Source organism: Osmerus eperlanus, chromosome 8, assembly GCF_963692335.1.
Source record: "Osmerus eperlanus chromosome 8, fOsmEpe2.1, whole genome shotgun sequence".
Taxonomy (NCBI): domain Eukaryota; kingdom Metazoa; phylum Chordata; class Actinopteri; order Osmeriformes; family Osmeridae; genus Osmerus; species Osmerus eperlanus.
Window position 1 is genome coordinate 8,332,973 of NC_085025.1, and position 143,338 is coordinate 8,476,310.

The window sequence follows — 143,338 nt, forward strand, 5'->3', positions numbered from 1 at the left end:
CATAATCAGGCCAGCATGGGTCAGGAGATCCTGGTCCGGTCCTGGTCCTGGTCTCTGACATTTCTCAACAGCAGGCCATCCTTAACAGTGACGAGCAAAGACATGACAGCCAGGGGCCAAAAGGGATCCATCCATCCACTTTTTGGTTTGTTTACCTGCAGCCTGGCCTAATTGTAATTAGAACAAGAGTCGGTGTCTGGATGACAGGAGTGCTTTGGGAGGTTGCCTGGTCTACAGTAAAACATCTATACTGTATAGTACATATTTGTTATATCTGGGATATTGGCTGCCAGAAAACACAGACGTTGTTGTTTGTTTGTTAAGCTAAGTTCTATATTCAGCATTACGAAGTGAATCCATGTTTATGGTGCTTTACTTTGTGTGCCCTCATAATCTTGCTGTATCTTAGTTTGAGCTTAATGGTGTTATCCATGTATAATGATATTAAGGCCACAAAATGCTTTAAAGTGGGCAACACTAAGTCAAGGAGTTGCCACTCTGACCATAAAAAGATTAAGACACTGTAGGTTTGCTGAATTTCTTTCGACTTGGTCCAATTCCCAATGGCATCCATTATTATGTATCAAAACAGAGCACAGTCTATTCACATGGGCTCACAAAGATCACACAGGTTGGCACGACAATACATTTTCACAAGCCAATTACAGCAGAGTATTACCTGGAGGCACAGGAGCACACAAGTATCAAAGTCAAGCGGAGTCTCGGGCAGGTTACACTCAGCAAATTTACTGAAGTTGTCCTGGAAAGCTTTCAATTTGTTAAGTGTCTTTGTAGATGCATGTGTGTCTGCCTTAGCTTTACAGGGACGTTGTTTCCCAGGTTGGTTGAAGTGGTGACTAAGCAAAATGGAAACAAATGAATGTTTTCTTTTGATTTTACAGGGGTTGAATCAGAGGCCACATGCTACTAAGAAAAGTCAACGCACATCTTCATCCCCACTGTCCTTCTAATGTGGTCTCAAGACGCCCCTCTACAAGCAATATTTTTTACTTGGCCTAAGGCGTATGGGCACTGAAATATTACAGGTACTTTAGTTCTTTCAACACCTGCAAATCAAGACAATCAAGACAAAAAACTAACAGACTACACTACTATTTGAACAAATGTATTTATTTTTCAAACAGCATTATGTTTATCGAACCAAAACTGTTTTCAAAGTATGCACAAATGGAGCTATACCATGGATTAGACAGGACAATTGCACAAAGTAGCCTACACTCACAAGTAAAACTGAACGTGGAAAAATCCTACAATTGCATAGATCTCAGAAAATGAGCACCTTCTTTACAAAATAGACTGATCAAGTAAACACCACTTCATACTAGTCACAAACATATTATAGACAAGGACTCTAATTAAATATATTTGAATACATAATGAACCATTACATTGATGTCGGAAATTATTCAAATGTCTTGTTTCTGTTGAAAAATGTTCCAAATATGGATCTGTATGTATCACAATCATTCAAAAACCATGCAACTGAGTTCAATAATTCATTTGAAATGATAAGATGCAGTTCAACTATAAATGGTCTGGCTTACAATGCAAAAAGCAATACATGTTCTTAAGTCAACTTTTGGTACTCTATAGAGGTTATGTTAATTTCCCTTGTGTTTACACATTTTAAAATCCAATTTCCGAGTCCTCCAAGAGACATTGAAAACAGCCAATCTTAAAATCTGCAGCAATAAGAGGAAGTCACACTCCACACACACAAACACCAGGTGTTGGACTGGATTCAGGAGAAAAAGTTAATATGGCAAAGAAAAAACATTTCCTCCACAGGAGAAGGAAAGGCAATGCCTAGGTAGCAGGGGTCAGGAGAATGCCATAGTTTGAACTCAACATGGCACATTAGACTTAGTTTACCTTTGACTGAAACTGGAACATTTCCCCCCTTTCCCATCAAGTGAGTGTCTCATACAAAATGCTACAGTAGTAGAAAAGCACTGCAATACCTTATGAGATACAATGTGCTTATATCTATAGAGCTTCTGCTGTTATCTTCTGCTGTCGCTCTGGATAAAAGCGTCTGCTAAATGACTAAATGTAAATCTAATGTTCACACTCCTCACATACCCTGACATATGGGAGCCAGGTGGTATTTGAGACAGTCTAGGCAAAACAATGCAATTAAGCCATGGTCTAACCTGATAAGCCTTGCAAATATTCTGCAGTCATGACAACAACTCCCAGAATCCCCCTCCTTCCCTCCTTCTTGCTTCACACCAATACTTCTATCAATATGGGTCCAAATCTAAATATTTTGTATCTTAAGTGTAAAGGTAATTGTGTCTTTCTGTTTGTGTCTAAATTACTTCTAAAATAAAGCAATGTCTGCAGTAGGAAACTTGACCAGTTATACAAAATGCTCTACCTACAGTATCAATGCAAAATTCAAGGCATTCACAAATTCACATTAACACATTGTAATTCAACAAGACTTGAACACATGATCTGACAATAAATCCTGATTCTACCATTTAAAATATCCTAATATACATAAGATAATTACACAATTTTTAACATTGAAAAAATACAGAATTAGGATATAAAGTTGTCCTTCCTTGTATACACTTTACATTGATACCTTCAATAGTTCAAATCAGTACTGTACAAGGAAAACATGAACCTGTATGACCTGTTAGTAGCTGAATTCAGAAAAGAAAAACATTAAGCATTGGACATTAAACATTGGAATTAAGATTGCAACCTTGTTTTGACTTGGATAGTCCTCTGACAGATATGTGTTAAAACACATTAAGGGCTCTTAATGCTAAAAGCCATTTGCTCGTGCCATTTTTCAAGAATTGACTACAACGTGATGAGAATATTTCTATCATTTTTTAGAAATTTTAAGCATTTTCTGTCACTGAAGTAAAGTGAAAGGGGATAGGAGGGATAGGAAATGACACATTTACTGAGTCAGGGCTTAGGTCCCCAATGACATGAGAAGCACAGAAAACATTTCATACAGCACAGAATATTTTCGATCACAATCTAAAAATGCAGGACCTCTAGGTTAGCTTCTCAACTGTTACACATTTTAATTGTAAATATGACATTCTCATAAGTAGATAGAGGGGGAAATATATGGCTAAAATTAAGTGTGTCACTGTCAATTGATGATAAATCTAATGACAAGATATAGGTTACTGGCATATTATTAGATGTTGTGTGCAAAAATGTAATGATAGAACAGTTACTGTTAAATAAACATTAAAAGGTTCATAAGTGAATAATGTAAAAACCTTTATGCTGAGATCAAAGGGTCCTGTTTTTATTCAGTGATCAATGCATGCTATTCATATCATAGCACAGAAACACCAGAGTGTTGTACAGTACAGCATGTCACTGGATGAAAGAAACCTGGTCTAACAATTGATTGATTATATGTCAAGTTCCCTTTTGTTCTTCACAAAAACCAAGGCATCAACATGCTAGATCAAAGGAATCTATAATTCATAATGAAATAAATAAAAACCACTGAGCATTCGTACCAGCTTATGTTTCCTAACTGGACCACTGGAGAGAACTATTCAGACTTCAGAAGCTAATATTCCACTGAGCAGATATAAAATATCTAATAATTGCTGTTGAGAAATGTGAGCTTGATGTCCATCTGTAAATGTGTTCTAAAGAAACATTGAAAGTTGGTAGGACTTAGTTCTTGTTGATCCTTAAAGGTTCTGTATCCTTAAAAGGTACTGTAAGAAAAATAGATTTATTCATTGACTGCCTAAGATACAAAAGTTTGATTCCATCTCCTCTAAATAAATAAACTGAAAAAACTTTAAGTGACTGACAGTTGTAACTGACAGTAGAAATTCAAATAAAGTACAATCTTATATTAGTGGAATTTAAAAAGGCTTGTTACAATGTTTGGCAGTAGAAATCCTAAAATATGTAAGTACAATTATATCCTTGGGAAGATTAATGTTGTGATGCCTTACACGTGTTGGAATTGTAGAAGGTTTTAGGCAAGTCAGTCTTCAGGTTGATTATGAGAACCATTATATGACGGGCAATTTCATTTGTAAAGAGGGCATAAAAGTGTGTTTTGGCAGTCAGGTATTCATGGTTTGTGGGGACAACTTGTTAAGCAGTCGATGTTGTGAGCGTAAGTCTGAGTCATCACTGCTCAGAGACATGAGGTCATCGAGCCGGGCCTCCAGGGGACTTAGAGGTGCGTCCTCAGAGAAGGGTCCGGAGCGGGACTCTGCCAGTCTGGAAGACAGAGAGGTGGAGAGAGGAGGCAGAGATGGGGGCAGGTAGAAAGTGAGAGACTGATAAGATGTAAATTCTGGAGAAGGCAGGCCGGAAGGAGTCACGACAAAGGAGAGGAGTTGACTTTGGTTTATTAGTCGAGCAGCCCGGATCAAACAATCAGTTCAAGACAAGCTGATGGCATGAGTGGAGACTCTCTCTTACAAGAGTGCTTAAATACATGAGTTGGACAGTACAGATATAGAATGCACAGAATTGCTTCCTTAACGGGTCTTCAGTGGTCAGTGTATTGACACACTAGAACGTTCAACAGGTTCAAGTGGTCGTTAATCACATAAGCCTTATTTGTACATGATTTTCCTTACTGTCTCCCCACTGTCTGGACTGCATGCTATATTCTGCTCAGAGGGGGCCTCGCTGCATGACCTCTGGACCTTACAGAGACTCAAGCTGTACATGTACCCAGAAACTCTGCCTTACAGAGACGGAGAGATAAAAAGAAGCAGAGAGAGAAGCCAATTGACAGAGGTCAGAAAGAGAAGGTCAAAGAGAGAAAGAGTGTACCCAAGGAGCCAAATGAGAGAGAAAAGAAAGTGAGAGGAACAGTGAAAAATGTATTTGAGTGATGGAATGATAATGAGGATGGAGTGAGACAAAGGTCCAGAGTGCTATCTGGAGAGGTGCCAAACTGACAGTCAGTATGAGAAAGGAATCACAATACCTGTTGGCCACACACACACACACACACACACACACGGGCTATCAAACTGTAATACATGGACAGAGTCAGAATCAGACACACTCACAAAAATGAATTACAGACCAACAAGAATTTTTGGGGATAAGAGTGCATGGAAAAAACACAAGCTAATGTGTGTTTGACATGTGCAGCACACTATAACAGCACACTAAAACAGCACACTAAAACAGCACACTATAACAGCACACTTTACCAGCACACTTTAAACATGCAGTAAATGGAAGACCACAGTTAATGCTCCACCAAGGCCCCCTCTACTATTGGTAATTCCAAAAAATATCCCTTTACAATGCAACGCTGCAATGAGTGTATCGAAAGTCTAGTTTTTACCACCGCAAAGGAAATCAACCTGCTTGGACTTGCATGATCATTTCGGTCTGATGATTATATAATAACAGTGAAGGATAGTGTATGGTGGGTGAGTGATGAATTTACGTTAACCGCCATACGGTATGATGCCAAACACGCATCAGACATGCAATGATCATCTCACCTCACTTACCCATGTCCATCTCCTCTACATCCATATTGCTGCATGGCAGGTTGGAAACAGAGTACACGTTTAAGGGCCACTCCACTCAATATATACAGTTTTTTTTCTTCTTGAATATGCTTGATTAGCATTTCACCGTGCATTTCATATCGTAAATCAAATTCCTATGCACAAAATAAGGCTTTTCATCATATACATGGTGAATTATTATAATATTACAAATTGTTTTGTTGTAAAGCGCTCCTTCAACTATTCTACAAAGTGACAACTATTATGCCACAGTACAGCTGGAGAGCTTGGATTTCATCAACTTCCTCATGAGAGTTCAGAGTGAGTTTTAGGCTAGATGGACCAGCTGTGGTGGCACTAACCAGTGACTGTGGACATCTTTATTTTAGATCTCAATACATTATCTACAATGTCTGAGTGTGACCCCACTCTGGCTAAATGGGGATTCTTTTTATGTGAGCGAGCAAGCTAAATTAAAGCAACGAGAACATCACATTTTATACAAGGTTGAATTATTCAGGCTTCGTAATGTGCCAGGCAAGGAGTTTAAACTTTGTAACTTCTGCTTTAGAGGTATATCTACATCAATTATTCAATTTACTTCAATTAACATGTCAGAGCATTGACATTGTGTTGATATTGAAGCATTTTGATGCATCTTAAAATCTACTTTTATATAGCTCTACAGCCAAAACCGTGTCAGGGTACAGTGGGTATGATTCAATGTGAGCACCAGTCTTTGCAAGAGTGTGAAAGACCAAACACCAATATGTATTGATATTCTCAAAGTCATTTGGAAAACACTGAAAAAGTGAAGTGGTCAGATCAATCTGGTCTGTAAATCTAAGAACACAAACAGTGAGCAAACATAGTCACCCCATGTGGACTAGTGATTGATCTTGATGAACACCAAATGCATATGTTCATTTGTAGGGAAAAAAACATGGACGATAATAAAGAGTGTGGGGCTTTTAGATGAACACATCCAGATGTGTGGTTGTGGGTGTGTGTGTGTGTGCATAGGTAAGAAAATCAGTAAGAGGGAAAAAATGGACTTGTAGATCGAGCAACAGTAGGGAGTCAGGTGGCTGAGTGCTTAGGGAATATGGCAAGTAATCAGAAAGTTGCCGGTTCGATTCCTGGCCGTGCAAAATGACGTTGTGTCCTTGGGCAAGGCACTTCACCCTACTTGCCTCGGGGGGAATGTCCCTGTACTTACTGTAAGTCGCTCTGGATAAGATCGTCTGCTAAATGACTAAATGTAACAGTAACTGTGACACATGCAGTGCTCCGTCGTCCTATAGCACCTGACATGCAGACGACTCACTCCACCCACTGTAGCACACATACCATAGCACTGTTACAATCCACAGACGACTGGATTGCAATTAAAGGACTGTCATCACACGATCAATAAATAATAAATCACATTCACACCCTTCCATCGACTACAAAGCCATTCCGCCCAGACCATCAGCTTTAACGACTACCCAGTGCTGCTAGACATGAACAGTGTATCCAGAACCCTCCTGTCTTTTCATGTGCTAAACTACTCTCTTAGTTCTACCTTCCTTCCCTGTGGTTCTTCTCTATAACCGAATCAGCGGGTCCTAAGCGTCTAGGAGCTGTGCTAGCGGGAGGCTTTGCGCTTAATGAGCTGTCTTCTGGCTAAAGTGAAGAGGATCCATTCCTGTCCTGTGTTTATGGAGAAATAATGTTCCACTCTGGGACACAGGCTCACAGCTGATTATATAATGACAACACATGCACAGACACTCAAATAAGAGAAACAGCGCCCCCAATTCTTGTCTGAACGTACGCACCCGCCAAGAAGGAAGGCCTGCCTCGCTGAATGAAATTGGCTGTAACAGGATTGCGCAAACTTAATTGACTAGACAGCAGCACTCATTAGCTTACACAACATGCTAAAAGGGGACAACACATTTTGTTACTTAAAATATCTTACCTATTGTACCTTTAACCACAGTTTGGAAATTGCTCTGATTGTTTAAATATAGTCGACTAGGCTTCGGTTTACACTGGTTAGCATGACTATAGATTCAATAAACAATATTTTTGACCCTGAGTAATTAATATGGAGTTGCTAAATATCCATATCATGAAGTGTACTATGTAACCAATACAGTCTCCTGAAACATTGACTGTCCAGGAGTCTAATGTTTAAGACTTTAACATTGAACTTAACCCCGGAATCTTATTATAAGAAAATACTGCAGCACTGGGCCAAGAACCTATCTGAGTTAACATTTAGCACCTTAACCCTCCTCCTTTTCCAGAAAGCTTTAGAAAGCTACTCAATTAGCTTTGCCTGAATTTCTGCCAATATGCTTGAGTGAGCTCCATGAAAGACTAGGCAGCCTCTCATTGATATTTGTGTCACAAATGCTACACATGCTGAATGAACAAGCAGTATGTCATATTCTTAGCAGTGAAGGGAAAATGATATTTGTTCGTTCAGCCTCCTGAATGCACTTTCTTTGGGAAGTGTGTGTGTGTGTGTTTGTTTGTGTGTGCGTGTGTGAGAGACTGTTAGTGTCAGCGAATTGAGCTTGAATCATTTATGAGGGGTTGGAAGGTGAATTTCTTGACCCTTTCTGCCTCATTCAAAATGCTTCATCTACACATGAATGGATATCACTGTACTACATAACAGTGTACCGGTATATACTTTATGTCTTCATGTTTATTGAATACACCATGTACATATCTCTTCATTATCTTCATGTATGTTTTAAATTGACTATTTAGCATCACGTTTGTTCTATCTTTTAGCGATAGAAACAAAATACGAAATAAGAAGCTACTCAACACTGAAACAATAAACTAGAGTAACATTATTAAAAGAGCCATGATGACTAAGATTGTGCGCATACACGCACACATACCACAAGTATTGATGTCTACAGTACCTTGAGAATGCATCATCAAGGCCATCTTCCACATCCTGTGGATGGATACACAACACGATTAGAAACTATTTTCATCACCAACACACGTTTCAGTGCAGCACGGTGTGCGTCTGCTGTGGTACAGCATTATCAGTCGTCATGACAGCTCTCTGTATGACATGTCTGGTTTCACACTAGTTAATCAATGTGCAAAATCAAATTATTTGCAAATCCTTTCTGGCCTACAGAGCAAAAATGAGGTAGTAGTTTTGATGAAGACAAGTATATCTATAGCCTGCTGTAACGAGACTGATATTTCTAGATCAATATTCTATACAAAAATGGTCTATCACAGTGAAATTGCACACTCCATTTGTGAGTTCAATACATCCTATTGGACCACATAAAATGTCCTTATATTCTCTAGTCAGCAGAGGAAGCAGAAGCCACATAAAAAAGGACAAGGATACGTGTAGGGACTTCAAATGGCAAAATACTATTAAATTCAATCAATAGAAAGAGAGACTTTATAATCATGTTGAGATGGACTGGCTGATGATATTAGGCTTAATCATCAGCCAGGGAGTGGGAGGGAGGGAGGGAGGGAGTCAGGTGGCTCAATCTCCCTCGCTCTTGCTCAGCTGATGGGCTTCTCCACTTTGTATGCTTTGATGACATTTACATTTAGTCATTTAGCACTGAGCGGTGAGGGAGTCGGACTAGTAATCCGAAGGTTGCCAGTTCGATTCCCGGTCATGCCAACTGACGTTGTGTCCTTGGGCAATGCACTTCACCCTACTTGCCTCGGGGGAATGTCCCTGTACTTACTGTAAGTCGCTCTGGATAAGAGCGTCTGCTAAATGACTAAATGTAAATGTCATCAAAGCATACAAAGTGGAGAAGCCCATCAGCTGAGCAAGAGCGAGGGAGATTGATTTTGTATCCCAGGGCAGCCCCATTGCAAGTAGACTGTTCCATTATTAGACCAACTGTACGGTTAAAAGGAGGAAAAAAGTCCACCCATTCAGGCTACACCCTACATGTACAACTCAGGAGAGCTGAATGAAAACATTCTGAAGAGAAGGTCGCCATCCAGTGTTCACAGTTTGGTAAGGCACAACATCAAATTGTAAAACATATTTATGTACAATTATGCCACAAGCATTTCATACACATTTATTTTAAATCCTGCCATTTTTAACACATGAATAAAAGGCTTGACTTTCACTTATTGCTTATCATAAATAATATCGTAGAACTATTTCAATTCAACCATGGACAAAGATACACGGGATTTATCCATATTCGGTCTGGTTATCATGTTTAAACAGCAGTCAGCAGACCAAGGTCACAACCTACCCAGGAGTCGTGTTTGATTGGTCGTCTCCGGGCGGGATTGTTGCGTGGGGAGGGCGAGCTGAGGGATGTGGAGAGATATGGCCGCCTGAGTTTCTCCTCCACCCCCTGTGGCTTGTGTTTCTCTGGGTCTGAAAGAAGAGAGGATAGAATCAGAGGGTCATTATTTTTATTTCTGTTGTAAAAGACACTAAGTAAAGTCCATGGCCACCTTCAATGTGCTCCAGTCTGCAGGTCCACAAAGGCAGAATGTAAAACTGCAGAAAGTTTAACTTCCTGTTCAACTTGGAGCGCTTCAGGCCAACATAAGAATTTGTCAGAGTGAAGCCACCATTGGGAAATGGAAAGGGAGCAGAAAATAGCTCAGTCTTGACTAAGATGACTTGCGGATTGTCAGAGTGTGGTTGATGAACAGGGAATTCACAGCCCTTCTGACCCCCTCCAGGGCTGGAGCGGAACAGTGAAGTTTTAGACCAATCCATATAAAGGTCATTGCAACTGCTGGGCTGTATGCTACTGCTGAACAAATTGGTTATAATTACTAAAAGTTCTGGGCTGAGACGGTGGATTGTCTCTTTTTACAGCAGGATTCTTATTAGAGGGAGCATTTTCAGCATTCATAGAAAAGGCCACCTCGGCACAGTCTCCCAGACATGGATTTAGACTAGTCTTAGACTAAAATACTTTTTTATTGAGATGTTCACTGGATTTTTCTCTTACTTAATCCATGTCTGGGAAACTGGGCCATAGTGTTTATTGTATATCTAAAAGTTAATATAAATGTATTCTGTAAATTATATTATTGTTGCTTGCTTTCCTACAGGTACACTCTTGCACTTTTGAGGTTCATATTGTTTAATTTGTAACTTGTTTAACTACTTGCTCTTATGTTTCTTCCCATTGGCACTTGATTGCTTATCACAATGTATGATCATGTTTTGGCTTCCCGCAATGTTTTTTGTGGCTATCTCGTTGTTTATGATCATTCACCTATGCACTTTTTGTAAAGCTCGATCTTGGAAGTCGCTTTGGATACAAGCGTCTGCTAAATGAATAAATGTAAATGTATTCATGGAACAAGTTGCTAATTTGCATGCATTGAAGAAAGTGAACTAGTGTAACATAAGCATATTAAGATGACATTAAGAGGATCATCTACCTTTAAATAATTCAGTCAGTAACTGAATCAATTGTTAGTTGAGTTACCTGAGACACAGTGTGTGCTTGTCTCGGTCTGGCCTTCCCCGACAGAGCAGGTGCAGCAGCTCCTCGCCTTCTTGCTTTTATCTGAGGCCAGAGAGAATGAATCCTCAACTCAGACACCCAGTTCTTGGAGGTATTCATAAATGCAAAGATCTTATAAATAACAAGATACTTTCCTGAAAGGAGAGCTAAAAATAACCAGGACAAACAAGGTATACTTAAATATTCAAAGATTTTATAAATCACCAAAGTAACCTACCCTCCTGAGCGACTTCCCACAGGTCCAGGGCTACTTTGAAGGCCTGAGCCACCGTGAGTGTCACAGCCTGGGCCTGGGAAACCACAGAAGGAAAAGGAGCCTCAGGGAACAGTGAAGTACTTTATAACAACCACCAGATGGAGACACACACCCAACGTTGAGTAGGTGTCCTGAGGAACAAACAAATGAGTGGGACTTTGCCCTGTGAATGCATACATTCAACAGCATAACTATAAGAATGAGTTTACTTTTCATGGGAAAATGTGTTCAACAACTACCCTTTTGGGAAATTTGATTAACTAATAAAAAAAAGTTCTGATTTCTCATTCCAACTGTTAAAGATCTGACTTAATTGTATTGTAATACGTGTATTATATTATCAAACACAAGGGACGAAGTTTGGAAGAGGAAACATCGTAGATTGAGATGGTGGAAGGAGACTTACAATTTTCTTCTTCTGGCACAGGAAAGCGTGGCATTCCAGGGTTTCATTAAACTGACTCTGGGAAACGTAGGCAAAGACCTTATCCTGAGTTTTATCAGCTGTGCAGTAAGAGATTCTGCAAAAGAAACGTGACAAAATAATTCAACATGAGGCCATAACATTGCAATTTACGTTATAATGCAATCATTGCATCAGGTTATTCTGAGGGTTCTGAGCTTTTGAATACCCTGGTTCTGCTGTTCCATACTTGTTGCATATGCATTTAAAGACCAATCACAGCTTGAGCTGAGGGAAGGTCATGAATAATATGCAGATGATATATCACAGATGGGTTTCACAGAACAAGACTGAAAAGAGAATTACCATGAAAATTGGCCAATGAGCATCATACATGAGAACTGCCCAACATCACCATCACAGCTTCATGTCTTATAATGAAAATCATACAACCTTCTGAGCTGTAGCGACACTTCAAGTGATCAAGACATGCTATTCCAATCGTTTCACCTTTATCTTACTAGTTTTACAGACTTTATGATCGCAGCATCAAGACATTTTTTTGTTTTACTGTCATCTAAAAGCCATTTGGTACAACCTAACCACCGGATCATCCTCCTGACAGTACATGACAGGGCTGAGGAGTGTGGTATTAATTCAGGCTTTTCTAGAATCAAGAGGTTGATGTTATAATCTTGAATACCCTGTATGTCCCCAACCAAAGTCTCTGTATATCCCTGTGTCCCTAAACAATGTCCCTGTATGTTCCTTACCAAGGTCTCTGTATGTTCCTAATGAGGAACTGTGTGCGTGTGTCAATTAGGTGAGGAGTAGAAATAGAGAATAGAGAAGCAGAGGAATATCTCATCCTCGGTGGCTCTGTGTTTGATATAAACCCTTGATTAAAGCGGTGTCCATATCAGCCGACTCACAGGGAGTGGTTGTGCTGATGATACTCCAACAGGCCCGGTTTATTAAAGGGCAGACAGGAGGTTGAAGGGTAAACCAAGGATGCTTCAGTGACTGTTCAGGTTCAGTTCCTTTTCTTCAGAGGATGTTCCGCCAATCACTTGTCTGCTCAGAGTACCAATTAGGTTCAGCTGCAGAGCACTCTGATCTCTACTGTACAACGCTCTCTCACGCACATGCAACACGAATGTTTGACATGGGTTGCCCTGTGTGTTTTGTGCAAGTCTGTCTTGCAAACACACAAGTCCAGTTCCGCACAAAATAACCTACACGTTCACACATACTTTACACACACACACAAAGAAATACGCCTGCACACAACATTACAAAAAGGGTGGGTAAGGAATTGAGGTAGAGTATCCATGCACATAAATCGTAAGCAAAGATGCTATTAAACGCCAAAAATTTAACAATTGTGTTTTGTAGGGGGTTTATTTCTTGGCAAATCTCAGTCTCTGATTTAGCTCAATTTACATCTGAAGGTCGATTCTTCACTTTCAACATTCTAGATCAAAGAGCTCTTTCAATTCACAGGTGTTTGGGGCTTTCATTGAACATCATGAAAGAGAGAGAAAAAGAGAAAGAGAGAGAGAGATAGTAGAGGATTAATAAATTATCCCTCCACCCTATGGGGGACTGTGGAGTATAGATCTGTGTATGCCCATGCTAACTCACATACCTGTGGGAACCAACAAGGAGTGGCCACTTACTGCTCCACTTCAAACGAGTCCTTCTAACGAAGTCATTAACTCCTCTATCAAACAACAAGCTAGAAATAAGCAGCACTGAAACCCCACCAGGATTGCTAACTGTTGCTGTTTGCGTCGCTGAGGGCTGACCCAAATAGGAACGCCCAAGATACGCTCTTCATTCACGAATCCCTCTTTGCTTGCAGTGTAGCATAAGTTATTGTTTATATTTGGGGCTTAATTGAGGGAGAGCAGAAAGGAGGAGGGTGGAGGGGTGTCCTATATATGGTGATGTGTGTTTAGCCTTCACTTCGCATCTGGCTGAACAACGTCTCTTAGCTCCATCCATTTCGATCCATTTCTTTTTAGCAGATCTTATGAGTTTTAATTGTCTAATTGTATTTTATATTGATGTTTTACCTTGTTTTATAACTCTTAACTGTAGCACCTTGAGATCTGTTTTCAGATGAAAGGTGCGTTAGAAATAAAATGTATTATTATTATTATTATTATTAGCTGTGATATAATCATAAACCTTCGAGAGTTATTGCTTAAACATAGTTTGGCGGACTATACTGTAGTTCAATTCCAGCAAGTCAATAACTTCATTAAAATAACAAATATAACTTACTACAATGGTAGGGTTTCATATTCAATTTCTCTTTTCAGTAGAAGCACAGAAATCCTGTATTTCACAAAAACATCTGTCATCTTGATACAATGACATCAATATTCACACACACCCCTCGGTGACATATGAACATGAAGTATAATGCAATTCAGTCCAGGTCATTGAAAAAATGATTATTATAATGTGGCAGCCATGTGAATAAAAAGAAAAAAACCAAATCTGTGTACTCTTCTGTCAGTAGGGCAGCAGTGGAAGGAGAGCACATCTGAGCAGTGACCTGCTTGGTCAGGATGCTCTCCTACTGAAGTCTGCATATATCACATCCTAGGGTGCGTCAAAAATAGCTGTGCTCTGTCTATCATGTCAGGATGTGTTTGCTGATGTGTGTGTGTGTGTGTGTGTGTGTACGCGTGTGTGATTGGGAGAATAATTTTCCAAAGTATGCTAAATGTATATATTTTTTATTTCCCCACACAGTCTTCAGAATGTACCAGTCATTTAAATGTATTACATACCTAGGTGACGTGTAACATCCCTTGACTAAATGTTACCTGACAATCTGTCCAAAACACTGAAGCTTGGCTCAGCTTCCTCACACTCCTGTTTATGCATAAGGCAAGGTTCTTTTAGCCTCCAACTTGAGATACACCAAATGACTCACATCAAAACAAACTCACACTAAAAAGAACTGACAAAATTCCACAGCTGTAGACAAGCTGGCGTATTGTATCAGCTCCTTAACGAGCGGAGGGAGGAATGTGGCTTTGATATGCCTTCTCCAAGAGCTGAGATGAAGAGGACTGAGGAAGCTGTTCTCTCTACACACACACACAACAACTGTCTGCTTGCTTTCTTCTCCAGACAATGACAGCTCATTTCTATCCTAGCTAAAACCTATAGCCTGAGGTTATCAGATGAAGCCTCAGCTGCCTTGAACACACACACACACACACACACACACACACACACAACCAATGACAAGGAATACTCTACCAACACCCTCAACCTAACCTAACAAAGGGATTCCAAGCAACACTTTAATTCACACACACACAAACAAAAATGCAAGCATAGGGGGGATAGTTCAGTTGGATGATTAATCGATCCATCATCAAAATGTGTCCTCTATTGACCTCACTGTTAGCCCAGCATGGTATAAAACACTGGCCCTATCAGCTTTAAAGTGGGCACAAGAGATGAGTAATTAGCAATGGACATTTGTGTGTGATCAAAGCTCAGTCTGGTCATGATACGGAGAGAGAGATTTCTTCTTGGACAGAGCAGGAGGGGGAGGAGGGGAGGATGAAAGGGAAGATGCTTCCCCTGGCCCATGGTCTGTTTTAGCTGATAAGGTGGATCAGTGGGGTGTGTAGTCTCACACGTGCAAACACACACACACACACACACACAAAGTCTCATGGATCAGAAAAAACATGCTTCAATGCCTCCTGAGTCTAGATGCATTCAACCCCTCCCCCTCCACAACCCACTCCCCCCCCCCCCCCACCAACTCACAGGATGCACACAGGATCACACATCGATACACACACAAACACAGACACGCACACACCATACAGACAAACACACGTAAACAACCTATCCCGCTCTGAACACTGCCATAATCACAGTCCAGCCATATGATGTTTCGTATTGTAATCCTGAAGGACACGAGGACCGGCCTATATTACAGTGCCCGAGGCCTGCTAAACATCACAATACACACACTCATCCTCTTAATTGCATGGCAGAAGGGGGGGGGTGGAGTCCCAGTGCAACTTCTAGAAAGTTCCTCCATATCAGAGTTACAGGAAGAGCAACCAAACTGAGAATTTATCAGAGAGGCTGCAGGCTCTCAAACACCTTTTTTTTATACAGACGGGAAATCCCAGCTAGCTTCGTGCTTCTCAGAGAGACCTTGGTCTGAGTCCTCTGATGATCTCGTCGGGATATGATGCTATAAACGAGCTATGCTGTCCTTAGTCATTGGAAAAAACAATCATAAAAGCAGGAAAGAAGCCATGGAATCGTCTGCTCGTCTCTGGAGTCGTTTCCTGATTGCTTTCCCAGGCGAGGGGATCGAATGTGAGACCCACTTTGACTGAGGAGCAGAGAGCTGTATGGTTTAATCACGCAGAGAAGGGGGAGCCACGACACAGCGCAAAGTGACCTAGATAAGGAAGAGGATACTGTGGCATTATAATAGAAGTTTATTTGAAGTATATGTTCCATCTATGGAGACCTTCTCTATGAGGTCATACTTGCCTGTTTACATAGACATTCTCTTTGAGGTCATAATTATTATAGGGAGATATTCTCTATTAATGTCATAATGTCCTTTATATGGAGATGTTATTTATGATCACGTGTATATGAAGACATCCTCTCCGACATCATAATGGGAGTCAGGTGGCTGAGCGGTGAGGGAATCGGGCTAGTAATCTGAAGGTTGCCAGTTCGATTCCCGGTCATGCCAACTGACGTTGTGTCCTTGGGCAAGGCACTTCACCCTACTTGCCTCGGGGGAATGTCCCTGTACTTACTGTAAGTCGCTCTGGATAAGAGCGTCTGCTAAATGACTAAAAATGTAAAAAATGTAAATAATGATGATTATGGAGACATCATTTACGATGTCACAATTACCTGTATATGGAGACGTTCTCTATGAGGTCTGAGGTCTCTGTATCTGTGATGATGATTCCTTTCGGGGAGACAGTCAGCGTAACCTTACGGAACTTCTTGGTACTGGCTCGGGCCTGCTGATTGTACACACACACACACACACACCGTAAAAGACCTACTATAGCTCGGAAGCTATAGACAGAACAAACAGAGCTAGCCAACAGTACTTGAGATATCTGAAAGGAGGTCAGACTGTCAGGAAACACACCCCCCTGTCCTTATATAAAACACCCTGACTTGCTGGAGAGCTGAGCTGAGTGCCTACTGGCATCGCCACTGGCACCATGTGTGCTGTAAAGTTATTCCACAGGACCACACTGCCAGAATGAGAACACATGAGAGCTTTACGTCTAGACCCTACTGGCTTGATGGGTCTTTTTGAGTGTGAGAACAAGTTGTAGATAATGTGTGTGTGTGTGTTTAAAACTACATTTCTAGGTCTTTACATGAATCAACACTTCTGCTCTCCTCTAGAAAGAACAGAGAGGAGAGAACAGGAGGCGTCATTGTTAAAAAGAAAGAGGATATCTTAAGGACGATGGGACAGGTGTCTTCCTTCCTGTTGAGGCTTCCATGCCCTGCAGACCACTGTCCCTCTGCAATAGCCCGTGCATCAAACACAAGAGACAAAGGGACTATGATGAGGAGAGAGAGCAGAGTTCCTGAAGGTTTCTCTGGGGATGGCTTTCTTACAGGGTAGTGCAGCAGAGTCATACTGTCATGCTAATAGCCAACTGTTGCCAAGAGGCAAAAAGCAATCTGTCGTTTGTTTCTGTCACGCCAAGTTCAGGTTTTCAACTCTTTTTGCACCCTCAAGGCTAGGGGGAAAATGCAGCCCAATGAAAACAAACAAACAAGTTCCCATAATCCTATTCAAGGTGCTTGGTTTCCAAGGGAACGCAGCAGACAATTGACTTGTGTTTTCCCCCACTCTCCTACAGTAAATCAATTGAATCTTAATCGCCCTCGCAGGTTTGCTATGGTCTCTAATTGAGAAGTGGGGGTTTTACTATTAGATGCTGGGCCTATTCTTTGCTGAGATGGGATTCAAACAGATTATGTGGAATCCCATCGCCGGTGGTGTGGAATGAATGGAGTGGTGTGTATGTGTGTGACTGCGATGGAGAAAGGGAGTAAGCATAAAAGAGAGAGTTTTGAGCGAGATACAGAATAAAATGTGTGTGCGTCTATGTACATGTGACAGAAGTTCAATTTCGTTTTTTTGACTCTGATGGAAAGGAAGGCAAAAAGAGAAAGTGTGTCGCTTGTTTTCATACCAGTGGGTGGTCATCGACAGAACAGTTTGATTGCAGCTTTAGCTACCAGCCTTGTGAAAAAATGATGGGATTCTGAATGTGCAAACAAGGCATGACCGCATTGAAGGTTAACGTGGACTTTTATAGGGTTAGGGTTCCACAACAAAATTGTTAAGGTAACTTGTTGATGTATAGTACCTGTCTGTAGGTCTATGTACATCTAATTGTCTAAATAAAATCACAGGGCAATCACTGTATTAACAGCTAGCTTAGGTAAAGATTAAACTTCAACCCATGCTCATAACAAGGCCGTGGTTGCCTAGCTTCTTGTTGGCATGGTAACCGGATGCTCACCGTGCTCACAATCCTGCGGATGGCGGCGGTGGCCATGTCCTCTCCTTTGGGCTGGCCCACCAGTGTCATGCCCAGGTACTTCACGTTAAACACCATTCCCTCCAGTAACGTCTCCTTGGTGTCCGTCCAGTTCTCTGGCAGCTCTGATTGGAAGAAAAGGTCAAAAAGTCTGTTGGATTTTATGCATAAATAACTGTACTGATTATCTGAATAGGGAATAATCAAACTATCTATTTTTTTTACAGGGCACATGCACATTAATGAGAAAAACAAGATGGCAGAAATGTTACAATCATCATCCACACTTGTACAGGTATAGATCCTAGTGTAAAAAGCATGATCAGGACACTGTGTTTCCCTGGTTAAAGCTTTCATGTGGAGCCCAGTTCTGTCCCCTGCCTGGTTACTGTAGGCAGAGGGAACCTGTGAGTAAACTGTGTCATGCTGAGAGCCTGAAATATCCCTGAGAATCACCTGGACACAACACAGAAGCCCACAGAGAGAACAGCTACAGCACAGAGTCAAGCAGATAACTGGCAGGGTTTTGTCCGATTTGTTCTTGTTTGTTACGACTATTATAGGTTATTGGTCGAGAGAGAGAGAGAGAGAGAGAGAGAGAGAGAGAGAGAGAGAGAGAGAGAGAGAGAGAGAGAGAGAGAGAGAGAGAGAGAGAGAGAGAGAGAATTGGAGGGAGCGTGGGAGAAAGAGAGAGTGAAAGAAAAGAGAGGAGTGAAGGCGTCCGAACATTCTGCCAGTTCCTCACGCCGGCCGAGCGCTCCACACGGGCCGAGCCATCTGTCGGCGTGGGGACCCGACCAGCTGTTTGGGCGTAGAACAGAGAACGCCTCTCCCTCTCGCCTCATCTACACCTCTAAATTATTCACCCCATCCCATCTTCCCGACAAAATGGCTCAAATGAAAGATTAAAGTTTGTGATTTTGGTGTGTTCTTTTTTGTATAACCTGGCAATGTCTCATCATTGTGGAGACGTTTGTTCCATATCCACAACCTATTATAGTACAGAAGTTTCAGAAGGATGGTTGACAACCCGGATGTGGCTGGGATGAGAAACAGCAAGGATCCACATATTAAGTAGTAGAGAAGGAATGCCCCTGAGGTACTCAAGTTAAGGTCACACAACCAGGAACTTGGATGATGAGAGTACTGTATACTTTTTTGTATTCAGGCACTGTTAACTCAGCCACAGAGGTCCCTTAGAGGTCCTGATGGAGTGGAATTGTGCTGTTCTCAAGGCTACAGTGATGAATGAATCAGACCAGGTAAGCTCAAACCCAGTTTGAGATCACCAGTCTACATTTTCTACTTTATAACAATAACAGTGTTCAATGTTCAAGGTCCAATTATTTTGAATAACTTCAAGAGTATGAAGTGTATTATTGTTCCAATGATGTGGGGATAGCTTGCTTCAAAGTGACTTTAAGAATCAGAATCAGAATGGGATTTATTCGCCATGAAAGTTTGCACAGACAAGGAATTTGCTTTGGCAGGAAGGTGCATACAATAAACATATACCTAAAATTTAAATATGTGGACTATCTATACTAAGGGTACATAAACTAGCAGTACTAAGTGGATAGTGCCCAGGAAGCGGAAGGACTCCACAGTGTTGACTGGGGAGTCACACAGGGTGATGGGGTGAGTGGGGCTGTGTTCCTCCTGAAGTCCACAACCATCTCCACTGTCTTAAGAGCATTGAGTTGTTCTGGCTACACCAGGTCACCAGGTTGGCCGCTTCCCACCTACAATCAGACTCGTCTCCACCAGAGATGAGCCCAATAAGGGTGGTGTCGTCCGCAAACTTCAGGAGTTTGACGGACGGATGACTGGAGGTGCAACTGTTGGTGTACAGGGAGAAGAGCAGAGGAGAAAGGACGCAGCCCTGAGGTGATCCGGTGCTGATGGACCGGGAGTCAGAGACTTGTGTTCCCAGCTTAACGCACTGCTTCCTGTCAGACAGGAAGTCTGTGATCCACCTGCAGGTGGAATCAGGCACGTTCAGCTGGGAGAGCTTGTCCTGAAGCAGGGCGGGGATGATGGTATTGAAGGAAGAGCTGAAGTCCACAAACAGGATCCTGGCATAGGATGCTGGGGAGTCCAGGTGCTGTAGGGTGAAGTGGAGGGCCATGTTAACTGCATCGTCCACAGACCTGTTAGCTCTGTAGGCAAACTGCAGGGGGTCCAGTAGAGGGTCAGTGATGGATTTAAGGTGTGCCAGCACCAGGCGCTCGAAAGACTTCATTACCAGAGGTCAGGGCGACGGGTCTGTAGTCATTATGTCCTGTTGGCCTTGGCTTTTTGGGCACAGGGATGATGGTGGAGGACTTGAGACAGGCTTGAAAGACTTGGCTTCAAAAGAAACGTAAATGTTCCAAAGATAAACTGACCTCAGTGCATCCGTCTATCCTGTGGCTCGGAGCCAAATCCACCTTCACACACCTGGAATCCTGCCGTGGAGGGGCAGCCTCATCCAACCAGTCAAAAGTGTGACTGTGCCCAACTGCAGGACACAGAGTCCCCTCAATGTCTCTCCACGCTTCTTCAACATGCTGCAACGATACGCCGCTAAACTACCAGGGACCATATCATATCCTCGCCAGACTACACGCATGAATTATTAAACAGCTTTGTGTTGATGCTTCAGGCCTTCAAATACAGCCCCCCCCACTCCCCAAACCCCCCCCCCCTCCACACACACACACAGCCCCTCACCCCCAAAAGGGGGGACGCTTAAATTTTTCATAAGTCTTCTTCCACATGCAGGCATACAGTACAGAGGGACGGGGCCAATGAGACTGACAGGAGCAAGCAAAGTGAAACTAATTGGATTTGAACATGTTTAACCAAACAGCGGGACGACACATGAAAAAGGCAGAGTTGTTTGGGGGGGGGGGGGGGGGGGCATTCAAAAACTGCTGTGTGGCAGGTTGATGTAATTTGAAAGAACCTGAAATAAGATTAGCCGAGGAGCAAGAGGATGTTTGCATTTTTATCTAATAAATGCCAGGCCACACATTTGTTTTGCAGCAGCATTTGGAGAGCGCACGTCAATGCTTTTATGCTCACTTGACAGGTCTATAGTGAGAACACAGGTTAAACTCAATACGTATTAGGCAATGAAAACAGAGGCATGGATGACATTTAAGTGTTCTACCACTTTGAGCTCCGTTCTTAAAATACAACAAAAGAAAAACCTACCAGAAAAGGAACAATACATGTTTTAGAACTACTGTCGAGATGATTTCTCTTAAAAGTTAGAACCACTTGACACTCGACTGAGTTTATAATCGACGAGAGCAAAGGAACATGTCTCAGTGGTGGAGGAAGCCCTCGCCAAGTGTTGCTCTAGTGTATTGGGGAACTAGGACTACATGTGCCTGCAGCTACACAACATGGATGGGTCACCAGCTGGCTTTTCATGCTCCATGCTTAATGATTTAAATGTACATGGAAAAGTCTAAATGATCCCCTAGTGGATTCAACCACTGCTATAAATGAGCCTACCACATTGAGGTATAATTACCAACACAAACACTTTCTCTCTCATACACACACTCGTACACTAGTATATTACCACACACTTGCTGCATTTACATACCCACAAGGCTCACACAGATGAGTGCCAACACACACACACACACAGTTGGTGCTTTTAACCGCTAGGTTCATTTCCATAATGTTAATTGCCCATACCGCTCAGGTACCAGTTTGTCTCCTAGAGCAGATAGCAGTAGCATTTCCTGCTAGTCTCTTCTAATGTCTCCTTTTAAGCATACTACTGCAAACAGGACCTATTTCTTCAAGTCGTTTTGACGTGTTGCCAGCTGTTGCTAAACAACTGTCCATTTGTATGAGGGTAAAGTGAAGACTAAGCAGAATCTTCCATCTGCTTTTTCAACCCAATACATTTCCTTTCCTCTTCCTATCCCCGTTTTACTTTTCTGATGAGAATGTAGGACACCACCTTGACAGAAAATAGGGCATGTGGGGAAGATGGTGGTGGTGGGTTGTATGGAAGTGGGAGGGGGGGAGAGGACTGGTTTTCTGAGTCTGCCTGGAGGGGATACCGTAGTCCCAGTCCTCTCTCCTCCAGAACCTACTCTCACTCCAATCCTTTTTCTACCACTCTACCTTCCTTCTCTACCTCTTCCAATCTCTCAACTTACTCCCTAGCTCTCTTCATTTCCAGCTCTCTTTCTTCTGCTATTCTTCTGTTTGCCAGCCATTCTTCTGTTCAACCTGGCAGTCCTCTGAATATGTCCTCAGTCAGTCTTCTCTCTCTTTTCTCATCCCTGGCCCTCCCCAACCACTGAAAGACTACAGCTCATTCAAAATTCTGCAGCTAGATTATTAACCAAAACTAAAAGGAGAGAACACATTAGTCCTGTCCTAGCTACTTTACACTGGCTCCCTGTTACCTTCAGAATTGACTTTAAGGTCCTTTTCCTCACATACAAAGCTCTACACGGACAAGGACCTAGCTACATTGCTAACTCCTTTATAAACTACACACCAGCTAGAACACTGCGATCATCAAATGCAGGCCTATTAGAGGTCACCAGAAGCAGTCATAAGAAGATTGGTGATTCGGCCTTTGTCAATTACGCCCCAAAACTATGGAACAAATTACCCATAAATATTAGGGAAGCTAACACTCTAGACATTTTTAAAAGACAGCTTAAAACCTACCTTTTTACCGAAGCATTTAAGTAATTTTATCTCAAAAGGGTTTTCCTACTTTTTAAAGTTGTTTTCTCTCTTGAACAGAGATCTTATTGGGATTTTTATTTTTGTTTGACTTGTTTATCACTTGTATTATTGTTTTTATTGATTTTATGTAAAGCACCTTGAGCTACAATTCTTGTATGAAATGTGCTATATAAATAAAGTCTTACTTACTTACTTACTTCTGCTTGGCTCTGGTCATGTTGACACTTAGAAGGGAAACGTATGTGCTCTCTCTCTCTGCCTTTCCCCTCTCCATCAATTTGTATGCCCTCCTCGCTCTCTCTGTATCTATGCGTGACTCCTACAACACTCTTTACCAATACAGCTGAGAGCCACTCACGTACTGTTACCACCACCGACCCGACAACAAAAACCTAAAAACAATGGCAGAATGGAGACACGGTATCAGGGAACCAACAGCGGTTGCCAGGCATCCGCAGCCATTATCATTGGCCGTCTGACAACAAGGCGAGGTGCACCACAATTAAATTACAAAACACCTTGGCTAGGCATCAGACACACAGACAAACCGAACCTGCAGTGGGGGGCTAGTACAATACCCTTCAGCTGAATAATCTTAGGCTTTGATTCACTGACGAGCCATGACAAGCTAAACCAACAAAATGGATGCCTCAATCCCTAAAAAGTACGACATGGAATCTAAAATTCCTTGTTGGAAAAACATATTTGATATTCAAATCTAATTTAAACAAAATGGAATCCCTTTTTTCTATATTGATCAATAGGGTAGGATCAGACAATGAAACTATAGCTTCTACAGCAGTCCCTCAGTAAGCTCCTATCAGGAGTCCTGTCAGGGCAACATCTTCTCAAGCGCTAAACTTATTCAGTTGCATGAATCGAGTCATTGCCCTCCAGGGTCTTAGGTTGATTCAGAGAGGGTGAGGAAGAGGGGCTTCACTTCAAAATACCCCCCCCCCCTCTATTCACCAAGAATCTTCATTAATTGCTTTCACTTCAAAAGCCCTATCTGCTGTTGATCCTAATTATGACTCGATTTATCCGGCATGTGCATGATTGAGCAAATAAAAGTTACTGCAAAGTGAAATGAGCTTTTCACGCTTTGGTCTGGGATGTGAAAAGGAGGGAAATGTTGAGTGCCCCCTGAGTTAATTGAGTGTTTTCTTTAGAATTTGTAAGAAGAGAATATCGTCTCTGGTTTTGTCCTGTCCTTCAGGGGATCATGACAGGTGCTTGGCTGAAACGATACCAAGGAGTTTCAGGGAGACATTCGTAAGGAGTTGAAATCTCAGATCTGCCCGCAAATACTCCAAACCATCCAGAAACATATGTCCAACACTCCTCAGAACAATCCCATGCCTTCAGGATTCATGACGCCTCTAATCACAACATTCACCGTTTCTGGTTAATGGCCAATTGGGATTTAGTTAAGACAAGAATGTTCCTAGTGGACTTACCCAGAAAACAAAATGTTAAATACTTAACACAAACTAAACAAAAAATAAAAACTCCCGATGCAGAACTGCATATGAATATGTAAACAATACCAATCCTCAGAACTATGTCCTCATTATGAAAAGAGAGATCAAAGGCAGGTCCTGTATGTGATGACTGCTAATTGGCTTTTGGATGCATTCCTTATGCAAATAAAGGCCTTGACCCCTCCCACTCTGAGACACCCGCTTGGGATCAGCGAATCACTAATTAGAAGAGTTCAGACCGAGGCCTCTACATTTAAATGGTACAGTCGCCCTTACTGAACTTAACAGTAACATGGCAGAAGTTGGTTCATGCAGTAGACTTGAGAAACTCTCAGGATAGAATAGCTATTTGAACTACATCCAACCAGTCAATCTGCCTAAGCTGTTATCCAACCCAAATAATGGTTTGTGTGAAAATATGAGAACTGGCTGCTCTATAATCACTTTCCCTTTCCCATCGCAGGTAGTTCTGCCTTGTCTTTAAAAATGTCTTCGTTTTTGGTAGTTGGAATCTGGTAGTTGGAATCTAAATGCACCTGTAAAGCGTTGTGTGATGAGGCCTGTAAAAAAGGGAAAAACTTTTTTTTACATGATTTAATTGGATTAAAAATGGATCTAATCAGGTATCCTGACTTCAAGTGTATTCAACATTTTTAACAAGTGCGCGACCAGGAACTTTGAATATCTTTAGTCCTATACACACACACACACTTCCTAAGTCTATGTGAACAAAACATGACTGCATTGTATAATAAGATGAGTTGTTTTAGCCACACAACCAAATCAACTAAAACATTCCACTCTGAAGTGAACTCAGTGCTGAATGTGCTGTACTGTTTAAGGTATGTCCTCCAGTGAGTGTGCACTCACGCACAAGGGAACTTTGTACCTGCTCCAGAACCCTCATTCTATTTATGGGCCTATTCCTGCTGTAAAGTGCTAATGTTTACAGTGTGGGTTGTTTGAATGTCTCTCTATAACATCTGCAAAACCTGTGTAGTGTGTAGCATAGTGTAGGTTACACACACACACACTGTGGGTTGTTAGAGTGTACATATAGAAGAAAGACACCCATTGTGGTCATATATTACGCTATACGAGAGATACGATGTGAGATCGGTGTGTGGGTATAGTAATATTACAGTACATGCTGTAGACACAAAAGACCCAGACGCAACCAAAACAGCAATCAATAAACAGTACCTAGTTCAGGACTGCACACGGTCAATTCAGAATAGAACAACAATCATACAAAAACGCATAAAGAATTCGGCACAGAAAAAAAACTGTCAGGACCCGCACGTCAACAACTGTTCAAACAGCACGCGTGTCCTCTCTGAATAGGGGGATAGAGGTTGAACGTGACCGCCAAAGGTCACGGTTGGAACCATTTATCACTTCCTGTCATGGTTGCATTCCCACTGAAGGTGTCAGAGCTGATAAGGTGAGGCCATATGGAGACAATGGTCTGAGTCCCTCTCACTTCACAATGAAAACAACTGGTCAGTGTTTAAGGGGGGCAAATCTGCACACTGACCCACTAAAGAGATACTGTGTGGATTCACCTACAGTGTGCTTCAACTTACAGTATAGCATGGCAATGCCTCACCTTGGGTAGCTCCTTGGAATCATAAAGGGCCATTACATTAAGTCTGTGTGCGTAGGTTTATATTGTGTGTACGTGTGTGTGTGTTGTTTGTGTGCATGTGTGTGTGCGTCAAATTCAAGTACCAGAAGAACCTTTAAATCAGCGCCTTTGTTCATTCAAGGTCTGTGCTGAATAAGGACGTTAGCTGTGTCAGCTTGTCCTTTCAAAATTCTCTCTATTTGGGCTGTGAGACTGAGATAAAGGAATCAAGATGAAATTGAGCAAAGTCCTGTCTATGCTATTAAGCAAAAGAACAATAATGAAGCCCCAATTAACAATACAAACTGTAGAAAAACATATACAATTTACAAAGACAGCTATTCACATCTAGTACACAGGCCAAGCACAAACTGCTTCAATATCTTTCTACAGTGATCGCTTGCAGCTCGCTAATAAAATGTATATTTAACATGGAGATTTCTTGAGAAACAAATGTCCTATGATAGTGCATACCATGAATAATAAAATAATTCAGCATGCACCATGTGTCCATTCACTGTTCATTTAACTGGTATTAAATCTCCATTGCATGAGCTGATGGCTAACACAGGTTTAGTGAACCAGAGTCTATACATCTTTGTACTGGATATTCATGCACTCCATTCATCTGCATGGATTGTAACCATTTCTCCTTGAATACCGTGTGTCATTTCTCCTTTGCCTCAGTTTATTTAATGAGTGCAACCCCCAGGTCTTCTGACAAATGCATGTTTATTTAATTTTTGCATCTAACATGCTCTGTGGGGGCCCAGTCCCCCTGGATATAAAAGGCAAAAAGTACTGCAGACAATGCAGTAGATACTGAGAGATATGCTATACCAACAGAGCACAATGCTGGCAAGTCTCGCTTAGACAATATTTTTAGCTAAACTATTCAGAGCCGGGCATGCTGGGGAAGCTACCCTGGAGGTGATCATACAGAAGGCTAATCTTTCTGGCATTAGAACACTGTTTACTGCAGCAAATCTAACCAAGGCCCATTTTTTCTATATTTATTTCCGCTGATATGGATCTTCCCCCCAGAATTTTATGTCACTTTCATCTCAATACTTGCATATAAATGGAGCTTTGATCGTCTATTAATCTATTCACGTCATTGGAAACTAAAGATTGAATGGCTCAATAAAGAAAACTTTTAAAATCCAGTCAATAACTAAATAAATCAAAGGATGTGATATTCAAAGATCCAAGAAAAAAAGCTACAGAAACATGTGCTTAGAACAAAATGGCCATCCCAGAGTAGCGACGATAAAGAAATAAAAACACCTCTCAGACAGGCATTGAAGAGGCAAGCCTCCCTCCAAGTACTGCTGCCAATCTTGTTCAAAAAAAGAGCTCCTCTGCTCCCCATTAATAGGTGGAGACTTAGGGGGAGGGCTTCCCAAGGGGAATCCCTGTTAATGGTATGTGGTTCTGCAGAGCTCTCCATCAGACTGATGGATGCCAGTCTGACACAGCTGTATGCCTCGCCTTGAAACACTCAGGTTTCAAGAGCTTTTATGGAAATGAAGGGGTTACTGCTGAGTGTATGGGAGCAGCTACTGTGTTTAGGAAGTTTGGTAAGGTTAAAGGCTCATAAAGGGGAGTATAGATGGGCTGAAGGCCAAAATGTACAGGATCTCAAAACGTTTTGGGTGAACTAGCCCTTAAAGGTGCATTTTTAACCCTTGTGTTATCTTCGGGTCATTCTGACCCATCAGTCATTGTGACCCACCGTCGTATTGCGAGAACTTTACCGCATACAAAACAAAGTGAAGCATTTTCTTTTAAGCGTCGGGCTGTCTCAGACCCCCCACATTGCGAAGGTTAAAAGAATTTTTTTTTTATTTGTTTTTGTATTGGGTAAAAACAACGATGGTTCGTTACGAACCTTTGGGTCATGTGACCCGAAGGCAGCACACGGGTTAAATGGGTGAGGTGAGGCGTTGTTTTCCTTGCAAAATATGCATTTCGATTTATGTTCCTATTGTATTGCATTTTTATTGAAAAGTATGTCTAAGTACAGAAGATTTTCTTTCAAAACAAGGGTGAAACCGAAGATGCACACATCCAACATCAAATGTATAGTCTGTCAGAGTTTAGGAGGGCTATGATTAACTGAGATGCAATAAGACATTCTTGTTATGTTCTTCAGTCTAGGTCCTTCCTAGCCTTCCACTCATCCATACATGCAGCTGGTACTGCTAGTATGGTGCAGTTTTGTCTGTACCCGGTCATATTTCACATGGTGGTGTTCTGTGGGCGAGGTGTTCTCGTCGTTCGGCTCAGAAGGGGACATGACGTATCAGGATCTCAGGTGATCTGTCATGGGGAAGGAACAGAACGCTGCTCCCATTTGCGGACTCCTGGTGGATGAGAATGGAAGACTAACACATGCACACATCCACAATGCACACCGACCAACACACATGCTGTCCAAACTGACACAAACACACATGCTGTCCAAACTGACACAAACCCCCCCCCCCACACACACACACACACACACACACACACACACACAAACACGCACAGCACACACAAACCAAAACACTCCAAAAGACTGTGTACACATACAGAATAACAATGGGAACATCTTCAAAGCGTGTTGCACTAAAGTGACAGCATATCACATTTCACAGACAGCTGCCAAGGATATCAAAAAGAGAGGGCTATGATGTCAGCACATCAACTCTCCCCCAAGGACGCAGGAGTGTGTGTGTGCATGTGTGAGTGTGGGTGAAGGGCATGAACACATTTAAAAAGAGAGAAAACGAGAGAGAGGCCCTCTTGTGTAAGTGTTTCTCAGTTTCCTCCTGTTGCATAATTCACTTCACCTCAAGCCAGGGAACCCATTTGTTTCATGTAGAGGTGCACTTTACAGGCAGATTTCAACAGTCAGACTGAGTGTACATGAGACCAGGATAGATAGAGAATCATAGAGACACACAAAAAAGAGTGGTTCGGGAAGAGGGAACAGATCTTGAGAGGTAAGAGTGAGAGAGCGATGGAAGTAGGAAGTGAAAGACGGAAAATAGAATTGGAAGAGCAAAGACAGATGACAGAGAAGAGGGTGAGAAGAAGAAAAGAGCGTGAGGAGAGTGAGACAATAGTTTGTACTGGTGGTGTGGGAACAAGCAGGATTCATGTCACAACAGGGAGTAACATTATTTATGACACCCATCTACTGTAAGCACAAAGATCCCAAATCATCTTTATACAGTTTGTTGCAATGATCAAAGATCAATTATGTGTAAATTGATTTGGGTAAATGTACTCAAGGAATGTACTCCCATAATGTTTAAAGGCAAGCGCTGCTGTATTGGTTAACATATAAAGGTCGGTCTGAAATTGCACTCATCTCTTTTTCTCTCCTCCTAGACAACACTATGCATTGCCTTTACAAATCTGTCAAGGGCTTCGAAACTAAAATCAATAGTCTGTAAAAATCTGTATAGAGCTGTTGCAAAGAATAGAATATGATGTGCTGCAGTTTTAATAAATGTACAGTTGGGCTTGAAAATCAATATTTGTGAAGCGCAACCAAGCAGAAAACTAATTTACCACAAAAAAAAAAGCAGGCAAGTGCCCTTATGAGAAAAAAAATATATATATATATAAATCCATATAACAGCAAAGAATTCTTGTTAATTACAAAGCTGAGAGGTTTCCATCAACAATACTGGCACAGATAAAGGTCTGGGACGCCCTGTTAGATCACCAGGTAGACTGCGTTCCAAACAGGCTAAGACCTTACTGCAGGGGCCCGGATTCCAGTCTGGGCCTTTCCTGCATGTAATCCCTCCTCTCTCTCCCTGTTTTCTCGTCTTTCTCTGACTGTCACTCTCAAAAAAAAGAAAGCTGAAAATGGCCAAACAATATCTTAAAAAAGGGGGCTGAAAGGTTCTACAATGTGAGTTCCATAGCTAACATTCCACGGGCAGGAAGGACAACACACACCAATCTCTTCTACAGTGACATCGTCATCATAGTCATCTTGTTCCAGACACTACCATGGCCCCATGTGATACAGTCATGCACATCTGACACCTCCTTTATCACACTCTCTCCATCATCATCACACTACATTGTTCTTCCTTTCACCCCAACTACGTCTCTGGTCTCGGCTCCTCGCTGCCATTTCCCTGACTCATGACTTCCTGTGTCTTAATGAGACTCGGGGAGAGATAATTGCCCCTTGAGGGGCGGAGCATGCAGTTCCGTTTGCTTCACTCAGTCAAGTTAGTGTCGAGTTTCATAAGACCGCTGGCGTGTCACTCACCCAGGTTTCTCTTCTTCCTGATCTAGCGATTGCTGAATTGGACTATTATAGATCACTCTTCTGTACAGATTTGCTGCATCTTGACATTACAGGGAGCGAAATAGGTTCAGTGAAGCTCTGCTTAAGGGGATGATGTACAGAATGAGTCACAACTGAAAATTCAATGTTGTTTTACTGTATGATTCAGCTGTGGTACAGTGGATTATTTTTTACAACAACAACACAATAATAAATGTGACCACAGGGACTAAAAAGCTGTTCTGCTGCCCAGCAGCCATATACTGTACAGCACACTGACATGCATTGCCTCCCTCCCACCCCCCCAGAGATATGCTGGGGACCAAAGCTCAAGCATGTAGCAAGCAGTCCTGTACCCAGCAGCAGTCAGGTTTGACCTTTTGGGACATCTAAAGGTCGCCACTGTTTCCTATGACAGGATCCAAGAGGACAACTAGCAGAGCACTCCAGGCACGTGCTGTGTCCTCCTCAGCGCTGCCAGAGACTGTGACCTCGACGGATGATGGCCAACAGGAAGCGCCAAAGAAATGCTGCGCTTGTAGTTTTGGTTTTGGACGAAAAAGGGTTGGACAAGAGGAACTGGGGTTTTTTCTGTCAGTTAAGCTGGTTTGGCTAGGGCAACCTCCAATCACCCACCATGGGAGCACTGTGCTAAAGTCCAACTACAAAATAACAACCTTTGTTTAGTTTTGTGATTGACACATTTGGTTCAATAGCACTTTCCTCTGATAGTAGGCTACCCTGTCGGGTTTGAAAGAGCATTGTTGGCAATAATGTCAAATAAATTAAGATCCATCAGAGGATTGAGGAAAAAACATTAAATGACTAAGACTGTGTTTTGACTTGATATTTGTCTTGTATGACACAGCGACCAGACAGCAGAGTATAATTAAGAGGTTACCGGGCCAATGGCCAAGCACGTTTTGAATTATTCAACAATGCACTTAGCCTAAAATCTGCAGTCATTACTGCGGTTGAATGAGGTGATCAGTCACTTGTTTTATAGTCGCCTGATGTTTTGCTAGAGATCAGCTGGAGACTGGCCACATTTCTTCTCACAGTCAAAACATCCTCAATAGCCTTGTAAATATTTCAAATTATGGACATAAGATGTAGACATAAAAGTTGTCCAATTTCTACATCAACGATAATATTTGTGAGGGTTAAGCGAATCATTCTACATCGAATAACACATCGATTATTAATATTTGGCACAGGGTGCTAAACTCAGTTTGCTTCCCAGCTGCCAGGGTTGACACATTGCCACCACGCTTGGCAAAGAAAGGTCATCCTTTATCCAGATTGACAGCTAAGTAGCTTCTGGACACGAGCTGTCACTCTCACTGCTACTGCTGTGGTCACATTTCTTCTTGCAGCCCGATTCCTGTGGTGACGTTTCATTTCAACAGCTAGCCACTGCTTCTCTCTTCTGGAAGTTGCACATGACTGGGAAATAATTGTCATTGTGTCTTTTAATCTGATTCTTATTCTGATAACAGAAGCTCACACTAACGTCAAACTGACTCATGCGTCAGGATGTTTTTTTTGGTGATAGGATGACGACATCATCTGTTAGAAGGCATGATAATGAGACAAGCTGCTGCCACGAGAACCTTCGTTGATATTGTTCATTGGAAAACATTTTCATTGATAATGACATGGAGGATAAAATGTATGATTACGATGATAAAGATAGAAGTTGATTTTTGATTATGACAATGAAGACTGTCATTGTCAGGCCATTTTGTTGTTCTTAATCCAGACTCATTCCTCCCCCTTTCATCTGTAAAGCAATACATCTGCACCCCTGAAATCACAGGCCCACATTGTTCCTCAGTAAAGTTTGGCAATCCGTGTGTACATGTCTGGACACTGGACCTAGGATCCTCTTTCCTCAAAGCCAATACAAGTTAACAACTTGTATGTTAAAAATGAGAGTTTGACTTGTTACGTGTTGGGGGGTCCTCAAAGTGGACAGGGATGAAAACAAATATTTTACCAACCACCAAGCAACCCATCCCCCTCCAAATTCAAATGACTTTCTCTCGTGCTCCCCCTCTTCATCATATCTGAACCAGCACACAACTATATCAGCCAATGTCTTCTGTCATCAAAATAAAACCCAACTTCCTCCTTGGCAGAAGCTTGTTTGACAGCCTGTGTTCAAATTCATGAGAGTCCTTGATGAGATGACACCCGGACAACTGGGGAGTTGCTGCAATAATAATAATCCACTGAGACCATATCTAAATCCCTCAGGCTCGCACTTGAGTTTAATAATTAATTTACCTCATTTTGGAGAATGACTCAAGCTGCTGCGCACATCTGAATGGCGGCTGTTAAATGAGTCAGTCTGTAACATCTACTGAGATGCTGTGTGTGCTGTCTGCAGGCAGTATTCAGAAATACTGAGTGACGATGTAGGAAATGTAGCTTTTACATTTACATTTAGTCATTTAGCAGACGCTCTTATCCAGAGCGACTTACAGTAAGTACAGGGACATTCCCCCGAGGCAAGTAGGGTGAAGTGCCTTGCCCAAGGACACAACGTAATTTTGCATGGCCGGGAATCGAACTGGCAACCTTCAGATCACTAGCCCGATTCCCTAACCGCTCAGCCACCTGACTCCCTTTTATCTTGTTTCTATACTGTACGTATACTTATGCTCTAATTGCAGGTGGCCTCCCATGCCTCAACTCTAGAAAGTATCTTCATAAAAACTGTGTTTAAAGGGAAACTGAACATAACAAAAACGTCCTCCGTGGGTCTTTTCACCCTGTGTTAGTCTGTGTGGATTTCAAGAGCTCTTAAAAAGTGTGAAGGTTGTCACACAGAAGTATGAGGTTAAAGTGTTGTTGCCTGGAGACTAAGTCGTCAACCAAACACTCCACACATCAGAGTGACAGCCAGAGCTGCCTATGAGCTCAAGCACAGTCGCAACTTAGTACTTAGTACTGCTAGTTTATGTACCCTTATTATAGATAGTCCACATATTTAAATTTTAGGTCCCTATATGTTTATTGTATGCACCTTCCTGCCAAAGCAAATTCCTTGTCTGTGCAAACTTTCATGGCGAATAAATCCCATTCTGATTCTGATTCTGAACTCGCTCTTCTCCTGTCTGTTGTAATGTGACACAGGGCTGTTTCTCTGACCTCTATAGTAAACCAGCAAACTGGAATAAACTGTCCAGTAGCAGCAAAGTTGACATACAAAGGACCAATAGGGAATGGCGAGAGAAAGGAGGACAAGTGTTCTGTATTTGGTTGTGATTGTGGAGGATGGGCATTATTCTTTTATCTTTCTTGCTGCATTAATGCACATGGTAGGTATGTTCTAAAATAGAAACATGTAAGGAATACAGCATGGTCATCATCACTATGCTATTCTACTCCTTGGCACTATACGTTTATGAAACCTGATTCAACTTCACATATTTCACTTTAGCACTGCAGAAACAGCAAACTTCTCTCAATTTTGTGCAAGTCCAGGTATTGCTTCCTAATGGAAGCTAAAGTACCGAGCGTGAGGTAGAGTAATAACAGGATTGGCGTTAGGACCCAGGAAATGTGTCATATTGCCGTTTATGAGCGGAAATAAAAGACATTGAAATAGAAGAATTTGCAAGATTTCGTCTATGAGGATTGATGATTAAAAAATATATTCTAATTAAGTGTAGTCAATTTATCTTCAATATAGCCTGTAAGGTGCATGATGCCTATTGTCATGCTCTTATGTGACAGGTTTTCATGTTTCTTCTACATTGTTGTGTCTTTAAAACAGTGAGTGTAATATAAACAATTACCAACAGAATAATAAAGAAAACACTTACTTTCGTGCTTTGAAGTTCCCCATGTGTGCCGCGGAACTCCGGGACTCTTGATAATTGCTCTCCCTGCAGATTTCAAAGCATCCATGCTACGGTGTAGCTTCCGTCCAGTACCGTTGGCAAGCAGGTGAAAACGGTACCTCCGGTTTGCTCCGTTGGCTACGCTCAAGGAGTGATGTGCGGAAGGAGTTCGTTGTCCGTATCCCTCCCTTCTTTAATGATCGTAGCGCAGTCCCTTTAGCCCATCCCGTTGCGAAACTGATAACCGGGAAGTGTTTTTTTGAAGTGAAAGGTGTGTTCCGCTCCCTGCAGCCACGCCCATGGTCTTCAGTGTTCTTTGTTGTATTTTACTAAGAAATAGCTCATTACAGAACCGTTAAAACTGATTGTCTACTGGCTTTTGTTTTTAACATGTTCAATTTTCAAAGCATACGCACCATATGAATACAAAAAAAAGTGTCAATGCATTGTGCGTCCAGTCACCTTTAAGAAAATAGTTGTGGTCCAATCAAGAACTTCAAGTGCAGGCTAATAATATTAGATTTTCAATAATCTGAACATATTGAGCTTCCATGAGCTCCAAATAATTCATCTAACTTCTAATTCATACTTCAAGAAGTTTTTTATAATATACTTTATATAATATCATATTGTTGGAATTCAAATTAAAATGTTGAATGTTTATGTCTGTGTAAATACAGCAAATTTTTGTTATGTGATTATGTTCTGAGGGCTGTGTAAGTTACAGGGCAATTGAAGTGATCAATTAGTTGTGTTGTGGTGCCCTCTATAGGTTTATGCTGGGAATTACATTATGTCTCAACATCTAAAAGTACTTAATTTCCACCTAAATAAAAGCGTATAAGACAAATAAAATTAGTCATAATATCATTCATACTGTAAAATTCAATTTTATTAATAATGCCATCAAGGCATGTTTGTCATGTCTGATAGAACAGGTGAAAATCCAGATGGACCTTGTAGGAGGAAAGTGTCATCACTGCTGAAGAAACAAAAACAAGTACACAAACACAAGGTCATGTTTCGTCCTTCATGGTGAAACCTTTATTCATTCAGTCTTTGTTTCCTTCCCACGGTCTATGTAAAGACCCATTGTTACCCACAGGTTCATCTCTCCAAGGTAATTCACACTCAGGAACCTAACAGTACATTTTTGTCATATTCATCTAGAAGGGTTACTATAGCCTGAGTTGGCATGCTGTTCGATGGAACTTTGGTGATCCGTGGTTGATTGAGAGGGCCTTCCTCCTGTGTTTTTCTGCTGGTTTCAACACATAGGCAAGGCTGCTGTCAGCAGCAGTACGGAGCGGTCGAGGCTGGTGTCTCTGCGATGTGTTGTGGTGGGAATCCCAGATTCACAGCGAGGAGCGGAGGCATGCAGCAGCTCATTTTTCGAGATGTTCGGAGCCCTAAATTGAAAATCGCTGTGCTACTAATGCTTGTCAGTGATATGCTACATTTATGCAAATCTGAGAGAGAAAGAGAGAGAGTGCCACCCCACCATAATAGTTGGCCTCTGTAAAACGACCACGAATCACTGAGAGACCGCCTTATTCCTGCCAGTGGAAGACATAGGATCTCAAACCAGGAGATATTGTCATCTGAGGGTCATCTCACAATATGCTCACTGTATCATTTTATGGTCCTTCTGTGGTCTATAGTGTGTGGTCACTGTCATATAGTGACACTTATCATATGCTGACACCATCACCAGATAGCAGTTCCTCGAATGTCATTGACCAAATATACTCAAACAAGCATTTGGATCAAGGGCCCACTCCCAGCGGTCCAACTCCCAGACGCTTACTTCTGACAAACAATACATTCTTCAGCAAATTCCACCTTGTCCACAATTCTTCCCTTTCAAAAAAGGCTGGACAGCTAAGCATGCATTTTTTCATGTGAGACTTGCATAATCAGACCCACACTCCTGAGAACACCAGAGCCAACATCAAGAGGAAGATGTGTGTGGCATACGCTCGCCTCGCACTGGCTCACAGCATCTCCTTAGCTTGGGGAAGCGCCTGATAATCTCACAGGCAGCGGTAGGTAGCGCTGCATGTCATGTCTTTTGGCTACCCCTACAAAACAAATCATGCTTTTGAGTCTCTTTTAACTGTTTTAGTTTGCTTTGACAAGCGGGTTAATTAGTACAAATCACTAGAAGTACAACGGTTCACCCAGAGGACAGGCTTGATAATTAAATAGAGTAGTGTTAGGAAGGGACACACCAGGGCAGATGTAAAACTATGCTAACACCCACCACATTGGTCAGCTAGCATGCTATTAGTCATTTCGGTTTGTTATTCATGACTATCTTGTGGATTGTTGGTGAGATCTCATGTATCACTCTTTGCCCACCATTCATGTTTTACTCCCCTTCAGTCTTTACACTCCCCCTTACACACACACACACATGCACGAAAATGTGTCTTTTCACGCAGTCACTCAGCCACACTATTTCTATCACCATCCATCCCTCTCTCTCCCTCTCTCTTTCTCTCCATCCCAAGTGCCTTTCCATTAGAGGGCATGGCTGAAAGGCAGCTGGTGGGCGGAGCCTTTAGTGGAAGCAGGGCATGGCCTAATGTAGGCAGGACTTCAGACCCTGTCCATCTCAAAGACTGGCATGCTGTCTCTGTCTCCTTCCTCTCTCCCCTCCTCTTTTCCTTCCTCTCTCCCCTCTCCTCCGTCTCCTCCTCCTTCCTCTCTCCCCTCTCTACCTCCTCCCCGCTCCGGTTCTGAGGCACATAGGTAGTCCTGGGACTGATACTGGGACGGGGAGTGAGCCAGCGACTCCACCGACAGGCTGCGGCTGGACAAGACACTACTCAGGCTAGGCTGGCGGGCTCCACGGGGATGGGCCTCGATCTCCACACGCACCTCGATGTTGGCGCCCTCCCTGTGCATATGAAGTAGACATGACACCAATATAGTGTATACTGAAATGTTTCAATCAAGGTATTGTTGAGTTGGTAGAGAGCTCTTTGAAATAAGCCCAAACCAGGCCTGCTTCTCTCTGGTATATAACGCGCAAGACTGAGCAACAGTTTGACTTGTGTAGGCACTGTATTTTTTTAATGGGCACCCAAGGTTGTTCATTCCTGTGAGCTTTTTAAAGAATAATTACAGTGAGCTTTAGACTGACTACTATAGAGGGAAACTACCATAAAAACAATTTTAGCCATAAGTACTACATTCAGACTTATAGTATGTTTTACTTAACACAAAAAATGGAAAAGGAAATGTCCTCAAAACAAGAAAGCAGAGGAGAGACACTTACCGCAAGGCAAAAGTCTGTGTGTCATTGGGCGAGCCGTCAGTCACCATCACCTCACAGTCTGAATGGCTGTCCTGGTGGGTGTATCCATGGCGTTTCACCTCGTCCAATCCCACACTGTTGTCTTGCTCTGGAGAGGTGGAGCTAGTACTAGGTAGCATGCCTACTTCCTGTACACTGACTCTGACTTCCTGTACGCTGGTGTCACTGAGCGCAGGGTTGGTCTGACCCGTCCAGTGGTCACTGACTACGTGAGAAAATAGAAGATCTTCAAAAGAAGTTGGAACTTCATCAGAACAGGCCATACTGGAAACATCATCACAACTGTCTTGATTTCAATCTCAAGCATTTATACTGTACAGCGTTTTTATTTTCTCCTTATAAAACCTACATGACAGTTAAAGAGCAATGGAGATGTTTGTACCCAGATGCTCATTAATTCATAAATTTCACTATTGCCAACTGGCCATTAGGAGACAATTAGCAAAGCTAGACTGTAGCACTGTCACATGGTCAAGCCTCCAATGTCAGAACCTCTAATTGGGAAAGCGAAGGCTACTCACAGCTGGCAAAGTCCTCCAGCTGTATCTTGTGAGAGTCAGGGGGCTCGGTCTGAGGCCGGCACCAGCCGTTCCTACAGAGCGACATGGGGACCACGCCGTAGACATACGTCAGCATGAGAGGCACCCCCACACCTGAAACACAAGCAGAAGAGAAACAGGTGATCACCACCAACTCAGCGCACACAACTGTAACTCTATTCATTCATGAGAAATGTTAGGTCTTCCCTCAATCATCCTCCAGCTCAATCACGCCCTCTACCTGCAGTTCCTTTTCAAACACACACACAACCCGCCTGTCGTGAACACAACTCTACTCTTAGATCACAGTCACCTGAGTACTGAGTCACCTATTTGCACCCTCTATTTAGTACTCCCATTTGCCCTTGGTGCTTTGTGAGGTATTGTTTTTTGTAGAATTCATTACCAAGCCATTTATATTTCCTCCCTTGTTCTGTCTTTAGATTTCCATGTATGACCCCTGGACCGGTTTTTCTGCCTACTGTTTGAGCCTCATCCTTTTCTGCTCTTTGTATTTGACCAGCCCTTTTGACCTGCCCAGGACAGTTTTTGCCCTGGATTCATCTACTTCAGTCGTCTGGTACCTTTGCCCTGCCATCCTGCCTCACCGTGTACCGAACTCTGCATAGCATTGTTTTTGCCTTCTGCCTGCTCTGCATGTGCCTATAATAAAAGTGTGCTCTGCGCTTGTATCATCTACCCCGCTTCTTCTCCGCTGAGTATTCGTTACAAGAAAGAAGAAGCTTGTGATATGAAGGCAGCGCAGATCACTGCTGTCCACCAGAAGAGGAGTGGCATGTTCCTCGTAGACAACCATAAAGTTCACGTGCTAACAACACTAGTTTGACACAGCTAACATTATTGTTAAAACCCAATTCACATAAAATGTATGATCTTTCATGATAAAAGAGAAGCTAACGACATAAATCTATTGCAAATCAACTCAGTTCAAAATCTCCAGGATCAGAGTTTATCAAACACTTAAACAACTACTGAACCCAGATATTATTACTGCAAACGAGTCCCTATCAACCATGATTATGCTTTGCTGAATGAGTCAGGAATTTGGGAGAGACGGTGTGGACAGGATCAGAGACAAAGGGCCAGCAATAACGCATTAGCACTGGAGCTGGGAAACTCTGACACCACTGACCGGCTGCAGAGAATGAGAGAGAGAGAGAGAGAGAGAGAGAGAGAGAGAGAGAGAGAGAGAGAGAGAGAGAGAGAGAGAGAGAGAGAGAGAGAGAGAGAGAGAGAGCAAGAAAGATGAAGGGAGAAAGAGATAGAGAGAGAAATGTGATGGAGGATTGTGAGAGAGGGATGGAGATGCAGAGAGAGAGAGAAGAGGAATGATGGCTCAGACTCAGAATGCAAAAAGACACACGGGAGCTGGAGAGAGGGCCAAGTGAGAAATTGAGAGAGGGATGTAGGAGGAGATGGAAAAAGGGAGGCAGGACAGGACAGTGCCGCCACTGTGCCTAGCGTGGGCCCATCAGTGCATGGCGTGGAGATGGTGGTGACAGTGCCGGGGTGGCTGGAGGCCAGGATATTTCCTCCTGGGTAGAGGGGCCTTCTGATGGAGACCGACATGTCTGAGGATAGGTGACACATCATGAATCTGTGTGCATAGGGCTATTGCCGTCTGTGAGGACAAAAGGAAGTGTGTGTGTGTGCATTTGGGGGGAGTGTTGTGTATGTGAGAAATGGATATGTATACAGTAGTGTAATAAATGGACCATCTGTGGATGTGAGTGTGTGTGTGTGTGTGTGTGTGTGTGTGTGTGTGAGAGAGAGAGAGAGAGAAACAGAGAGAGAGAGAGAGAGAGAGAGAGAGAGAGAGAGAGAGAGAGAGAGAGAGAGAGAAAGAGAGAGAGAGAGAGAGAGAGAGAAAGAGAGAGATAGAAAGAGAGAGAAAGAAAGAGAGATATGTGTATAGTAAATGACTGTAATAAATGGAGCATGTGTGTGTACACAATGTGTTTGTATGTCTGTGAACACACTTTGTGTGTGTGTGTTTTTGCATGCGTGTGTTTGTGTGTGTCAGCTCCCAGATGGAGAGCCCTGAGCGCCAGCGGGGGCTTGGTTGAGAGAGAACACTGAGATCCTGGGGCCTCTCTCTGGACAGGAGACAAGCTCTGACTCAGCACTCTGGCCGGGGCTCCCTCACCTCACTGAGATCTGCTCAACGTTTAGCATGTCTTGAGGCCAATGTTGTGTTGTTTTTGTCTAAAATGTTTAGCCCTTTTGCTGTCCAACACGTCTCTGAGGACGTGTGGCATGTGACATGGTCAGATGGCCAACACTGATGAACTCGTAACAAATTGAGACTTTCACAACATTTGGCGTGACAAAATTATTGTCATATTAGTAGTCTTAAGAATCTGTTATTTCAGTACTTGGTCATTGTACGACTCATATGACAAGAATAATGAGACAAGAATAATAAAATGTGGCGTAAAATGCTAATTGCATCGCTTTAGCTTTTACTCTTTTTTTTCTTCCTTACCCACAGTGACAGCTGCAATGACAGGTGACACGAACACCGACATCATCACCCCACTCGCCACTGTCAAGTAGTGCTTGCTTCCTGAGATGCTGTTTTTCTTACAGCGGCCGTGGACCTGAAAGGAGAGACAAGATGGAATAGATCCCTCTTCCATTTCATGGGAATGCTGTAACTAGCATATGGAGGACAAAGTCATATTTTCAAAAAAATGCCTTTCCCTTTGTAAACAGGATGATAAGGGTTTCTTGCTACATATCAAACTATAATCTGGCATTGTAGCTAATGTTATTGTTTGAACCAAAAAAAAACATTTTAACAAGGGGGAAAGGGTTTAGGCAACTAGCAGATTTGAGGCCCTTCTTTCTGTCATTAATATTGTCATTGTGAAAATGAAAGAAATGTACCTTACGACCCATGTAGATGGGAATGCCCACGATGATGACGGGTATGGCGATGCCAGCAATGAGGGAGATGATGACTGGCGCCCCCAGCAACATTCCCACTTGCCACAGAACCTTCCGTGTCTGAGACCAGGGCTTCTTCCCCCAGAAGGTACAGCCCGAGGGACTGGCAGAGAGCACAAGGGGGGAAGTCTTTAGAAAACACATCTTCATAAGTGCTTTATATGATGCAGAGAAAAACACTCACAAAAGGAACACAGACAGAAATACAAGGGGAAAACTTTAGAGGACAGATTAATGCATTTATGTTGAATCAAATGAAAAGGTAAACACACAAGATAGAAATAGTACGTGGTTTGAAAAACGCAGAAATTCATGTCAGGCCTAAGTGTCCTGCAAAAAAATAACTAAAAAAAGAACTATGGTATTTTATATATAGTCATAAAAATGTCCACTAAATGACAGCAGCACATACACACACACACACACACACACACACATGTACACACCCCTGGATTGTCTGTGATGGCGTTAGCTGGAGGACAGTGGGGCTGTGACCTGCCTATGTAACAGAGGATTGACAACCCCACCCAGTCCAAATGGCAGCCTGACCACTGGCAGGCTGGCAATAATGCTCTACTCCATTATTGTACAGACAGATGAATAAAAAAGAGTAGACGAGTAAGGAAAAAGGACAAAACATGTAGGGAAAGATATTGGTTCCTGTCCAACTTGCCACATCACATCTAACCATCTCTGCATGATATCATACATACTTTTCATCTCTTTTTCTTTGCACTGTTCGACCTGATTGAATTATGTCCTCTGTAGGCACTGTACTTTCAATTTGGCAGGTGGACATTGCTTTGGATCAATGATCCAGGATCAGATTAAGGGCTCAATATGACAACCCCAGCTGTTATAAAAACGATATTCATCTAACAAAGGATATCAAATAACAATATTATACTATAATATCATAAAATATATTTTACAATATTATGATTTTGTTATGTCGATCTAAATCCAAAAAAACACTGCAACATGAACAGTGTGTTTGTTTTCATGCAAATGTTCTACATACACAGTATTACTTTGAATTGCCATAGCAAATGTCACATTCTGCTGGGGGATGCGTTAGACAGGAGAGTGATAGGGGCACATAACACGGTTCTAGACTGTTGGAGCAACAGAACCTGACTGATGGGTTTTGCTGTGAAATGCTAAAAGTTTGTCCTTCATTCCTAGAGAGAAGCTGTCTGTAGGACAGACAAGGGTACAACCTGCATGGAGAAGAGGGTGGGGAGGAGAGGAGAGAAGGAGAGAAGGAGAGAGGAGAGGAGAGGGGAGGAGAGGAGAGAGGGGAGGACAGGGTAGAAAAGGGTGGGGAGGAGAGGAGAGAGGAAAGCAAAGAGTACAAATAGAGAGAGGAGAGCAGAGGCGTGTACGACATCTACACTTGTAAGTCACATGCATGTGTAAACCTAAACAAATCACACACACAGCCAGTGTGTTCGATTTGTGCACTACCCCCCCACACACATCACTCATACACAAACACTTTCCACATGGCACTGAGCCAGCACAACACGGCTCTCCTGTATATCGAGCTAATCCAGTCCTAGCCAATCTCCTACACTTGGGTAGCACAGCACCCTGGAACATGGATGTAGATAGAGCTGATTAATTGATGAAAAGTCAGCACTGGCTCCCGTCCAAGAATGGAAAAATCTATGTCGCCCCAAACTCAACATGCAGTAAAAGTAGTGCAGAAAAAACATACACGCACAGACATCCACGGCTGACTACCTCTTCTGTCGTATTTCTACAAGACCAGCAGTCTTGCAAAGCCAAACAAGCCCCCGTGTTCGATGCCAAGTTAGTTCAGAGCCTGAAACATGTGCCAGTCCATGTGGCATGAGAGTGCTACAGTTGCGCAACTCCAGAGGACAGATTGTCTGGACACTGCAGTGAAACTGGCAGGACAGGGCCTGGTCTGAGGCAGTTTTGTTTTTGTGTCCAAAGCACACAAAGTATACTCCCTGGGAAAGTGATAACCTAGGGCTTACAGATGATAATTACCATGTGGGCTATAAGAGTGTGTTTTCTGAGGTGACTTAGATATTAGTCTAAATGCCCATGTACTGCTCTGTTTTTAAGCATATAATACAAAATGCTGTGTGTGTGATTGTGTGATTGTGTGATTGTGTGTTTGTGTGCATGGTTGCTGTTTATCTACCTGAGGTAGTGCACGTCGGTGATCTCCTGCATACAGAGCCAGCAGAACTGACAGGCACACACGGTGCAGTTCATGCGGTTGCAGCTGCCGTCATTGGTCTTCATGATGTAGGCGTTGCAGCGAGGGCACGCCTTAATCTCCTCCCCATCTGCAGCAAGAAACACAGAATCAGGAAAGCACCAATCAAATCCACCAAATCATATTCACAGCAGGATATCACCAATCAAATCCACCTATCTAATCCACCAATCAGATTCACAGCAGGACATCACCAATCAAATCCAACCAAATTGTATTTTTCAGCTATATATCAGCATGCTGCACATGAGCCCCATGCAGACGAAGGAGTCGTAGAACACATATCACATTCATGTTCATCAAGGACAACCAATGTTGAGATGTTGTGTGCCTTTCTGAAAGGCAATGACACAAAGGTCTTCATAGATTCCCGGCTACCAACCTGGATTGCAACCTTAACCCTGAGAAAAGGACAGCTCTCTGAGAGACAATCCCAGGAGGGTGAGGAAAGCAGCTGGAATCCCACAGTACGTCCTTACGGCTCATTACCAAAGAGGCACTGGAAGCATCATTCCAACCTCTAGTGTCATATCTCGTCATCTCTGTTCATGTCTGTCTGCTTTATGTCAGGTATCCCTGTATTACCCCTGTATTACCCCTGTATTGGGGAGTCTGTTGGCTGAGCGGTGAGGGAATCGGGCTAGTAATCCGAAGGTTGCCAGTTCGATTCCCGGTCATGCCAACTGACGTTGTGTCCTTGGGCAAGGCACTTCACCCTACTTGCCTCGGGGGAATGTCCCTGTACTTACTGTAAGTCGCTCTGGATAAGAGCGTCTGCTAAATGACTAAATGTAAATGTATTACCCCTGTATTACCCCTGTATTACAGTATATACAGAAACTATAGTATACTATGTCGATCTGCATTATATGAAGTATCTGTGAATTATAATATATAAATGCCAAGTATTATTTTTGCTGGTACCTGCCCCTGGCTCCTCGTTGAACACGTAGAGCGTGGAGCCATCGTGGCCACCGGAGGTGTGGCGGGAACGTTGGCGTCGGGCCTGGTCACAGGTCTGGTCGGGGTGCCACAGCTGCCGGCAGTGGTAGCAGAACTCCGTGTCGCAGCCCTCGCGGCCGCAGCTCAGCTTGGGGCACTCGGCACAGCCGTAGGCTATCACTGCATAGCTGTGGAGAGAAGGTACCATACATGACAACCAGCACCAAGTCACATCAGAGGTGCGAAAGCATCAAAACGTCCCTGTGGCAAAAATGCGGTGATATCTTTATCGTCTGGGGAGAGGGGTGGGGGGCGGGGGGGTGGTCGAAATCTTGATGTGTTCATCTTTGACGTGCATTTGATTTTCCTCACAGTTGGCTGACAAGGGACGGCTCAATTGGGTTCCCTGACAATCAAATGCAATCAAGTATTGTTTTTAGCAGTACATGACACTGGTCTGCTACATATACAGATCACCATGTGATATGGTGTCACTCCACATCGCACATCATTCCACAAAAAAAAGAGCTTCACACATATTATCAAACGGAAATAGATTGACACACGTATTGCCATTAAAAATGCAGTTTTGATTCTCACAATCTGTAACGGTTCACAAAATCACGAACATAGAAGTGCATGTAAGCAATTAATACAGTATTTTCTCTTTTTTCTTTAGTGTTGTCTGCCTCAACACAGTTGTTTCTTTGCCAATTCAAAATATTGTAATTGCCAAGGATAACCTGTGTTGCACTGTTCACATGATAAATACAAAACTTTGCCCTGACACACACACCCACCATTAGTTGACATATGGTAATCTCTTGCTAAGCTCATGCCACTAAGAACTTCTGGAATGTGTGTGTCGTCATGGAACACGACACATCTAACAGGCTCACAGCAGCACACTGCCAGGATTTACACCTAACATCCTACTCTCATACATCATACCTCCTGTGTCACTGAGGGGGGGGGGGGGGGGGCTGAGAGAGAAACCAGCCTTTTCAGCCACAAGGGATGAAAACTAGACTTCGTGCAACCATCTACAGCACAGACAGGAGGCCTATTGTCTGTAATTCAAGTTGTAAATTTGCCGCAATGCCAGATGAATTGGAGTATTGATCTAAGCCCCAGCCCTACAGCCTATTCAGAATGTAGCAGACCAGACATTGAGAACTGGGACAGACAGGCCAGATAGAGATGGCTGACAAAGACAGTCAACCACCCCACTACAGCACACACATAAACACACACACACAAACACGCTCTCTCCATCGTGACTTCCCATCAGCGGCCCTATCCTGTTTCCCTCCCTTGGACACCCAACGCTGGGCGCCATGGCGATGCATGGCTAATATGTGCTCCATCATGCTAGTGTGTCTCCAGCAACAACAAAACAGCGGAATGAGGGTTCTTTTCCTCAGTGTCGCTTGAGAACAAAGAGATGCTGCACTGTCACAAGACAATGGGCTTTAATGTTTCAATTTTTTTGTTCTGTCTCCCTTGGGACCCCTTAACCCATGAATAGGATAAGGGGTACATGAGTTGTCATTGTCAGCGGATATTTTGATATATCTGACAGATGACAGCAAAATGACTTGCTGTAATTGGCTTAATTCATAGACTGACTCAGTATGTAATTGGGGTGAATCAATTAATACTCTGTTAGAACTAAGGAAGATTAGTGTTGTGGTGGCCTGGATGCAGGGGCCTTGTGGGGGCCATCATGGACAAAGGTAAGTAGACCATTTTTGTGAAATAATAATGAAATATGAATTGGCCTCCATGACTTGTAAACCAATTATCAGACAGGATGATTGATGCTACAGACATCAGTATGTAGATAAGATACACAACAGTCAGGAAACAAGTTAGAAAAGGTGAAACCTCACCTGCAGTCTGGTGCCGGGCACCAGCGCGTGTCGGGGTCCCCCGCCAGAAAGCGTCTCAGCTGATACTCCTCGAAGCGCTCCAGCAGTGCTCCATCGTCCAGGATGGCGCGAACATCCAGTGGTGCCATGGCCTCGGGGCACTGTGGGCATGCTATGCCAACCCGGCTCTCTGAGATCTCGATTCGAAGGTACTGGCGCAGGCAGTCTGAGCATGCCCGGTGCGGACAGGAAGTGAGACGTGGGAAACGGCAGCGCGGTTGGCTGAGCAGGCACAGAGGACACTCCTCTAGGTGTTCGTCCAATAGCTGGTCCTGGCTGGAAGAGGAGAGGGACAGGACACCAGTGGAATCACTGCTGACTCCGCCCCCAGATTCCGCGGTGGCTCCGCCTTCACCTCTTGTCATCGCCCATCCCTCTCCTCCCCCTCCTCCAGCTCTTTCTGTTCCAGAAACTCCAATGTCTCCGCTCTCTTCTGTTGTGATGTTCTGGTCCTGTCAATGAGACATAGTATAGCAGTATTGTCATCTGCAATCAGAAAACTAAATCTAAACATGTAAAAACGACCATATCTGAAAACTTCACCCACTAATTTCAGAGCTGTATGTTTACCTCCCACTGTTTCTGAGTCGCTCAAACAATGCGAGATTCGTGGGTAAAGTCAGCAACTCATATCAGTTATAATTAAAATAGTTATTATTATTTGTGTGTGAGTGTGCATGCGTGAGTGTGTGTGCGGGCATGCAGACGTGTGTGTGCGTTTGCACACGCATGTCTGAGTTTGTTCATACTGATGTCGTTTATACTTCTCTGTTTCTGGGCAACAGAATAAGCAATAATTGCTAATTAAACAGAAACACTAATGGATGAAAGCTGGGTGGGAGGGGGGAAGGGGGGATACGCTTCCATATATAAGTGGACCAAGATCAACAGTTACTCCACCAAAAGAAATCTATTTGTTAAAATCTACTGCAGCAGAAAAACTATGATAACTACACAGACAAACACTCCTACTGTTGCCTAGGTTTAAGATAGATCAAACAAGACATACATCATTTTACAGAAAGACTGTGCTAACTTCATGACCATCAACATCATCTTGTGGTTCAAATCTGTCAACTGACTGATAGCCCTACACTCATGCACATGGTACATACTACACATTATACACCTTTATTCTTGCATACACTCAAAAAATCACACAGCATGTTGGGTAAAGTGTTCACCTGTCCTGCATGCTCGCTCGGGGTCAGGGTAATGGCCACCTCATCCTTGGTCTGGGCACCAGTATGCCGATCGAGCCTGGGGTCAGATTTGGGCTTGCGGCTGAAGAAGCTTAGAAAGCTCAGGGCCTGAGTCTGCTGCTTGGGCCTCTTCATGTTCTGGATCTAGAGCTGAAGATGGAGCTGCAGTGCACTGGCCAACCAGCATGAGCAGGACCCAAAGTGACTGGTGTACCTGTAGTGTGTATAATAGGCGTGTGTGAGTGTGTGTGTGTGTATGTGGTGGGTGGGTGGGGGGTATGTGTGTTGCAGAGCCCTCTCACGGCTCCGATTCTGGGAGCATGGGAGCTGCTATGGTGAAGGACAGAGGGACAAGGAGAGAGAAAGACAGAGAGAGAGGGAAATGTCCAGGGATGAGGTCATCTCTGACGGAGGAGCACATCGCTAATCTGGATCCCGTATGAAGACCTCAGGAAGCTTCTCTTCTTCCTCTCCTTTCTTCTTCTTCTTCCTCCTTCTTCTCCCCCACCACCCGATATTCCTCCTTTCCCTCGTGTTTCAGTTATCCCCAGACAGAGAGAACAGCCTTCATCTCCTCTGGCCTCCTCTCATTGATGCTGACTATGCTTTCCACACCCTGGGAAAAGGAGATTTGAAAATTACAAACCCACAAGAGGGATGAGTGCAAGGCCGGGACCATGTCTGAACAGGTAGACTGAGTATGGGCTGCTCTGAAAGGGGAAGCAGAATCAAGTTTGAATATTTCTTAAATACAGAACTGTATGTTACAAGCTGTCCCGGAGATGTCTTTATTATGGGATGGCCCAGTAGGTTCCGACCACAACTATTGACAAGGACGTCCCCTGTAGGTCACCTGACACCAGATTATTTTATGGAACCACTATTTAAATCAAGTCAAATGAATTATTTTTAAACTGAGCCAGAGCAGAGGAAGAGGTTAAGCACGCCACGGTCACATCGCTGTGCATCCCCCTACCCCAGACATGAGAGAACAAGGTCAGAGGACAGAGTGAGTGATCATGGAGTAAACAGTTGCTTATTTGCTTACTTCCATCCAACACTTTTGACTAATTCCAACTCAAACATGTCAACTTCATGTGTTTCCTTAGGTAATTACGCCTCAAAGCACGCTGACATTTTGCAGCTGTGGATACCCATTCATATTAAAGGTTTTAGTTGTTGGAGACTCATAATGAGACTGTGCTGGCACCATGCCAAACTCATTTAACACACTCCCTTTAGATAAACCAGTCACTGGCAGATAAAGTCCAACATTATACTGTATTGTATATACATAACATACTACTGCATAACTTGTATGAAATGTTTCATTTCAGCACACCTTAAAGTACTTAGTAGTAGACCTTGTGGGCTGACATGGCAGTGAGCTTTGATAAACAAAACAAAATTGTAATAAAAAACATTGAAATAATAGAGGAATGTGACTGATCCCTGTCCCTTATGACTGATTCCGATCACCCTAACCTGTTTCTCCACACATATCTTTATTGTCATGACACAATCTGTTTCGAAACAACTGTAATGGTAAAGCACCTCTGTATCCTGTTCCAGAATTCCACAGAGGAACTTATATCATTAGCAGGAAGCTTAGGAAATACTCTGGTGGATTGGTTATTTATAAAGAATCTCTCACATAGCAAGATCAAACACACACACACAGAAACACACAGCCATGCAAGAAGGGACTAGCATGTACCATACACACCTACACACCAACGCACACACTGCACACTTTGCAGATAGTCTTCTTAATTATAGGGCTGTTCTCGAGTGAGGACCAATTGCCGCACACCAAAGCACAGATAGCTGACTAAGGAGACAATTGGCTGCTTAATGATTCAGCTAACTTGGGAGCCTCAAAGAAGCACATGTCCCTCATGACATGTTAACATTTCAAATGATCTTTTCACCCCATTTGACATTTTGGTTGACTGGAGAAACCACTCAACACATTACATCACACTTAGAAACCCTGTTATACATGTTCTACATTAATTACAGCAGATACAGTTATCACATGCATGAACACGTAACGCTAGTATAAAAGGCTCAATACTAACACAGTTTGATTTGAAGCATCTTGGTAGACAAAAGTATTATGCGTGTCAAAAGTGTGCCTGCAGATTTAGACTACAATTTGTAGGCTTTCTTATGGGATGCCATTTCCTAAGGACCAATCCATATTCTGACTGTACGCATGCTTGATTTCAACATCCTAACAACAGTTTTTTTTTGCCCACAGATCTGTTGCTGTTGACCCTGTTCTTGTGGCCATGTGGTTACCCTGTTAGCATGCTATCTCTGTCCAGCATCCACAAACCCTCAGTGCATTGTTAGGAAGCTGTTATCTCAGATCAGATCATCCAGCCATCACTGCAGCAAACACACACACACACACACACACACACACACAGACACACACAGACACACACTCACTAACATACACAGACTCACTCTCATACAGACACACACACACTTACACACACTCCATTCATCTGGAACGATTTCAATACTTGAGTTCACTGTTAATCTCTGAGTTTGAATTTGTGTGAACAGGAATTGTGAAAATGGGAAGCAGGATGAAAAATAGGAGGAGAGGAGGAAGAGAAGGGGCAGAGGGGAGGATGAGGAGGAGTAGAGGAAGAGGATGAAAAGAGGGGAGAAAGAGGGGGTGGAAAAGGAGGAGGTGGAGGAGGGGAGATCCTGTTATTCTTGGGTTAATGTCCTCTTCCTCAAAGAGCTCCAGGGAAAAAACAGAAGTGAAACATGAACACAGATTCCGAGGGGGAGAGCACTTCTTCCGTTTACCGCCTAATGGTCTTCTGTTCTTTGTGTGTGTGTGTGTGTGTGTGTGTGTGTGTGTGTGTGTGTGTGTGTGTGTGTGTGTGTGTGTGTGTGTGTGTGTGTGTGTCTGTCTGTCTGTGTGTGCAAGAATCCTTACTTAAACATTTGACCTCCTGACATATTTTTTCCTTTGGAAAAATGTCTAATTAAAATAAACAATTGCACAAGTAGACCTGAGAAGAGATTATCAACTGTACATTTCTCAAGATGCCTCTTTCTCAAGGGATTACAGAGTGTTAAATTGCAGCATGTAACTTTCATTCTTTAGTCAGAAGTTTTTTGTATTTTATTTTACAGTCTGACTTAATGTGGACATACTGACCCAAATAGTTTGTTGATTTCCTAAGATCAGTCTCTGATCCATGTACTATTCATTGAAAGCAAGAGAGTATCTGGGCTTTATGAAAGTAACTAGGAAAACGGCACCATTGCTTTGCATAAGGAAGATATAATGAACACCCTCCAACCTACTGCCCGTTTCTATAATAAACATGACAAATAAATTATATTAATTCAGTTTTACACTTAAAGCCTAATGCATGTATTTAATATTAGCACTGTTTCTGCTTAAAATGTAAAACATCCAGATTTTACAGAGCTTAGCTGTTGGTGAACACAAGCTTGCTTTGTCCCACAATAACAGCCATTGTTGGGCAGGTATTCTGCTTCCCAGGTTCAGCCAAAGGGGAAGCTCCCAGACTGGGGGCAGCAATTAGGCAACCATACAGAGTACGGGAAAAATCTATGTAGACCTGTGTCCTGTGGGACTTCTGCTGAGAGGAAGCCTCTTCAATAAAGGCCAAAGATCAAACAAGTACATCTTAATGAGTTTGGAGATAAATGTTAAATCAATACTCATCTGTTAATTCAAGGAAATTATAAACAAATCCACCCTTCTTTTTCCCACAGTAAAAAGTACTTTGCTTTATCTGACTCACATTACTGCTATACAGAATATACTGATTTGCCATGGATCGGGTAGACTGAGCCTTTGCTCAGATGTGTCAAGATTTCTCCAATAGAGAGATATACAACCTTTGTCTTGGTACCAATATTGGTGGGTCAGCAATAGCCACAAGCATTACGTAATCTGATTTTGGCCACTGTCCTGTTTTCAGTTACCTTGACTTGCACCTGTAGTAACTCATACTGTCACTCTCTTCAATCCCTGCTGTAATACCCATCACTAATGCTACAATGCTACTTCACATTGTGCTATGTGAGTGAGTGAGTGAGTGAGTGAGTGAGTGAGTGAGTGAGTGAGTGAGGGTGTGTGTGTTTGTGTGTGTGTAGGGAGGTGCCGTTTGTGAACGGAAGCCAGCATCAACCCGCCCTAATTGCAGGGGCTCATTGTAGGACTCATTAAACCTTCTTGGATTACACACCCATCCACGTAATGTACACACTTACCCCCCCCCCCCCCCACACACACACAAATACAGTCATACTTATCTCAATGTATTAGCTAATGACAATTAGTTCCTTAAAAACCATACTGTTGCAGGGAATGCAGGGAATAGCACAGAAAGACCTAAACAGCAGTGAAAAGAAATTTAATTGATTAGATGTCACGCCCACACAACGAACACATCACGTCTCTAATGTGTATAGATATACAGTAGAATGGTTGAAAATACACTGACCATACGATCCCGTGAAATCCAAATGACAGATGGTGCTATTACACAAGCGCAACTGCCGAAAAGCTTTTCTTCCTTTTTTGAAATGTCACGACAAAGCATTAGATACGGTCATGACAGTTACAAACATGTTTGGCTTTTTTCCGCATTAACGTTGACATCATGCAGAGTAAACAAGGGTGCAATATGGCAAGGACATTCTACAGACGTGAAGCGGAAGGAAGCTTGAGGAAAAAGTAGGCAAAGAGAGATGAGACACTTGTTGTTGCTGTAAAGCTGTTGCTATGCAATCTGCGGACAGAAGGTCCGTTTTCAACAGCCCATAACATCGGAACCGGCCTGGAAGAGCGGGTCAGGATGATGAGTCTGTACTTTATTAAACAGCTCTTCACTGGACAATATTTCAGCAATGCGGGTTTTGGAGGCATGTATGAGTGGACCTAAAGCTCGCGACCCACACACCTCCTGCCCCCGCCGCGGCATCCTTGACCACCAAGCACGAGCTTTACAAATGCCCATTCGAAATGTAGCTATCTTGACCAATTGCGAAGACAGACAGACCTAATCTAGCCTGTGTCCAATCATCATCTAACACGGTTTGTGAAGAAAAAAAATACATTTAAGAGAGGGGTGAAAACTTACTGTGACAACCTCTGAAGCTCGGCGAAAGCGAAGCGGTGGGCTATATTGCACCATTTACTCGTATATTAAAAATAAAACACCTTCAGGCTATTACACAGTCTTCACGTCTATTACAAGGTATTTTCAATTATTTATAAGAGGGTCGGACCAGGACATGAGCCTTACAGGGAGTGGCAAGGTTATTCGAGCCCATCTATGTTTAAAACACTTAATTCTAATATTTGCCAAAGTGCACGGGGTTTTCTGTTTGCGCTATGAGAATGAATGACATAAACATCATATTATTCACATTACGTAAACGGCATTGCCTACCTTGCCTCTGTTATGTGCGTTTGTGGCTTTGCAGTCCAGTCGACTGACTCCTCCCCTTTGGAACCAACACAATCAAAAATCCTTCCACTGTTAAAACATGTCTGGCCATCTATGCTATAGCTAGCATTAATTTTGCAAGATCTCACTGTCCGAGAAACGAGGCGCATGACGCTGACGAGGAGATCCCCACTGAAGAGCGTCAACGCTGCTGTGATGGAGAGTGGGCTGAAACGGCCTGCGGGAGGAACGCTGCAGTGAGAGGAGCCAATAGGATGACGCAGAAATAAAAGGATCTCCTATTCATGAAATATCCAACCTCTAAATTTGGTTGAGTCAGGTTCATTCGTATGGCTGGGAGGAAGGGATCTTCCCCTGAACCATTTAATTTCATAAATAATACATTATAAACACGAGTGTGTATAATAAACAGACAATTAAAGCCCATGACCTGTTCAGAATGTTTTATTCACAAGTTGCCTGGTACCTTGGAAATAATAGAGCATCTAATAATGGAATATAGGCTAGTTTACGCACAGTTTATGAACAGTTTTTGCGAAATCGTCAAGGTCGAATATATTATGGTAGGTTAAGTTTTATTAGTGTAAATAAAAAGCAGTACTTTATTCTTATTAACGTTTTTTGTAAATAAACTTTACACGAAACTGAGCTTTATGATTGATCTTTATAAGGACTACAAGTACCATCATATAGTTGACCGGAAATGGATTTAGGAAACGGAAATACGTGTAACAGCGGAAGAGAAGTGTATACAATGGAAATCTTAAAATCAATTAAGTTATGAAAAACACCATTAATTGCCTTTCTTTGCCACCGCTGCTCATAAAGAAATGGCGGATATCAAGACACGGTATCGTTGATCCAGTTAATCTTCCCTCAAATGGAACGTTAACAGATGAAAAGAACCACAATCGAGAGTTTTGTCACCGATATTTTGGTACGTTAGCTGAAAAGCTAGCTAGCTAGTTAGCTTCTCTTGATATTTGGCTAGCTTTAGCTAGCACCATTGGTGGTTACTTACTAATTGGCTAGCTAGCGAGTCACAGGATAGGGTTTATTTGACGGCTTGAAAGCCAAACTAGCTACTCACTCCGTATAACGTAGTGTAGGCTACACAAATCGCACGTATCAGAAATTGTTCTTGCTGGAAGTCTACATGTTGCAGTGCAGGTTAGACAAGATAACGTTATGCTATAACTTATTGTTGATAAAAGGATTTGCTTAGCGTTATATCATGATTATTGCCACTCTGTGTGTACGCGGCTGCTAGCTAGCTAACAACTGTGCTAGGCTAAGAAAGGTGAGTTGGCTAGCCAATTTACAACGTTAGCCTGTTTATGCTGCTCAGATATAGCTGGTTTTGGTGTGCGAGAGAACTCACACCTGCCTCCCCTGATGGGTCATGGTGCCACTGCACATTTCCGTTAGCATGTGAACTAGGAAGTACCGGAGCCGGCAGAGTGAGCTTGTCAGCTTGATTAGTTAAACTGTGCCTGAAACCTGTACACAAAATCACACTAAAACGTGTTTCCCCTCTTGCTTGGTCGGAATACTATTGACATTAGAAGACACAGAACTGGCTAGACTAGTAATTGGCCCGGAGGAACATATTATTTTTCACTGGAAAGTCTGGCTGCATTTCCAGTATGTCATAAGGTGTGTTTATGAATAAGTTAACGTTGAGTACATTTTGTTCTGTTTCCTAGGAATACTGGAGGAAAGACTCCCAAGATAACAACAATGAGCTGATCGTGTGCAGAGTCTTCCAGAAGAGGTTGCAAAAGAGAGAGAGGCTGACTGGAAGATGCCCAGAAGAAAACAACAGAATCCACAACCTGTCAAGTGTAAGTTCTTACTATACAGAGCACTGGAATTGAACTTACATATGTCATTATCTTTATTTCCTCACCAAGTCAGTCCTCAAACATATTACATGATCACTGAATACTTAGATTGTAGACCCTATATGTAGGCTTGGTTGTTATCTTTGACAAAATATATCAGGGAGTCATAGGACATTGCTCAAATGCATCTCAGCAACCGTTTAAGTGAATGAGTTGGTCTGCCCTACTCCATAGCAACCAAGAATCTTGGAGATAAAGAATCTATTGGTTGTTACTCCTCATTTGGGGAGTCCCCCCCCCCCCACACACACTCCCCTCCCCCTCCACACACTCATGCACACACTACAATAATAGTATAATGTAATTGCAAAACAACCACTGGAGTGCAGTAGACTGATGGGGAGAGATGAGGCTCGCTGAACAAGCTCTGCTCTCTCCTGGCTTTGTCCTTGAAAGTGAGCGGTTTCCTTGGGAGATGGCAGCTGTGCATCAGGGGTGTTGGTTCCATTACGCCTGAGGTATTTCAGATGTTATTGGCAGAAGTTGCCGTTGAACAGAAGTTGCCAACAAGAAAGTACTGCGTCCAACAGAAAGAGCATCCATCTGTGAATTCATCGGAGACTGTCTTGATTTATGTATTTGTTTGTTTATTTCATGGTTGGGAATTGCAGCATCTAATTTCACTTGATAGAGCTTATTGCAATAAGGATAAGTATATAAAGTAATATTGGAAATGTAAACATATAACTAAACTTGTCACCAACACATTTCACATAATTAAGCATCAGAATCAGAATTTGGTTTATCCTGGTGCAACAATATTTTTGTGTTATGTATGGTTAGATAATTTATATAATATTTTAATGATCTGAACCTATTGCATTGGTGCCAATAGTGCTATTGCAAAGTACTTTTGTGTAAATAAAGGTGAAAAGATCACTACATAAAGTTGTCTGTGGTGTCATTCACATCACAAATACCTTATTTCATGTTTTTTGGTCGTCTTTTCCCAACTGCAGTGGATTCTGAAGATGGTGTACCCATAGAAACTCCAGGGAGCATCAACTTGGAGACAGACTTCCTTCTGGGAAATGACCTTGAGTTTGGTGATCCTGACGATGAAAACAAGATCCCAGACTTAGACAAGTACTCAGGTGGGTAGTAGTAGTTCCACTTCCTTAGCTTTCGAGCTGATTCTGAAATAGCTTTGAGAGATTCGGAGCACTATTTCTATTATTGAGAAAGCTTTGCAGCCTTTTCCCATTAGATTAAACATTTATAATTGGTGACTATTAGTGAGTAATTGTTACCTTGTATGACTTATTTGTAGATAAGTTGAATGTTGGTCATGGTTACTAGTGTGCAACAGCACAAGACTTTCTTCTTCAGATAAAAAAAAAAGGTTCAGCTACCCTTGCCAACATTGCTATGCAGTTCTGTGTAAATGTTCCCTTTTTTGATGGCAAGAACAATGACTCCAGTGTGTTCCAACTCTGTTCAAAGTCAGATGAAAAACGCCAGGGGCTTCAGATTCCAACCACGGTCAAAAATACAGTTCTGTCTGACAACTGTCCTTTGTATGAAGCCTGCTTTCTTACCCTACAAATGTTTTCATGAGCAAAGCAGCTTCCCAAAAGAGTTTTGATTGGTTTAGTGTGAAAGGAAGTAGTTTGGAAGTACAGACTCATAGAAGGTCCTGAAAGGACACATTAGCTCTGGCTCTCTCAATCAATGTACCAGGGCTTTCTTTCCTACTGTGACAGTCAGAGGAACAGATCCACTGTAGAAATCCTTCTTTCTGCTGTGGCTCTCTGTCAGAAAGAGCAATCATAAAACAGCAAAGCAAAGAAAAAATAGCTCTGTCACCACCATTATACAGGGGTCGTAAAAAGGGAGCCATTATCATCAAGGACACCATTGCAGGAAAGCATTTATTTATCATCATCATCATCATCATCATCATCTGCTGTCTCGGCTCCCGCTCCCCCGGTGTCATCATCATCATCATCATCTCCATCTCCCCCTCATCATCATTATCATCATCATCATCATCATCAGGCTTGCCATTATAGTCATCATCATTATCATTAGGCCCAGTAATCATTCACTAGGGGGTTCAGAAGGGCTCAATATAAGGCCGGGCCAGACTCCTGCTCCCCACACAGTCTGGCTCTGCCTTCCAGAGAAGAAGGTAGTTCTGCTTCAGTCTGCCTCCTTTCTCTACCAATACAGAGAGAAAGAGAGAGAGGGGGGGGGGGTAGAAACAGAGAGGAAGTGTGTGAAGAAGAGGATTGACGGATTGCGAGAGAGGCGCATGGAGGCCTGGCAAGCTCGGCTGTTTTCTTTAGTTCTTTCAACTAGCCCACAGCGAAGAGATCTGGTATTTTTTCATCCCTCTTTTCTGATACAACAAACAGCGTACCGGCAGCATATTAGAAACACAGCTCCCTGCCAGCAGTGTAAGTATGAACACGGATGTTCTTGGAGAATATTGTCTTTGTGTCTTTTCTGGGTAAGGGATTGTATTTTTCTTTGTATCTGTATTTTTTCATCTGAATGTAAGAGTTGTTGAGGTAAAGCCAAGTACTTAAATCTTACGAAAGCAAGTCCAAATGTTCTCATGTCAGAAGCGAGAGGCTGTTTTAAAACCAGTTCTTGGATGTGGAAATCTGCATTTTTCTGTGGCCCAGTTGTGACAAAAAAATTTTTGGGGAGGGTTTGTTGTTTGATTCAGCAGAACAGAGGACAGTACTACAAATTATTGGAAAATGTATTATGAGATTTTCATCAACATTTGAGTTTTGTCTGAAAAATGATTAACTTTGAAATATAAACTATAAAGTCAACAAACATAAGACCTCCATCCATAAAGACACACACATTATATATATATATATATATGTATATATGGGCGTGTAATTAATGTTTATGGATGCTATTTCTTTTCCAAGGGGCACTTATATATAAGTGCCCCTTATATATAAGGGGCCCAATCACAATATCCAGTGATACTAACGACACCCTAATGTTCAAGATGTGTCATGACTGTGGCAATTTGTGTGCTCATAGTTTTCATTTTGTTTTACCAACCACCCTCTCCCTCACACACACACGCCCCTCCCTGCAGACGCAGAAGCAGCCGATATTGGGTTCTCCGTCTTCCCCTTGGGTGATGAGGAGAGTCCTGCCTACAGCCAACTCAGCATGGAGAGCGACACCGACGACCCCCACGCTGCCACCGACCACCAGCGGGACGAGGAGGCGGCGGGCGCAGCCTTCCCCCCGTACCTGTCCTGCCGGGGCTGCGGCCAGCTGCGGGACGAGCCCCTCGGTCCGGGCATAGACCTGGTAGGCCCTTACTGTCTGCGCTGCTGCAAGGCCGGCAGGGAGGCTAAAGGTGGCGGGGACTATAGCACGCCGCCGTTTGGCATAGCCAGTGGGATGAGCACCGGGGGGGAATCCCAAGAGGGGGACAGTGACGGAGGAGGGGGCGGGACGGCCAACGCGAGCCTGGCGAGTGAAGATGGCCAGTCCAAGCTGAGCTCGTGCCACCTGTGCGGTTTCTCGTCGCGCTACGCCAACCATGTGAAGCGTCACATGAAGACTCACAACGGGGAGAAGCCGTACAACTGCCCCCTCTGTACGTACGCCTCCGCCCAGTTGGTCAACCTGCAGAGACACCTGCGGATCCACACTGGGGAGAAGCCCTACAAGTGTGACAGCTGCACCTTTGCTTGTAGTTCCCTGGGCAACCTGAAGAGGCACCAGCGCATGCACACGCCCACTGCCACTGGCGCAGTACAGGAAGTACCCCGGCCAATCAGCCGTCACAACAGCCTCAAAAGGCCTTGGATTGGTCAAAGAGCCAAGGAGGAGGAGCCCAGTGTGTCAGTCGATGGTATAAAAGCAATATCATCTCTATCTAATTGTTTAAAGGAAAAAGACTCATATCTAGTGACATTTTCAGTTTAAAGTAGGGTAAATGAAATAAGTTTCAAAAGAGTTCACCCGGTGAATGTGTCCTTTCAGCTAACCTTTGTGGACCTCTCTTCCTGTCTGTAGAACACGTGAGGCCTGATCTACATCTTCATGGTGGCGTGCAGAATCACACCTACCTATCAGCCTTCGACAGCCCCAGGGGGCCTCCTCCTCCTGAGCGCCCCCAGACCTCTCTCTTTGACGTCACTGGCAATGGGAGTGGCCACAACAGCATTAAGAGGTCCAGGATGGGTCAAAGAGCCAGGGGGGAGGGGCATGGTGCTTCATCTGAAGGTATTGTAGGTTTTTAAGCGTCACATTTCAACTTTCAGGGGTTGGTTTTCAGGTTGTTGCCTCATGAGCTCCCTTCCCTGTTGACCTCTTTGCAGAAGCTGTAAGACCAGATCTGAACACGCACGGGACCGACCACAAAGATGGCTACCTTGTGGCTTTCGACGGTGGCCTGAGGGGGGGTCCCCCCCCACTTCTGCAGCGGCCACCACCACCCCCCCTCCTGGAGACTGGCAGTGGAGGTGGGGACGGCAGGGGCGGGGCGGGGGCAGGGGCCGGACGTGACACGCTCCCCCCGCTGCTCTTCCCCTACACCTGCCGACTGTGCGGCGTGGTCCTGGAGGACGAGGACGGCTCGTCGGCCCAGATCTGTGCCAAGTGCACCCTGGAGATGCTGACCAAAGACTCGTCCTCCCCCAGCAGCCCCGGCGAGCGCAGTGACAAGGTGTACACCTGCCCCGTCTGCCCCTTCCTCACCCACTACCCCAACCACCTGGCCCGCCACATGAAGACGCACAGTGGCGAGAAGCCCTACAAGTGCCCGCAGTGCGACTATGCCTCGGCGCACTTTGACAACCTGAAACGCCACCACCGCGTGCACACGGGCGAGAAGCCCTACAAGTGCCACCTGTGTGACTATGCCTGCGGCAACCTGGCCAACCTGAAACGCCACCAGCGCGTCCACTCGGGCGTCAAGCCCTTCCAGTGCCCCCTCTGCAGCTACAGCTGCAACCAGAGCATGAACCTCAAGCGCCACATGCTGCGCCACACGGGGGAGAAGCCCTACAAGTGCCAGGACTGTGGCTACACCACGGGCCACTGGGACAACTACAAGAGACACCAGAAGAAGCACGGCCTGGCCACTGAGGGCTGGGTCAAGGTTCAAGCGCCCGGCCATGAGGAAGATGAGGAGGAGGACGAAGATGAGGGGATGGGGGTTGGGGTTCCATCCGAGAGGAAAGATGGAGGGGTGAATATGCAGTACGTGCTCGGCCGAGGGGGCGGAGTCCTGCCACACACATGAGATTGTAGAAGAAGAGAGACTTGGCAAACAACAGCTACCAGCAACTACTAGTTTTTTTGTGTCCTCTCACAAAGTCCTTATATATTGTTTTGTATTGTTGTTTTATTGTTCTGTGTTTTGTCAAATATCTTCAGTGGCTGCTACTGTATCTAGAATCATGCACAAATTATTATAAAAAGACAAGGACCGGATTGTTTTGATGCTGTTGGACAGAGTAGGGAAGGAGATGCTCTTCATATCTTGTTTTTGATTCTGTTGCTGTATCATGCCAGACTAATGGATGTGTTGCTGCCCCTTAACCTGATTTGTACTAGACATGTGCTAGTCAACACACACCCCTCACCAAACACTGGGTTTACTCATCTCACATTATGCCTTAGTCACTTTTAATCTTCCATTATTGCACGCCACTCTAGTCTTCATGACTTACTGCCTGGAATCTGCTGTCAGAGGGATTAACGCCTACAGTGGGCTGTGTCTGATCATCCAATATGAGAAATCCAGCTTCTGATTCTGCATATATTACCCTGTAGCCTACTGCCCTGCTTCACACGGAGCTGGAGACAAACTCAAACCCACAAATGTAAGATGATCGTCTCCACCTGTGCACATTTCACTTCCACAGAAAACAATTATACATCACAGAATTGAGTCATTTGTACGCTCATTATTCAACATAATCAAGTTTTCCTCCCCTGCTGTGCCCTGATCCTTCACTCTGGCTCTCCTGTGTGATCGTATGAGACATCCTTTGAGGGAGAGAATGACTAGCGTTGCTTTGGTGTGTTGTGTCTTTATCAACTGTGAAACTAGCCCATTGTCTTTTTGTTTTTTACTTGAAGCAAGACACGTAATAGTAAGCATGAGAGTGTCAAAACTGAATATATAACGTTTATTTTTTTAACGTGATTGTATTTTCCCATTAGAAATGCATATTCCTAGATTTGGTTTTCTTCCACTTTTAAAGAATGTGTGATGTGTCAGTGGCATTAATTTTACACTAAAGAAAATATAAGGGACCACATTTTCATATTTCACAAACAATGTGAATTGCTACAAGTATGCAGTGATATATTTTCAGGTTGCAAAAGCTCTACAGGGCATTGAAACAGTTGATTTATCCCCCTGGTCCCTTGCTGTTTTCTTGTTCTTATGCAGTGGTTTCATAATTGCCTTAATTAAGTATTTTGAAATAAACACAAACTCTGTGTCCACTTTGTAGTAGATCGTATTTGGAGATTTAGACTTCTTTTAAATTCTTTTAAAGATTTTTATTTTTTACAAATGGCATACAATTCCACATCTCTGCCACCGGAGGGCGCCCATGGCCTAGCTAGTTTGAGGGAAAATTCTAACATATCCCCAGATCTGTTCTGTTTGTGTAATAATCACTTTTTTCCCAAGAAAAGTCCTATCGCCTAGAATGCAAATATACTTTTCTTGTTGAAAACACACTGATCTGACAGTAAAACTGGGATCACTCTGTATATATCTGTATACATATCAAATGTACACCTCAATATTCACATTTGATCAGATATCAATTTTAAGGGGGGACATTTCTATTCAGTAAGTGAAAACAATGGCAGTGTCATGGGGTATTTAAGAAAACTTGCACTACAAAGAATGCAGATTGCTAGTAGTAATGCAGACAGGTACTCAAGAGTTGCTCTGAAAACAACTCACTCATCCATGATATTTCATACATGATTGGGTTAAATTATTTGAAGATAGGTGTAACATCTCAAATAACTACTGTAAAATATATTTTAATAATATAGGTATAAAATATTTCTTGTTATAGTATGAATATACTTTCTATGCTGTGTAAGATTGACTGCAGTTGTTAAAACTGAACTATTGTTAGGTCTAGTTATTACTAAAACAATTTAAGCTAGAATAATGGTACATGGAAGTCATAATGTAGAGAAAGTAATGTATGAATAGAGGCAGGTGATCTTATCAATGTCATTAAAACACATGGCAACAGTACTTCACATGGATAACAATGGTTGCCTGATGACCAAAGAAACAACACAAGTTTAGGCTCATGGATTTTATTTGGCACCTACACATGTATTGAAATCCAAGACTTTGAAGCTCCCATTTATTTGTTCTGTAAAATACAGCAATGAAAAATAATCATCTGGATGGACCCCATGTTGATACTCTCCAATTAAGAGAATGATTTCATCCACACGTGTTTTCATCCACACATGACTGAAAACACAGTATGAGCAAGAGAAACAGCTGACAGATAAACGATAGGTTTTCATTCATTTACAGGATACGGAAAAAACATGTTTGTGATACAGCTGGATTCCACCACTAGAGCTAATGAGAAGGAATGAGTTGCAGTTGGAAGTTAGAATTACATCTGTCGCAAACTAGCCGTAATTACCATTTTAAATCTAGCCGGTGTGCTGGAAAACATCTCTGTTTCGGTTATCAACTGAAAACTCAATCTTCTCTGGTACAAGGACCAAACGAGATCCTTTTAATATAAGATTTAAAAAAGGAAATATGTGGGCTTCTCAATTTGAATGAAAATACTCCGAAATATTTTTCCAATTAACTCAAGACATAAGGATATTCCAGGACACTAATGTCTTACTTTTATCCCCTGCTTCTGTAGTAAAGCTGAAGTCCAAGGTCTAGTCATCCTCTGAGATGACAAAATACAAAATAAAATCACAAAATGAACCCAAAAAGAAATGTTCCACACAAACCGTTTGCTCTCCAAAATCAGATAATCAACTCAAATCAGATGTGGAAAGATGTAAACACTTATCATTCCAACTAGTCTAGCTATAGTTACCTAAAACATTCTGTAAACAATGATAAATGTTAGTTTTTCTATTCCTTTATACAGCCTAGATTGAATTTGATCTATTTGATTACAATAAACTATTGATAATACAGATATTAGTAAATGTTTAGAATACTTTTTCTTAATTGCATGTACATATATAAAAGTTTCATTACCATGATTTTTTAAATGTCTCTTGTGCAAAATGCTTTAGTAAACTATAATTTTGGCATTTATGAGAAACCTTAAAAAATTGGTTGGAATACACAAAGAAATCAAAAGATGGATTTTTCTAGAATGTTCCTTGTTCATCATGCTCTATTTGTCCACTTAATAAATATCCATCTCCATCTGTATGACTGTGCAAAATGATCAGCTTCAGCAAGTGCAAGCAGGTTGGCCAAACCAGCCAATCAAACTCTTTCACGTTCTGCAAGATTATAGCTAGCACGCTGCCATTGGCTAAGGTTGATCATACATTTGAGTTTTCAACCAATAGCAAACCCAAGCTGGATTAGTAGAGTTTTGACAAGTTGAAAGGAGAAGCAACCAGTACAGTTAAGGCGCAGAAAAACGTTGAGAACATTGAGAATCAAGTCAAACCCCACATTGGTATGCAAAGTACTGTACTACACTACTTCTGCCAGCATTCCATCTTCAATAACAAATAGATTAGTTCAAAACCAACATATTATAAAAACTCAGTAAATGAAAATAAACTATTTGGCACGTTGGATTAAGAATGAACTTTCCCATAACATTTAAACTCACTAAATAATAGAAGAATTACAAGGAATCCTTTGTTTGGCTGTTCTACAGAATAGTCTTTGTCACTAGTGTTAAGCCTTTTTTACTATCTGGTCTCCTTGTCAGAAACAACAGTGAAGAAAAATAAAGAATTACAGATCTGACACTGTCTCTCATGGTTGATTAGATATTCTTTTGCACTAACCTGATTCAGAGTAGCATATAAAGGGAATGGTTTGACAAAGTTATTTTGTATTTTGTACAATAAACCAATCAAAGGGATTCTCTGTGACACAGTGATAAGAACATGATGTGCAAACAATAGAATTGGCAAGAATGTGGTCGTTCTCACAAAAAAAGAAACTGACAAAACCTGCTACAAACAATGCTTTAAACTGAGTGACTTGTCTTGATTGAAACCATTTTGAATAGCTATTTTCTGAATTACATCAGATATTCTTGACAATAATATAATATGACAAAGTCGTGAGTAGGAATGGATGAAGTGACAAATACAACAGAAGTTGGTCAGTCATAGAAAGGTCAATGAGTATCGGACATGACAACAGAGTTTAAGGCAGTGAATACCCCCAGAGGAGGCTACAGTCTTGCAGAATGGGAGGCCTTGGCTTTGCTCGGCTCAGCTTGGCTTGGAATCTTTGAGGCCGCGTTCGATGTGGGCGGGTGGGAGGGGCCAAGAGATTACAGGTCATCGTCTCCGATGCCCTCGAATGCATAATTGCCGTGGAAATCGGTGCCGCTGATGTCATTGGCAGAGTTGGAGGCGCTGATCCCTCTGAGAGAGACAGAGTTCAGCTTGGTCTGACGGAGGAGAGGAGAAGAGAGAGGAGAGGAAGAGGAGAGGGTGGAGAGAGGAGAGAATATATGGATTAGGAAAGGATGGAGAGAGCAGAGAAGATAGGATGGATGGAGGATGAAAGAGGGGTGGATGGAGGGAGAACTTTAATAAAGGACACTGTCTGTTGGAGGTAGACTTTCTATTAAATAGTTTAGAGATACACTATACACACTGTGAAATCTAAACATCACGTCTACACTCACTGAGAGTTTGACAATCTGTTCACGATTTGGGTCTGGGGAGTCCTGCAGCACAGAGAGAAACAAAACCAAGGTCAAATCTCTCAAACTACCACATACTGATAGAAAAGACATTGTAAAAACACAAGTACATGCAGTTCCTATACTCACCAGTAGAGGGGGGGATTTCACAGCTTGCTGACTGTCAGACCGGTGGATGGAGCCATTGTGACGTTTTCTCAGCATCTGAAGGTCACAAAAACACATTAGTCACACAGCAGTTCTTGTTTTTTCCCCTCCATATTCATATATTTGTCAGCAGTTGTTTAAAGAGAAGCTTCCTGTACTGTGTTGCTTATTAGATTATCTGAGAGTTAAAAGATCTGAGGTGTGTTTTATGATTGATTTCAGAAAATGTCATGGTTTCGTCCAATCATGTTAGTATTACAAAGTGGTTTAGTCAAAATCGAAGGAAATGCAATTTACAGAGTATGTGAAATGTGCGTTAGGGGTAAACTGAATGATCTGAGTTATGTCAGGACATGAGCCTTTTCACACATGTACACACACACACCTTCTTGACGCTCCCACCGGACTTCTTCACCATAAGTTCGTCCACCATAGACTGGAGACAGATACTCATCATGATGGCCTGGAGGGACATGTAACATGGGGTTGGAGTTATAATACAGGACTTATTCACAACATGCTGCTATACCATGACACCACCAGTATCACTTACTTTATTAGCTGGTAAATTGACCCATCATAATAGTGTTCACATCTTATAGCAAATATGTTGCTATTACTTACTATACAATAATACAAGAGTAGTGTCATCCTAGTTTTGTTTAGAAGATCACTGAAAGGTTAAGAAAGGCACTACTCCACAAGAGGCCCTGGAAACACTCGACTCCTACGCGACTGGTACCTGTCTACTGGTATATGTACTCATGCCCCCGGTCCCCGACCTCTGACCTGTGGACTGGTGACGGTGACCCACTGCAGGCGGTCCTTGCTCATCAGGTACTCGAAGGCCAGCTCCAGCTTCACCTCACACTTGGCTGAGCTGCAGGGGGTGGCTGTGCCGTTGGCTACCGGGACCTGCTGTTGGGGGGAGGGGAGGGACGTCAATGAGGCTGTGTGGGAGGGGTCATGGTGGTCATCATCATCGTGTACTCAGGCATCCATCTTCATCATCATCGTTCATCTAAATCAAGACTATACCCTGGCCTTGACTTTGTTAGGGTAAAGTTCCTGTCTGATTAGAAGACAAACCACTCTGACCAGACCAATAATAGAAGCACTCTCCTTCTCCTCCAATCCCTTAAAACATCCTTGATTGTTGGGCACTGCAAGCACACACAAACACAACAACTAAACACAGGCCCACACTCCCTGTGATCTCTCTAAGGATCAGATCTGCAGTCAGGACCACTTCCTGACTTACTGAGCCTGGACAACCCACACACACACTATTACCCCCCCCACAAACATTCATATATACACACACACACACACACACCACACGCACACAAACAATTACCTCCATTCTAAACAATTTGGAACAGGCTTTTATTTATTCCTCCTCCACAAACTTTAAAGTACCCCAGGGTTATGAGATGCAGCACGGTGCCAGTGAAGATGTGACTGTCCTCAGTCTGAATAACACAACATATGTTTGTTGAGACAGAAGCGGATCTGGACTTAATGGCCGTGACTTAGTAGAGGTATTAGCTTGTGGAGTACCTACTAGGTTCATTGTCTAGGACCAGAGGTTGAACTGACGACTCACATTTGAACTTGATCTTCTAATCTACTGCTATGCCTCGAAATATGTAGCAATGCCTGGGTCACAGAAGTCATAATAGCTTTCACTTTCACTTTTCACTTTTACTGTCACTCCAATTTTTTTTCTTTTCATTTTGAAATGGTAAGAAGAATAGCAGTTATTCACCAACATGGTCGAGAGAACTTCAAACTATCAAATACAAAACCTTTTCATGCTTGTCAGAGCATGGGCATTATTTAAAACTCTCACTATAAAAGAATTGACATCATCTAGATGGGTATAGCTTAGTTGTAGAGCATTTGACTGCAGATTTAGCTTCAAATCCCCCGCTAGACATCTCAAAAGCGCCTGCTAAATGAATTCATTATTATTACATTCTCTCAACCTAGAGGGCACAACACCAAAGAGAGGAGGGATGCCTGATAGACTTTAACATCTGACTTTCAAAATGTCCTGAAGCATGACTGGAGCATCAATAAGGCATCTTCACTGGGGCGTGATTACGTGCTTCTCAGGCACCATTCTCTTTTGGTTTCACACCTGAGAGAAGACAGAGACTGTGGGAGGAGGTGGATCGATACAGAGTGGAACCACAGAGGGTTGTGTGTGGTGAGAGAGAGAGAGAGAGAGAGAGAGAGAGAGAGAGAGAGAGAGAGAGAGAGAGAGAGAGAGAGAGAGAGAGAGAGAGAGAGAGAGAGAGAGAGAGAGAGAGAGAGAGAGAGAGAATAGCAAGAGACGGAGAGACATAAGAGTTGGAGGGAGGGAGGGAGGGAGAGACAGTGAGATAATGACAGAGAGTGGGGAGAGATGAAAGACGGGAGAGGGGGAAAGCAAACTAAACAAAATGAGTCAGCATAAACAGCAGGAGAAACCCAGTCGAGCCAACCCACATGGCCAAGTCCACTTACTGAGGAGGTGACCCTCCAGCACCTCATCCGTGTGACCTTGAAACTGCCTTCCTTCATCTGCTCGTTGGGCAGCTTGACGTGGAAGTTGAGCTCATTGTTGCCCGCGCTCACAATCACATGGCAGCCCTTTTCAGGGAAGTCTGTGATGCACGGGTCGAACTTGATGTAGCCAAAGTACTTGAGCGTCTGACCTAGCCGGATAAACTGGGAGGAGAATACAGGGGGAAATGTGCAACTGGGTTATATATGCTGTATAATCATGCCTGCATCAACCTTGTGTAAAGAATACAAACACACATACCATATAAGCTTTGAAGTTGTTTTAGGCTGAGTGAACATTTAAAAAAAGAGGTTATAATGCCTGCAAAGGAGCTAAAGTCATCCAGAGTAAATGTGCTTGTGTAAAATGTTTTGTAATCTGCAGTTTTATATGCCCTCAGTTACTTCAAGCTTTGTTTGAGTAGAAGAATGTTCTGGTTCAGCACCAGAATAGTTAAGAAGGCTCAGTATCAGAATATTCTGGAAGGACCAGTAAAAGAATGTTCTAGAAGGCCCAGCAGCAGAATGATATAGAATTTACCTCCTTCTTTGAGCCTTTCTCTTGCAGTGATTTGAGCTGCCTGTGCTGGTCTTTGTTGACTAGTATCCAGCCTCGCTCAATGTCAGACACCGTCTGCAGAGAGAGTGACAAACAGATAGTGTGAGAGAAGAGATAAAAGAATGGGAACCATTTTTGATATTCTGATCCAACTATGCCTTGAGATGCTTGAAGCTTTGAAATCCAACTTTCACTTTTATTCAAAGTTTGAAGGCCATGTTGAATGTAACTAACTTATAGCGTTATTCATGCAGATACACATTCAGATGAATATTGCTTGTATTATGAGAGATCCCTAACCCTAACACACCAAGTACAAACTCACACAACCTTCTACAAACAAATACATTCTCTTGTTCCAAGATTCTCTAGCCTAAAACTTCCTCCATGCTCTATGCTCTATGCATGCACACACACCCACACCCACACCCACACCCACACCCACACCCACACCCACACCCACACCCACACCCACACCCACACCCACACACACACACACACACACACCCCCACACACACACACCCCCACACACACACACACACACACACACACACACACACACACACACACACACACACACACACACACACACACACACACACACACACACACACACACACACACACACACACACACACACACACACACACACACACACACACACACACACACACACACACACACACACACACACACACACACAGGCTGCCAGCAGGACAGGTTTTAATCACATCAGCCTTCTCTAAAATGCTTAAGAAAACATAATGGGGCTGACGAGGTGAAGGCTACTAAAGGGGCAGCGCTATAAAAAGAATTACACACACAGGAACTGGCCTGAGTCCTGCCAAACACCTCACACAAAGTCACACACATCTGCTTTAGGGATACACTACCACCAGGACATCTTAAATAGATTAAGGCTTCTACTCATTAGATGGCTAGATAAATTAAACTCAATTTATTTTGGTCTACAGTACAACAAAAGCCCGTCTGTAGGTCTACTTAAGAGAATTATATCCAAGTGTACACCAATCGAACCAAATTTACAGTAAGTTCAACACATAACAAATGGCCTGGTCTGACTGGTGTCAGTCGGTATATCCACATGCTGTTAAATTAGACTGGTATAAGGAGGCAACAGCCCATGTAAATGTCTTGAGTCTGAGTCTTGACCCCAGATTGACCTCTCACCTGGGCATATAGCAGGTTCAAGCCTACTCTGTTGTCCATGACATCACTGTCGTATGCTGTGTCCCAGTAGCTGAAACAACAAGAGCAATCACTTGTTAGCAATGTGTTAGCGAGTGTTCACCCTCTGGTAAAAAACAACACAAAAAAAAACAATAGACAATCCTTCCAGTTTTACACAACTAATAGTACAGTAAACCTAGAACCCTATATATATATATATATATATAAATAATAGTGAACATTTTTAACTCAAGTTGACTATCAACACTCGATAAGACGGATAAATACAGTAAATGATGGATAATAGTGAGAGTTTTACATACCCGTAAGCCAATTTAAAGTGCCTTGTCCCTAGTTCATTGTCCTTGTCCCTACCTCCTTATCCCTTGTTTCCCCAAAGGATTCCCAGTGTTATTATAAGAAGCTACTTGTGGCGGTAATGTGACATTACCCCTGTCCTCAGTTCCCTGTGGTCTAGCTTGTCTCATTCTGCTCCCTAGGCCTCGGGCCTTAACCCTTGTGTTATCTTCGGGTCATTCTGACCCATCAGTCATTGTGACCCACAGTCGTATTGCGACAGATTTACCGCATACAAAGACAAAGTGAAGCATTTTCTTTTAACAGCTAGGCTGTCTCAGACCCCCCACATTGCAAAGGTTAAAAGAAAATTATTTTAATTTGTTTTTGTATTGGGTAAAATTGGGTAAACACAACGATGGTTCGTTATGAACCTTTGGGTCATGTGACCCGAAGGCAGCACGAGGGTTAATTACAGAATCAGGAGGAAACATTCCCTGCTGGATTCTCAGTTTCAAACCAGGGTATCCTCTTATTCTTGACAGGTTCTCGTAGGGGGAGTGAAGAAGTGGGGAACGGCCATTAAATGAACAGAATTTCCCCAACCCTTTTAGCTATGAGTCAGGTGGCTGAGCGGTTAGTGAATCGGGCTAGTAATCTCAAGGTTGCCAGTTCGATTCCCGGCCGTGTCAATTGACGTTGTGTCCTTGGGCAAGGCACTTCACCCTACTTGCGTCAGGGGGAATGTCCCTGTAATTACTGTAAGTCGCTCTGGATAAGAGCGTCTGCTAAATGACTAAATGTAAATGTATTCGGGCAGGAGAGGACAGGGAGAAATTTGCAATGTATTATGTTGTATTGGCTTTCGGAGGAGGGTGAGGTGGTGTTTGTCTGGATGCTTCTATCATTGTTTTTATCTAACATATTTTCACAGTTTATTTTCTTTTTGGAAAGCTCCTAAAAGTCTAGAGCAGATAATAAAGCCCGCCTGCTATCAACAGGTTTTTGTTTTCTTTCTGACCTGGATAGCCTCTGCAAACATCATTATGAATTCATTTGAAACTAATCCACTTCCTGTTCTTCTGCAGAGGGGGTGTGTTTATGTGTTTTAGTCCCCCCGTGAAGCAGGGCTCAAAGCTCTGGGATGTAAACTAGGTCAAATGGACCTGAGACTTTCCTTTAGGGAGATCGGAGTGAAATAACAACATCATGTATATCTTTGCTGACAGGGTGTGTGAGTGTGTGTGTGTGTGTGTGATGTGCATGCGTGTTCAGGTTAGGAAAAAAAGTAGAAAGTCAGCATGTGTGTGTAAAAGCAAAATAATGTACTGTGTAGAGTGTGTGTATTGCATGCGTCACCGGACCATTGCGTGTGTGTGTAACAATGGCTGAGAGATATCATAGACCAGGTGACAGTCTCCAGTGGAGTTAGACACCGAGCGTCACTGGCGTCAGAACAGTCTGGCCTAGTACACACAGGATCCCCAGGAGTTTCCTAAACCCACAAACCAGACTTACTGCCAGCCTGGTTTCTATCAGTACTTGTTGACATCTGCTGCTCTCCATAAACAGTGGTGGGCACACCTCACAGGCTGGATGACCATGTGGTTACACTTAAACCCAGCAGCTGGACACATGCTGGAGCAATTCGGGTTAAGAGCCCCTTTGCTCTCATGAACTTATGAGACGCCGCACTGAGACATGTGATTCAACGTCTAACGGATTATTCCACAGTGGCTGGTTGGAGAAGACTGGACTCTACTTCTGCTAGAATGTGGCGGGCGGTTTCTCATAGCTAGGCAAGGAAGAGCTTGTAAGTTCAAAGTGCCTGAGGAAATCCTAATGTCAGTAACAGCTTACAAAGCATCTTAGTGGAATGCCATGAGAATCCCTCCTGATATCTTCCTGTTTACCCAGGCATTCTAGGAATGACAGGGCGATGTCAGAGTGATTTGGGTGTTGAGTGAGCTGTCCTACCTCTTCCTGAGGACAATGTGGAACTCAGAGCTGTGCAGGCTGGATACAGAAACATACGGCAACTCAAACTCCTGCAGCTTCCTCACAACTAGGAAAGAGAGACAGTCAGAGTCAGGGAGGGAGGGAGGGAGGGAGGGAGGGAGGGAGGGAGGGAGGGAGGGAGGGAGGGAGGGAGGGAGGGAGGGAGGGAGGGAGGGAGGGAGGGAGGGAGGTGAAAGAAGGAGGAAGGAGGGAAGACCACAGTGTGATTCCAAGGACATCTAGATAACAAGGATGACAACAAGACATGCAAGAAAAGGAGTCCATCTGGACGGAACACAGGAGGGTACAATAACGTGTGTGTGCATAAAAATGAGTGTATGTGTAAATGTCTATGTGTGCGTGTACGATCTGCAGCTGTTCAGAGGCCCTTTACCCAGGCCCAAACTTAGTGACAAAAAATCCTTCCAGAAAGAGCTGTTTTCTATACAGCGTAACACAAAATGGAAACTGAACGGCTAAAATATTAAGATGTAAATCATTAAAAGAGTTGGGGTTGGGGGGGGGGAATCTAAACCAAAGAAAGATTGGCACAAACAAGCGCCATAATGTGAAGCAATCATAAAATATCCGCTTCAAACTTGGATGTTCTGGTCTCCAACTTCACATACGGCTGGCTAAAACCTTTTTACTGTAGAGCTTAGAAGGGAGAGATTCCTCTCAGGACCTTTATTTTGACACAACATGATAAACTCCAAATAGAATGTTCTACCACCCGGCCTGTTGATAAGCCCTTCAAGCCTGATCCTATCCAGTAGCCGAGGCTGATTTTGGTCAGAATAAATGATCAAGGATATTCTCTTCTACGTTGTGCTTTTCGGGGGAAAACATCTGCCAAGAATTAAGATAATGCCTGCTATGCATGTCCAAATATCTCCATCTCGGTTTGGAGAGCCTGTTCTCTCATGAATGATAGGATCTGGCAGAGGGCACAAGTATATGGCAGCAAGTATTACAAATATGGAAACATGAAGGCCCTAATGAGGCCTAGACAGGATGGGATGGAGTGTTTGTGGGGACTGTTGCCAGGCACACACACAAACAAACAAAATTATCCAAACAATCAGAGAGCTAAACTTAAATTAGTTCCAATCTGGTTTGTGGAAACGTGTCCCAAAAAATTAAATGTGTTTGTCATTGTTTGTGTCGCCTGAAGAAACTAAAAAGAAAGACACCCTGCCCATCAAGTACAAGTTAACTCCCAACATCAAACAACACTGGCATACAAAAATCTTTTGAGTATAGAAAAAATTAAATTGAATTTGTCTCCTACTACAGAATTTGAAATTAAATGATTTATAAACAATACAATGTTATCTTCACAGCAAACAACCTGGTACCCAGACATTGAGAAACTTCAGGTTTAAGGCTGGTAATACTAAACCCCAGACGGTTGTTGAGTAACAGTTTGTCATTCACAACAAGGGGAAATGAAAGGTCAGAAGCTTGGTGCTTACATGTTAAGCCTCCGTCTACACCCTCCCGCACCAGGAAGAGACTGAAGTAGCCAACCAGGTCGTCAGGAAGGTCCAGCTTTGTTGCAACAGCCTGAAAATGAGAAGGTAGAGACTTACATAAATCAGGATTAACTCATTAAAAATGAACAACTGTTTATTGAATGGAATTCAACTACAGCTTCATATTTTGCATTTCTTTGACATGAAAAAGTTATTGGGATGTTAGCAACAGAATTTCGGTAACGGAAACATCACTGCAAAGCTAAGATTGAGTTTGGTTATTATTAGTAACATGTCTTTGTAACAGAAAACGAAAACTTCCTGACTTTGGGTCAAGACAGTCTAGAGTCCAGTGGACACACTGCATCTGTGTAGAATGTGATACAAACACAAATACATGCACCACAAACTCCCACACACCCAGTAGTTTTACCATGGTCCATGGTAACCAGGATCATGGTCCTCTTACCTCAAGAACATCTTCTGTCTGGTCAGAGGTCAGGATATCCACCTTGACCTTCTGACCGTTGGACAGGTAGACCTCCAGCTGGGCCTCTTCAGTAGGGATCTGCTGGGTCTCCTGTCGGACGCAAAGAGAAGAGGGATTACACAGGAAGTGGAGGACTACAGGGGTTACACAGGAAATGGAGGACTACAGGGGTTACACAGGAAGTGGAGGACTTCACTGAAAGTAATCCCCCGAGCCCTGTTTGCGATTGTCCGCCGATTTGAGCAGGAATATGCTGCACAGTGCTGGCATCTTGTTTATTCTGATGCTACGCAACTAGGAATTTGCCCTGTCCAAGATGGCGGCCGCATTTCTCGCGCCCAGCAGCCAATGCGCCGTCTACTCTTTATTATGTCTATGACTACAGGGGTTACACAGGAAGTGGAGGACTACAGGAGCTGGTGAACTACTGTGCCAGATGGACACAAGTCATTGGACATAAACTCATATTGATGTAGGATACTTGTGGCTGGATGAAAGTCTTTTCATGTTGATGTTCCTGTGTAACTGTTTTAAGCATTGTAAAATAAGGCATTCCTTGTGGAAACAATATCCAGTCCTGAATTTTGAACAACACTATCTCTTTACATCAACAATATTACGTCAGTAACGGAAGAATAGAATTATCATTCACGTTGTATACATCTACTGCCCAACCAAATGACCATTCCACTCTTTGCCAGTCACCTACGGGTGTTGAAACACAGTATTTCCACATTCTGAATTTCAACACACTCTGGATGAAAGCTTTCCGCTTATTTCCTCTCTGTTTCTCTTCCTCTGCATCATGGCCCTAACCCCAACCCCCCGCCTTAAATCTTCCCCACTTCCCATCAACCCCCCACCCACCTCCCTCCCCCTCTTCTCCACACCAGCCTTCCTTCCTCCTCTTCACTCACCCCCTTCACCCCCCACCCCCCTACCCATCTCCCACCAGACAGAGGCTCTCAGACTGGATCTTCCTGCTGGGCTGCTGATGAAATGACAAAGCATGGCGCTAACTCATCTCCTTTTCTGCACCTGCTGTCTTCACAGCCTGAGACTGAGGGAGGAGGATGAGATGGAGAGACTAAGGGAAGGAGGGTTGAATGCAAGGGGGGATAGAGATACAGAGGGAGGGAGAAGGGGAAGAAGAGACTGAGGGAAGGAGGGTTGAATGCAAGGGGGGGTAGAGATAGGGAGGGAGGGAGGGAGGGAGGGAGGGGAAAAAGGATGAGGGGAGGAAATGAGCTAGATGCGGTGTGACTGTACTGTAATAATTCTGGTGGTGGGGGTTAGTGGATGTAAAGCAGCCTGACAACTCAGGTCACTGCTTGAGCGATGGCTTCCAGCATCAGTCAATGAGGGGAAACTGAGGGGGCCGCACATTGATTTATTTGGAGGGCCTCGTGAATATTCATTCAAATCAATCATCTCAATATCTCATATGCAAATACACATTCTAAGTTACCTAGAACAGGTCATAGTGACACCATAGTGTACTAAGAACAGGCTCATATTATAGTATAGTTTGGTGAAGCAGCTAAATGAATAGTTCATTCCCATTTTAGCATTTTACTTGAACGTGGCATTTGGCGTAATACGCACGACAAAAACCTGTTGATAAATTCACTGGGATGAATCATGCCAAGCCTCACTTCCAATATTCCAGAAACATCTGCTCTTAGTTCCCTCACAGCATTACAACATAGTAAAACGGTTAAACCAGTCCACCTCCCACACAGGGTGTTATGTTAAATTTGGGGCTGTTTCACCATGGTGATGTGACTGAAGTAATAATTTGATGCCAACATGCACATTCATTCCGTCTAAACATTTCTGTCTTTGTCACGCGTGGATTCACACTGGGGCCAAAGGTCATTAGAAAGACTGCGAGTGATGACTGACAGCCTCCTGCCACAAGCAGCTTCACCACCTCCTCACTGCTGCTGCCTGCGTGAAGCAGACCGGCCTGCTGGGGCCATCACTACTCACCTGCTGGGCTTTTCTTAGGAAGCTGTTGAACAACTCGCTGGATCCGAGCATGGGGTCTTGACGCACTGTGGAGAAGAAGGAGGGGGTTAGTCGGACATTCGTAGTTTAGTCATGAGAGGAGCTCCTTAGGATAGGTTATTGTGCTGGGGTGTATAATCTGAGATGTGCAGTAAGGCCATGATGTTGAGTGATTATGATGCAGCACGCGGTGGGCTTTTGTTATTTACAAAGACTCGAGTGAATACTCAATACAGGATCTTTCTACAATCATTGTTTTTTGTCTAGTATTAAAATGTATAGGGACGGCAGGATGGAAGACACAAGCAGAGGCAACTATTGATAACTAACTGATCCTCTAGCTTTTATTACAGGGCTAGATCCATCACCTCATGGTAAACATGGCAAACATGCTAACTCAGTCTGTACACAGAGCCCAATCTTCTGCCCTGTCAAAGTTGACACTACCTTTATTGTGGCACATCGCATCATCCATATGACCAGAAGAAATATGTATGTATATATATATATATACATACACATACACACACACAGGGACACGAACGGTCAACAGAAGTAACCTAGAATACTGGCTCACATCTAGTGTTTAAATTTCTGCTATCTGTAGCGTCGTTAAAAAGTGCCACTCCGAAGATGCTCCAACCCAGCCAGAAGACTGACTGAGCAGAATGTGTGTTTGTTATGGTCAGTATTTCATAACCATGTTAAAACCAATTATGTAACCAAATGAGCATCCGGCCAAAAGCCCTGTGCGTCTGTTCCCAGACTATGAGCAAATACGCCACCCCAACAAAGCATCACTTGTTCTACTGTACCCGTGAGTTCTGGATGATTAAAACAAACGGCCAGCTCTGAGGCCAGTTCCACGCTGTTCACTTTGTGAGCGTAACAATTCCCCTTGACCTTTGGGAAACTACAGATGGGGCTTGGCTGAACCTCTCTCTGGCCCTTTGACTTGGATTGGCAGAGGCTAGAACATAAATGAAAATGGAGAAATATTCTAAATAATGACCAATGGCTGGTCAATCCCTTGTCCAAATATCTTCATTTAGACAACTGAGCAATTGGGTGGGGTAAGTTTGTGGCATATTATCACTGTCCATAAAATATTTGGAAAGATTTTTGAAAATGTCTAGACCTGAATACTGAGTGATTTTAATGTCTGATTGTAGGTGTGCCAGCATATTTGAGGAGGCCTTGGCCCCAAGGCCCAGCATGCTTTGGAGTTTACTTATTATTAGATTACAGTCAAACACTGAGTTGTAACGTGGACTAACAGAATCATTTTAGCCTGAAAGACTCCCAAATCACAGCAAAGGTCAGGTCAGGCCATCTGAGGTCAATGTGGCTAACAAGGACATGATTCAAAAGAAGAGTTGTATACTGCTTGACAGATCGGGATATTTGTTTATGCTATCCTCCTTTAGCCAAAGAGACAGATAAGGACATTTAAATACAAAACTATAATTGGAAAGATTTTTGAGGATAATTGTAAACACTTGAAGAGGAATGTATACCCATGACTGGCGTTAGAAGGATCGGGCACCAACACAAAAAACCTCACCAGCTTGCATGTACTTCTCCAGCTGTTCTCGCCTCTGTTCCACCTCTGCAGGTGTGAGAGTGAAGATCTTCTTTGGGGGGAAGGCAGGTACCACATTATTCCCATACTCTTTCTTTATCTGCGAGGACACAAAAACAAGACAATGTTCACACTTGTGTTCCACCAGAAAATGTGGTTGGCTCCTCAACATCCAAATGCTGGACTCACATCTCAGCGCTGAGACTGTAGGCTCTTTCTGTGTGTCAACTTTCACTCTAAATGAGTACAAGTTACACAACAATCAGATAAATAACTCAGATCTAAGAAATATAAAACGTGACTGATGATTCAAGATTACAATGAAAACATTCTAATCACTTGATAGTTTGCACACTGTAACATTAACTTAATATCCATCCATCCACACCTATAACAGTGCAATTCCCCCCTGGGGATCAACAAAGTACTTCTCTACTTTTGTATTATCAGTTACACCACTGTTGACCAGTCCAGGAAGACTGCCTGTCTATGTCAGTCAGTGTAGAGTGGGTGACCTCCATATCAGATACAGATATCAGAAGACCTGCACAGAGGAGCCTGGGGGGTTTTCATCTGGACATTCTGCCCTTCGGTATTTCCAATGTGCCTGGCCTGGTGTCGGCCATGCAAACAAATCAGCTGCTCCAGAAGCACTCTCAAGCAGCCATAGCAGCTTTAGGCTATCAGAGCCCTGTAGATGAGGCAGGTAGGAGACATGGCTGGGAACCCAGATAGCCTGCACTAGCCGCCACTCTGAATAACAGTCAATTCTCGAAAAACAATCTTGTTCTCTAAATCGTTATTTTAAGACTTGTGTATTGACGTCGCTCTCTTTCTCTCTCCATCTCTGTATCTAGCCTGAAATTGAAGAACAAGTTATTTAACAGAGAATCCACAAGGGGAGATTGTATTTACAACAGGACTTCATTAACATTCAACTTCTATCAGTGCTAATTGGATGGATAGGGCACTGCAATTAGTGAAGGGCTTGGCAGGGGATACGTGCTCCATGGCAACCCCCATGAGAGGAGTCGCCTGATCTGACCATGTCTTCCCCGCGCACTGTTACCTAGCAACGGCAGATGTCGGGCTGGTTAGCAAAGCCTTAAAGACACCAAAGTTTGCCCTTTCTTTTGATAATTTATTAATATATGACTGCAAGCGATTGTGCAGCCTCTCCATAAAGATGGGCTTGGTGAGTTATGAAAAAGATCGAATTTTCCATTCGTTCCAGCTTGCAGTGGGGGCTTTTAGTTATTGTCCCCATTATTGCTGAACTCCCGGTGCATCCGACATCACCCCCATATCTAGGTCTACATTTTACCTATCCATGGGGTCTAACTTGACTTAGTTATTATTTAATGATTTCCAGCAGCAATGCAAACTATTCAAAAGTAAATTAATGAAAAATAATTGTTTTAACATTGCCCAAGAAACATAAGTAAAATGTTCTTCATTAATATCAGAACAGGAAAGGGTAAAACTGATCTAAAAAATTAATGAAAGATTATTCACAGCCTTCAGCACACCCACAGTTTAAATTCCCAGCGGGTGAAGGATAGAGAGAATCAGCCAAGAACATTCTTTCCATATCAGCCTCTCAACCTTTTCTACCTGCCCAGCTGTTTCTTCACTATACTGAACTCCCCAAGCAGGGGAAGGGAAGACATCAATCAACTCTGGGTGTAGGCTAATTTTGACTGACACATGGTCATCTGTAAGGAGGAAAAAAAAATGGCCTCTATGTTTTGACATTTAAACATGGTTGTTAGAGCACCAAACACAAGACCACAACCCTAAGATAGATCAAGGGCAATAATTTGTGGAGACCCCTTGGAGCCTTTAAGAGGGGCTCTGCTATGGCAACAACACGTTTGCAAACCCTAGGCAGTTAGTGTTCAGTTAGGGCCCAGTAATATTCTAATGATCAACAAGCCTTGTTGAAATGTAAGACAAAACTCCCTTGCAGAAAAACAGAGCATCGATATGCAGTATTAAAGCTATCTTACCTGTTCATGAAGACCCAGGAGTTGACTGTAGCGCACACGACAGTGCAGGACACCGTTAACATGGATATTATAGGCCTTCGGAAAACACACAAAAAAACATTATGGTGAGCTTCCAACAGGGCTGAAGGCGACACATGCGTAGACTACGACACAACAACGAGACTGTGCCTCAAAATTCCTGGATCCTTTTGTTCCAAATGGATTGTCAGGTAGTGTAGCAGACAGCAAACAATCAGGTACACAGGGCTGAGTGACAATCAGTGAATCGATAGCCATCAGCTATGAATATTTCCCATCCGTCTTTGAATTTTCTGTAGGCCTAGGCTGTATATTACAATGTACAGCTCTAGTACTGCATGTTGTTACATTCATCATTGAAGTGTGACAGGAAGACTCTTACAATATGCTGGAATGTAGCTTTTAATCAGCCTTTGAAATTATGTCTGTTTACCTACCCCCCCCCCCCCCCACACACACACACACTATACTACTGCATGCAGTGTTACCTGGTCAGATGTTGTCACACTGGAACTACAAAATAACATTAATTAGCCTAAATGTGAAGGCCTATATGACTTTGCAACTCAAACTCAAATCAGGGAGTCAGATGGCTGAGCGGTGAGGGAGTCGGGCTAGTAATCTGAAGGTTGCCAGTTCGATTCCGGGCCGTGCCAAATGACGTTGTGTCCTTGGGCAAGGCACTTCACCCTACTTGCCTCGGGGGGAATGTCCCTGTACTTACTGTAAGTCGCTCTGGATAAGAGCGTCTGCTAAATGACTAAAAATGTAAAAATGTAAATTTCGCCTCCCATTTCAGCATAGCAGAGGAAAACCTCCTCCAGCCTTGGATTGCACAGCTGCTGCTTACAATTTAGACACCACTGAGCCCATTATGCTCCATGTCGATCTTAACTTGTCTAACTTCCCTGTCCCCTGTCTGTTTTGACACATGCCATCAGTGGCTTTCTAGCTCCCTGCTCCTTCACGAGTCCTCGAGCCAAATTCATCTTCCAGTCAAGCAGAGGCAGACGGATTCAGAGTTGTTTTCGTCACAAAGGCCTCATTACCAAGGATTCTTGGAAGGCTGGCGAATATGATAGCATACCACATAAAGCCTTCCTCTCCACAACCATGTAACAGCCAATAACAGACTAACAAAAACTGACAAGAAGAAATACAAGCACAGGCAGTGGCAGGCTGTCGTGGTGAAACACCTCATCAATTAGGCACAAGTACAAGCAAGTACCAAGTCTTAGGCTAGCCGTGTAATAATATCTGTTGTGGTTGACACAGTAAAGGTTCTGTCACATCGGGATAAGACTACCCTAGCCCTAACATTATCATTTATTTAGCAGGCATGTTTGACGAAAACAAGAAAGGACTAAAAGTGTAGAGTGCCAACAGCATTACAGTGGCTTCTTTATGAAATACAGTGCAACAACAACACAATATCAAATATAATTAAGATAAGGGGTCATTTAACCCCTGCATATTGTGATATTATTATGATATAAATTCAGTGGTAAATAAATAGTGGTATAGTGGTAATAAATTATCTGATGTTCTACTATTTAATGCAGGCTTCTGTTGAAGAGTGTGAAAACCAGTCCAAATCTGAACCGTTCAGATCCAGCAGGCCATCTGGATAACCCAGTAAATCAAGTATTCTTCTCTTATCTGCCAATCTATTAGTCTATGACCATGTTCTGCAATGAAGCAAAGCCACAGGCTGATTTTGGCAGGAGACAGGCTACAAGAAGGCACATACAGTAAATTGGCAGCAAAGTTTCCTGTTTGAATGTCAATGGCATAAACTCAGCACTTTTTTTTCTACTTAACTTTGGTCCCATCTGGTCTTTACTAATGAATATTTATAGTCAGCATGCTGTGTCATCGATCCAAACAAAACCCATTTCTGATGACCCCTGGGTTAAAAGATTCAGGTGGTTTGAGCATACCATTACTCAGCTGGAGTGGAGGCAGCCATTGGTCAACTGGATTTGAAATATCAAGGCTTTCTCCCACGGGGACCAAGGGAATAGGAAACTCACAGAGGAAAACAAAGTAACAAAATACCTGAGGTAGGCAAAATAACATTCATACAGGAAGGAAGGATAAAAGATTTGTCACTGATAAATGGGGAACAATCACAAAAAAACTGACTGGAAGCAGAGGGAAAGAACTGAACGAAGCATCTAGTGAAACAACTTGAAGACAATTTACTCCAATGCCTGATTCCTTTTTATCCTTTCAACACACCATAAAGTGGACAAACATATCTTGAAAGATCTTCACAGTAAACATCATTACTGAAATTAAATGTATGAAAAGTGAAGGCTACGATGTAGTTTGATGTCCATAAGGGGCATAGTCTTCAAAGTTCTTTGAGTCCACAAAAACAGAACATACCTCATGACTGCGTGCTTTACTGTGTTCTCCCCCCCCCATACAGACACACGTAAAACTCTCCATCCCCCAAACCACTTACTCTCCTTTTTTTCATTTATCTTGAATGTATGCTCTAGTCTAGCACAAAGGATATTACAAAGGATTCATGATGGAATGTTAAGAATTCCCACCTAAAGACAAACACGGGCTGTAAAACTCAAATTCATGTCATCAGTCCCAAACAAACTCATACACTGATATCAGTACTGTTAACTCGATCCAACCCATTTAGGCTAGAAAAATAATTAGACACCTTTTAATTACAGCAATCTACTCGATACAGAACCACCCAGAAAGGCAGAAGGAAAACTTGTCTGCCAGCGAACAGGAAGTGAGAGCATTAACACAGCAAACTCCACCAACTTTTTCCATGGCACACACAGGAAGTCTAACATAAAGAAATACAAAGGATAAAAATGCAACCTCTGTGTTTTTCCAGAGCCACATGCACACTCAACACATTCTGTAGCCTTCCAGGTTCAAGGTACAAGAGCAATTTCCAGGTATTAAAAACAACTGGCTGAATCAGGCCTTCCAAACTGACCACATACAGGGTCACAAACCCTACCTGCCTGGTAAGAGGCACACTGGGTTAAGTGGGCCTACTCGGAAGCACTGTCTGACCTGAGTCTGAGCCAAGCCTGGACACATCTAGACTGGACACATTGGCTACAGAAGTACTGAGGAGAATTAATCAAATGCATAATGAAGGGAAAAACTTTCATTAACATCCCAGTCCCTGTGGACCAATTATTACTGGGCTACAAAAGAATATGGAACATATGGAGATAAATAAGCTCTATGCCAGATCTTCTGAGTTCAATGGTGAGCTTGTAGAGAAAGCGTAGGAAAGGAGTGGAAGAGTATGAGCACAGGATCAAATCTGAACCCATGTTGGAGATTGGACAATTGGTTGATTGGGCAATGCTAGTGTAAACAAGCACAACCAAGGACAGGGCGTTGTAGTGCGACCAATGACCACACAAATTAGCTTCTTCTACGAGACAGGCCTACTCATTGTTGAGCATATGGGATCAAGATGTCCCCACAGGTCTGTCAGAAGTCACAGTAGAGGAGAGAATAGGGAAATAGTGATTTCACACCCCACTCCTGTGTTGCCAGGATTCAGGTATCAAAACATCTGGCAGAAAGGGAAGAGGAAATCATACCAGACCTTTAAGACGTGGGTGTGATGTGTGTCATCTGCTAAAGTCAGAAAGACACGCACACACATACATACCTAGACGGAAAGTACACAAGAAAGTTTGGATTTTAAGAAACAAGTTTCCATGTTTGTCTTTGTCAGTATAACCAATGGTCATATGTAACTATGCCCTGTTGACAGCTCTGAAAGAGAAATGCCTACAATACCCCTGCTCCCTTGCTGGAAGAGTCCTTGAATAACCTCACTGTATAATCCTCACACCAGTGCTACTCCACCAAAGTGTCAGTGGCTGTTTACTGTCTGGGACAACTGAATAAATATGAGTCCGTATTTAGACGTCACAAGATTTAGAGTCACAAATGTCTGTGTCCCTACACGTTGTATCTGAAATACAACGTGTAGTTGAGGTTACAGCCATGCTCCTTAAATGTGTTATTCCAAAGCAAAATGAGGGAGCGAAAACTAAAACAGGTCGGATTGCCATATCATGGTGGTAAAACTAAAATCTAAGAAGGGATTTAAAATGCTGACTCAATCTCAAAAATACAATAGGCACATTGTAGAGCATGAGGTCAGGGCCAGTCTCTCACTGATCCTCAACAGCGCTTCACAGCTATGCGATAGCTTTCCTGTCCAAATGTCTTTAAGAAATTAACTGGCGTGTAAATAGTTTAAAAATTACATTTAATTTTCAAAATAAAACATTCTTGGCATCTTATCAACCTATTTGGTAAATAACATCACTGCACCATACGTTTTTTGTTCAGTAGCCTACCCTGTTTGCAGTCAGTGTAGGCTACCAGTGTTATAAAATGCATAATACAAATTGCCTGTAGTGAAAGCTAAATCTGGACCATTTTAATCTAAATCCCAATGGTATACAACTGTACGGCAATTTCTTGTCTAACAGTATCATTCCAATAGAGAAACTTTATGTTAGGCTAAAATACATTATTCGCCGCTTAAACTGTACCTACATAACGCACCACTTACTGGAACGTCAGAGCGAAGGTGAAATATGTAAGCGAACTATTTCAAGTAGCCCATGTCGTATTTACTAGTAGCCAAACATCTGCGTTGATCAACCTGTAAATTCATAGCCTTTGCATAGCCTACATAACATACATACATACACACACACAAACACAACATAACAACGTTTCTTGAACTCACCACATATGTTGATCTGTTTTCTCCCGAACGAACCTCCGTTTCGGGTATGGAAAAATGCATTTTAGGTTACAATTCAAATACAGAACGGGAGGTACCTCGAACCAAGGTGAAGGCGATGGAGAAGTCACCACAAATTCAGAGAAAGTCTATTGCAGCGACTGGTTGTTGATGACTACAATCATGAGAAGAAAGTGGCCTCTTTCGTGAGCATTTGTTCGGGTAGCCTAGCCTACTCCACCGTGTCCAGTTGTTCGGTACGAGAATAGTAAATATTGACAATATTACAAACGACAATTTATGCATGAACTCGATCAGTATAAAACTTCTCCCACGTCAGTACTAAACTTTTGCCATACAGTCACCGTAGCAGCCATGTTGCAAATGTAGGTAAATCCACCTTCATGGTTGATCTTCATTTGTGCTAAAACTATATATATATATATATATATATATTTAGCTCCTCACACATTCACAAGACATTTCAAATCCGTTTAGAATTCGCATGAGCAATTCCAATCACTTGGTTTCATCAGTTGAACTTTCAAATGGAAAAGCGCAGTCCGTCCCTGCAAAACCCCCGTCGTTGACAGCTGGAATGGTTCAAACGAAAGAGTGTGAGGGAAAAACACCCAAACCAGTTTTTGTATTTGTCTGGTTCTTTGTCTCTTAAGAACATGAACATGTGGTGCATTTATTCATAGACAAGCAGTGCGGAAACACTGATCGAAAATAGAGAAATTAAGTAGGTGTAACACTGCCATGAAACAATAATGTATTCAATGTGTCCAATTGATCGTCAAGAGGCGTTGCAACAGTCTTTTGGGTTAAACCATTGACAAAACAGGGGGCTAGACGACACGGTTTCAGACCTATAATTTGCCGCTCCACAGATTTTTTAAAAATCATTAAATTTCATGAAAGCTGTCTACACTATGTACGAAAATGTGTGCATATTAATGCATTTCAAAAGCAAATAGCCTATTGATGTTCTTCGATTGATTCCCTTCCTCCTGATGGGGTGTTCCAGTGTGTCAGAGCAGTAGGCTATTAGCCTATTCGTGCTGCATAAAGGTGCACTTTGCAGACCTTCACTTTTAAGGCTTTTGCTGCTGTTAAAAGAGAAGAAAATAATGTCTTAATGTCAATGTCTGTTCCAACATGTAAAACAAAGTAGTTAGCCTACATAGGACCATAGAAATTCAGATGGTTTTCGCACCAAACATCTCAACGTTCAACCAGAAGTTCTTGACTAGAATTGACCTTGTTTAGACAAATTTAAACCTGGTCTAAATAACTGTAATAGTGATGTGCTTTAAGTTGCCTACATTAAGTAGATCATTTGTACATGATCAAAAACTGGAGGAGAACCCTTTTGTAGAAAAAATATATTATTCAACTGCGCGCAAGCACTCAATTAACTTAACCCTCGTGCTGCCTTCGGGTCACATGACCCAAAGGTTCACAACGAACCATCGTTGTGTTTACCCAATTTCACCCAATACAAAAACAAATAAAAATAATTTTCTTTTAACCATTGCAATGTGGGGGGTCTGAGACAGCCCGACAGTTAAAAGAAAATGCTTCACTTTGTTTTTGTATGAGGTAAATTTGTCGCAATACGACAGTGGGTCACAATGACTGATGGGTCAGAATGACCCGAAGATAACACAAGGGTTAACCATAATGCGACAGTCTGTGTTCCTGCAAAATTGCTGCGCAAAGGTAAAGCCACTGAAGCTTTTGTTTTGGGAGCGTTCAAACGCACCCGTGTTGTTTCCTGCCGTCTTATGGTCGTTTCCTATGTTCCTAATCAGTGATCTCAAGAGTAGTAGTTGTTGTAAAAACATTCAGGAATATTTTTCTTGTACCCAGTCGAGATTAAAGATGTAATTAAAGTGTACCGGATTAATTCAGTCCCATCAGATCAGTGATAAATGCCCAAAGAAATAAACCAAGGACACGTGGGACAGTGCAACCATATATGGAACGAAGCCCAAACACATACTTTAAACGGGTGTGATGATGACGATCGTAGCTGAAAATGACAACTAGGTATTGGCATTATAGAGCAGTACTCATATTAATCATACATTTATGTTTATATGCAAGCTGCCAACACACTGACCTGCAGGTAAGTGTAACTTGCAAATTAAACTATGGGTCATGTACTGTATTCGCGGGTGCTAGCTTAGTTTTGTAGCCTACTAGAGTACTACTGCAAAGAGTACCGCACAGAAGACACTCGGATTTTACTGATGTGGTTTGGACAGTTCCTCAAAACAACTTTATTATACTAGCTATGCAAGCGCTGTAACGGGACACTGCAGAATGCCACCGCATTGGGACTGTATTGCACTTCAGTCGAGGGTCTGGTCGACGGCCGTTGCTGTTTGCGAAATGACAACACAAGCGAAGCTGCCAACGTCATTGGGTATAATTGCTGTAATATTTGTAGTCATTTGCACTATTTAGATCGCTGAATGTAATACTCACATGATTGTAAAGTCAGTTGTTGATTAGTGTTTTTCCTGAGGTTTCACTGAAACTTGGCGTCATCATGCCATGTTTTCATGTTTCATTTTCCCTGTCATCAATCCGTTTTTCAGATTGGATCTTTCAAACTGTAATTTGAAACATGTGGATGACCTTCAAGAAGCATCTACTGCTATAATGATGTATGAGACCGTTTTCTTATGTTATGTATTATGTACTTTCTGTTTTTATACTTTTTCACTTGTAACTTTCACTTTCTCTCCTTTGTGGCCTCGCAGAGATCTGTCACTCAACCCTATTTTCAACTTGAGTGATTCAGTGTTTCAAGGATTTATTCAGTTAAATTACATGTAAGTACAATGAGCTGTGTAATCTGAATGGTTCAAAGTATCTTCCTTTCCTGCTAACGTTTTTGTGTATATATATATATATGTATCTGGGTTCTCACAGCAATCTGCCTGCAAATCTTGGATGTCCAGGTGGGAATGCATCCTGGGAGAAAGTGGAAGTCAAAGGTGACAGTTGTCTTTGTGAAGGTCAGAAGAACTTTTGTAACCAGACTGGACAGATGTGTAAGTCTATTTTAGTCTATTACAAGTGTTACAAGTGTTATGTTGTAGTTGCAGTGTTATAGTCTTGTATTAATTCCGAACATCTACAGCTTTAAATTGCCCAGAGAACTCCCTCTGTGCTCCTTATGGCCCTGGTCTCTTTGAGTGCAGCTGTGTACACAACTTCCATGGATACAAGTGTCTGAGAGAGGTCAGTAAACTCAAGACATCCAGTGTCAAGAATCTTCATGATCCACGAGTCCTAGAAAGCATAGCCCCAACATATTACTGAGAACACACTGACATGTTTGATTGTGTTATTTGTTTGATGATAATGTCACCCATTTCCATTTGTGCATGTAATAAAAAATCATCCATTGAGTTTGTTGAAAGTAATGTTATGTTTTGTTTGTGTTATGAACAGGGAGAGTTCCCTCTCGTCCTGGTGTTTGGGCCTCTGGCGGCCTCCACTGTTGGGGTCTCCATCCTGCTGTGGGTGACCCAGAGACGCAAGGCTAAATCAGTCTGAGTTTGAACCTGAGACCCTAGTGTAGGGCCTTGTCCCGGGGCTTTTTGATAATTCAGTCGAGGGATGCTGGACAAAAAAAAACATACTGACATAAAATACTGACATAGCTGACTGAGTTGATCTCAGTTAAAATTTTAATGACTGTTTTGTCTTTGAAAGGCAGCTAAAGGTTTTTTGCAAAAGGTTTTTAACTGACATGTATATTGATTTAAAATGTTGTGTGAATGATTGTTACTCTACCATAAAAGTGCCAATTCTACATTCTGACTCTTTGGGCAACCCAGAGTTCAGAAACTTGACATGGTTGTTTCATGACATGTAGATTTAATCACTAAAAGAGTTGCATGAAAATAAGAGCTTTGTTCCACAGAAGAACGGCAGCTGATGCCAGTGGAGTCAATCCTGTAAAATAAAGTTTATAATAAAAAATAAATAAAGACACCAGAGATTCATGACTGATGCATGTGATGCACTTTGCATGTACTTTTGTTGTAGCATTAATGCTCCTGAAACAATTAAAACCATGCATTTTCAGGGGTACAGTATTTTATCAGAACATATCAAAAGCTAGAATTTAGGTCTACAGTTTGGTGTTAAGTTAAAAAAATAAAAATAAATTTGCTTAAATTACTTCTGTTCTGCGCACATTAAGCTGTTAAAATGTGCTACTGTTTAAAGGTTTGTATTTAATCTTGAATTAAACATTTATTAGAGAAACTAAAGATGGACATTGATATTTTAAGACCATGTTCTTATTTCCATTTCTTTTTGTCTATTCATGTCAAAATCTAACATTGCTCAGTTGATATGGAATCTTATGTTGTATGTCAAATTATGTGGCTCATTCTGAGAGGCTTGTGTCTATTGATAAGAGATGACCTGAGACCAACAGTTGCAACTTACAGGAGGTCAGGATTTGAATAATATAGCTGAGATAAGGGTTTTAAAAGCTGACAGATGAACAGACTGTTTGAGCAGTTTTTTGTGAAACAGCTGACAGAGTAAATTACGTTCAGGCTGAGATAGGAAGAGATGGTTCATGGGTTAATAATGGGATTTTTGTGATCTGTGAGGAACAATGGAGACTGCTTAGTTTTAGAAACTATAAGGGTGACCTTTATCCTGTAAAGTCAGGATGAAGCCAAACTATTGATTAGTTGATCATAGTAAGGACTTATTGACAGACATGTATGCTGATTGAATTGACAAATGTTAGAACCATCTTGAATAAAAGGCAGTCTTGGGTGTAGTATCACTATCCTGAGGCCACGAATACTGGCTCAGCCTACAAAGACAGAGATGTATAAAAAAAAGAACCTTTTAAAGTCTACATGAATATGACCTCATCCTGGGCATAACGCCAAATTTTCATACAAATTAACCACAATACAACCACATACTCCCTTTCTCCACCTTCCAACTACGAAGGAACACACAGGACTCCATTTAAAAAGCATGTGCCATGTTCAGATATACATTTATTGAATGCCAAAAGCACAGTGTTGGTGTTGCTGCTAATGGGACGCAGGGATTGAGACCAATTCGACCGTCTCACTGATCCACGTTTTTGACCCGCAGGACCACGGGGACAGAGGTGCAGGGTATCATGCCCAGCTCTGTGATCACCAGGTCCACAAAGTCCGGAGGCGTGACATCATAGACCAAGTTTAGCAGGCCCAGCGAGGGCACTTCCTGCCAGTGCTCCAGCTGCGTCTTCCCTTTCCGGGTCACCATCAGGTCATCAGGGTCGCCTGCCAACAAAAATAGATTTGACGGTCAACTGAAGTTGGATCAGGAGGACAAACAACTGAGCACGTACTTAAACAAGTTGGCCCTGTTGTGTTCTCTCATTATTGTCCGCAATGCAGAAGACGTAGGTGTTTGTGTCCCATCTCAATACCTAGCTCGTTGGACACAAACGAGTCCGTCTGGACCCTCTCGCAGAACTTGTAGGTCTCGCAGCACACCAGCACAGGCACATTGAAGGCCTTGGCCACCAGTGCCACCTGAGATGTCCCCACCCGGGACATCACGTAGCCATTGGCCAGCAGTGCGTGGGCGCCCAAGAACACTTTAGATACCTGAGATGGGAGAGAGAAATGGATGTATAAAATAAGGGAGAGAGAGAGAAAGGTGAAAAACTAGGTGAGAAATAGAGAGACCACTGAGAGGAGTCCCCTCAGGACTCAAGGTTTCCTACAAACGATAATGTGTTTTCAGCATGTGAGGCTTTTAAAGATAAATAAGAAGATTAAAAGATTTAACCCCTGGTGCTGTAGGGGGGCACTGTAGTTCGTGAGCTCACCTCGGGTAGGATGTAGGAGAGGGCTGAGATGAGAACATAGGTGCAGCGGATGCCTCTCTGGACCAGTCTCCTCAGAGCCTCCCTGCCCTCCAGACGAGGTCTGCTGTCCACCACGATCACTCGGAACTTCCTGCTCTTCTCAGAGGCCTCACATAGGATGTGGTTGACCAAGGATGAACTGGGGAGGAGGGGGGACTCAGGTAATCAGTTTGGTATCCATATTTGAGTTGGCCTCAAGTGACAGTTGGCTGGAAGCCACAACAACATCGAAAATGTAGTTTTTTGGTTTGATTTAGGTAATACAATGTTTATCTGAGAGATGTTCCTCTTAAAAGGATTCCCTGTGTACACAAAGGTTAATGAAAACAACACAAAATGGCTAAATCAATCCAGTGTTTGTTGTGCTAACATGTCACAACGCAGTGAAGGCTTATGGACAACAATTGGACGCATTATTTTCTCACCATCCATATACTAGAATGACATCTCCGTCACTGATCTTCTCTATGGCATATTCGTATATGGCTTCGGCTGCCAGGGTGATCTTCTCATTGATATAACTGTCTATACAAGTCTGCAGCTTATTCTTGGCCTGTTGGGGAGAGGAGAGAAAGAAAAAACTAAAGACAGACAGAATGAAAGGGAGAGGAGCCTCAGCATATGGGAAATATGGGATTCCCAATCCTTCCAGTACAGGAAGTTGATCCCCTGTACAGCTGGAAACAGACCGCTTGTCCTTCCTGTTCACCCATGCAAGAAATGATCCAACCTCAAAAGACTCTTAGTTCACATCCTCACCTCCTCCTCTTTGCACTGACTGGGTATATTGGAGATCTCCTTCTTGATGTATTTGATCGCATTTCCCATACTTGCTGATAGAGGGCGACACTGATTAAGAAAACTGCAAAAAAAAAAAAATGTTAATACATTTTATTTTCAGCTGTAAAATAAGATTATTTTACAGATCATTGATTCATCAATAATTCATTAGATGCAGAAGTGTCACGAAACCTAGGGTAATCACAACCCCAACATTGATTTAGACTACAAATGGGATCAGATGGAGGGGTCAGATGGATGCTTCTATACATGGGCCCATGTACCTGATATAGGGCTTCAGCTTGTTCACCAAGTCCCTCGACAGCTCCTCATTGGGAGGGGTATTGTAGTCCCTTATGACCTGTGTGGATGTGAGTTGCAGTTCTTGTAAGACAAAGTGTATAAAATACAATATATTCACCCATGAAAAGGCTAAAGAAAATGTGAAAAAATGCCCATTTAGAAACCATTTAGCATTGAGTTCAGGTGGGTGGTTCATTAAACTGTTAAACCCAAAGAGGTTAAGGTGAGTAAAACAAATATTAAAGAGGTAGGAAGGGAACCCCCATACGTGTTGATCTATAAGTCCATTTCCTGTTTAGCTACAGATATTAAATAAGTCACCTCAAACATGCCTATTGGAGCCGGCCTGCTGTGGTCTGTACCTGTTTGAAGGCATGGAGAAGAGCCACCGAGCGAGCGTTGGATCCTGCCACGATGCCCTGGGAGTACTGCAGACCCAACCGCACAACCGAGGGGTGGATCACTGTGGAGGGGATGCTGCCACAGACACAACCAACAATCACCGAAACACCAAAGCTTTCAGTCCATTGTTGGGGTGTGGATAATGAGGCCTAATTGGACCCTTGATGTAATAATAGCTTAACAGTGTACTGCTTTAAGGTTAATTTCTCTGTATTTGAAGAATGCAGACACTTCTGAACACATGCAACGGTGTCCAAGGCAACTACCTGATCTGCTGTGTGAGAGGTGCTTTCTTGCTGTACTGATGAAGGTGAGAGAAGAGGCTGACTTTGTACCCGTAGTCGGACCTGAGCGGGATCTGTAAAGAACAGATCTTAGCTGTCACTCTTATACTGTGGGAAACCCCCTGGAGGAAGGCATGAGGTCAGAGAGACCGAGGACAATGAGGTGAAGGGACGGTCTTACCGAGGCAGCCTTGAGACAATCAAGAAACAGTTTAGACACAGCAGCAGGCACAGATCACACAGCTAAAAGGGCACTTAATAAACTTCAGGAAAATATGTAAACATGAAAAATAAGATTTTTTTTAAGTAATTGTGTGATTAGAGATTAATTTCAATTTCAGGCTGAGTTAGGAACCATTATTGAAACTTTGTTTTGTTAAATGTTCCTTTCAACTGCAGGTTTGGTACCCTTGTAGCTCACTGAGAATCTAGTGCCTGGTGCTAAGACATACAACAGCAATCGGACATCCAGTACAGACATCTGTGCTACAATCACAACATGACCCTGGAGGAGCACAGAGCACCACAAATCAGCAGGAGACTCTTAACCACTGAAACACTGATTCATGTACTGTACATCAACTATATAAAGCTGTATATATAGTTGAGTTATATATTAATATTATATTTCTCCTTATTTCTGTCTGTATTTATTTCTTCTCACTCTCCCACTTATCTTTCCATCTTCCATTTTCTTCCACTTTATACCTCCTTTGGCATTTTCCATTTCTTTCTCTCTCTTTCTCCTTCTTTCTCCCACCTTCTCATTATCCTGTACAGCCTTTCTAACGCTGGGAGATGAAATCCCCCGAGATCAAAACGAGATTGACAATTAAAACCAGAACACAAAGTGGGGGTGGAAGGCAGACCTTGACGCCAGATCTCTTTTTAGCAGTGCCCTGGCCTTCAGTCTGAAAGAAACATGAGGCAAAGCACATACAGAGAGAGAATGACAGAAGTGAGGTTAGGATGACGAGGTGACACTGAGGTACTGTTAGCTCAGTTGAGATAACGTTAGTGCGATTGGATTACTTCATTCCTCTATAATGCTTATTTTCAGACCTGTGATGATTAAGATGTTCACTCTTTTCAATGTTTTTGACCCAGGTTTCTTTGGGACACAGTTAACATTATTTAAGACACTAGTCAACACGTTAGTGGGACAAATTGCATGACTGATCTTACAACGGCAATAAATTAAATCAATGGTGAAGATAATACAAAAACAATAAACGGGCGCCCAACCTGTTGTCTTTCCAACTTCTTGGCAAGTTTTTTCACCACTGCAGGGTCATCTACTTGGACATGTTCTGGAAGTCGTTTCACCACTGTTGGTAACAGATCAAAAGGTTTCTACTAAGTGAAGCAAACAAATTGTGTTCAGTTGTCATTCCGTCAACAATGCCAGTATTAGTCTTTTCTCTGAAGCCAAATGCTTCAGAGTGGTAGGCTTACTGAATACGTTGTGACTAACTCATACCTGGCTGGAGTTCATTTGGGGGAGCCTTGGGTTTGCTGGAAGAGGCCTGTGGGCCGGGCTCTCCGCCCTTCTTGCCCTGTTTGGATGCCCGGTCGGCCTCTTGCCGCGCACGCCTCTCTGCCTTTAGTTCAGCTTTACTCTTAACAGGCTTGTCTGCAGAGGTGGGGCTGGGGCTAGGGCCAGGAGCTTCAGAGGCAGGCATGGGGATGGGGATGGGGAGAGATGCAGTTGAAGGTGCAGGCACTGCTGAGGGAGCTGAGGGTAGAAGACAGACAGGTGCCAAGACCAATGAGAAGCTATTTGTAGATAAATGAATAAGGCTAACAAGGAAAAGTACAGTTGTTCTCTTTACCACATTAAACCTAAAACGTGAATATTTCCAAATATATCTCAGAGATATAGATATATCTATAAGATGAAAACATCATAGCGTGTTTCTTGTCAAGTTACCCATTTAAATTGTGTAAGGGGTCTCCATTACACTAACCAAGCCAAACTATAGCCATGTTGATAAATACGTAATATTGCTCAGCTATCTGAAAGTAAACAATGGAACAATTTAGCATGGCACCTCCCTATTACCTTTTTGAGTTGGAGGTTTCATAGACAGTGGTGTCGAGGATGGGGTGACAGGCTTTTCTTTATCTCTTTCCGACGGGGCCTTTTCATCGTTCTCACCCTTTTTATCTTTCTGTTTCTTCTGCTGTTTCTTCTCCTTCCTCAGTCTTTGTTTTTCCTCTTTGGTCAACTCCTTTCCTTCAACCTTTGGGTTAGTGATCCACAACAGGTTAAACAGTTAACAGTAACGTTAAACTCATTGTATTTGAACCAGGTGAAAAAATATGACAATTCTAGTAAAGAAAATACCTTTGCACGTGTAATGTCACCTGCAAGTCCATCTGCAACTGAGGGTGAAAAGGCACACTGGTGACTTAACGAACAGCAATTCTGTTAGTTGTCTATCTGACGGTATTTCATTCGTGTGACTGTAAATGAATCGTCAATGTAGGCATGAGAATATTATCCATCTGACATTGCACTCTAGTTAGCTAGCTAGCTAGCCTGCAGTATGAAACTAGCTCGTTAGCTTGAAACAAGCTAACTAGTCAAATATTGGATCAAGAAACCTACTGATTCTATAAGGACATAATCGTCTTTCGGTGATGCAAACATCAGAGAAGCCATGAGTAATTGAAACACCTAAGAGTTTATTTGGCCAATAAACCGAGTACATGATGCAACATTCATCAAAAACATGAAAGTGAGGCCATACGGTACCCAACATCACTTATGTCTGTTCAGTTAGCTAGGTAAGCTAACCAGTGATGCTAGCGAGCTTTTTAGCTCACTTCCATCAAGAAAGACCAAAGCAAATCCAGCGTCACCAAACAGACAGAAAAAACGACTGACTGGAATACGTTACTCTGCGATATGCGTTACAGGGCAATTCCACTTTTACTTATGTTTCTCTTGGCAGTCATGCCTTTCCAGTCTCACCTGCTTCTCCCGTGTCAGCCATGTTTACGGTAGCTTGGCTCATCGGGAGCTGTCACTAACACCACTAGAAAAATTGTAGACTGCCCTCTTGCGGTAAAAATTTAAATTCCTTATGTCCTTATGACACCAAGTTCAAACTTTGTATAAAATGGTGCTAGATACACCATATTATGCAAATATGGTCATATGGTATGGCAATTTGAAGAAAATTGGTCCTCCAAATCTTAGTGACAGTCACGAACCAACCTCCAAAGCATCACTCCTCATATTTTTTTCTAATCTATGGTACATGCTACTCAATCTATTTGCTTCATGTACTGTTAGGCTACCATAATTATCTCATGATTTTGTTTTCTTGGCTGGCACACTTATCGTTTTATCACAACGTATTCCATGAGTTAGGACTATGGGCCAACCGGAGCAATGAATAGAATACAAACTTAACTATAGTGACAATGACTCCAAATCTAGTCATGATACAAATACACATGTTATGTAAGCCCCATCCCTTAACCCAGGACCTCTACAGAACTCTATTTAATGGGTCCCTAAGAGATAGATACATATCCAGATGTTATTTTAAGAAGTCATAGGCCTATTTAGTGTTCACTGAAACGCCAAAATGTGTGTACTGTCCTGCTCTCCTAGTTCACTGCGCATGAAGGCCTTGTGACTAAACACCACATGCTGTGTGTTCATTGTGAAATATACTCAATTTCAGTTAAAAACACAATAAGTCAGCTGCAAACTATAATCAACTGCATTGATGTTAAATAAACTACGGTTTATGTGTTCATTTAAAAAATTGTATTCATTTAGTAGACGCTATCAGACGCTAAATGTTGCTATAGGATGACTTAAATTTAACAAAAGGTTCCTTTTCAGCTGGTATTGTTCAAAGCATTTGTTATTACTGTATGTAATTGTGTTCACACACAATATGAAGAGACATTTTCATGATTTGATTATTTTATTCAGAGACAAATTTAAGCTAATTCAAAACATCCAACAAGTCAATCATTCTTTATTTTACAGGTACAACATAAAAATTATAACAGAAATATTTGAAAAGACAATAACAGGAATTATGTCACACCAGCATGCAGAGACAGAGCTACGGCACTCTTTCGTTCCCTCCAATGGCTGCTGACTGAAATCACGACGCAGTAGCTGGTTGAAGGGGACCAAACCTCACAGAAACACCTGACTTGGTTCCATTTGACCAGCGACAGCAAGACGTGTTGCTTCAGGACGAGAGGGAGTACGAGAAAGAGAGAAAAAGAAGAGAGAGAAAGAAAGAAAGAAAGAAAAAGGTAGAGAGAAGCCGTTGAGTAGTAGATAGAATAGTAAAAGAAAGGGATGAACTGAGTGAGAAACAGAGACAGACAGAGAGAGAGAGAGAAATAGACAAAGAAAGAGAGACATAAAGGTAGTTGTGTGTAGAGTCATCATTGGTCAGACATGACATCACGTCCTCTTGTTTCTCTTAGCCTACCTATTTAGAAGAAAGAGAAAAACAAAACTGTGAGAACAAACATGACCTGAAAATCAGTTACCACCTGTAAGAAGCACAGGATGTATAATACTGTGTACAAAGTTGTTACTTGGCAAATTGTGATGAATCCACAAAGGCCACCCACACATATACCAAAGATGTGCCAATCTCCTATCCCACCTTTCTCCCTCTCCTGTTCCCTCATTTTAAAAGCCCTCCACTACCATAACGGGAGGCAGCTGTGGCCTGTCAATCTTCCCTGACTGTCAGCAGTAGGGCAGGATTTCTATGGGGGTTTGTGGAGGGGGGGGGGGGGGGGGCTTCACTCTGCCTATCATGGCCCTAGTGTTCTAGCTGCACACGTGCCAAGGGGAAAGGAGACACTGTGAAGGACAACATTTTCACCTGTTGGCCTTGGGCCACACATACAAAAATTAACCTGCACACATCAACACACAAAATAGAACACACACAGAGAAATACACACACAAACCCCCTTAGCAAAAAAACACAAATTCTCAAATTTTCTATTCTTTTTAATATTCTTAAAAACTACGAATATTAAAAATTATGAAAACAAGTTTGCCACCTGAGTTGAACACTGTTACTTTCATTTAATGAAATCACTTAAATTGTCCCTCATTTAAAATATAACACAAAAAATCCCCTTCCCAGTTTGGCGCTCAAATCCCCTTGAAACCACACACTTCCTTACATTCCATAACTAGCGTATTCATATGGGGATATAAGGAAGCATGTCTTCACAAGGGGCAACAACTGGATTCACTGCTGGTGGGGACAAAGCACCCTTTCATAGCCCCTGTGAATGGAGCCACAAACCAGTTCCACAATGGTTAACTGTGAAGGAGTTGGACAGGGAAAGACCAAAAGGCTGCATCATGATACTGTCAGAATGCAACATTTTCAGATTAACTTTTGTGTTACAAATTACAGTACAAAACTGAATTTAAAAGCTTAAAAGGTTTTCTATCACAGTTGAATTGCATTATCAGTTTGTCGTGATACGTTATCTTTTTCTAAGCAGCAGTAGCTCTATAAGGGTTTGTTAGTTTGATGGATAATGCTGTCATATTGGATGACCAACTGTTCCTCACAGTAACTTTAGATGTCCATGTGCCCAAATAACTTTCAGGGGTTAGTCAGTGATTGGCCACTACCAGATAAAGGTCAGTATCCAGGAAATGTTCTCAACCTTGCACACCATGTCATGCCAAGTCATTTTTAACCCAACAACCAACATGATAAAAATACCCATTGTGAATTTTTTTCGAGAGTACCATGTTTCATAACTATTCAATAACCACACACATTTGACACTTTAATACATTTTAGAAATCTTAAGTGAATTCAAATTGGTTTCCATACCTTAGTTGTGATTCCGTTGTGAGTGTCCCTGGAATCATCTCCACACACTGACTGGAGTTATAGAGTAAGCCTGAACATCATTCCAACCTCTTCCTGACTTGCTCTATTTTAAAATGAGTCCTAAACTGTCATCGTTCACATTTGTCACTCCCTGCACAAATTCCACAGAGAAAAAACACCACTTCTACGAAACTTCAACAAGCACACTTGGTTACGTGAAGATCAAAGATTTAATTCAAAGGTAGGAAGAACACCTTTGAGTTCCCAAATTAGCCTCAGAGTTCTCCCCAAAGGAACCCCCCAACACTGGGCCTCACCTGTAAGAGGTGTTACCTCCTGTACTGTCCTGACAGAGAGGGTTGTATCCCTCGTAAACCAGAGACAGATCCAACAACTCTTCTAACGCCTGCTCCCACAAAACACAGTACACATCAAGGGATTAGATCACCAGAAGCCAAGATACAACAATACTGGATAGAATCCCATGGAACAGATATACTTTAACAGATGTCTGAATTAAAGACCTAGTGCCAGTGGTAGCCCAAATGTATACTGGAAGGAAACCAAATCAATGTCAAACAGAGAGTATTCACAACAACAAAGAAAACCTAAAAAGCTGTGAAGCTGTGAAGAAAAATACACTCAATACGAACACAGTACATATCTCTGTAAGAGTGCCTATACTAAATAAAACTGAGGTAAAAACCTGAAGACACTCTAACTTCACTCCTGTCTGCTAACTTCCCTCACTCAACTACTCCCTCATCTTCTCCCTCATGCTACACAGCCAACCGCTGTCATCCATTTCTATTGCCTCAACCTTCCCTCAGTAGTTTCTGAACCTTTCCTCTCTTCTTTCTCTCCGATGTACCATCCTCCTCCATGTCGAGCCGGTGGATTGTGTCCAGATTAGGCCTCGCCGCCCTGTCTTATCTATCCAACGGACGCGCCCCCCTCTACGGAGGCCTCCCACCTGTTGGTGTCCTTTAGAAGCCTGGGCCTCTCCTGCACCTCCTGCTCTGCCCAATCAGCCTCCTGACAGGGGGGAGCCAGCCTGTGAAATCACACCTCTCAGCTGTTTGCTCTGGGCTCGAGATACCCTACACCCCCAACGTTGGTTCCAACCCCCCCCAACTACCCGGTCTCCATCCCAACACCCTTCCCTCCATCTGCCCCCACCTCTCTAACCCACTCTTTAACGTTGAATGTCAATGGCTCCTTTTTGGAGGAAAAAAATAGTACCACATGGACAAGGAAACAACTGCTCTTGAGAGTTTTTTATTGGTTGGGTACAGTTCGAGCAACAGTCGCTGTCACAGCTGAATAAAAGGTTGGGTTTCGGGGCCTCTGTGGATTTTGTAGTCCTATGTGGATAAAATTCAGTATTACATGGGTTTGGGCAAGCTGGCATATTCTGTTCAAGTGAATGTTATATGTATCATGTTGCTTTGTGCATTCTGATATTACACTGCTGCTCTAGTGTGTATTCAACATGTTAAGACAACTTTTTATGTATTCTGTAACTGTGCATATGGAATGACATAAACACATGAAACACACAAAATCGAATTTGGCACGATTGAAAAAAAGAAGAAATCTAAACGCATTCAACAGCTTCTGAAAATGCATCATAAGTACAAATAACAGTCTTTCTTAAAATGTTCCTTACTTACATTATGAAATGATTATACATTATTATTATTATAAGTGCACTATAACACTGACAGAGAAACATACTGACACCTTTGAAAGCCCTCTCTCACCGTGGATGTGGTTTGGTTACATTCCAACATCCAATACACTTTTAAATGTGAACCTTGGTGCCTGTGAGGTCAGACATGGAAGGAGTGTGAAGCATGCCTTGTGGGTGTTCTCATGAGTTCATAAACCATGCAGTAAATCCAAGATTGGCCACTACAGTATGCCAAACAACCCCCAAGAAGGTGACTATTTCACATTATTTATTGTGGATTTGGAGTGATTTTTGTATTAAATGTAGACTGGATTTGAATATTGTTATGTTTTTTGCACTTTGCCCTTTTACGTGGCTGTCAACTGTTGGCTGGCTACAATTTCCTCCTGGGGATCATTAAAGCACTACTCTACTCCACTCTACTCAACTGTACTTTGTATACTATAAATAGGTGTCCATGCGCAGTACAGGAAAATTATATGTAGCTGGTATTATTATGTATTGCGAGGAAATGGAACAACAAAGACAGAACATTTTTTTACATACAACTTTCTATGGATAGTGTTGGTCACCGGATCTAAAAGCATAATTCCTTGATGTGAAGGTATGAGTCAGACTTGACAGATTTGGTGCATCGGTAGCAAGTGAGACAAGTCATCTCAAACATCCTAATCAAGCCTTTCTCTTCCCCTATTCCCATACATGTCCATGTGTTCAGCTTCTCTCTAGCCCAGGAGATGATTACCCATAAGGATTGTCAGTTTCAGCTTCAGGGGAGCTTGGCCCACAGATCCATTTTCCTCTGCAGCAAGCACAAGTAGCTCCACTAAGGTCAACACCTGTGTTCTAAAATCAGACCTAGGGTGGGGGTGCCATTGGAACTGGAGGGGGAGGGGAGGAGGGGGGCTCATTCACAGAAAGCTATGGCTCTGAGCAGGGGCTTATAATGAAACCAAACGCGGATGCTATTTTAATGGCATTTGCAATCTACAAATAGAACATCTCATCTTTGTAGCTATGTCCCTCTTGTCATCCGCCAGGATGTCGACTAAATTTGACAGTTGTTCGATATTCCCCATGGCTAGAAGCCGACACGGACACAAATGCAACATTTCCAGTTATGCTGGCTATGTGGCAGATATAGAGAACGATATTGAATGTCTTTTTGTCACCAATTGAGTCCTTGGTCATTTAAACCGGACACAATGGCCAAGACAGTCACGATAATCCTGCTGTTCTTACTACTGCAGCAGCTGACTTCAGTTACATCCTAACATGGATGGCTGGCCAACGGTGCCAGTGATTGCCAATACAAGTTCTTACTAAAGTGTCAATTTTGGGGGGACTTGTTCCCTAACTGTGTATGGATAGGGTATTTACTGGGATTTATCAACATGGTCTTACTGTATAGATGTTTCTACAGTGTAGGCCACATGGCAGTACATACAAAGTGAAGACTATCTTGCCACAATTCCTGTAAAACTCATTGATTTGATTTATTCTAAATTCTTGTTTCTCAAAAACAGAGAGCCTGGAGAATAATTAGACCCCCAAAATAAGATTGGGTGGTTGATCAGAGTTTGAGTGGCGTGTCAACTCCAAATTGGGTCAGTGGAGTTATTTATATCCCATGTACACATGCCTCAGCCCAAGTCCCATAATCACTTTGTTCCCCTCTGTCAGACAGCCTTGCCCTACCAGCCAAAGTCCCACTGTGGGGGTAGGTCACAACTAGTTCTCTCAGAAAGACATATATTCCCTTGGGACAGCATGAATAAGCTAAGATAACTCAGGCTAAGCTTACCCGTTTCCCCAACAGTGGAGGACACAGATTCCCCTGGTAAAAATACACTGTCAGCTGACACCAAAGCAGATTCTCCTCTACTTCAAATTGGATAGTTTCCCTCAGGATGGAACAACCTAACAGCTTAGCCCAAACCTGGGTACCTATTTCTGGGAGGAAATTCCATTTGGGAGGGTGTGTGGGTAAAGATGATATTGTCACACCCTGTCCCCGTCTACTTTACCACAAAAATCTTGCCAATTAGGATGTGAGTTGTAGTTAGTTTGGCTGAGAATGATCATGTGATAGTAAGGGTCAAATAACTTTCTTGTTTTACCATGGCACCTCTTCTCACAGGAAGTGACTTTATAGTTAAGTGTGTGACAGCAATGCAAGCACAAATATTTTTCTACCAGATTATAGTATGTTAAACTGAGCCCTAAAAAACATTAACCTATCATAATTAACCAAACTGTTGGTTTATAATTTGACGAGTTAAAAAAGACCTGAAATGGGATGGTTACAAATATTCCACTGCAGAAGAATAGCAGATTTATTTAGCTTGCTGTCATGCAAATTTGTCAGAGAATAATGCTAATGTTAGTTAATCGTATGCTAATGCTAAGCTGAAAAGGATATAAATCAGTTATGTTAGCATGTCTGCCCCTATCACTGCCAATTGTTGTAAAACTTTCATTAGACATATATAATGAAGGAGGGTAGAGTGAAGCATAAGTAGCATTCATAAAAGCAGAAGAGCCATTAAGTGGCTTTTTGCCATGCTCCTGACTCATTGTGAGCTGTGGCTAGCTGCTAGCTATATCCTTCACTGGGCATGCCAGTTGCCACGGGGCTGAGGTTGACACAGCTGTTGCTGGAAGCCCGGTCTCGCATGGTGAGGCAATGGAGCGGAAAGGACAAAGGTCACAGCATTTAGGCTAAAAGGGAGAACAGGTGAGAATCTTGCCAAGGAGAGGTGAAGGCGATGTTCCCCAAATGAATCACAGAACAAAGGGGTTGTTGATGAAAACAAGCCATGAATACTGAAACAGACCGGTAAATGACAGGCCATTCCTCCAAATATTTCCACTCCAAAATACATCCCACGAAGTGCATCTAATCACAAAAAAAAACGAAACATCTGATTCAACCTGTCAACAGAATTGCGTATGTATAGTATAAGTGCATCCCTCGTTCTGTCTACTCATTATCAAGGTGTCACGTCCTTATATTCACTAAACTGAAGACCAAATGGGGTTATGACAGGAAATGCACTTCTGACCTAGGAGCCTTTTTCGTCCCCCTACAACATCCAGCACATGAAAGACCCAGGGGTGTTACAATGGGACATGTGTCCCCTGTAAGTGGTAACCCTGTTGTAATAGTCAGCTGGCCTTCATGTGAGTGGGTGGCAGAGAGACTTAACGTGCTGGACCATGATGCTTTGCGGGTGGCCGGGAACAGTGGTGTCAAAAGTTAGAAATTCTCAGAGATCATGAAATATAACATGAACTGAAACTGATCAGTACAATGATACAGTTTCACTGTTAGTTTTTTCAAAACCATACGCTAAGACATACTTTTTATAGAAACACTTTTTATGTTCATATTCTCAGACTAATATCTGGCAAGAGTTGTTGAGAAGACTGTTGAGTTGCCGTCTCATGTTTATCATGCGGTTTACTTTCCATCACTCAACGTTGTGTTGATATGTGTATTTATAGAAGTTTGTCACTACTGAAGATATCGTACAGCTTGTCTCATGTGGTCTCTTCCACAGTGAGATACATACATGAGAAAATGAGGTATAATTTTACATATTGAGACAGAAATGTTATTTTATCATACAGTGTTATCATCCAAATAATTATATTTGACTCCTTATCAAATAGCTTTATCATGTATGTACTGGGACCCTCCAAGCACTTAGCACACTATTCTCAAGCAGTAACCCACCTCATGTTACACAACTCACATTTCCCCATGACCCCCCTGCAAGACTTCTTAGATTGATACGCAAAACATAAGGTCATACACAAACAAGATGGCTGTTTGAGAGAAAACATTGTAAGTTTATCATACAGTTTTACATTTACATGAGAGAGCAAGTTGAATGTGGCACAGACTCAGTGGTGGTGGGGGCCGTGCAGCTGCCCCACTCCCATCCAACGGTGTGACAACTGCAGCAGAGCCAGAAACAGCAGCAGTTAGCAGCACAGACAGGCAGCAGCTACCCCCAGAAAAGGGGGAGGGTGCGTGGTGGTGTGTGTGTGTCGCTGTGTGCTCATACATGCATTTGTGTGTATATGTGTGTATGCCAATCTGTGTGTGTGTGTGTGAGAGACCATGACATGGAGCAGGATCAGTGTCTCAGTGCCTGCTGTCCAGCTCAGGATGCTTAATGCAGGAGTCAGCGATGATGATGATCCTGGCTTAGATGCCTCAGGACAGGCAGGCAGGCAGTAGCTGTGACTCTAGGCTTCATTCATGTGGTTGAGGGAATCACAATGGGTCTGCAGTGAGTGAGTGAGTGAATGAAATGTTTTCTGTTCAGTTGTTTAATCTCTTTAGTATCAGATTTCTGTCATATTATATTGGTTCAATACACAACAAAGTGAATTGGATCAACCTAAGGTCAAATCCAAAAGGTCAACAACTAGAAGTGACCCATATACAGTTCTTTATATGGCCGCCATCATCCCACTTCGTCTCACCCTTAGTTTGCAATGTCATCCACTGCATCTACTTCAAACATGGTCTACGCCGCAGCTCCCCTTGCCTCCATGATTCCCCTCTATTCTTCCTCCTCCTGATCCGCCAACACCTACCTCTCCACTTCCTCACTTCCTCATCGTCAACTCTCCTCTCCCCCCCATCTACCTTCCATTGTCCCCTTTTCCTCCCCCTCACTTCCCCCCTCATCCCTTCCTCCCCCTCAGTGGAAGAAACAGCTGAGGCGTCACCCCAGGTCACATGGGGATGGCAGGTGGGACAAACCTATGTGGGACACCCATCCCCCTTTCCTTCCCATTGCGTCCCTCCCTTTCTTTCTCTTTCTAAATGTCACCCTGGTTTCAAGGGTGTGGCATCCCTGTGTCGGAATGTGCCAGGTGTTCAGAGTCTCTCACGTTGACAGGATTCCAGAGACAGAAATCTGTCATATTTTATTCCATCTTCATTGCAGTCATGCCAGCATTAAAACCCTCTTCTTAAGGATCTTGATAAACTCATATAGTATATGACGTAAACATTGTATGTTTGTGTGGATCTGTGTGTGTTCGCAACCAAACCTCTTGGTATGTACATTTAGATTGAAAGTGTAATAATTATTTGGTGAGATAATAAACATATTGAAACTGTTTGCCACTATTCTCAAGGATGATATTTACCATCAATGCTTTGTTAGGGAGAGAGCTGCTTTGTTGTGTGTGAACCTGGTATGCTGGAGTCCTAGATCCCAGAGGTGTCTGTGGGACAAAGACAAGAGGAACAGAAATGTTGGGCTTGTCATCATGGCTATGTTTATCTATCAACACAGAAAAAGTAACCATGGTGATAAATCAACTTCATGTACAATTGATAGATTGGGCCACCTGGATGTCCATAATGATTTTGGTAGATTGCAACTCGAATCCACGAAACGTGCTTACAAGGATATGAGCTGCAAATTGTATCAATCAATTCATATAAAAATGTGATCCAACGATATATCATGAAGGCATTCATTTCCCATGAAGGGGAAATAAAACCTTTTGTTTTGATATTTCGCTTTCCGAATTTATGATTATGCGGCTGTTTTACCTACGTTCGTGTGCAAGGTGTGCACTGTGCACTGAAAGCGCTTTTAGCAAGGGGAACTTTAGATTGAGATTTCAAGGATCCGAGGACTGTATTTACTGACGGACCAGGTCAACAACTGTCCAACAAATTCTTGTACAGGTAGCTATTACATACTATAACATCGGAAAAGACGATGTTATACATGTTGAAATTTACGCGAATTAATACGACTCTGGGTGAAAAAGTAAGCTTTTGGTCGACTGCATACCCTAATTCAATCTTGGCGTGAAACCAACGTTTGCATCTTGTTTCGCTTGTAAGCTAATGTGGGGTCAAATTTTGCTCAACAATCACTATTCTGTATGCGTATGTGTCTCTTTTCTTTCCTAGCCATGTTACTAACCACACATCGCTATGCGAAAGCACTGCAGCTCACCCTCGCGGTCATCAAGCCAGATGCAGTTGCGCATCCCGTGATTATGGAGGTGAGTCGCTAAATAACCAGTACTGGGCGAGATAAATGGTATGTTTACATTGTCCTGTAGAAGTCCATGCCTAGGAATTGATTGAGAAGATTATGAATCAACATGCTGTTCATGGTGTCAATTACTCAAGGTGAAATGGGATACAGGCAGAGGAGTTGCAATATACATTTAGAGCCAGTAATCTAGCACGGGTCATTAATCAACCTACCAGGGTGTTGACTAACAGTTCAAAAATCATGTAATCCTCAATCGATCACAGTTAGGGTAATGCTGTAGAGTGTAGAACTTCTCTCCACAATGGTATCTGTTCCCATGGAAATAAAAGTCTCAAAGGCTGTGACTCTGTATGTGCATGTTGTTAAAAATATATTTAAATCCTAAACCATGTCCATTGACAGCTCAAGCTCACCAAATGCAGGATTTAATTGGTGAAAACCAGTGACATAAATGTTTTGATGAAATAGGAGACAACATAAAATAGTAACATGAATAGGTTTACATATTTAATAAGTGTATTACATGCAATTTCCTTACAGGCCCTCCACCAGAAAATCCTTGAGAACAACTTTGTCATCGTCCGTTGTCGAGACTTGGTGTGGAGACGACAGGATTCTGAGAAGTTCTATGAAGAACATGCAGGTTAGGCAAAACTAGTATAGGGCTTAAGATCTGTGAAGCATGCAGGGAACAGAGTAAGCTACCCTTATGTGGAGCTATGTGTCTGCATGCTACTATTAACCAGTGTATTATCTCGACCATCTGGCTCTCAAAACAATAAAAACATCTGTGTCTTTGACTGACCAAGTGAGTAACCTTACATATATATTGAAGAATGACCCGGAATAACTTTTAGTTGTGTGTCTTCATGATTAGGTTTATCATTGTTTCTTTGATGATTTTTGTTTTGCATCATAGGAAGATTCTTCTACCAAAGACTGGTTGAGTTCATGTCAAGGTAGGCTTCCATTTCACAATTTTAGTGGCACTGATTTTACCTATCCTTGATATAGTAGTCTATACCTAATCCTGAAGTGAGAAACAAACAGTCACGTATTCTCTATAGCATGTGTTATATATCTGTCGCCTATTGTACTTACATACATACTTACATACAGTATGTGAACAGGAAAACAGCTGTTCATATTAAAATGGGGGAAGAGTTTGTTTGAAACTTATTACACTTCCCACTGAGCCAACACATGAAACACCACCTCGCTTTGTAGCTCAGGGCCTGTTTCTTTGAATCATCCCTATCTGGGCTTTGAAGCAGGAACATTGGGCTCTCAATTGTCAGCAGATGGCCATATTTAGAATCCACTCTCAGGGCCCTTGGTTGGGGGAACTGGTGCACACCCTATCTACAAGCATGATGCAGAACACTGAGGACCGCACAATAGTTGAAAAGTAAGAAAGCAGACGGCTGCAGTGTTTTTTCTGCTGTTGCCATGGCAACCTAGGCCTTGAGGCATTGCTCCTATCGCTGGGATGAGCGGTGATGTGGGATGTTGCCACACCTGGAGTTGGCCTTTCTGTGTTTTATTTAGCATAAACCATTGGCTAAACATGTTTGATATTCATTGAAAGTAAGCAGTTTTCTCAGTGGAATTGTTGTTAAGAGTGTACTGTCTTTTACAATGTCTGAATACAGACATAAATAACTTGCCCATTGGCTTGTGGTTTTTGAATAATCGTTTTTCAGCTGCTGTATCTATAGTGCCAATGAACCGAGTTGAATTGGTTAAATATGATATAATGTAACAGTAAGGGTAATGATGGCTCTATGTACTCTTAAGTGCTACTATCCTGCTCAATCTCTTCTTCTGTGACTGTCCCACAGTGGTCCGATGAGGGCATACGTGCTTGCCAGAGAGGATGCCATCACTGTCTGGAGGGAGCTCATGGGCCCCACCAGAGTGTTCCGGGCCCGGTTCACATCTCCGACCACAATCAGAGGCCAGTTTGGACTCACAGACACCAGGAACACCAGTCACGGCTCAGGTGTGCACACGGTCTCTTTCACGACGGTGCAAATTCCTTTGCCATGCCCATCCATTTTGATGTGGGGACCAACAGTTTCCAACTTTATATTACTCTGTCTAGATTTTATATATTAGTCATTCATATGTTTTAGCAGCCATTATTGTATTAACCTGTATTCATCTTTCTGTGAACTTTCATTGGTAATATATTTTCTACTTGTGTGTTTCTTGGACTGGTTGAATAACACAACATATTTTCCATCCTTTCTGATCTTCAGATTCGTTGGAGTCGGCGCAGCGAGAGATCGCCTTCTTCTTCCCAGAGTTCCGTGTGGAGGAGTGGATGGAGAAGGAGGAGCCCTCATTCAGGAGGGGTCTGATGGAGTACGACCAGCAGAGACACATCCACACACTACCCGCTCCTCGCTGAGCTCAGATCACACCAACATACGATCCCTGCTCGACTCACAGTAACTCGGTGGTTCTCAAGCTTTGGGCCTTGATCCCCTGGAGAACGTCAAGCGATTGAATGGGGATGTAGTAAGGACTTCCGGACAGGATTAAAGTACCAATATGTTGCTTTAGATAAAAATATGATTATAAGGGGAGGCTAAACACATTTTTTCCAATTTGCAAGACCTGACCTGAACAGGTCTGAAAAGCACTGCAGTAACTGATCCTGGAGCAGATCTGAACCAAACCTGATATTTTAATGTTTATGTGTATTTCCTTAGTACTCTTCCATTTAGAAAAAATGTTTTTGCTTGGGTCTCACTGGAGTGTCAGGTGGGCGGCCTTTTTGGGAAACGCTTATTTATTTCATTGTGTTTATATGAAATCTATCAAGTACACACAAGTAGATTTGTTTCTCTTCCAAATAAGCCCATGGTTATGTTACAGTACATAATATGTATTACCATAAGAATACCACTGAAAGTGTGTCTTGTGTGTATAATACATTCACCCTTGACATGTTTTATACGGAACAAAGTGTAATGTTTGACTGTAGATTTGTTTAAATAATAATGTTCTACTTTGATAAGAACTTAGATAAGCAAACTTAACGATGCCATACAACTTCCATGAAGTGATTTCATTTAGGAAAAACTAAGAATTAAGTAGTAAACTGTATGATTTATTTTCAGTACAAATGTAGACTGTTCTGATACACCTGACAGGATAAGGTAAGCCAAGAAGACAGTGTACAATGTGCCCTATTACAATTCATACAAAATATAAAATGGGTTGTTATCCAGTTATAGCCGCTGTACATCATGTAGACACAAACCATGTCTAAACCAGCCAACCCTGCTATACTACATGTACTGTAGTTGTACAAGAGTGCACATGCTTGTCAAGTTCATGAATGCAGTTTGATAGAACATCTTAGGAAATGTCTAAATTCTATATAAATGAATATATGTCCTTCACGCCGTTCCCGGTTTCACAGTGTTAACCTTGAATAACAATGGTTTTTGTCTGTGATAAAATAGTATGTACTGTTTGAAATAGGATTGTCGTTAAGGTTTCTTCTCACGCTGTTTTGTGGGAAGAAAGAACATGTCTGACATTGGAGGTTTGTTGCATTGCTTTAACCAGCCAAGTAGACCTCTTGTAAACATGATCCTCTAAAAGAACACTTGTTATTAGCAAAGACGAAACACGACCAGTCACAGATAGAAATACATGTACATTGCAAAACATCAAACTTTAACACTTCCTACAAAGGGCGAATAGCTAGTTCACTAGTGAAACTATTATATCAGTTTCAAAAGCTCAAAAGGCCTTGGAAACTGTTGGTCCGAAGTCCTGTTTAAAAAAAATACAATATACTCTTTCAGAAGAAGCCTTGAGTTTTTCACTCATAAAAGTCCTTATCACGGTATTCAACAGCTTTTGGTCGTTATAGTTTGTAGGTACTTTAGCTCAGGTCTCTCAGTGCACCTCTGTGTTCTCTGTTGTCACTTCCTTCAGAGCCTCCATAGGCTTCATCACCTCGTAGGTAGTGAGGGACTTCTCCTTGATCTTGCCACTCTTGTCGACTTGACGAATGCTCTGTGTCACCGTGATGGTGACCTGTTTGGTGGACATTCTGTTGTCCTGCCACTTTGTCTTTGGGTGGAATAGAGGAGGAGGAGGGAAGGAATGAAGAGTTTAGGACTTTAAGAGGCGTAAGGGAGTCTAGCTGAGTGAGGGCAAGGATGAGATGACTGAAGCTCACCCATCTCTTAGATACTATTGGCACATAGTGTAAGGCTACTGCATTCAAGTGACCAGAATGGTGGCCAGAGAGGAGTGTGTGAGGAGTAAATGGATGACTCGTGGCAAGACACTAAGTCAGCAGATCCATTACACATTAACCATGTGACACATGGCTCATTAAATGCTATTTGTTTCCAGAACATCCAGTGAGATACAGGCTGATCAATGGCTCAAGTCAGACCTAAGTGTGTCCAGATACACAGAAAGACAGGAAGGTGTCAAACTATTTGTCAAATCAATCCACAAAGGAAAGGGCAAGATTAAAAAGTAATTGTAGGCCGGTAAAGAGTAACTCACAATTTCTTCTGTGCGAAGGACACTCCTGCGCTGTACGGTTGTGCCAGTGGAAGGTAATGACACATCCTGGTGTTGGGAGGCCAGTATTGCAGGCAGACTGTCAGGATTTCCTCTATCAAGGCTGGCCTCAGACATGGCAGAGCAAACCTTCAGGTAGGCCTGGGCAGGAGTAGGCACGCCATCATCAAAGAAATCTGCAACTGAAAAACAAAGGAGGTTGGTGGTGTCTAAAGCACTTCCTACACTACTATTATTTTGTTCTGTAATGCAATAAAGTTTCAAGGACTAGTGGTTGAATAGATGAAAACCATGTTTGGTACTTCTGAGTCTTTGTTTTCAAGACGAACGTGTGGGTTTAGTAAGACCTGGTCCAGTGATTAAATTTCCCTCTGCATCGTCCTGTTGAAAATTTCAATTGGCACTCGGCTTTGATACAGGTTTAGTATTTTCAGCAAGTAGAACAGCTTATTTCTCCTCACATGGACCAAAGGCTCTATGGCAGCCTCTAAAGACTGTAGCCATCTCCTTAGCAACCAGAGAGGCCTCATGGCAACATTCAATTGGTAGCTTTTGATACACCCCCCATTGAAGCGTTCATCCTCCCACATCAAAGAGTACTGGTGCCTGGATATACAGAATTGTTAACTGTGGCCAATTTAGATAGGATTCCATCCCCCTTTGCATTGTAAAATGCTGTGTGTTCCCTGTTGAGTATCTGGCTGTAAAGACCAATTCTTACTGTACAATCCTCTGAATTAAACACTTGATTGGTGCAATGGCTTTTGTCGTAAACACAATGACCAAACACAGCGTGACTGCATTCAAAAACAAAATCAAAATAACAAAAAAGACATACTCTGCTCTCAAAACAGTATTTTCTACCCCGCAGAAGAGTAATAAATTGATATTTAATTACTGCGGACATTATACGTTAACATAATTCTATAAAATATGAGTACAACTACTGGAAAATATTCTCAGTCTGTAAAGCCCAAAGGGTCATCTTTGAATCTGTGCTGTGCGATATTCCCCTTTGAGAACTGGTCAGAAGACACCTTCTCTCCTACTCGTCCTGATCTAGGAAAGCAACTGTACTTAGATGACAGAATAGATAACAGCTGTGCAGAAGGTCACAGGCTAGGTGTGAACTACCCAAATATCAACAACAATGCCCTGACATACCCTGTGCCCACTGAGTCATCTCCATAGATCCAACATTCATGACACTTCTTTAGAGAATCAAGGAGAACACAAGCATTGGGAATAACACGTCTGGCATATCAAATCGTTAAGAGGTTGACAAGAAGACTTTAATTTAGCCTAATTCCGATTTGACTCCCTTCAAACAACAGAAGAAGAAAGGAAGACAGAAGAAAGGAAATTGGACTGAATGTAAGAATACAGCTTGGTGGATGTGAACACAAGCCAGATCTTTTAAAGATGTCTACTACCAGGGGTGTCGCTTTTTTCAGAAATGAAGCCCATCTCGGAGGAGTTCTCTGACGGGATGCTGTGTATGGACGACAGGGGGATGTCTGTGTCGGTGCTTGGTAGCCATGTTGACTCTGTCTCCTTGGTCCAGCTCTCCAGGTACCGTGGCTCCAAAGCATCTGTTCTGCTGCCACCACAACCCATGGTTCTCTACTGAGAGAACCTGTTAGATCCCACCCCGGGTAAGGTTAGGACCAGTCAGGTGTCCAGTGTTTTCTTCCTGAAGCTAAAATGACAATGAGGTTCAACAGTATTTATTGGTTGAAGTTTGTACATTGTTGTTCCTCATTCAGATAGTGTCTTTGTTTCTGGTGAGTTTCAATGATGCGACTATGGATTGAATTGGACAGACTTGGAGGCTGATCTAACCAGTCACCTGCACTCTCACTCCCCATTGGTCTTTTGACATCACAGTCATTGGCAGACTTCCTAAATGATATGACCTGTAAACAAACCAAAAAAAATTTAACCCTTGGAATAAGCTCTCCCTATTGAGTGACATTGATAAACTCAAATGGTATCACAGTGTCATATATGCTCATTTCTGCCATGTTTATTTCTTGACTAAAATCAGAGAGTGGCAATCTTAACTGATTTAAAAAAATGTGTGCCACATTTTCTCCCAACACAAGAACAAAAATAAAGTCATTAATTATATGCTACATAGAAAAAGATTATGTATCGAACGGACTCATCGCACTCATTTTCACCGGCTATAGAAAAACAAAAACAAACGTGAAGCACTGATCTAATGAACGTATCGCATACACGGGATATAGATAATGCGAAGCAGAACTCATTGATTTGGCGCAATAAACACTACATTTTCTGGCCAATAAATGGTAGCATAAGGCCTACTTACTATTGATGTAAATCCGCCTCACATCTATGGATCCGTGATTCTAAAGATGCGCTAGCTAGTATAATTTGATGTAAAAAATGACACTCCTCCACTCAGTACGCGTGCGTGCGTGCGTGCCTGTCCATGTGATTGTGTTTGGTCTGTAGGTGGCCTATTCTTATGCCATCTGGTTTTATTACAGCACCCTGTTGGCGATGCATTAGCCTACTATAAAGACATAAACATAGCGTGGTTGCTCTAAACCGGCTCTAAACACCTCTGACGCACCTATCTGCACATGATAAGAGTTAATCGGGTTTATGATGTGCACCACGTGCTGAGATTGCTCAGCTTTCTCGACTTTTGAAGAAAAACGTAATTAAAACATTATTTATAATTTGTTAATGGCCTCTATTTATCACATTTCACATATATCCAATCACAGATCACATTTTATTAGATTTATTTCAATATTAGACTAATTTATTGTAAGTTTATTTGCTTAATTCAAAAGGTTGTCAGTTGTCATGAATACGCTAGACCTAGATGTTTTCGTAATATGTAAAGCTTTAATTTCATAAATAGGCATACGTGCATTCTTTTACACGTAGTAGGCATAAAAAGATTAGGCTAGGAGAGGAATTACACGTAGAAAAATACGAAAGCCGAGATAGTGTAGGCCTACCTTAATGTCCACAAGGGGGCAGTAACGATTAAGTTGTGTTTCTGGTGGGTGTTCGGTTCGAGAAACAGGTGGCAGTTTGGTTTAAATATGAATTTGCTATGTTCAATCCCGTATATCACATATATAATGAGTTAATCTTTGGGCCTATCATTAGATGTGCTCTGAAATATTTACAAACATTACAATCTGACAACAACATACCATACCAAAAAGTACCTAATCAAATGATAATCAAAAAATCAAAGAAATCACCTTATACATTCAAACTGTGGATAGAATTAACAATATTTTTGTTAAAGGGAAGAGTAGATGTGTAAGTCTAAAGTAATATCTTAAAATGAAACAGTTAAGACAGATAGGGTAACATTCAATAGTAGTTGCTACTCCCTCAGTAGGCCAACTGCATTTCCATAATTAATTGCTTTATTTCTGACTTGGCAGTGAAGAGGCCATACATCACAGCAGTGTGAATACTATAGAGTCAGCATGGGTTGGGGATTTCCATAATTAACTTGAGAAGCTGTACATAAAAGTATGTATTTTGTTTATTTGAATGTGGAAATGTAAATAAATAAAGAGTTGTTTGGCACCTGAGTACGTCACACTAATATTGCAGTTGCTCACATTTATTTTTCTTTAAATCGGAAATAATTTGGGATGTTACAACAAAACTACTGAATCTTACGTAAACAGATTGTGCTAATGGGGCAGTTACATCCTCATACCTGTCACAGAATGCTCTGACAATCTAACAAATAACCACACATGACATACCAGGATCAGTACAAGATCTAGCAAAGTATACATGTTTGGACAGTCAAAACACCAATATTGACATTCTTACTATTGTATTAGAAACATGTAACCTATATCTAAAATCCCAGACTTGTGATTAAGGATTTAGCTACACTGAATCTAATTACCCTGAGTCACACAGCTCCAGCCCTCACTTAACTCTCTGTCACCACCTTAATGAATCCTAGTTCTCATCACTGCCCAGTCAGTGCAAGACCTGATTTCTGTTGATTTGTGTGCCCTGCCGACAGGCAGTTCACACGCTATCGGACTGGACATCGACAGACCTGTCTGCACGTTACACTGGCGATTCATGGAGCAAAATGACCCACACAGGGACTGGTGCAAATGCCTTTGCAGTCTCTAAGCAACACATGATTGTGTGTGTGTGTATGTGTGTGTATGTTTGTGTGTATCTGAGGTTTCACTCAGGTATGGGCACCAACTAATATAGAAACTATAACCTATACTTTATACTGTATAAGTAAGAGCTCCTTTTAATGTGTGTATGTGCTAAGCATTATTTCCAAGGCGATTGATGAACACAAGGCCAGCAGCAGAGCTGTGTATTTGAGTAAGAGTGTGTAGACATTTGACATTGTGTGACTGCCATGTGTATTGTGTCTATGTAAAGCATAAGCTGTGGCATACGACTGTAGCTGGAGAAGTTTGATAACAAATAATAAGCATTCTTCACTGGTCCATGAGGCTTAGGGGGAAGAGGAGAGAGGGGACTTTGGCAGCGCTAGGAGGAGAGGCAACTTTGTGTTTCTGGGACTGTTTGTATTTGGGGGGCGACAAGTGAGCCAAATGCAGGGAATGTGAGCCGAAGCCAGAATGGTACTGAGGCTTCATAAAGACAGACTGAGTTACGGATTAGAACACTCTGCCTGGATACACCATCCATCTAGTGGTTATCATTATTCATTCATGTGTCGATCCATTCATTCATCTCTCTATTAATGCTAGGAATCTCTGTTTGTGTGTGTTTGTGTGTCCATGTTAGTCTCCTACGATTATCTGGAGAATCGGGCACTCTGCAAAATTAATGGTCCTTAAGTGTCCTTTTTATAATCCAACGGACTGCAGTGCCACGCCGCGATTGACGTTGTTCGGATCAGCATTTTGAATTTTTTCACATAAGTGAATGTGTAAATGCGCACAAACTCTTAACACTAAATCAACTACACATTATTAGGCACTATGCGCCTAATAATGACTATAGTTCAAGTAATCTGTATTTGTGTGTTTCACTGACATCTTAATCACCGACTGCATCACGGGCACTATGCACTAATTCAGTATAACTACTGAACACATATTTCAGTTGTAGGCATGGTGTTTCAATTTATGAAAGCACCTTTTCAATGATGCCAGTGTTGTACACAAACTTGATAGACTTGATGTCTCTATGAGAATACTGATTGTGTAAACTCTACATCTGAGTCATTCAGTCATGAAGAAGATTGCATGTGATGACTGTAGACAGAGTGACCTTTAACCTCTGCTCAAAGTAACATTTGCATTGTTGCATTCAAATGCTGTACCACACTTAAGCGAACAGATTGACAAAAGCTCCCCTCCATTCGGGGAAATTATCATGCAACAGAGATAGTCAGGAAATTCTTACCTACAAGGAATGAGGCTACATTAATCTCAAAGCTATAATTATTCACAGTTAGTCAGAGGCTCATATCATCTGTGTGCAGTTAGGCTTAGAAATGTTATTGTTCCTCTTTTTCCTCTATTTCAAAGACCCCCTCCCACTACATAGTCTTCAGGCAATCAGCAGGATAGTTTATTTCTAAATAAATTCAGGCCTAACACCATAGAAGCCCATGCAAATAATACTTTTACTAACAGGCACCTGCATGTAAGTAAATAAATATGTTTTAGAGTATGGGTAGCCTATCAAATCACACCTCTCAATTATTCCCACTGGACACTAGGTGGACTGAAGCAATGTTCTAGTTCCTTATTCTATTTCCTTATCAACATTCTAGTTATTATCTAGTTTCTTATCCGATCTCTCAATTAGGCCTACAAGAAAATCTTACCAGAGTCACACTAGGTGTGGAGGACCCTGGAATTGGATTGCCTCTTATCTTTGCTACCCCAAATCCATCCGCAAATCGCGAACATTTCCTCCGTTGCCAAAGCAACGAGAGCTTTGGCTGAATTGGGCACTGCCAAGGGTCAAGGCTAAGCCGCATCAATCACGTTTTCTTGGCAGCGTGACGCGCTTTGCGCACGCTGACACTTGTTCCCACTCCTAGCACCGGTCCAGCGTTCTCGCTCTTACATCAACATCTGCGCTAATGTGATGTCTTTCATTATTGCAAAGTGCTATCACCAAAATCCCACCAAAAAACAGTGTTCGAGGTGTCTGACGGTATTGTTCAAAAAAGTATATAGGCCTAATATAGAATATAGGCTATAGCCAATGCTAACATAAAAGTGTGATTATGCAACTTTTCACTTAGTAGCTACCTATGCCTTTAAGCTGAAGCCAAGGCTGCATGTTTCAAAATCGAGCGATATATCCATAGGACTAGCTTACATCTTGAAAAAAATACATTGTTAAGTTGCGGGGTGGGGTGTGCGGACGAAAAATGCTGATAACATTGAAAGCAACAGGTCGGGTCGGGCATTATAAATCATGTTTAACCTAAAGAGCTGAATACCGTAGTAATACCATGGTAAAAGTATAATGCCCCGTTCATACGAGCAAGTTCCTGACCTTAAAAATCAGCAACTCCCACCCTTGCCTTTTTCAGTCTAGTAAGTCTGTAGGCCTAAACGATTCTGCACTTCATTTTTTGAACCGATATTCTTCTAAACTATATAATCCTATCAAAGAACGCAGCATGTGCCATAATATGCTTTAGAAGGGGGCTTACTGAGTGAGAGAACATTTGTATTCATTCCTCAAGAATTCTTCAGGACAGACGCTTCGTTTTAGGGAAATTAACCGCAGAAGCTCTTACGGAACTAACATATCCATCATAGCGTTAACCACCGGGCGCGTGGCTGGTTCCGCAGGCTGGGGGTGGAGCCAGAACGCTTTACAGTTTTTCACAATTGCTAAAACACATTCTTGAAACAGTCACCCATTTTCTCAAAACTGTAAACACAAAACCTCATCTTCAAGCACTATTTACAAAACCTCTGAATCCTCTTGCAAAATGAAACTTTTGCCTTAAAACACTTTTACCTGTGCTCAAAATCAAGCTTTCGCCTCAAAACAGATTTACCTGTGCTCAAAATCAAACACTGCTCTCAAATCATAAACAAAGTGATCAAAATGATATACATTATCAAGCAGTCAGTAAACAATACACAAAAAAATTGAAAACACATTGTTCAAAACATATAGTTCTGAAGGAGAAGTCAATTTTTACGTAATCTCAAAACAAATGTCATATTTATCCGTCATTGTCTTTTGATGAACGACAACATGTTCTATCATAGTAGCTCAAAATGTATCAGAAATTACTACTCTGCTTTGCTCTTTGCAATTTTTTTTGTTCTTTCTCCATCCTTGTACCTCTATACAGTACTGTACCCTGCATCTCACTACTCACAACTCACTCTTGTTCTTTGTTGATATGAACCTGCAACCAGTCAAAATCTATTGAGCAGTCAGTACTGTTACTGTAACAAATGGAAAGCACAATGTTCAGGGCCATACAATTTGTTCATTGTACAGTATACAGCCTACAATGCACTGTACTACAGTATACAATACTACAGTAAAAGGGACAAAAATCTAAGGAGTAAACATGTGATCAATGTGCTTCTTCTTGTCTTTGGGTTGGGTCAGGCCAGAGCACTTCGTCGACATCACAAGCAATATTTTCCCACCTTCAACAACCTGTTTTCTCTCTGAACTGGCTTTTATGGTTGTGTCACATCATTTGAAACAAGTGAAATCAATTTTGAGTGGTTGTGTTTTGTCAATGACATGTTTTCTCTATTTGTATTTGATTGTTGCCATTTGTGTTTACCAGTATGGATGACATGTGCATTAGAGTGCAGAATGTGTTTTGAGAATGAGAATGTGTTTAGAGTTTTGCTGAAAAGTCTATGTGAGATCTGCAAATTGTGTTTTACCATGTGAAATGGTTTAAGGTATTGACAACAGACTGCACAATTAGCTACATGAGTTCAGGCAACTGAGAACTTTGTTCAGCCGATGGGTTTTAGTGTTTTAGCAATTCAGAAAAACTGTAAATCAATTTTGAGTGGTTGTGTTTTGTCAATGACATGTTTTCTCTATTTGTATTTGATTGTTGCCATTTGTGTTTACCAGTATGGATGACATGTGCATTAGAGTACAGAATGTGTTTTGAGAATGAGAATGTGTTTAGAGTTTTGCTGAAAAGTCTATGTGAGATCTGCAAATTGTGTTTTACCATGTGAAATAGTTTAAGGTATTGACAACAGACTGCACAATTAGCTACATGAGTTCAGGCAACTGAGAACTTTGTTCAGCCAATGGGTTTTAGTGTTTTAGCAATTCAGAAAAACTGTAAGCAAGGACAGACTTTTCTTTTTAGTCGTCTGTCAAAAATTACCTAAAAACGGAGGAAGTACAGAATATTATTTCACTCTGAGCCTTGTGTAATATTGAAAGTGTGTGTGTGTGTATGTATGAGTGAGTGAGTGAGTGAATGAGTGTGTAAGTGAAAGAGAGAGAGAGAGGTACAATTCTACCAAACTGTCTGGCATTCCCAAATCCCCTTTTACCTTGGGTTTATCTCAAACAACTTTCTTTAAGACGTTTTCTAAAACTTTTCCCGATAAATATTCTGACGTGACATTTGAAGAAAGAAATTAATTAGAGTTAGTCCATCTCCAAAAGAAGCTTTTCAGAGGAGAAATCCTTAAGGCTCTACAAAAATGTAACCTAATTCAAAAAAAATATGAAGTTGTTCAATGCATTCAATCTGAAGCATGATTCATTCTTAGAGAAACTTTACTTTACCAAAAAACTTTGACCTTTAACTTGAAAGTATGTTGCCCTTTTCTATATATTTTAGAGTTTCAAATACTAACCCTTACTTTAATAGTAGTGTATTACTAATTAAGAGTTACCATACACACTTAGTGATCTAGGCTGTAAGCTAAGCATAAACATTAATTCATTCAGTATTTTGTAGAACATAGCAGGAACCAGAAAATGATCAAAAAGTGGGATCCCTGTACATTACAAGACTTTAAAACTATTTGAAATGTTGAATTCTCTGAAGAAGACTATTATTTAACTGGCCTGAAAAGTGTAAAATAAATAGTTAGCCTAACAGCACCACTTGTCTGAATCTGTATTCAGTGCAGCAGCTTCTGATGCAGGAGGACGGCCGTATTGAGTGCTCCTGTGTGAGATGGATATGATTACAGTTAGAGACCACCTGATTATGCAGATGTGGTCTCAACATGCATATTATGTGAGAGAGAGAGAGAGAGAGAGAGGGAGGGGGTGGTGGTGGTGGAAAGAGATAAAGAGAGGGGGATGTAGAGAAAGGGTGAGAGAATGAGTGAGAAATAGAAAGAGAGAGAGATAAGTCGAGGCAGATAGAGGGAGGGATGAAGATAGAGGGAGAAAACAACTTCTTTCAATCAAGCCACAACCTGGTGGTATTCCTGTTAGTATATTGTTTTGCGATGAGACAGGATTTGTCCGGACACACTGAGTTGCGTTGTGGTTGGGGCACACATCTGCTTCCTGTCCGGGGGGATGAACACAGAGGAGGGAGTCCCTCTGGAGGGTGCAGCCACATCTGTTCTGGTGACTATTACAACGGATACAGTATAGAAAACATGGATCCATCAGGATCACAGCTTACGTTTGGAGAGATGCTGCTTCATTTTCTCTAAAGGGATTGTCAGCTATTTCTTATACTTGCCGAACAAAGATAGAAAGTGAAAAATACCATTCACATCTCAGCAAAGCTGATACAGGTGATGTGACACAATATCTAAACTAAAACTCAGAAATGTACACGTACATACACACACTTGTGAAGGCAGAGCTTGAGGGAGTTATAATTTCATTTCGACAGTCTTACAAGATGAATTGCACAGCAGTTCTGAGAGAGTGACATTTTGACAGTATAATTTCTGGCATCGCTGCTGAACTCTTCAACGGTGTCATTCTCCGTGAATTGAAATGAGTTAATTAATTACTAGGCCTTAGTTGATGGCACTTACAATATTTACTTACAATATGAAAATATGATGAGCAACCCACGCTAGTAATTACTCCACTACACATGCTAGTAATTAGTAAAACAATCCTTCATTTTCTACAATGAGACAGGCAGCAGGCAGCGTAGCTCACCAGACTGGACCACTGAAGGAGGTGAATCCATTGATCCTGTGGATTTGATTCTGAATTTGTCGACAAAAAGATGGTAAATCTTCATCCCTCAGCAAAAAAAAAAGGTGAAAAAGTTTTTGATCATTTTATCGTGAAGGTTGTTTATAAGAAATGCTCTCATACTGTAGTATTAGGATTTATTTAGAAGATTTAGAGCCACCATGTAGTAATTATGTTAGACTGATGGAATCTGCAGAAAGAAGCAGGACCAATACGTCGAATGTACTGCAGTACTGTCACTGTTTTTGGCAAATAGCAAATAAACTTGAAAGATCATGAACTGAAAATTGAATTCCTAGTGTTTTCCCCAAAGTTCTCTGTCAAATACAATAACCTTTCTGAATGGAACAAGATTCTGTCAACAATGCTTTACTTTTGAGTGTGGATATCCACAACTTTACTTTCTCTATCAAAGTAACAGTGCCCTATTTCATAGAGGATGGACACAGCCCCAAACTAAACAGAGACAGACATGTACTACACCATAACTACTTTGGTAGTGCCTCAGCAGGGCTGCAAAAGGGATCGTTTCATATACTGCTGATTCAGTATAGTGTATCTACCCCCCCACCCCCACCCCATCCTGATTAATGCTGCCGAAGAGAGCAGACACCTTCTTTTAGGTGTAACACAGAACACAGACTCTATCAAATAAATCAAACTAAAACACAAAGTTTATAATACAGTAAAGCACACACTTTTTAACAATACTCGATACCCAGGCACTACAGCAGACCCAGAATTCGAAATAAAACACAAACACAGGCTAAGCATCCGTCCACTTGACCACTGGACGAAAGCAATCACGTTGTGGGGGTGAAGTAAGGTAAACGGCCAGATACTCCTCTCCTAGGACAAGGTGAAGTAAAGCCTCTGGGCGGAGCTGATCAGGCTGATGTCTTGCATCATCAGGAAGCTGTCAGCAGGAAATGATGTAAGACTGTGGGCAGTCCAGGGGTCTGGGGGCCTGTCTGTCTTCATCTTCCACCCTACATCATCATAGCCCCAGCTGTAAGTATAAATGCATCAGTGATTTATGGTCCTGTGAAGTTATGTTAATAGACAGGCAAACCTTTTTTTCTTAAATATATTCATGAATTAGATGATGTGTGGTGACAGCAGGTTAGCACCTCCTTGACAATCTATCTTTTACATTTTCTGGCAAAAACGGAAAAGCTACCAGATCAACTATTTCTACCATGTCTACAATACCTCCTGGTCTGTTCTGTTTCTGTTAGTTCTGGAAGTTTTATGTGACTCCTGACTGACTTTAATACTCAGAAAAGAACAGAGCATTAAAGGAGCTGATTGTGTTAGCTTAACTGTGGAGAGAAAATGTTCTGCTTAAAGTTGTTGCACTGAATGTTGTGCAGGAAAACTGAACAACAAAATGGCCTCCATCAGATTCAAATGACTCACCTTATTATCCCACTGTAGCACCTCACTATCTTCCAGAATGCAACAAAGAGTCTACAAATGATGAGAGTGTAGCATGTAGAAAGCCTGACTGCTGTGGTACTGTGGGAGCTCTGTGCAGTGCTCAGCTGTGTCGCTATGTTGACCCCCCCCCCCCCCCCCTCCTCAGCAACACACACAGACAAACACAAACCTAATGCTCGGGTTTGTATTTGTCCATAAAAAAATTAGGAGCGCTTTGTTAAAAACTGGAGAAATCAAGTTATGGATATTATTCTTTTTGACAGTTAAACCAATTAAACACTTAGAGGGTGTCTTGTTTCTATCGCGGCATGTTCAGTCATTAGGGATTTCTGACTTTCTGACCAATGACTGGGTGCACTATTCAGCGCACTCCATGTGAATGAGTGTCAGTGTGTTAAATTGGATGTTAAACCATTAAAGAGCCTACAGTCTCCCTCTGACTGTATGCTTCTGTAGTGATGAAGGAACAACAGGACAGATTCACTCTAAGACGCACGCTCCCAGTGTAGTCTCATAGCCTTGGCTCTTGAGTCACGACAGACTTATTCACATCAACAAAAGCTCAAGCATTGAAGCCAGAACATGATTTAGTGGAGAGGAAGCTCCAAAAATTATGACCCTACCCTCCGCCTCAAGAAAATCAATATATTTTACCTCCAGTCTGCTATGATATTTGTCACTGAACGTAATGAGAAAATGGAACCTATTACCAGAGAAAGCCCCCTTATAAAATCCTTGGTCGTCCTGGAAGAGCCACATTTTATTTTTCAATGCATCTGTGGGACAGTGAAGTGTAAAATAGCCCCCTGCAGTCCATTTGTGAAGCCTGAAGTGCTCTGATGTCCAAACTATAATACCCAACATGGAGCAATCACGCCAGTGTCAGTGTTAACAGGGAGCCTTGTGCAGCTTGGGGGTACTACTAGATGCTATCATTATCATTACTGTGGTTAAGCCTAAATTCCATCGCTTTTTTTCTATGTAACATACTATAAGGTAGACCTGGACTGTCTGAGAATTTAAAGAGGGCGGAAAGCCTTGGTGATTTTCTCTAACCCACTTCACCCCCCAACCCCTCCACCATCCCTACCCCCCCCCCCCCACCTCAACCCCTGTCTGATGTTTTATCATTGGCTCCTCCCTGTTGGAGTGGGGCCCTGGAGCTGCTAACAGAGGCCTATTAAGTCCAAGAGATGCATGAGGCGGGCTCCATTTGTCCGATGAGGTTCAGCCTCTTCAGCCTACCCTGATGGTAAGGGAGCAAATGAGGAGAAGGAGATGTAGGGAGGGAGGGAAGGGGGGGAGGGAGGGAAAGATGGATGAGTTGTCAAGGTTGAGGCCATGATTAGTCTGAGCTGGGGCCTGAGAGAGAGGGACGAAGGGTGGGGGGGACATAGGCGGTACGCACCTGCCATCCAATGAGGAGATAGTTCTGTGTGAGAACGTAACACTGCAACAGATGAACAGGTTTAATAATGACAGAAATGAAGTACAAAGGTCTCTGACCCCACTTAATTGCCGGAGCCGGTTCTGTCATTGCACTCAGGCAGCGCGTCACATCATCAGCTGATGTCGCTCATGCAATCAACTGCAGGTGTGCTGATTCAAGGTCCAGGCCTTCCCCTTCAGAGGACTTAAATACTGCACACATTCACAGACCCAGACACTCATGCTCACACATCATCGTGTTGCTGTGTACCTGCATATTGTGCCATTGTTGCCACCCTCTATCATCCCCAGCTCCTCCATACTGTTTCATACATCATCATCGCTCTTTGTCCCATGTTACTGGGGCTTGAATGAAAGTAAAGTTTTTTTATGTACTCATTTAGAAAGCTTTTGACCTCAGTGTCACAGATTGAACAGACACGACTGTATTGATTCTGTCCACACACCACTTGGTGGCAACAGTGGTTCACAGTGTCTGTGGAGGCCGTGTCTCACAGAGATTCTGGACTCACTACTGTGACGACATGGTGCCATGAATAACCTTGTTTGATCCTCCTACATGGAGTTACATCACGCCTACTCTTACCACAAAAGGTCAAGGCATTTCGTCATGGTAGTGTAATACTAAAGTTTTATCTTTACCACGTTAAGACCACCACAAGTTCAAACTTCAAACAGTGTTGTAGGGCGAACACTTCGGAATCAGAATTCATTTATTTGTGAAATGGAGAGAGAGAACGAGAACGAGAGAGAAACTTGTTCAATATAAGACCATTTTAGAAAGACATTGATGGAGTATTAGAACTACTACACATTACTATTACATGAGTGTTGTATTATTTCATGTGAACTAGCGGTCTACATGGGCACACATGGGCACTGCATGGTCAATAAAATTGGTAATATTGTGATACTTATTATACAGTAACGTAACATCTATTCCACATGCATGATCTACAGCAAAGCAAACTTTGCTCTTTTGAATGGAAAAAAAGGTTTCCGTTTGACCCAGTCTGCTTGTGCTCACTTGCAGCCGTGCTCATCACAACTAGAGCACAGATGGCTTGGGGTTTGTCTGTAACTCATGGATATGAATACAGCCGGTGAATATTTGAGGTGGACGAGACTTGAAAACAAGATGGCCAATTGAAAACATGACAGTATAACTACTGGTTCTTGCGTTAGAGGAGAAACTATAAGCGAAACCCTACAAAAATCTAGATTTCATTTTGTGTCACAATAAGATGGTGTAAACTTCCTTGGCGTTAATTAATACAATATGTCGAGTCTGAGAGATGTCCTAGTTTTTATTGAACCTTTATTTAAGTCAATGAGAACAAATTATTATTCACAACGACAGCCTGGCAAGTGGAAAAAGTCACTTGAGGGGACTTGCATGTTTGTGTGTTAGACTAGATAATACTTTGACGTAAAGTCACTCAAGTTCACATATTTACTCATTATGCTCTTCCATACCCCAGGCCTTGAGATAATACTCGTAGTAACTCAGTAATAGAAGCTTGCAGAAGTGGGTGAAAAGTCCCTGCCTGAGTGCCCTCTTCCTCTCACATTCACAGCGCGAGGCCATCACTGGGGAAAGCTTATCACTTCGGTATGAATGTAACACGGAGTGCACAAGCTAGCAGATAAACAGGCAAAACATTGCCCATTCAAATTGCACCCAGGGGTTTTTCTGCTACAAATTCATTGAGCGGACCTTGAAATATTTTTCTGTGCAAAAGCTACCTAATTTGAATTGACTGAAGACAGCAAAACTAAACAGCACACTCTGCCTTTTTATAATTTATGGGCCAGGAATCACTACGAGTCAATTACAGATAAAAAAGGTGGAATAGCAATATATTTAACAAATTAGAACAATTTTATGTGTTTTTGTGTATTCTTCGGGAAAGAGGGAAGGAATTCTAATAGGATAGTCATAAAATGTAAACCTCATGGTTTAACAAGCTGGTCTCTTACATGTTACTGTCCTTAGATGGCTGGTTATTCAATATATAAAGGTAGTTGGATTGATTGTGAAATTCCTTATAACTATATACTTATTGATCCATAAATCTGTCCGTACAAAACTCCCAAACAATCCCAGACTCCGTAGCTGCTGTTTGAAGTGTCTACGGGTTAGGACAGGATGGCTGAGACTGGGATAGACCAAGATAACTGCCACCTGGTAATATTACTTTGACAAAATCATTAGTGCCTCATACTCACTCAGTTTTGCCTGAAGTAAAACACACAGCTTATTGGAATAAGTAATTAGCAATGGGAAATGTGTGACTTATCTTTCCTTTGAACTTTGAATACATGTGGAGCTGAGCCATGAATATCGAAGAGGTTCTAAATCAAAGTCCTACCTTATGCTCATCCCTGGACTGTGTGGTTACAATGTAATGTATGATTGTTTTCAGCACAATCTCATCCCCAGTGTGTACGATAAACAATAGCATTGCTACTACAGTTTACATTAACAACACGTCACAACTATAATCTAAATTAACATTTCGTCATAGAGGGAGGCACGTCGGTCAGTTTCTGTGTTCTGGACTACAAGCAAGAGCTTGTATCACTCTGGCTCTGTGATGGATGCATGCATGGTTAAACAGGGAACAAGTGATTGATTTGAGCTGTCACTCAATGTGTTGTTTGAACTTGAGCTGTGATTATCTTAAAAAGGCCCTTTCAGTGAAGGGGAAAGGGACATTATTCCAGTTCATCTTTGCCAGTGGCATGCTGTCCTGTGATTGGTCTACACCTTAGAGAGATTGTCACATGCATTGGGTCATCAATGAGATGCCTCACATGCCATTGCAGGATATGCCAGTGATAATAGTATAGTCATTTTGAATAAGGGTCATATTCCAGAATGATGTGAGGTAGGTAAACAGTTAGAATATCTCACTCTATAATACTGTGCAAAATACTATGATTTTAATTTTAATTTGTTATTTCATATTGGTTAGAAGTCAAGACAGATTCCTCTCCTTGTCCAACTGACACATTTATTTAATACACAGAAATTAGACTAACCCAAATGATCTTAAAGACCCATACATGGATAATGTTCATTGTTCTTATTGTACTAAAATATGGTTCAGAACAAAGAAGAATAAATAAACAGATTTAAGCTACTCATTCCTACTGAAGAGCCTCCTTTCTCTTTGTGTTACATGGCAACGGCTCACCACATTTACAGCTCCAAGTGGAGGCCCTACTAAATGAGTGGGCCAGATTAATTCAGGGAGACATCACTGTCAGGCATTAAAAGGGGCTTAATTAGCAACAATTACCAACTCTGCTTAAAGATGGGGCTGAAGTGAAATATATAAATGAATGAATAATTTGGATTCCATTGAGCTGCCTTTTAGCTTTGCTAACCCTGTTTAGAACTGCTGGAGCGTCTCTCCGCTTCCTGAGTGCATTATCCTCCAATGGCCATGAAGAAAACAAATTAGTCACACTGGGTTATGAGATGCTCTCGCCAAGCATACTATAAATGTTGTACTCTGAAGGGCCTTGGTTGTATACAGAAGTTGCAATAAATCTGAGGATAGGTACAGTATAGATGGATGGATAGAGACAGACACAGACACAGACACAGACACAGACAGAGAGAGAGAGAGAGAGAGAGAGAGAGAGAGAGAGAGAGAGAGAGAGAGAGAGAGAGAGAGAGAGAGAGAGAGAGAGAGAGAGAGAGAGAGAGAGAGAGAGAGAGAGATCATGTGGGAGAGAGGAGAGTCTGGTTTAGTTAATGTCTAAGATGTCCTTTCCAGCTTGGTTCTTGTCCGCCCCTCAGCCTACCTGGTTAATTGGGTCCAGATATCATGTCCACCTGACTGGCAGAAAACTGATAAGTAACTTCATGTTACTCATGTCCACTCATGTTGAGTGGAACTTCATTATGGAATCTGGTTTATGTCTGTTGACTTGTATGTAGATGGGTAATTGAATAATTTATCAAATTTGCCGTTTCCTTTTTTAATCCCTAAATGCAGAAATTTGGTGGTTCAAAATTGAAGTTGTTCATTTTGAAGAGGATCATGTCATTGACCTTTTCTAAGAAACACAGTCTACCACTCCACCAAGGTAAAGATCAAGCAATAGAAAAGTGATCTCTTCACTATTATGACACTGCATTTAAAGTATGTGAGGAAAGGTCCATTTTGAATACTTCCCTGTGTTAATTGAAAATGTAAAGTTTAATTTTTTTGCTCAAAAATATTCATTGATGGATATTCTTGCTTCATGCCTGATGCATGAGTGTTATTTGTTGTTGTTGATGGGTTGGAAACATTATATAAAAGTACAAATCATGATTGTGTTATATAGTTTCAATATTAGAGTATGGTTTCAAAAAGTGGTGTTTAACGCTGGTACTGTTATCAACAGCATCAGCAGCACAAAAGAACGGACAATGACTGGCTGTACATTGTTGAAAGATCTCATGAGGAATTAACTATTTTCCTGGCTTCTCATTCTGGCTAAATACCATACTGTATACAACTCCCAGTGGAAGATGATGGCTTGCAGAGGATTATGCCAGTGTTTCATATGTTTGTCCGAGTAGCCTGCTCACTAGAACCTGCATCTATGTCTATACTGACAAAAATGGGTTGTGGATGCAATGTATTTTAATGTATTTGTTGTAATGTAGATGTTTAGAAAATTCCACTTCATATTCCACTCCAACCATGGAGACACTTATATATAAAATCTATATTGGAATATCTGTTAAATGCTCGACGGTCTTCTCTGTTCATACGGTACATCTCTCCGTCATCATCCAGAACCTTCTCCATCTTAATATCCCCGGTGGGATGGTCGCCACAAATTACTGGCAGGAAAGGAAGATCACACTTGGGGTTTGTTTCTTCAAAACCCAGGGTGAAAGCTCCAGAGTGGACATAAATCAAGCGGTCCTCTTTCTCTAGCGTTCCGGGCTCCGCCAGGGAGCCTAGCATGGTCCTTTACGGTAATGAACAAAGAGGTGAAGGGAGAGGCAATCTTCCCTCTCACCTTGCCAAGATGTGTCGGCAAATTCATAGCCTCTGAAATGGCAGTGTTTAACTTAAATGCTGAGTCATTTGAGACATTTAACCCCAATTATGACCTGCTGAGGAAGAGAAAATGTTGGCATTTCCAAAACTGTCAATGGAAAAATTGGTTCCAATCATATCTTTTGATCGTATTCAATGATCTGGATTTCATTATATTGCTACATAGAGCTTTTTTCTAGTAAAAGTCTCAATGAATGTCATTTCACATAGAGTCAGGAATCTCTGTGTGTGTGTCTGTGGCCAGGTGTATTTCTCAGAAACCAAGGACGTGCAATGTTGCGTGTGAAGTTGTTTGGATGAATGGTTGGCGAAATATAAATATATAGTGTTCTCCCCCATGTTGAGTTGCAAGTGTGATCAAGGCATGGATCTTGCAAGAAATAAATATAAATCTCTGTAATCGAGCACTGCTCTAGCATTCACCGTCAACTGCCACTGCCCTAGTTTGTTTAATTGACAAACTTATTTTAAGCTTTTTTATTTTGTTTTCAGTTTTGATTTTACAAATGAAAATTACAAAGCTATCTCTTAAATATTGAACTGCAAAGTTTTCAATGAACAATTGTGTACATTATTATATCCCCACACAGGCTCAATATTGCATCAAAATATGAATTCCATATATTCCTTTGTGATAATCCATTCTTAGGGCCACTAAATTGGTGAAGATGACTGTAAATGATGTTAGTCTCATACTGTTAAATCTATGAAGCAAATGATCATGTTAAAGCCATCTTGCAAAAACATGGTACTGAAGCAACTGGCTGGTAGATCCAAACATCTCACGCGTTTTGGCGTGTGGTTTTTCCTCCTGACCACATAGGATGACAGGTTAATGAGATCTCTCCCATTTCATTGATAAACAGTTCACTGAATCATTTGGACTCCATGGTACATGTATCCTGTCTTGTGTTCATGGACTTCTCTGTAATAAGGTCATTTATGAATAGGCCATCGAGGAATTTAAATGGCATCCCCATTATATCCTGACGGTCGGTTTAATAACATACTAATGCCTAATGTTGTAAAATAACTGTGTAATAAAATGGTGGCTTAACTGTCTTGGAACATTTGATATTGTATGATCAACAGTCACATTCATACACAAAGGAAACCTAGAGAATGAGCCAATTGAATAAAGAGTGTGGTCATTCAGAGGATGTTGACATTGGAAGACAAGGGTGCTATGCAATCCTAACCAGTGCTTTAACCGTGTCAGTGATCTATGGATCTCCCCAAGATGAAAAGTGGATGGGGTGGTGGATAATACAAATAGCATAGGACACCCTCCCATTTACCTTCCCTCACATGTTCAATTAATTCTCCCTTAACTCCTATGTGTGAGGTGTTGGATAACACTAAAAGTATAGAACCCCCAAATGGGACTACGTGTCACTTCAGCCTACCGAAAAGAAGGCAATGCCAGCATACATGTTCAGGTTTCAGTCTAGTGTATTCAATTCAGCCCCTTAGATACACAACCATAATCTAACACCGTTTTAGCGGTGACACCGATGATCTTATAAAGTTACGACACCGAGTAAATTATGACCAGCATAAAGAACCGAATCTGAAAATAACTTCGAGCGGTCGCCTGGCTTGCACCAATTAACCTACAAGAAAGCAACAATAGAGAGGGGAAGAGCAACGAGGGCAGATAGAGACGGAGCTCAATTAACCATGCCTGTCTGCATAGCAGAAATGTAATTGCCTGCAGGAGCACTCCTAACGTAATCGATTACCTGCACCGTGTGCATTGTCATCCTGTAATAGATTGCTTATTGTGCTGTTTTGCGCCATTGGTTACGTGAAAATGGAACTACCTGGTGAAGGTACAGTAAAAGGCTGGCTTAATAGGTTTGGCTGCGATTCAATGGTTTACTTTTTCCATGGTTAACTATGACAGTTCAAACTTTCCATCAGTCAAGCCATTCGGCAGAAATTGAGTCAGTAAACGTTTATACTCATGGTTGTGTAAAGCTAGTTCCTTTTATAAGACTGCAAAAGTTCACTCACGAGGTGGGCGGAATATAACACAGCCCTTCAAAACTGATTGGGTTTCGAAGGAGGGTTTAAATGTCCCCGGAAAGGTGCAATGAAATGTGTACAGGAAATAAGGTCGAATTCGGTCCCTATGGTGTAGGCTACTAAGTTAAGAAATGCATACCCACTTCATGGGTTTGATGACTGGACTGTATCCTGAACGCTCAAGATTTCAGCAGTGTGCCGTGGGACACCCCACCGATGAATTGTCAAGCGCTCAGTTACTGTAACAACAATCAGCAACAAGTTGACCGTAACTTCGTAAATAGGCCTATACCCAACACGATATGAAAATAAACGGTTTTAGAAAGTATAGCATTAATCTATTATGACATTAATAGAGAAAGAAACAGAAAGAAATGTAGATGAATGAGGTGACTGAAAAGTAGAGAAAAGGAAAGATTAGTGTATAGAACCCAGACACGCGATTAATTTTATTATTTTTCTTAATTTCTCCAGGTGAATGACAAGAAGTTAGAAGTCAAGTGTTCCGGTCGGGTAGGATTACGATACATGTCACCCGGAGTGGTAAAACCTAATAAGCACATCCAGATCTCCTGCAGCTGATAGAGAGCAGACATGACGGCTAGCAGGAAGCCATACATAACCTTACAGTGCAGCACATTTCAGCCTGACACATCTGAGATACCTCTCTTCTAGTGACAGAGGGAGGTGGAGGGAGGTGGAGGAGGAGGGGGGGGGGGGGGGGAGGACTGCTGCTGTAGTCATTACCAGAGGCAAGGCTTTGTATGACTAGTGATTATGGTTTCTTCTTCGGGCTTGGGAAACTCACAGCAAGATATGGGGCTGGCCATTACGGCAACACATCTCCATAAATAGATCTTTATTTGAATAAATCATGTGTGTCCAGGTGAAGGTGACAGTAGTGTAGAGTGTAAAGAATGTTTATCCATAAATGTGGCATGTGTTAACCAGACGCTATACTAAAATACATTCCCAAAACAATTCGGAGATCAGTGTCAAATCCAAGAAACCATGAATAAAAGGCCATCCAGGAAGCACATTTCCATACAATACTGTTGACCTTGGCAAACAGATTGTAGAGGATGAAACCTTGCGTTCTGCCTGGCACTGGTCTTTTTATGTCTTCTGTCAATGTCTTCAGCAAGGACACTTTAACAAGATTGTGTTGTCAGTTAAGTCAAGCCAGTGATTAAGACTCTCTTAAGTTGATTACACTTTTTTCCTAATAGCCTGCAGGCTCTATAAACGGGTGCTAATGTTCCAGTAATAGGATTCGGGGTTATCTAATCAAAACTCAGATCCTACTGCAGAGGCCATAGGTCCATCCCAGCCAGACAGAACGTGATACGTGAACCAGTGTTTCTTAAAAGACAGTTTTGGCTGATTATTTGTCATTGTCGCTGTGGATAAAAGCTCTGAAGAATTGAGGCATGTAAATGTGATTAAAAACACAATTGATTTATGACAATGTTGGTGAAGGTTATTTTATCAAAGGAAGGTAACTTAGACATAGAAAGATAGAGATGTACAAGAGAGATAAATGTATTATTATTTGAAATACATTTTAAAATTAACTTTATGCAAAACAAATAGAATCCACTCTGTCACTTCATATGACATAGTCAGGGTTAACAGTCAAAAGACGTGAGAACAGAAGAGAGAGATGGATTCCTGCTTTCAGAAGGTGAACTACAGCCGCAGTGTAAAGAAAACACAGTGCACAGAGAATTTACCAGAAGACTCTTTCAGTTTGTAGAGCTTTAAATTTAAAGGGAAACAATGATACTAAATGAATGCCTACTCTTAACAGGCAATGAGACGTTAATGAATAGCAAAATATGACTCTGCAATTGTGAGTAAATTATTTACATATCCCTTTTTTCCTATTGGAATTGTGTGTGTGCATTAAAGATGTGTGTTATGAGACACATAGGTGATGGATTCATGGACAATAATTCTATTTCACTTCTGTGAAAATTATGGCTGTGGAATGTCATTTATTTCCAAAGGTAACAGCATCGAACCGTGTACAATGATTGAGTTAGTATTTGAGTAATGAGTGTCGCACAAGTCCGTCTATCTAAATGATCCTTCAGATCAATGAAATCAATGTGCCAGATAACACCATCCAGTAAAGTAACACAACTGCATAGACCACTGGATTGTCAGTGTACTGTGTGTCACTTTTATAACACACTGGCAAGTATATTACTTTTTACCACCATGAAAAGGTAGTCCCTTGAGGCAAGTAGGGAATATTATGGTCAAATAAACAGTTAACTGCTTAACCCTTGTGTTATCTTCGGGTCATTCTAACCCATCAGTCATTGTGACCCACCGTCGTATTGCGACAACTTTACCGCATACAAAAACAAAGTGAGGAATTTTTTTTTAACCGTCGGGCTGTCTCAGACCCCCCACATTGCGAAGGTTAAAAGAAAATGCTATTTATTTGTTTTTGTATTGGGTAAAATTGGGTAAACACAACGATGGTTCGTTGTGAACCTTTTTAAGATACTCTGTAAAGCTACACAAGTCTTGCTTTATTTGGACAAGACTCAAGCAAGACTATTCTAGAAAAGTTTGGAAACCACACACTTCCACTGGTGATTACCAAGGCACTGACCTTGTTGGGCATGGAAACCCAACCAACTACTGCACCATTAGACCAAAGTATAATTCCCTGAGAACAAAAGGTGATGTTCTCTGGTCATAGGCTATGCTACTCATCCCACTAAACTAACCTCTGTAACGAAACACCACCATCCATCAATGGACTTTTACTCTATTTGCTCCCTGCCTCGTATTGCTTCCCTTATATTCATATAGTCTGCCAAAGTCACACCTATTTCCATGTCTATGGTCATCAATAAGTGGTCAATTCAGTATGTGAGTGTCTTGACTGAACTGGTTTTACAGGAGCGTAAGTGCTGTAGATTGTTGCAAATGGAATCTACTCTACTACTTTTTCTAGTGCCATTTTTGAATTGAAGGCACAATTTGACACACAACACAATTTGAGGACAGAACATAATGTGTGCTCTTCACGGGCAAAGCTTTTAATAGCCCTGGAGATAGCCCTGGAGAAAGGGCCTTAAGAAGTCTAGCTGCTTGTGACATGTTCACAAGCCTTGCAAAATGTGTACGTGCACCACCATCTGCTTACAGTCACTGATCCATGAAAACACATTTCATCCACTAAAAACCTCGCCTAAGTAAAACATGAGCTGGTTTTTTATTTGGAGAGTATACCAACCGACAAGCTGTTTAAGGTGCGTTATGGTTCTCCTTGGTTACAGTACAGGGCAGGCCCATTATGATGATTACAAATAGAGGAAATCACGTTGATCACATTCGGAAACATCAGTTTTGTAAACTGGACAATTAGAGGTTGGGCAAGCAAATCCTTGTGTACAGAACAGAGTTTGTATGTGCAAGAAAAATCATCTTTAGTGCATCCCATGTTTCCAAAAAATTAGTTTAGTACACTTAGACAAATCACAGAATGATGCCTCTATCTGATGTCTTCAGTCAGCACATACACAACGAAGCTGTTGACATGTTAGTTAATTACTGAATGTTTGTCATTGGACTAAGTTTATGTAATTTCTTAACCTTTTCATGTTCCTGTTAAATTTGCCTGAAAACGCCTAAACAGCATACCCAAAGTAAATTGGAAGCTGTTCTTGAACCATTTGGAGTACATGCATGTAAATGATCTCTTTTGAAAGCTGACACTCTGAAGTTATGTCCCCTGTTGTCAGGACCCCTGTCAGTCCTTCTAGTGTTGAGTAATAGAAGCTTGAACACAAGGAAAGTGAAAATTTCTATTTCCGCCTAGATTTTGTTTTGAAAACAGAGGCCTGAATAGGCCTAGAGGTGGTAGGTATTATCTGGAAGACTAAATTGGACCACAGGTTGAAGCCTTACCCAATTCAAATCAAAAGTCAAACATAATACCACAATATATTCATATTTGACACATGTTTTTATAAGAGTACATCCAGGAATTTTCTAAAAGGGTCTTTTGGAGACTCCAAAATGACCCTTTGTAACCAAGGTCAAGGTCAAATAAAAAGGTATTATTTTTCATAATTGTTATCTCTGGCCCATCTCTGGTACTTAGAAATATCATATATAATAGCTAAATCCCTAATTAGTAATACTGAAACACAAAAACTGAAGCATGAACACATTGGAGTGCTTTATCTGATTCCAAGGATTGGCGCACAAAGAACACTGATTCTGTCAACCATATTGCGCAATCGACTGTTATTTTGAAGGCTCCACAGACGCATACAAATGAGGTATTGGCATTTTCAGCTAGCTGTCAGCTACAAGGCTAACGAGCTAATTTCAGAGCCAGTCGAAGCCAGTTCGAGAAATTTGTTTAGAACGAGTGGGGGGGGGGGGGGGGGGGGCGGGGGGGGGGGCAGGACGCACAGACCTAGTTGGCTTTAGAGGGCTGTCAACGGGGCATGGAAGCTCCTATTGGGTCGAACAAGGTGTCAATCAAAAGGGGAGGGTTCAACGGACATTTTGAGACCTTCATTTTGTAAATACTCCGTTGATAAACCGGAGAAAATAACACTTTTATGTGAACAAGTTGTTTCTTCCGTCGGCTAACTTGCATAATGAAACAAAGGATAATGGCTATTCATGAACGTAAAACATTGTATTTGGACGAATTACTTTACATGGTTAGATACTTTGAACCCTTGGGACTTACGCAGATCAAGTTTTGATGGCATGATTTGCACACCTGGACCTATTTGAACAACTTAGGGTGAGTACAACTTTTTTCTTTGGCATTGTTGAAGGAATGTTCACCGGAAAAAGACGTTGACTTTGCTTGCTATTGCGACTTGATCTTGAATTGGTTTATTTCAATGGAAGCACAAGAATCGTAGCTTTCCAACGATGTATAACATGTGTAGCGTCTAAAAAATATATTTGTTAGAATTTAGTGCGTCGTAACTGAGGAAGGGGGAGGCAGCATTTTTGTCTCGCGGGCGAAACAGGAGCGTAATTAATAACCGATTTGCATGGCAAAAATATTCACCTCATTTAAAGTCACAGTGATTGGTCTTATTTGCATAGTTTTGTTTTAGAAATTACCCAATTTCCATTTAGATTTAGTTGTTGCATATGTATTGACACTATTTGGGTTAACAGCTCCACTTACAGTAAGACTCTATCAGGAGTGGGACTGATACAAGATAATGAGGCTTTCTTCTATTTAAGAAGAATTTATAGCCGAGGAAGAACTTTAATGCACACAGGATGATACAGATATTTATTAGTATCAAGTTTGGATCATTGCACCTTCATAGCATTGAAACCATAAGCTATAAGAATGAGCAATAATGTAGGTTATAGATTGGCTACACATCTGGTAGTGATGCTCCACACTAACTCACATTCTGAGGTGTTTCTCCAGTCTCCCAATGCTGCCCCCCAGTTAGTGAACTGGTGGCTCAGTGAAAACATCTACGTACCTATAACCAGGAGGGAGAGACCACTTCCTTTTTAGCTTTTGACCCATAACTGCAAGAATCCACTGAAATACTGTTAAGTGTAGAGTAGCATCTTTTAAATTGACCCCAAATGCATTTTCTTGCAGCGTTTCAAGTTTATAGAATAGTTTTTTGGGTTAGTAGTAATTCAGTTGAAGGTTCGAAATTACAGAAAAGGTCTTGCATGAGGTAATGCAATACAAAGTGATATGCTCAGACACATCAAGGGCATCCACCATGCTACTGCAACTCTTCATACACTAATCCCTGTTGCAGTGAAGGGAGCCTCCGCCCAAAGCCTCTGACTGTTTTGCTGTTCATCAACAAAGCCCTCACTCACAGCCCAGTTTTATTTCACAGGAAAAATAGAATGAGAATCTAATTCCTTCCTCCTCCCAGCGGGGGAATGCTAAAGCTGCGCTGAAACGCTGTTGATACAGAAGGGCTTCATGATAAACATGCCTGGGCTTATTTGCTGGGTTTTTCCATCCATTGCTCTCAGAAGAGGACTTAGAGCGCATAGTCCGAGATCCCCGACCATGGATGGTTCTGCTGAAGGGCATTGTGAGTTGTTGTGAAAGGAGATAAGCAGTGCTTTTTCATGTATTTTTCCTATTCAGAAATTAGAACACTGTATTTGAACACATTTAGAACTTAAAACTTTTGACACATTATTTAGAACTTGAAACACTAACAGTGTCCGTTTAAATTCAAGGCTTGAGCGTTTTCAAATCAAATTATGTCAGACACAGACGTGTATATCAAATGCTCTCATTCACCAGAGAAACATGCACCCCAAGCTGTGTGAAGAAATATACTTTGGCTGATTGACATTAATATAACCCTAATATCTAAAGTAACTGAATTTATACAGTAGTTTATTCCTCCTATAAACGTGTCAACATTTATTGATTCCTGAATTCCTCCATCAATCTTTTTGAGATATTTTGTCTCCATAGAGATGGATAAATATGTTGCTGGGTTAAATTTACAGCAACATATTGATTTGTCCGGTGCCTCTTCTGTGGCAGAGAGGAAATTATGTATTTATGGGAACTGGATTGAAAATATTCAGGCCACTCTCCAGAGTAGTCTTGATAAATTTGCCTCCTGGTTTTCTGTCCTCTCGGACGTGACATGGCCTTTTTAAAGACATCTGAGGTGTGTGTCTCTGCAACATTAGGAAGAAATATAACAGTATAAAGTCATTGTCTTGACTAAATGAATATGTTAGAATTTCTTTGATTGGGTTATCAGGAACCTGACATCGCTCAATCACTGATACCAGATTCCAGGAAATACTGTATGGTTCATAACACTCAGGAAATGCATCTTTCATTTTGAATGATATAATATGGAATTAATACTTCTGTTTACACCTTCTAATGATATATGAGAGGTACTGATTCATTTTAACAGACTGATATGTTCCTAAGAATGAACCATCATATTTCTGAACAGATGGCGCTTAAATAGCTGTCCAAGCAGTATTGTGAAGATGAACTGTCAACATCAAATATGTCCATGCTACCAATTTCTGTAATTGATCTGTATACTTGGGTATACGTATGATGAATGCACATGTTCACACGTGTACATGACAGGTCTCTATTTAACGCAGGATAAATGAGTATCCAGCACACACAGGCTACGTGGTTTTCATATTTCATCTTTTGACATAGATTCTTGGTCTCACACAGAATAATGAATTGCTCGGCCTGATACCTAGTAGGCTGCAGGACTGACTCGGAGAGCTGAGCTCAGCCTCTGCTTCGCAAACTGCACTGTGCACCACCATCATGGTCCTGGCCGCAGGCCACACACTGGCATTACATTCTAAACTAGAGGAAGTAGAATACTGCTTCTGTCCTCTATTAACCGGCATCATCTATACGATCCTTCTAGTCGTATGCACAAACCTCCTCCAAAAATGAACCCTCACCCACACTGGCCCTGTGCATGTCATGGTGAATGTTATGGTATAGAAAGATGGGTTGGGGATGAGGAGTGTGTGCTTGTGTTTTGTGTGTGTGGGAGGGAGGGGAGGTGTGAAATGCTGAAAGGAGACTCAAACTGCCAGTTAATCAAGCATCTCAGGCTCCAAATGTTACTTTCCTCCAAGGTCACGAGGATGGCCCAGTAATCAGCAGACTGAGTTTACAGCCTATCTAAATCACAGATCTCAGTCTGTTCACTACCGGCACATCCCCTTGTTTTACCTGATAATGAGAGAAACCAGCAGGCACAGCTAATTAAACATGATTGGACAATCCAGTTCCCAAAACCTCAGTGCCCAATGCAGCTCATCTCCACCAGTGGGCAAGAGGGTCCAGCGGAGAAGGTTAATCCCAGCAGACGGCTAGTCAGCCTGGGCAGCCCTGGGCCATGTCAGCTCCTGCAGGGATAACTACCAGACAGAAGGGTGGATTGTCATCTTGTCACCTGTGAGGTGAAACCTCTTTGAAGAGGAAAGTAAAACACTGACCGTTCGGAGCCAGACCATACGGAGGCTGGATCAGTTTGCTTTCTGCAAGTGTTTGATCTTGTGTTCCTGTACTATGTGTTCCTGCACCATCTTCTGTCAACACAAATAATCTAATATTATGCCTAGAAGCAGACCACTAAAGATGCCGCTAATACCAACACACACATCCAGGATAATTGACATTAGATGTATTTTGTTAAATTCCGGGGAGTCTTTGGGAAGTGAGCTGCAGCCCCATCTTGAAACAGGATCAAAGCAAATCCCATTTCACACACCAATTAGTGTTTCCAGTGAAAACTCAAGCACAGATCAAAGGTAGACAGCATTACTGGACAGGACCTTAGTAGTAGTAACCAGGCTCCGGCATTACAGGGGTATTCACAACCAGGGCTCTCCTCACAGTCATCCATCATTACTTTCATCCTTCACCATCACAAAGATGGTGTTCCACTTCTAGAATGTGACTTCGACAAGACAGACCATTTTAGAGAATCCGTGTTAATGGCAATCTGTAGTAGCTGATAGGTCCAACGGAAGCTTTTCCATGAGAGCCTGGTCTTTGTGAGTGACTGTGAAAGGGACAACCTTGTTTATAGCTATCACAGTATCCTCCCCTTGTAATCCACATTGTCATTATCCAATGGCTGAAAATGAATTTTGGAATAACCCAGTAAGGGCATGTTTGCTTATGATGCAAATCTCAAGAGGACAGACCACAAACACGATGTCACGGGCCAGAAACAGATTAACGTCTGTGACGCACCCTTGTTTACCACACAACACCTCTTCTGTATAATCAATGTGAGGAAACAACAAACTCTGGGATGTTCCATTTAACCACAGCCTCTATTGTCTGTGCCCCAACCTGGTGCACGGGCCAGATTTCTGCAAGGTTACACAAATACTGCCCTGCAAATCTATTTGTCACGCCAAAGTGATTGTGTTTGGGTTAGGGTTAAGTGGTTTGCCATGCCAAATCTCCACTCAAACGATTTAAATAATTTCACCTGACATCAAATGGCTCTAGCAGTATTTTATACGTTTGAAACTTTTTGGTTGAAGTTTAATTATTTAAATTAGTTACGTAGTGTAGTGCAGGATCAAAAATGCCTGAGGCCCAAAATTATAATAAAAATGTTTACTTCTTAGTTTTGGTAAGATTTGAACACAAGGTTTGATAATTGACCACAGGCTATTGGCCATGGTGAAACCATACGGTGCTTTGCTGGAGAAGAATCTGCTGTATGAGCCTCAACAGATGGTAATTACCACCATAGTGCTGCTCTCTGATGCAAAAGCCAATGGTGCTTGTTAAATTAACATCTGGCTCCATCATTAAGTTGTATACACTAGTCACAGAGAGGCCTAAAGTATGTTTACAGCCTATGATGGAAATGCCAAGTCATGTCTAACCCTGACGGAGGAGGGCACCAAATCAAACGTCAGACTGATTCTCCTGTGGACCAACATAACAAGGTCTTTAGCCCCTGCACTAAAACATAATTGTCCACCAAGGGTTCAGATGAGCTGCATTTATTATCATAATTTCCCCGCACAAAGTTGGAAGATGTAAGCTACAGATTGAAATAACCTTTTTATATTCTCTATGACATGTTCATAGAGTACGGTACTGGCACTTGATACAGTCTTAGTCATCATTTAAACTTTTCATTGCACTCTGAATTTTATGTGAGGCACACCAAGTTCTCTACACATATGTCTCTGGATGAACTTCCTGCATGACGAAGTTTGTTTTTCATGACTGAACTTCAGAGCTAGAGAAAGAGAAGGGGGTGGAGAGAAAGAGAGAGAGAAGGAAAGAGACAAGGCGAGAGACAAGGCGAGAGAGAGAGAGAGAGAGAGAGAGAGAGGGAAAGAGTTAGAGATGGAGAGAAGACTGGTGCAGGTTTTTGGATGATGTGTCATCAGAAGTGTGTCATCAGAAGATGAACCCTGTCAATGTCTGTGACAGGTCGCTCGTCGAAAGACATCAACTGGCATTTAACACACCAGCCACTCCTAACTCACTGTGACAGGCCACCACACCACAGCCAATCGGGATGTCACGGGCTCTGGGAATGATGAAGACAGAATCCTTTTGAGTTGAGCACACAGTGGATGATTAGTAATGAGTTCCCTAAGGATACTGGTCCTTCAATCAAGCTGCATTACGGTTCAGAACTCACAAGAGAAACAACAGAATTCTTCTGCACTGCAAGTGTAATTGGCTTCAAGGGATTAGTGTTATTTGTTTGTTATCTCTGCCTTATGGTCGTCAGAAACTTTAGCAATCCACAACAATAAATTGCATGTAAGCTACTTAAACATTGTTACAGAATACTTTGAGCCAGTCGAATATGATAATCCTATCTTAAAATGATGTTAGTTGTTATGTTTTGAAGGGGAGACCAATGAAATGTTTGTTCTTCATTGATGAAGTTCACTAGTTTGAAACCAAGAAAGATACAGAAAAACAACAATAAATCCTGCAACCCAATTTACTGCAAATAGAGTCCGCTAAACCAGAACAATTAAATGAGTAAAATTCAAGTTGATCTGGAAAAGATTAAGTTGGCAGACTCAACCATCAAGGGGAGTTTCACAGAGAGGGGAACAAATGGACCTACTTAAAATATCATTTTTTCCATGCTTTTATATCAAATGTGTTCCATCTTATGACTCATTAAGGAATTTCCAAATCCCCGCATTGATACGCATGGAATAAATTGGCAGTTAACATTTGTTTTTGCTATTGCTCTTTGTAATTAATCTTGGTATTACTATTTATCGCTCTCCATTCCCAGATACCTTCAATAAAAGACTGAAGTTAAGAATTGTTAAACCAGGCAACCTGTTCTCTACGGCCTCGCTGCAATAAACTCTCATTCCTATTCCTTTTGTAGTTACAGCCCCAGGTGTAACCTCCAGCATAATTAATGTGTGTCCTCAGAGGTGATCCAGTACCTCTGGGCTGTTTTCATGTTGAGGGCAGCAAAGCGAGAGGGGTCTCTGCTCTCACTATCATTAAAAGAGCTTGGGGTGACCACATTGTTTAATTTCACTTGTTTAGGGTTTCAGTATCCCAAGTCATCAACACAATTGGTACTTAATGAAACTTTCTTGCTTTGCGGCATTACTGCATTAAGCTAACTTGTGATGGCTACATACCAGTGTCTTTGTTCCTGATTCTCCCAGTGCTATTTGATATTTCCAGATGAAAAAAGTAGGTATATCCACTCATATTCACCAAATATATATTCACCATTCCTTTTGCCAAAGGACAATATTTACATCTTATTTTAGCATTTCAATGGCACATTTGACATTTTCTCCCACAAAGGATGTGGGCTTTATGTTCTTTCAGGGGTGAATATTTGATAGGAGTGGGTGTCTTAAGTGTCCATTTGACAGACCATTTAAAAGCCTCCAAGACCTTTCTTTGTTAAGTCTTGGCTGGAAAGAAATCCCACATCCCCACTGTTTATATTTTGAGCTCCCTATTGAAGGTTTTCTATCAAACTTACTATGCTGCCATTATTCATTTGGCGTTTAGTTTGTTTTGAAGGTAAAACATGCATAGTCTTCTTCTGTTGTTTTGCACCTTTTTGGTCTTCTTCTGTGGTTCTGCTACTGGATTGTCTTCTTCTGTGGTACTGCACTTGCTTGTAATGAGGATTCTAATGGCAGAAACACAGAACACACAGGAATCTTTAGATCACATGGAATTGAGCAAACATTCTAATAATGAATCAGCAAATAAATGGACTAGGCTGGTCTTTCTTTATTATGGGAATGTCATTGTTGACCTTCCCATGCATATAGTAGCTTCACAGCATGCATCTAATATAATATAAATATAGATTTGTTGATTACTGTACCTTACACAAACATACACCCTAACAAGGTGACACCAAGTACACACCATATTAACTGGTATACGTAGAAAGACACTCACAACAAAATCTTGGACGATTTTATGGTGAGTGGTCACCATAAATATGTTTATTTATTCTAGTAACGGAACACAGAGGTGGCATTTTTAGAATTGTTTCTCCGTGTTCTGAGTTCTGTGGAAACGTAAGAGGGAAGCAAAACTCTCTGAATGAATCTGGTACAAGCTGAAAAGTTTGTGCAAGACCATGTTAGCATGCGGATGGAACAAAGCCTCATTCACTTTGTCATGGTTATAGTTCCAATATATGTATAGACCCTTTATTCAAAATATGAGATATGCACAACTTGTCTAAAAGCTCCAAAAAGATTTCCCCTCAAAAGAACAACACACTACTGACTAGATATCAATACAGAGGAGTAGTTTTCAGAAACAGCATAAAATGAGCCCATATAACAGTACACGTCTCCCAGGTGTAGTTTATAAGGCAGAACATAAGTCTAATCTCTGGAGTCATTCATCAGTCTGACATCCCCTACAAGGTCTGCGGTGTATTTTTCTCTGAAGCAAAGTGTCTAAGCTCACAGCACTATCGATCGCTTTTGTTAAAGTCCTGAAACGGAAGGTCAAGATGGTTGATATATTTACTGATAGGGTGCTTATGCTCCCATACACACCCAGAGACAGGGGTTGTTAACAAGTCAGTGCCACTCATTGCTCTCATCCACTATACAATTTGTGTTCTGTCTTTGTATTTGTATTATCTTGATTGACAGATAATCCGACATGCGATACAGATCAGACAACTGAAACCTAAAATTGAACGAAAAATGGAATTAGTTCGATGAAAATCAGGTTGGGTGACACACACTGCCCCTAATGCATTTTTTATTGTTGAATTCTTTCAGAATGCCACTGTGTTAAACTATAATGAAATAGTATTTTCCTGTAAGCGCTTGAGAGCAATGCTGGAAGGCTGCTGAACGAAGGGGCCTCCCCTGAGTGTGATTCAGTTCTGAAATAAGCCTTTCAAAGAAATGGGCCTCTCTGCTGTAAGCCGACATCTAAAATCTCCCGCTTCTTCTTCGTCTTGACCACTGGTCCTCAAAGGTCTCCGAACACCCATGTTCCTTTATCACGTCTCCATGGCCGGGGCTGTTGAGGTGCTGTAGACTTTCTAGATGGGCTTTACCTATTTATTTCTGTCCTGTCTCTCTTCTTCTAAGTCCTAATGTGTTTTCAGGTCTCTTTTCTCACAGTTTCAAGATAGTAATTTAACACACCTACCCACACAGGTTCCTGTTGAATCCCCCTTGAACTCCATATCCCCTTTTCTGATCTCATATCCGTCCAAAATCTCACAGGCAATAGACAGGAACATGAAATGTGACATGAAAATACATACCGTAGTTTTGAGTTTGTTATTGTATTTGTTTGCTGTTTACTTACCCACCGTAATCCCAGTAGTGAGCGAAGTAAGGACGCCGCTTACGAGGAATGAGGAGTTATTGTACACATTTATGGACAATGAGACAAGATAGACTGGGCAGAGCACTCTTTACAAAGAGGACAGCATCTATTACATTACAGACACTGCTGAAACCCTAATGGACTCAGTGGGAAAGTTGGCCGTGTCAAAGCCACTTCACTTGGTACCATAGGCACCACTTTAATAGGGGGCTTCGCCCTT

General features: G+C 42.0%; 8 protein-coding genes and 1 long non-coding RNA gene across 17 annotated transcripts; 3 read left to right on the plus strand and 6 right to left on the minus strand.

Moving 5' to 3' along the window:
• Positions 1-2,780: 2,780 nt before the first annotated feature.
• si:dkey-71h2.2 (low density lipoprotein receptor adapter protein 1) lies at positions 2,781-34,473 on the minus strand. Of its 4 annotated transcripts, none has more exons than XM_062467837.1 (10): positions 34,230-34,473; positions 18,261-18,403; positions 16,612-16,727; positions 11,686-11,800; positions 11,241-11,313; positions 10,985-11,065; positions 9,782-9,909; positions 8,444-8,478; positions 5,514-5,542; positions 2,781-4,251 (listed from the first exon to the last, which is right to left on the minus strand). In XM_062467837.1, the coding sequence occupies exons 1-10, from the start codon at positions 34,312-34,314 to the stop codon at positions 4,205-4,207; spliced, it is 852 nt and encodes a 283-aa protein (XP_062323821.1). In that variant the 5' UTR covers positions 34,315-34,473; the 3' UTR covers positions 2,781-4,204. The 4 variants fall into 4 exon arrangements, with proteins under 4 accessions (XP_062323821.1, XP_062323820.1, XP_062323819.1 ...); XM_062467838.1 differs by having other exon boundaries at positions 4,132-4,251; positions 5,505-5,542; XM_062467836.1 differs by lacking the exon at positions 5,514-5,542 and having other exon boundaries at positions 16,612-16,724.
• Positions 34,474-35,145: 672 nt separating this feature from the next.
• On the minus strand, positions 35,146-53,112 carry si:ch211-278j3.3 (E3 ubiquitin-protein ligase RNF19A). Of its 2 annotated transcripts, none has more exons than XM_062468020.1 (10): positions 52,867-53,112; positions 47,390-48,023; positions 46,167-46,657; positions 44,257-44,462; positions 43,255-43,402; positions 41,019-41,181; positions 40,615-40,729; positions 38,091-38,222; positions 37,531-37,774; positions 35,146-37,149 (listed from the first exon to the last, which is right to left on the minus strand). In XM_062468020.1, the coding sequence occupies exons 2-10, from the start codon at positions 47,540-47,542 to the stop codon at positions 36,849-36,851; spliced, it is 1,953 nt and encodes a 650-aa protein (XP_062324004.1). In that variant the 5' UTR covers positions 47,543-48,023; positions 52,867-53,112; the 3' UTR covers positions 35,146-36,848. The 2 variants fall into 2 exon arrangements, with proteins under 2 accessions (XP_062324004.1, XP_062324003.1); XM_062468019.1 differs by having other exon boundaries at positions 37,531-37,795; positions 52,867-53,111.
• Positions 53,113-53,613: 501 nt separating this feature from the next.
• Positions 53,614-61,260, plus strand: znf513a (zinc finger protein 513a). The gene is made up of 6 exons (XM_062467069.1): positions 53,614-53,821; positions 54,591-54,728; positions 55,748-55,882; positions 57,856-58,626; positions 58,791-59,000; positions 59,096-61,260. Exons 2-6 carry the CDS (start codon positions 54,689-54,691, stop codon positions 60,019-60,021), a joined length of 2,082 nt encoding a protein of 693 aa, XP_062323053.1. The 5' UTR covers positions 53,614-53,821; positions 54,591-54,688; the 3' UTR covers positions 60,022-61,260.
• Positions 61,261-62,062: 802 nt separating this feature from the next.
• On the minus strand, positions 62,063-84,569 carry snx17 (sorting nexin 17). The gene is made up of 16 exons (XM_062467047.1): positions 84,273-84,569; positions 83,753-84,173; positions 78,967-79,041; positions 76,940-77,057; positions 75,358-75,422; positions 73,345-73,455; positions 72,876-72,966; positions 71,380-71,467; positions 69,106-69,175; positions 67,896-67,988; positions 67,316-67,519; positions 65,594-65,722; positions 65,190-65,267; positions 64,787-64,861; positions 64,640-64,681; positions 62,063-64,399 (listed from the first exon to the last, which is right to left on the minus strand). The coding sequence occupies exons 2-16, from the start codon at positions 83,810-83,812 to the stop codon at positions 64,280-64,282; spliced, it is 1,419 nt and encodes a 472-aa protein (XP_062323031.1). The 5' UTR covers positions 83,813-84,173; positions 84,273-84,569; the 3' UTR covers positions 62,063-64,279.
• A 964-nt stretch (positions 84,570-85,533) lies between these two features.
• Positions 85,534-87,562, plus strand: atraid (all-trans retinoic acid-induced differentiation factor). Its single transcript, XM_062467054.1, has 7 exons — positions 85,534-85,883; positions 86,050-86,183; positions 86,359-86,427; positions 86,524-86,595; positions 86,696-86,817; positions 86,907-87,007; positions 87,221-87,562. Exons 1-7 carry the CDS (start codon positions 85,794-85,796, stop codon positions 87,323-87,325), a joined length of 693 nt encoding a protein of 230 aa, XP_062323038.1. The 5' UTR covers positions 85,534-85,793; the 3' UTR covers positions 87,326-87,562.
• A 1,208-nt stretch (positions 87,563-88,770) lies between these two features.
• eif2b4 (eukaryotic translation initiation factor 2B, subunit 4 delta) lies at positions 88,771-94,516 on the minus strand. 4 transcript variants are annotated; one of them, XM_062467048.1, is made up of 14 exons: positions 94,416-94,516; positions 93,786-93,823; positions 93,501-93,681; positions 92,919-93,173; positions 92,684-92,766; positions 92,308-92,349; positions 91,421-91,512; positions 91,115-91,229; positions 90,734-90,810; positions 90,429-90,531; positions 90,095-90,222; positions 89,631-89,808; positions 89,226-89,406; positions 88,771-89,076 (listed from the first exon to the last, which is right to left on the minus strand). In XM_062467048.1, the coding sequence occupies exons 1-14, from the start codon at positions 94,456-94,458 to the stop codon at positions 88,877-88,879; spliced, it is 1,716 nt and encodes a 571-aa protein (XP_062323032.1). In that variant the 5' UTR covers positions 94,459-94,516; the 3' UTR covers positions 88,771-88,876. The 4 variants fall into 4 exon arrangements, with proteins under 4 accessions (XP_062323032.1, XP_062323033.1, XP_062323036.1 ...); XM_062467049.1 differs by having other exon boundaries at positions 94,378-94,427; XM_062467052.1 differs by lacking the exon at positions 94,416-94,516 and adding an exon at positions 94,197-94,302.
• Positions 94,517-95,366: 850 nt separating this feature from the next.
• LOC134025483 (uncharacterized) lies at positions 95,367-98,299 on the minus strand. The gene is made up of 2 exons (XR_009931027.1): positions 97,297-98,299; positions 95,367-95,910 (listed from the first exon to the last, which is right to left on the minus strand). It is a non-coding gene; the product is annotated as an uncharacterized LOC134025483 (long non-coding RNA).
• Positions 98,300-104,572: 6,273 nt separating this feature from the next.
• nme6 (NME/NM23 nucleoside diphosphate kinase 6) lies at positions 104,573-107,451 on the plus strand. 2 transcript variants are annotated; one of them, XM_062468174.1, is made up of 6 exons: positions 104,573-104,796; positions 104,943-105,037; positions 105,574-105,676; positions 105,953-105,992; positions 106,875-107,035; positions 107,295-107,451. In XM_062468174.1, exons 2-6 carry the CDS (start codon positions 104,945-104,947, stop codon positions 107,444-107,446), a joined length of 549 nt encoding a protein of 182 aa, XP_062324158.1. In that variant the 5' UTR covers positions 104,573-104,796; positions 104,943-104,944; the 3' UTR covers positions 107,447-107,451. The 2 variants fall into 2 exon arrangements, with proteins under 2 accessions (XP_062324158.1, XP_062324157.1); XM_062468173.1 differs by having other exon boundaries at positions 104,573-104,711.
• Positions 107,452-107,904: 453 nt separating this feature from the next.
• baalcb (BAALC binder of MAP3K1 and KLF4 b) lies at positions 107,905-112,158 on the minus strand. The gene is made up of 5 exons (XM_062468172.1): positions 111,929-112,158; positions 111,443-111,509; positions 111,027-111,292; positions 109,576-109,775; positions 107,905-109,128 (listed from the first exon to the last, which is right to left on the minus strand). Exons 3-5 carry the CDS (start codon positions 111,208-111,210, stop codon positions 108,952-108,954), a joined length of 561 nt encoding a protein of 186 aa, XP_062324156.1. The 5' UTR covers positions 111,211-111,292; positions 111,443-111,509; positions 111,929-112,158; the 3' UTR covers positions 107,905-108,951.
• Between the last annotated feature and the right edge of the window lie 31,180 nt (positions 112,159-143,338).

Coding starts and splice junctions, on each gene's coding strand:
- si:ch211-278j3.3 (XM_062468019.1), bottom strand. CDS start 47,542: ATGAAGAGGCCCAAGCAGCAGACTCAGGCCCTGAGCTTTCTAAGCTTC. Junction 44,463..46,166: donor TGCCCGGCACCAGACTGCAG/GTGAGGTTTCAC, acceptor TTCTCTCCACAG/CTATGCAGTGATAGCCTACG. Junction 43,403..44,256: donor CAACGAGGAGCCAGGGGCAG/GTACCAGCAAAA, acceptor TTCTTGCTGCAG/ATGGGGAGGAGATTAAGGCG.
- si:dkey-71h2.2 (XM_062467835.1), bottom strand. CDS start 34,314: ATGGATGCTTTGAAATCTGCAGGGAGAGCAATTATCAAGAGTCCCGGA. Junction 9,910..10,984: donor AAGCACACACTGTGTCTCAG/GTAACTCAACTA, acceptor CTCTTCTTTCAG/ACCCAGAGAAACACAAGCCA. Junction 8,479..9,781: donor CAATCAAACACGACTCCTGG/GTAGGTTGTGAC, acceptor ATCCATCCACAG/GATGTGGAAGATGGCCTTGA.
- baalcb (XM_062468172.1), bottom strand. CDS start 111,210: ATGGGTTGTGGTGGCAGCAGAACAGATGCTTTGGAGCCACGGTACCTG. Junction 109,776..111,026: donor TGAAAAAAGCGACACCCCTG/GTAGTAGACATC, acceptor TTTGTTTTTCAG/TTGCAGATTTCTTTGATGAT. Junction 109,129..109,575: donor TCCTTCGCACAGAAGAAATT/GTGAGTTACTCT, acceptor TTCCACCCAAAG/ACAAAGTGGCAGGACAACAG.
- snx17 (XM_062467047.1), bottom strand. CDS start 83,812: ATGCATTTTTCCATACCCGAAACGGAGGTTCGTTCGGGAGAAAACAGA. Junction 72,967..73,344: donor AGACAGAAGATGTTCTTGAG/GTAAGAGGACCA, acceptor TCTCATTTTCAG/GCTGTTGCAACAAAGCTGGA. Junction 67,989..69,105: donor TGAACCTGCTATATGCCCAG/GTGAGAGGTCAA, acceptor CTCTCTCTGCAG/ACGGTGTCTGACATTGAGCG.
- atraid (XM_062467054.1), top strand. CDS start 85,794: ATGACAACTAGGTATTGGCATTATAGAGCAGTACTCATATTAATCATA. Junction 86,184..86,358: donor GAAGCTGCCAACGTCATTGG/GTATAATTGCTG, acceptor TCCGTTTTTCAG/ATTGGATCTTTCAAACTGTA. Junction 87,008..87,220: donor GATACAAGTGTCTGAGAGAG/GTCAGTAAACTC, acceptor TGTTATGAACAG/GGAGAGTTCCCTCTCGTCCT.
- eif2b4 (XM_062467048.1), bottom strand. CDS start 94,458: ATGAGCCAAGCTACCGTAAACATGGCTGACACGGGAGAAGCAG. Junction 93,174..93,500: donor GAAACCTCCAACTCAAAAAG/GTAATAGGGAGG, acceptor TTCTACCCTCAG/CTCCCTCAGCAGTGCCTGCA. Junction 91,230..91,420: donor CCTCTCACACAGCAGATCAG/GTAGTTGCCTTG, acceptor TGTCTGTGGCAG/CATCCCCTCCACAGTGATCC.
- znf513a (XM_062467069.1), top strand. CDS start 54,689: ATGCCCAGAAGAAAACAACAGAATCCACAACCTGTCAAGT. Junction 55,883..57,855: donor AGACTTAGACAAGTACTCAG/GTGGGTAGTAGT, acceptor CCCTCCCTGCAG/ACGCAGAAGCAGCCGATATT. Junction 59,001..59,095: donor GCATGGTGCTTCATCTGAAG/GTATTGTAGGTT, acceptor ACCTCTTTGCAG/AAGCTGTAAGACCAGATCTG.
- nme6 (XM_062468174.1), top strand. CDS start 104,945: ATGTTACTAACCACACATCGCTATGCGAAAGCACTGCAGCTCACCCTC. Junction 105,677..105,952: donor GTTCTATGAAGAACATGCAG/GTTAGGCAAAAC, acceptor TTTGCATCATAG/GAAGATTCTTCTACCAAAGA. Junction 105,993..106,874: donor CTGGTTGAGTTCATGTCAAG/GTAGGCTTCCAT, acceptor ACTGTCCCACAG/TGGTCCGATGAGGGCATACG.